At 36.2% G+C, this 144,179-nt stretch overlaps 6 protein-coding genes and 1 long non-coding RNA gene across 12 annotated transcripts; 1 reads left to right on the top strand and 6 right to left on the bottom strand.

The window, feature by feature from the left end:
- Window positions 1–45,181: 45,181 nt before the first annotated feature.
- LOC117237781 (ejaculatory bulb-specific protein 3-like) lies at window positions 45,182–50,045 on the bottom strand. 3 transcript variants are annotated; one of them, XM_033502109.1, is made up of 4 exons: window positions 49,446–50,043; window positions 48,700–48,883; window positions 48,352–48,589; window positions 45,183–45,649 (listed from the first exon to the last, which is right to left on the bottom strand). In XM_033502109.1, the coding sequence occupies exons 3-4, from the start codon at window positions 48,545–48,547 to the stop codon at window positions 45,453–45,455; spliced, it is 393 nt and encodes a 130-aa protein (XP_033358000.1). In that variant the 5' UTR covers window positions 48,548–48,589; window positions 48,700–48,883; window positions 49,446–50,043; the 3' UTR covers window positions 45,183–45,452. The 3 variants fall into 3 exon arrangements, with proteins under 3 accessions (XP_033358002.1, XP_033358000.1, XP_033358001.1); XM_033502111.1 differs by lacking the exons at window positions 48,700–48,883; window positions 49,446–50,043 and having other exon boundaries at window positions 45,182–45,649; window positions 48,352–48,584; XM_033502110.1 differs by lacking the exons at window positions 45,183–45,649; window positions 48,352–48,589 and having other exon boundaries at window positions 48,701–48,883; window positions 49,644–50,045.
- Window positions 50,046–50,457: 412 nt separating this feature from the next.
- LOC117237782 (protein sneaky-like) lies at window positions 50,458–56,200 on the bottom strand. Its single transcript, XM_033502112.1, has 6 exons — window positions 55,887–56,200; window positions 54,517–54,732; window positions 53,792–54,093; window positions 53,302–53,489; window positions 52,295–52,821; window positions 50,458–51,181 (listed from the first exon to the last, which is right to left on the bottom strand). Exons 1-6 carry the CDS (start codon window positions 56,175–56,177, stop codon window positions 50,534–50,536), a joined length of 2,172 nt encoding a protein of 723 aa, XP_033358003.1. The 5' UTR covers window positions 56,178–56,200; the 3' UTR covers window positions 50,458–50,533.
- Window positions 56,201–68,078: 11,878 nt separating this feature from the next.
- Window positions 68,079–70,077, bottom strand: LOC117237787 (ejaculatory bulb-specific protein 3-like). Its single transcript, XM_033502121.1, has 3 exons — window positions 69,914–70,077; window positions 69,346–69,585; window positions 68,079–68,448 (listed from the first exon to the last, which is right to left on the bottom strand). The coding sequence occupies exons 1-3, from the start codon at window positions 69,918–69,920 to the stop codon at window positions 68,249–68,251; spliced, it is 447 nt and encodes a 148-aa protein (XP_033358012.1). The 5' UTR covers window positions 69,921–70,077; the 3' UTR covers window positions 68,079–68,248.
- A 5,539-nt stretch (window positions 70,078–75,616) lies between these two features.
- Window positions 75,617–82,606, bottom strand: LOC117237786 (transcriptional adapter 2B). Of its 2 annotated transcripts, none has more exons than XR_004494061.1 (10): window positions 82,119–82,606; window positions 81,931–82,028; window positions 81,519–81,578; window positions 81,293–81,434; window positions 80,913–81,130; window positions 80,597–80,826; window positions 80,289–80,520; window positions 79,637–79,726; window positions 79,139–79,502; window positions 75,617–78,759 (listed from the first exon to the last, which is right to left on the bottom strand). XR_004494061.1 is itself a non-coding variant. In XM_033502120.1 (10 exons), exons 1-10 carry the CDS (start codon window positions 82,123–82,125, stop codon window positions 78,655–78,657), a joined length of 1,506 nt encoding a protein of 501 aa, XP_033358011.1. In that variant the 5' UTR covers window positions 82,126–82,603; the 3' UTR covers window positions 75,617–78,654. The 2 variants fall into 2 exon arrangements, 1 of the variants encoding a protein (XP_033358011.1); XM_033502120.1 differs by having other exon boundaries at window positions 79,637–79,686; window positions 82,119–82,603.
- On the top strand, window positions 82,489–91,979 carry LOC117237788. The gene is made up of 2 exons (XR_004494062.1): window positions 82,489–82,623; window positions 91,703–91,979. It is a non-coding gene; the product is annotated as an uncharacterized LOC117237788 (long non-coding RNA).
- LOC117237785 (dol-P-Man:Man(7)GlcNAc(2)-PP-Dol alpha-1,6-mannosyltransferase) lies at window positions 82,989–88,720 on the bottom strand. 3 transcript variants are annotated; one of them, XM_033502118.1, is made up of 9 exons: window positions 88,448–88,692; window positions 87,861–87,993; window positions 87,565–87,738; window positions 87,329–87,482; window positions 86,855–86,999; window positions 86,539–86,765; window positions 86,195–86,443; window positions 84,529–86,051; window positions 82,989–83,928 (listed from the first exon to the last, which is right to left on the bottom strand). In XM_033502118.1, exons 1-9 carry the CDS (start codon window positions 88,571–88,573, stop codon window positions 83,864–83,866), a joined length of 2,796 nt encoding a protein of 931 aa, XP_033358009.1. In that variant the 5' UTR covers window positions 88,574–88,692; the 3' UTR covers window positions 82,989–83,863. The 3 variants fall into 3 exon arrangements, with proteins under 3 accessions (XP_033358009.1, XP_033358010.1, XP_033358008.1); XM_033502119.1 differs by lacking the exon at window positions 82,989–83,928 and adding an exon at window positions 83,983–84,453 and having other exon boundaries at window positions 88,448–88,720; XM_033502117.1 differs by lacking the exon at window positions 82,989–83,928 and having other exon boundaries at window positions 83,983–86,051; window positions 88,448–88,719.
- On the bottom strand, window positions 88,930–118,889 carry LOC117237784 (serine-rich adhesin for platelets-like). The gene is made up of 10 exons (XM_033502116.1): window positions 118,630–118,889; window positions 107,361–107,564; window positions 104,357–104,695; window positions 103,412–103,734; window positions 99,110–100,408; window positions 95,174–98,984; window positions 93,999–94,313; window positions 91,731–91,918; window positions 91,093–91,288; window positions 88,930–90,298 (listed from the first exon to the last, which is right to left on the bottom strand). Exons 1-10 carry the CDS (start codon window positions 118,762–118,764, stop codon window positions 90,020–90,022), a joined length of 7,089 nt encoding a protein of 2,362 aa, XP_033358007.1. The 5' UTR covers window positions 118,765–118,889; the 3' UTR covers window positions 88,930–90,019.
- Window positions 118,890–144,179: the final 25,290 nt, after the last annotated feature.

Genomic DNA, 144,179 nt, shown 5'->3' with positions numbered 1-144,179 from the left:
TACGATCGACGTGGCGGGTTCGGTCGGTACCGTGATCGGTCAACGATTGGTAATTATCGGCTGATTACACGGAGCCAGAGTCACGCGTTAATTAAATGGTTACGCTGGCGGTGAGAATTGGAGCTGAACGTATCTCACAGGTTCATGCAGCAGTTAACCGTGTTTTTTCTCTACGGCCTTGTTCGTGCGAGCTTCTCGGTGGCTTCCAATGTCGAATTTTATCGACGGAGATGCGTCAGCTAATTTACAAGGAAAGTATTCGAACGATTATTCTGTAAAATTTGTAACACATACGTATGTAATGTTATATGGAACTCGTTGAAACTTCGTTGGTATTTTTATTAACATTAATATTTTATTGTCATATAATCTATCAGCAGTATAGCGGTAAAACTATGGGGTTTTGTAAATTTTTTGTATAACACACATGACACAGTTGCCAACCCAATAACTAGAAAATAATAACTAGAGCTAATGAATCGTAGTTTATCTTCGGTCGAAACATTTATTAATTTTCTTTAATGTTAATATAATGGTCGCATTAACAACTGAAGAGATGTTAGCAGGTTTAGTTCTATAACCTTCATCCGTTACACTTTGAAAACTAATTTAATGGTTGAGTAACTTTCCTCCATGGTATATTATTATTGTGTATTATATAAATTAAACAAGATAAGACAGTATAGTAATTAGAATACCTTTTTACGTCTTTATAGCGTACACAGTGTCAGTGGTAAATCATTTTACAAGTACATAGTAAGATTAAATATCCTGCACTTTCGCAATATATATTTAACCACTTTGAAATAATTAAAATGTAAGAGAAAGTAATAAATAGCAATAGTAATTTATGTTTCTATATATAATACGTACGTTGTACCAAGAAAAACGAAGTATTTAATTATCTTCCGCGTCGTGAAAGGCTTTTACGGAAGAATTATTTACAAAAAAAAAAAGTTAGATAGTTCCGTAATGACGATGACACGCAGAATATAAAACGAAGTGATGTAGCGTGTTCTTTGTTTCTTTTTACGACTGAAAATTATTCTATGAAAATTGGACATTATTACTATACACAATTTCCGCTTCCGCAATCGCTATCACACCGCAGTTTTACGCACACGATATAACATTTACTTCCTTAATACGCCACTGCACTAATTTCACTGCCCTCGTGTAAACAAACATAATCTTATACCACGTACAGTAATTTCGAAACGGAACGTCACAACTTTTTCGAAGCCGAAAGCATCATATTTATTTTGGAAAAAGGCATAAATAACTATGAGTCGAAAATGAAGCAAATAATAATTTGCACATTATCGTCCACACACTACTATAATGAAATACAAAGGATGAAACGCTGCGCGTATTAACCTTGAACATGTTCAGCAAATTATTTACAAGACGTGTACAACATACAAAACTGAAACAAAAACACCGATGAACTGATTGAAATTTTCCGAATCAAAGATACTTATTTCACGTAAGTTAGTATTGCAGTATCGTGGACGAAAGGCCTAAGAGATATCAGGCGAACTATAAACAATGTCGTGAGAAAGCCGAAGTGCCGACAGGACCAACAATGTATCGTCGGTCCTTCAATCGAACAGTTTCGCGGAAAAGGCCTGCGTGACCCTGGCCATGAGCGGTTGCGGAACACGTGCGCGGTGGGGCTAAGATAAAAGACAAAGCATGCTAAGGGACAAAGACAAATTAACAGTCAGTGTTAGTTGAGAAGTCAGAGAGTGTTAGTTGAGAAGTCAGAGAGTGTAAATCGAGAAGTCAAGGAGTGCGAATTGCGTTGTCCAGAGTGTGTTGCTAGCGTTGTCGAGAGTGTGTGGTCCGCGTGAGAGAGGGCGTTGGATCCGTGGTGACGAGAGTTGCAAATTAACTATCTGGTTGTCTTAATTATAATACGTTATTGTGATTAGTTCACGTTAAGCAACCATCGTTAACCTAACCTCAACATCCGTTTAATCCATTTATTGTAAATAAACTAATTGTAGTAAAGATCGTACAGTATGAACCGAGAGAAAACCAATGTGCGAACCGATTTGCGCGCTATTAACGACGCCTAGACACTGCTGTAGTGGAGTGCAAAGGGTTAAACGCTGCGGATATTAACCTTGCACTTCGTCAGCCAGTTATTCGACAGACGCGTAATCGACGTCGACGAACTGATTGATATTTTTGAAATCGCCAGTACTTATTTAATAGAAATGTCTACGAATCGAAAGAAAAGCAATTTGCGCTCTATTAATCTCGCCAAGACGTTGCTCTAGTCGAGTACAACGGGTTAAACGTTGCGGATATTAACCTTGAACTTTATCAGCGAATTACTCGTCGAGCAGATACGGCATACTGCGGACTGAACTGCGGGATTGATGAATTGATCGAGTTTTTAAAAAGTAGAAGCATTTGCTTCGTGTGAATGTCTATGAATTGAAACCAATTTGAACGTTATCAATATCGCTGAGACGCTGTCTGCAATGGAGCGCAAAGGTCTAAACGCTGCGGATATTAACCTTACACTTCGTCAGCAAATTATCAGACACTGTACGGTATACGAGATCGAATCGAAATGCCGATCAATCGATTGAGTTTCTTTTTTTTTAATGACAGTACTTATTTTACGTGAACGTCCACGAATTGAAACCAGTTTGCAGGTTATCAATATCGCCATGGCGCTGCTATAGCGGAGCTTAAAGGTTTACACGCTACGGATATTAACCTTCAACTTCACCAAACATATACGGCACATCGAACCTTGAACTTCATCAGCAAATTACTCAACGACGGAACACGGCATACTGAACCTTGAACTTCATCAGCAGAATACTCAGGAAACAGATACGGCGTACTGGTGGCTAAAATGGCGAGTTGATGAATTGATCGAGGTTTTTTCACTCGAAGCTATTTATTTTTTAAACAGAAATTATTATGTTCGAAAAAAAAATTATGTTTATAAATTGGAACAAAATTGAACAATAATTTGCACACTATCAGTGTCTGCACACTAAGACACTGATAGGTGGAGAGTAAAGGGTTGAATGCTAGGGATATTAACCTTGAATTTCAGCGGCAAATTGCTCTACAAACACACATAGCATACTGAACCTTGAACTTCGTGAGAAAATGAGTGGTCAAGCAGGTATGGTGTAGTGGAGACTGAAACGGGAGATTGATGAATTGATTCAGTTTTTTAAAATCAAAGGTATTTATTTCGGGACTTCGTTATTTGTACTTTACAATTTGTCCAGCTGGACATTTGGTAAATTTTTCTAACCTAATTGCTAAACAACATTGTGGATGGCTACCCCCAGCTGAATACTATCTTCCAGTTTGTCTATTTTAAGCACTCAAAGTTTTCTCTTTTATTATTATTATTATTATTTAATTTGTACTTTACAATTTGTCCAGCTGAACATTTGGTAAATTTTTCTAACCTAATTGCTAAACAACATTGTGGATGGCTACCCCCAGCTGGATACTATCTTCCAGTTTGTCTATTTTAAGCACTCAAAGTTTTCTCTTTTATTATTATTATTATTATTATTTAATTTGTACTTTACAATTTATCCAGCTGGACATTTGGTAAATTTTTCTAACCTAATTGCTAAATAACATTGTGGATGGCTACCCCCAGCTGGATACTATCTTCGAGTTTGTCTATTTTAAGCAGTCAAAGTTTTCTCTTTTATTATTATTATTATTTAATTTGTACTTTACAATTTATCCACCTGGACATTTGGTAAATTTTTCTAACCTAATTGCTAAATAACATTGTGGATGGCTACTCCCAGCGGGATATTATCTTCGAGTTTGTCTATTTTAAGCAGTCAAAGTTTTCTCTTTTATTATTATTATTATTTAATTTGTACTTTACAATTTATCCACCTGGACATTTGGTAAATTTTTCTAACCTAATTGCTAAATAACATTGTGGATGGCTACTCCCAGCGGGATATTATCTTCGAGTTTGTCTATTTTAAGCAGTCAAAGTTTTCTCTTTTATTATTATTATTATTTAATTTGTACTTTACAATTTATCCACCTGGACATTTGGTAAATTTTTCTAACCTAATTGCTAAATAACATTGTGGATGGCTACTCCCAGCGGGATATTATCTTCGAGTTTGTCTATTTTAAGCAGTCAAAGTTTTCTCTTTTATTATTATTATTATTTAATTTGTACTTTACAATTTATCCACCTGGACATTTGGTAAATTTTTCTAACCTAATTGCTAAATAACATTGTGGATGGCTACTCCCAGCGGGATATTATCTTCGAGTTTGTCTATTTTAAGCAGTCAAAGTTTTCTCTTTTATTATTATTATTATTTAATTTGTACTTTACAATTTATCCACCTGGACATTTGGTAAATTTTTCTAACCTAATTGCTAAATAACATTGCGGATGGCTACTCCCAGCGGAATACTATCTCCGAGTAGTCAAAGTGAACGCTTGAACTTGGTCAGAGAGTTACTCGACAAACGGGAACAACGTGTTGAGCCTCCAACTTCATCGGCAAATTACTCTCGGCAAACGTGTACGGTATACGAGACTGAAACGGATGGCTGACGAATTGATTAAGTTTTTCTACAATCGAAGGTATTTATTCTGCGACTTCATCGGCAAATTACTCGACAAACAGATACGGTGTACGGGACTGAAACGAGCGACCGATGCCACGAATAAGGAGAAAGAAAGAGGCACAGGTAGAAAAAGAGGACGTGGACAACTAGAACACGACTGAGAGAAGGGCACAATGTTAAGGTGAATAGGAGCGAGAGAACAAGGGGGAAGGATATCCGACTTACTAATTGCGACGACGTCGGTGGTCCGTAGACGCACCGCGGGCCATGACGAAAAGCGATATGGCCAGAGCAGAGACCGACCAAGGCCACGCCGTGATACATCTCCGTGGTTAACCCGAATCGAAATCATAAATCCAGCCAGGACCGGACGATTCGCAGCGTTTCCCTCAAGGTAGTCTGCGTACGAAGTCGCGCTTGTTTGCCGTGGCCCAAGTTAACACTTCAACTGCCACGTTGGTCATATATGACCCGCCAGGGTTTCTCCTATGACGCCACGGTTGTCATTGGTAACCGGAGCGTTTGAACTTCTTCCAATTGTAAAAATTGCATGAAAATTGACAGTTAGGGAATTTTGAATATAACCGGTAAATAGAAGATACTTTGAAATAAAAAGTGCCCCATTGAACAATTAGACATTTCTATTAGAACATCAATAAGAAGAAAATGAGAACAAATCTTGCATCTAACGGTGCACTGTGTTAAAACACTTTAAACATAAATGTGGCTCATCAATACAATCTGGACAATAGGTGATCACCTGATATTAGTTGTCGTTCTTATCACTTGTTAACGTTTATCCTATAACTTAACATAACTTAACTTGTATCCTATAATGTGTTATTGTGTTACTTATCAGGCTTGTATCCATTACCATCTAATGACAAAATTCGTAATCAGTTAGTTGCCAACCCAATAGATATAGAAAAAGAAAGAGGAAAATTAGGTGGTTAATTCTGTTATTAATTGTTAAGGTTGACTGATAGAAGAACAAGTGGATGAATTTCCAATAGAAAAATATATTGAAATAAATAAAGGTATAAGTATAAGTAGAATGTATCAGTTTATGCTGATGCAAATCCTTACTCTCTTAGTGTTACAATACAATAGAAAAATAGGGAGCACGTTCATATATTTATAGTAAAAGAACATTATCAAAAAAGTTAACCTTATAGCTCTAACTAAATGTTACAAGGAACATAGATAGAAATCTACTTATTACTTCTTTTATTCCTAATCCTTGTAACCCAAAACATAATTTATATTCAAGGGCACAATAATATGCACCTTTCCTTATTTAGAATATTTTTTTTCTCTAAATTCTATTTTCTGGGTGATAGCTGTCTTTTAAGGTCACGAATATATATAAATAAAGATTTATAGTTTTTCTTGAAGTAATTACTTCAACATTAGTAATTCTGAGTTCTGTCAGAATTCTGAACATCAACAAAGTTGCAATTAGGTTAAGAAAATGGCGTCAGCTGTTGCAAAGGATCAGTGAAAAATGAGAAATAAAGTAGAAGCATTGGAGAATCGATTAAAATTCACAGAATACAAACCGCACCGAATTGCGATTTTTTAAAACACAAACAAATAAATAGATAATACTTGGAATAATAATTAATTACATTTATAGCTACTTATAACCTATAATAATAATATCCAACATATTTATCTATTTTTATTCATATTTGTTCCTATATTTACCAACTTTCAAGCTTGTACATTTACATTTAAGTAGCTCCATTACAAGGTTTCAGAATTTTCTAGCTCGTAGATTTACGTCCAACTAGTTCCATTACGAGGTTTCAGCACTTTCCTCGCCTCAGTGAGATGTAGTAGTTCACTGTAGTAGTCCACTGCTGCTGTACAGGTGTAGAGCTTGTATTTTAACGAGATACTTGCCGCAGCATGGAAATTCTTATCAGGATGAATCTCCAAGTCTACACGAGGCACTCCAACGAGGGTGTAGCAGATAATCCAGGCTTCACGCTATTTTGTTCCACCGTGTACACACCATCTTTCCACGTTCAATTTTCCTTTCACTTTTCGCACATCCGATGAAGCTTCTCTCGTACAAGGTGCTCGTAGACCTTGCCTAAATGGGAAATAGAAGAACGAACAAGAGCAATTTGGAAGATGAACGACCCGACCTGCTTTTTGGAAAATTTTATCTGGTTAGGGGCTTTCTGATCAATAACTTCGAGTTAACAGAGAGATGAAATAAAATTATTTACCTGAATGTTAGAAGCTTGCAAATTGGTCGTTGCAATCTAAATAAAATATTGAAATAGATAATAATTTACTATTTGAAATTTGTAATTTGTAATTTTCAAAGTTTCTATGATATGTTACAAGATATACAAAAACATACAAAATATGTACAAGCAAATGTCTATGTGGAGATACCTTTTTTTTAGTTTGTAAAAAATATGAAATTGCATAAAGGTTAAATTCATATTTTTGTGAACTAAAAAATGGCATCTCTATATACAAAGATTTGTGTATCATCTTCTAAATATTCAGATATTCTGCTTTCATATTTTTTTGTATATTTTGCATATTAAATATATGTATACTGTATTTTCATCGATTTTCCATCAACGTTAAAGATTGTACAATTCTGATTTGGAAATATCTTCGAGTGAGATCCTGAGAGAAGACAAGAAGAAGAAGAATGTAAACGCTGTATCCTTATTCTTCCCAAATTCCTCGTTCTCAGCTACAAAATGGCACTCTCCCCTTCTCAACACACTTTATGCCCATAATCCGCGTCACAGACACGATGATTGCAGCCATTGTCGGGTATAACAAGACCCGACGCAAATTCAGTAGCTTTCTCCGAAGCTATCCGGAACCATTTAACAGCTCGTGCCAACGAAAAAGCAAAGTGCAATTCACCGACAAAAGAGACCTTTTGTCTGCCGTGAAAAATGGTAAACATGGGCGCAGCGGGACGACTATTCTTCGGCGATTTCCAAAATGTCTGGAAAGAAGACGTTCCGCAGCTAATAATATCTTAACTGCAGCTAATATATCATGGCAACCCATTTTCTCATAATTACAGATGTAGCATGTTCCAGTTAAAATTCATACACAGCATACATATTTCGCTTATCTTAGTCCCAGTGCGGATTTCGGGTCATTTTTGTCCTTACTTCAGAGTTGCGTTTGCCCCAGCAGAAATATCGAGCAAATTTCTACCAATATGCTTGTTTACCTTCTCCTGACATTGTATCAAAAACCAACTGTCGCTGTTTGAATTGTAGGTTAGGAATACAAGTATACAGTTACGTACAAAATTCTCAGCTCATTTTTGTCCGTTGTTTGGTTAGTGATGAAAACTGATGATCAGAATGAGATATCGGTTGCGATTTGTGAATTCCTAAAAAAAACATAAATAATTAAAATACGTACGTGATTGCACTTAAGAAATGTTAATGGTCTTGAAAAATGGCTGAAAAAGTACCTCAAAGAGAATTTTCACTATTCCGATTAAATTTTGACGATTGTCCTAATGCAATTTCTCTCTCGCCGAAAGTAAGCGAAATATTAAATGAAACGTCCTGTACACAACGAGGTTATATTGAAGATTGGATATTGAAAATTATTAGTTTGTTCCAAGAGTTTCTTCCGTTTCATAAGGAAACAATAGATGCACAACGTATTGTAGCAATAGAACAAAATATATCGTACATGACTCGATAAAATAATACAGAACAAAAATGTGCAACTATTATCTTCTCATATTGTAGAACGAAAGAAACTTTCCGGACAACCCTAACCTAACAGTATTCGACTTCTACGTCATAACAAGAAACTATAATCAATTGGAATAACTTGGAAACTATATGCAAACGCGTACAAGTGTTTCTTTATTCGTTTGCAAAGGTGTCTTTCTCTTACGAACATGTCTTTTACAACACCTTTATAGAAACGTGAAACCTAAACTGTCAAACGTTTATGTCTATTAATTATGTCTATTAATACAAGAAAATGCATCACACGTAATTTCCTTGTAGAACGAAAGGAACTTTTCGGACAACCTAATACTCTTCTTCACGTTGCTTCCAAGAAGTCAATTACGAGCAGGTATCACGATAACCAGCTGGTTTTGATTTCGCCTGAAATGAATCCAGATAAATCTGATTGCGTTCGTGTGGCGCGTAGGCTGTGCTTAATTTCATCTAGGAGAATTATCGCCACCTGGAAACGCGGTCTCGATGGTCCTTGTCCATTCAAGCAGAGGTCCTCGACAATGGCACATTGTGAGGCTGGCGAGTCGCCACCGTACTCGTATGTAAATGAGAAAAGAATTAAATATATATCTACCGAACGATAACTTTGTTTGAATTAGCATTGCTTACCTCTATAAGTGTCGCGCCGCATCCAAGATACGCCAGCAGCTGCACGAGTATGTATATGGGTTCGCATGCTCGTTGCGGGTGAGTTTGACGGTGGTCTCGACACGCGATACCCGCGAGAAGTTTTGCCAATCGTTTCTTCGTCCTTGTCCTTCCATTCCACGATATTTTTCTCCTGCCAGTTATTTTGTAACAACGATCGAACGTGCGTAACGTTAGGCGCGTGGCTGCACAGTGATTCGATGCAGAATTTTGGGACGGCGTTGACGAATCAACTGAAAAATGTTGTTAGTGTTGAGGTTAACTGATAGAGCAACGAGTGGATGAATTTGCAAGAGCAAAATATATTGAAATAAGTATAGGTATAGTGTATGCTGGTCCACATCCTCATTCTTACAGTGTTACAATACAGTAGAAGGTAATAGGTAATATATTTATAGCAAAGGACTTTCCTGTTGAGGTTAACTGATAGAGCAACGAGTGGATGAATTTGTAATAGAAAAATACATTGAAATAAGTATAGGTACAAGTACAGGTATAGTTTATGCTGATCCAGATCCTCACTTTTTTAGTGTTACAATACAGTAGAAGGTAATAGGTCATGTATTTATAGCAAAGGAGCTTCCTGTTGAGGTTAACTGATAGAGCAACGAGTGGATGAATTTGTAAGAGCAAAATATATTGAAATAAGTATAGGTATAATCTATGCTGGTCCACATCCTCATTCTTATAGTGTTACAGTACAGTAGAAGGTAATATGTCATATATTTATAGCAAAGGACTTTCCTGTTGAGGTTAACTGATAGAGCAACGAGTGGATGAATTTGTAACAGAAAAATACATTGAAATAAGTATACGTACAAGTACAGGTATAGTTTATGCTGATCCAGATCCTCATTTTTTTAGTGTTACAATACAGTAGAAGGTAATAGGTCATGTATTTATAGCAAAGGACTTTCTTGTTGAGGTTAACTGATAAAGCAACGAGTGGATGAATTTGTAAGAGCAGAATATATTGAAATAAGTATAGGTATAGTGTATGCTGATCCAAATCCTCACTCTTACAGCTACAGTACAATAGAAGGTAATAGGTCATGTATTTATAGCAAAGGACTTTTCCGTTGAGGTTAACTGATAGAGCAACGAGTGGATGAATTTGTAAACAGAAAATACATTGAAATAAGTATAAGTATAAGTACAGGATAGTTTATGCTGATCCAGATCCTCACTTTTTAGTGCTACAACACAGTAGAAGGTATAGGGTCATGTATTTATAGTAAAGGAGCTCCTGTTGAGGTTAACTGATAGAGCAAACGAGTGGATGAATTTGTAAGAGAAAAAAATATATTGAAATAAGTATAGGCATATGCTGGTCCAGATCCTTATTCTTACAGTGTTACAATACAGTAGAAGGTAATATGTCATATATTTATAGCAAAAGGACTCTTCCTGTTGAGGTTAACTGATAGAGCAACGAGTGGGATGAATTTGTAACAGAAAAATACATTGGAAATAAGTATAAAAGTACAGGTATAGTTTATGCTGATCCAGATCCTCACTTTTTAGTGTTACAATACAGTAGAAGGTAATAGGTCATGTATTTATAGCAAAGAGCTTCCTGTTGAGGTTAACTGATAGAGCAACGAGTGGATGAATTTGCAAGAGCAAAATATATTGAAATAAGTATAGGTATAGTGTATGCTGGTCCACATCCTCATTCTTACAGTGTTACAATACAGTAGAAGGTAATAGGTAATATATTTATAGCAAAGGACTTTCCTGTTGAGGTTAACTGATAGAGCAACGAGTGGATGAATTTGTAATAGAAAAATACATTGAAATAAGTATAGGTACAAGTACAGGTATAGTTTATGCTGATCCAGATCCTCACTTTTTTAGTGTTACAATACAGTAGAAGGTAATAGGTCATGTATTTATAGCAAAGGAGCTTCCTGTTGAGGTTAACTGATAGAGCAACGAGTGGATGAATTTGTAAGAGCAAAATATATTGAAATAAGTATAGGTATAATCTATGCTGGTCCACATCCTCATTCTTATAGTGTTACAGTACAGTAGAAGGTAATATGTCATATATTTATAGCAAAGGACTTTCCTGTTGAGGTTAACTGATAGAGCAACGAGTGGATGAATTTGTAACAGAAAAATACATTGAAATAAGTATACGTACAAGTACAGGTATAGTTTATGCTGATCCAGATCCTCATTTTTTTAGTGTTACAATACAGTAGAAGGTAATAGGTCATGTATTTATAGCAAAGGACTTTCTTGTTGAGGTTAACTGATAAAGCAACGAGTGGATGAATTTGTAAGAGCAGAATATATTGAAATAAGTATAGGTATAGTGTATGCTGATCCAAATCCTCACTCTTACAGTGTTACAGTACAATAGGAAGTTGATAAGGAGCATGATCATATATTTGTAGCAAAGGACATTAGCAAAAAGCTAACCTTGATGTGTAGCTCTAGCTGAAGGCTACAAGAAACAGCAACAGAAATCTACTTATAGCTTTTTCGTTCCTAGAGCTTGTAACCCAAGAACAAAATTTATATTCAAGGACACAGTTATATGGACCCCTCACTATTTTGAATTTCTTCTTTCTTTTTTTATTTCTTTCGACCAGGTCAGGGATACACGAAAGAAAAGGTGTAGAGTTTTTCCTCAAGTAATTACTTCATTAGCATACTGCGACAAGTATTGGGTCCTTCGGGGTTTTTGAAGAGGCAAAATCTTTCGACTTGTCGAGATTTCCGAGTAAAAGAGGGTCGACAGAGGAAAATTCCACGTACAGAAGCTTCGTACAAGGACGTTTAGCTTTTCAGGCAGATAGTTTTTTAAGCTTCTTTTTGCAGCTCGTTTTGCTCAACGTACGTAAACGCCAAAGTTAAAGAGGCGGCGGACCATGGCAATTATGCGTTCGACCAACGAAAAACGATTAGCTCGCACGGATGTGCAGGTGGTCGGAGGACGAAGTAGCAGCAATTGTCCGAAGTGAAATAAAAATATTCCAGCGTTTCAATTTAAAGGTGCAAAAATACAAAGAATACGGACAAGTTGAAAAAATCATATTTATCAAAATGTAGATGATTTTTACCATCTTCTTCCATTGTAGCTAGACAACAGATGTTGCAACAGACACGCGATACATCCATAAAGCGCAGCTCCAAGTGGCATAAAAATAACATAGCGCGGGGATTCGCGGTTTCAGCCGCGTCGAATTTCTCAAGCAGAAGCGCCATTACCAGCGGCCCCCATAAAATAAGCTGCGGGATCGCGGCTCCGTACGACCAAACCTCGTGGCAGCTCTAACCGAACAACCAGTTTAACCCAAGAGAAGGCAGACTCGCATTGTCTCCGTGCTCTCGTTCCGGCCGTTTTCCATCGTCCACGCACGGCTTTTGTCGACAGATCTGCGTAGGGGTGGAACGCGTAAAAATACGACGAACAGGGGGAGGGGGCAGGCATTGTTCCAAAAGTTAGCCTCGCCGCGTGCAGCATGCACGAAATCCGCAAAGTCAGTAAATTTTCGTGAGCACTACCTGTTCAACCAGCGTGTATCCCCTTGTATACTCTGTTTGCGTAGGATGCAGACCACCCAGGTCGTCTGACGCCTCTGCCGTATCCTCAACGGAATTGACTTAGCGGAATCCGGGGCGAGGGACGTAAGGACGAAAATGGAAAGAGAGAGAGAGGAGAAGGAGAGGGATAGGAAAGAGAGAGGGTCGGCTCGTATGTAAGCAACGAAGCCTTTAACCCGACCTGGTCCAGCACTTTATTTTTCATCTCATTGTCCGTCGACAGGATCACGACTCCCCACGTTGGCCATTGCAAAGCGAATGTGGGGCGCCTGCTCGCTTTGCCATTCGCTACGTTTTGCTGGCTTCTTGAAAAACTACCTCGGCATCTATTTACCGTCGGATGATAACCGGCACGGTCCTTGGGAATAAAGGAATTCAAGTGAGAGATAAGCAGCGGACAAGCACGAGACTCGATGTCTTAGTTTTGAGAACTCGAGAAGCGACGAGTGTACGTTGCAACAGGTTAAACCTAACCTTGCTGATATTATCAATTTGTCGATTTTTGTTCGTATAGGAATTTGTATAAAGTTAGATTTTAGAAGGAAAGAAGCGACGATGAGTGTGCAATTTTGAATGAAATTTGCTAACTGGTCGTTTGCTTGCTACCTGATCTGATAGGTTAGTTCGATGGTTGTTAACAATGTTGAGATGTTCTGGGTTTTAGAATTTTTTTGTGATTTTAGTTGGATATTTTAAATGACTGTCGTAGTCGCGAGAATTTGACGAAAGGTAATTTAAAATATTTTTTTTTTTATTTATTTGTTGAAATTACAATCAATTCTCGCGTTGAGAAAATTTAAAATAATGAAAATTTCTGCGTTTTGAGTTTAGGTTCCTTGCGGAGGACAAGATCCGTAGGTAGAAAAATTAAAAATTCATGGCAATCTCCACTTGTAAATAACTGCTAATAGCGTTAAATTGTGCGAATAGTGTTCACCGGGTAAAACAATGTAAGTGGCATCAAGCGTTGCACATGTTGCAACACATGGACATTAAACATCGTCAATTTCAGAGTAACTCTTACTCGCAACATGAGAAAATATACTTTCGTAACAAAAGTAAAAAGAACACTTTGAACAAACATATTTCTTGTTTTTCAGACAGGTTCACACGGTATATGTGCTTCAACACACGCACACTAAATATCAGCAATTTCATAACAACTGTTACTGACGACATGAGAAAATATGCGTCTGTAGGAAAAGTAAACAGAACATTTTCAACGAATATATTTTTTCTTTTTTATACAGATATTTACTTAAATTGCTTCCAAATTTAAATCAATTTTTTTCATTCAACTTTCCCTACGACTAAGAGGTGGCACACACAATTCTATAAATTCCACATTCTGCAAATACAACTCTTTCTGCGAAATATACAATTTTCTCGTACACACAAGATCTTACAATAATGGAAAGAAATTAAATTTCCAAAATGATTTCAAACCAGAGAAGGTTCTTCTCAATCCTAAGAAATTTAACGTTTGACACAGCGTGTTGGCAACAAGTCTTCGATTCTGGTTGCTGAGGTTAACTGATAGAGCAACAAGTGGATGAATTTGTAATAAAAAAATATATTGAAATAAGTATAAGTATAGGTATAGCATATGCTGATCCAGATCCTCATTTTTTTAGTGTTACAATACAGTAGAAGGTAATAGGTCATATATTTATAGTAAAGGAGTTTCCTGTTGAGGTTAACTGATAGAGCAACGAGTGGATGAATTTGTAATAGAAAAATATATTGAAATAAATATAGGTATAGTGTATGCTGGTCCACATCCTCATTCTTACAGTGTTATAATACAATAGAAGGTAATAGGTCATATTTTTATAGCAAAGGACTTTCCTGTTGAGGTTAACTGATAGAGCAACGAGTGGATGAATTTGTAATAGAAAAATATATTGAAATAAATATAGGTATAGTGTATGCTGGTCCACATCCTCATTCTTACAGTGTTATAATACAATAGAAGGTAATAGGTCATATTTTTATAGCAAAGGACTTTCCTGTTGAGGTTAACTGATAGAGCAACGAGTGGATGAATTTGTAATAGAAAAATATATTGAAATAAATATAGGTATAGTGTATGCTGGTCCACATCCTCATTCTTACAGTGTTATAATACAATAGAAGGTAATAGGTCATATTTTTATAGCAAAGGACTTTCCTGTTGAGGTTAACTGATAGAGCAACGAGTGGATGAATTTGTAATAGAAAAATACATTGAAATAAGTATAGGTATAAGTACAGGTATAGTTTATGCTGATCCAGATCCCTCACTCTTTTAGTGTTACAATACAATAGAAGGTAATAGGTCATATTTTTATAGCAAAGGACTTTCCTGTTGAGGTTAACTGATAGAGCAACGAGTGGATGAATTTGTAAGAGCAAAATATATTGAAATAAGTATAGGTATAATTTATGTTGATCGAGATCCTCACTCTTACAGTGTTACAATACAATAGGAAGCTGATAGGGAGCACGTTCATATATTTATAGCAAAGGACATTACCAAAAAGCTAACCTTGGTGTGTAGCTCTAGCTGAAGGCTACAAGAAACAGCAACAGAAATCTACTTATATCTCTTTTGTTTCTAGAGCTTGTAACCCAAAAACAAAATTTATATTCAAGGGCACAGTAATATGGACCTCTCGTTATTTTGAATTTTCTTCGCTAAATTCTATTCTCTTCGCAACAGCGGTCTCCAGGTCACGGATATACAAAAGTTATTCTTGAAGTAATTACTTCAACATTTCCTATGGATTAGAATATAGTTTTAGTAATTAGAATATATTTTTTACTTATCATGGTGCGTCTTCATACGTTCAACTATCAACTCGAATATTCTTTTCTTCTGTCTTCCTAACTCGAATAAAGAATTTAACAAATCAAAATGTTCTTCCCTTCTCATACATTAAAACATTGCTCAGGCTCACGATTCGTGCTCGTTAAGCTTCAGCATCCTCAACTTCGCACACTTGTCTTCTTTTTCTTCAATATAATAACAATTTCGTATAATATGTTTACACATCACCTTACATTCTGCATATATTTTCATCCATCTCATAAATTTCAGTTTACTTATTTTTAATTATTTGGTTGGCAACTAAGTGATTGCGGATTTTGTCAATACCACCTAACGACAAAATCCGCAATAACTTAGTTGCCAACGCAATCAGCTGTGGTTAACCGAAGCCGCCATTTTCCAAGCGAAAAGGCACTCGAACCTCGAAACCCTTCTGCCCAGACGAAAGCCAACCAACCACCCTCGGCTTTATCGCTGCCGAGTCAAGTTTCTCCTTTTTCCATTTATATTTACACGTATTCAATGTGGTCTGTGTTGCAGCGATTTACATGGTCGTTAAAAAACGCTTACATCGTCGTGAGGCTGTTGGACGAGGCACGAGTCGAACACAAAGATCGAAAGGCAGTGAAAAAGAGAGAAAGAAGAATCCTAAGGAAAGAGAGCTAATACGCCGTAAGAAAAAGAGACAGGAAAAGTGGGGAAAGAGAGGAATCACGGCGCGAAATTTCTACTTTGCGGCTGGTGTACGTGTTATACAGCAGAAGAAGATGAAAATGACCAAGGAGAAAGCATCTTATCTGTCTCGTGCATAAATACAGCAACATTGTCGTTGTAAAGTGGACACGGAACATACTTGTTACGTTGCTGGTCCGCGGGCCACCGGCTGCACTCTCACCGCTTCGGTGCTAAGTAAAATGATATATTGCGGTTAAACGCGGCCCCGCGGATTCGTGTGCGTGCCTGTATCACCGGCCATATATACGTACACACGTTACACGTGGCCGTGTTTAATATCGAAACGGTGTTGGTGAGTGGGCCACCCACGGTGGCCTTGCTGGACCACCCAACGAGCCGCGCTATTATAAGGGGCCGTCTCTACTTCGCACTTTACCTCGATCCGATACTTCGTTGCTCCCCTTTAACCCCTTCAACGGCTCTGACACATTACTCGAGAGCCGGGCGAATCGAACCGGGACAACGATTTCTTTTTCCCTCTCTTTCTCTTTTTTCTCTATCGTCTTCTTCGTTTTTTCCACGGTGCCGCTTGTTATCCATTAATCAGCCGGCTCTTTCGTGAGATTAGGGGGATACGTTGTATCGCTTGTTCGCTCTCTTCGAGTCCTTCAGCGGGCTACGACGCGCTGAATAGCGTACGATCTCGTAGACGAACCAATGTAATACGATCTTAGCTGACGTTTCGTCGGACGAAGAGAGGAACGATAGGCAGGTGTGAGAAACGTTGACGATCGATCGGCTACACCAACGTAATTATCCGACGGTGATTAATAAACGTTGCGTTACTATCGCCTATTCGCTACGACCATCCACACTTTCTTTCGTTCGGCGCTGGCACGTGCAACACACGGCCTTGGCGGCTCCATGTCTATACGGGGTGTTCGAAAGATTCAATTTGCAGAGTTTAGAGAAAGTGAGGGGGGGGGGGGGGGTTCACTTTGGTAAAGGGAAAATTGTTTGCTGATGGAATACGACAGCCTGAGTTATCTTTCGTTCTTTTCTCTTTTTCTTACAGTCGACGTTACGCGATTTTCGTATTGTACGATGAATTTTGTAATTTGCGAAACAAAGCGAACTTTACGTTGAGTTTATAATTTTTGTACACGTTAAAGATTACAAGTTGACGTTCAGTTCTTACGAGAAATACTGCTGAGTCTTAAGAGTCTTAAGAGAATTTTTCATTGTGGCTGTATGTTAGTATGAAAGTGAAGAAATAAAAAGAGTACACTAGCAGAGGAATGGATATATTCGAGTAGGATTTTTTATTTCTGTTTATCTTCCGCCTTTTGCGATCACTTCCATCTATTAAAGTTAGAGAAATTTACCAAATGTCCAGCTGGACAAATTGTGAAACAGAAATTAAAAATAAAAAGAAGAAACTTCCATCTAAGTTACAAGATAGGACAATAGAAAACTTAGACAGAAAAAAAAGTAAAAAGAGAAGAAAACTGAATCAGAGAAGGATAGACGTAAACTTACTCATAAACAAAAACACAATAAATAAATCATAGCAATGATCATAAATTAGCCCAAACTCTGTTAGATAAACATACAACTAAAACTGAACCAGAGGACAATAGATGTAAACTTACTCATAAACTAAAACACAATAAATAAATTACAGCAATGATCATAAATTAGCCCAAACTCTGTTAGATAAACATACAACTGAAACTGAACCAGAGGACAATAGATGTAAACTTACTCATAAACAAAACCACATACACAATAAACAAATCATAGCAATGATCATAAATTAGCCCAAACTCTGTTACATACATATACAACTAAAACTGAACCAGAGAACAATAGATGTAAACTTACAATAAATAAATTACAGCAATGATCATAAATTAGCCCAAACTCTGTTAGATAAACATACAACTAAAACTGAACCAGAGAACAATAGATGTAAACTTACAATAAATAAATTACAGCAATGATCATAAATTAGCCCAAACTCTGTTAGATAAACATACAACTAAAACTGAACCAGAGAACAATAGATGTAAACTTACAATAAATAAATTACAGCAATGATCATAAATTAGCCCAAACTCTGTTAGATAAACATACAACTAAAACTGAACCAGAGAACAATAGATGTAAACTTACAATAAATAAATTACAGCAATGATCATAAATTAGCCCAAACTCTGTTAGATAAACATACAACTAAAACTGAACCAGAGAACAATAGATGTAAACTTACAATAAATAAATTACAGCAATGATCATAAATTAGCCCAAACTCTGTTAGATAAACATACAACTAAAACTGAACCAGAGAACAATAGATGTAAACTTACAATAAATAAATTACAGCAATGATCATAAATTAGCCCAAACTCTGTTAGATAAACATACAACTAAAACTGAACCAGAGAACAATAGATGTAAACTTACAATAAATAAATTACAGCAATGATCATAAATTAGCCCAAACTCTGTTAGATAAACATACAACTAAAACTGAACCAGAGAACAATAGATGTAAACTTACAATAAATAAATTACAGCAATGATCATAAATTAGCCCAAACTCTGTTAGATAAACATACAACTAAAACTGAACCAGAGAACAATAGATGTAAACTTACTCATAAAGAAAAACACAATAAATAAATTATAGCAATGATCATAAATTAGCCCAAACTCTGTTAGATAAACATACAACTAAAACTGAACCAGAGAACAATAGATGTAAACTTACTCATAAACAAAACCACATACACAATAAACAAATCATAGCAATGATCATAAATTAGCCCAAACTCTGTTAGATAAACATACAACTAAAATTGAACCAGAGAACAATAGATGTAAACTTACAATAAATAAATTACAGCAATGATCAGAAATTAGCCCAAACTCTGTTACATAAACATACAACTACCTATAACAAAAACTGAACCAGAGAACAATAGATGTAAACTTACTCATAAACAAAAACACAATAAATAAATTACAGCAATGATCATAAATTAGCCCAAACTCTGTTACATACATATACAACTACCTATAACAAAAAGTGAACCAGAGAACAGTAGACATAAACTTACTCACAAACAAAAACACATATACAATAAACAAATCATAGCAATGATCACAAATTAACTCCAACTCTGTTACATACACAAACTACCTACATCTGTCCTTATAATACAAGTTAGTATTTACCTATGTTTACTTAATATTATACATGTTATTCGACCGCATCCGGTACCATATATACACATGATATAGCAATTTTATAAAATATATAATTTTGCAGTAGTACAAGATGTCCCTTAACTAGCAGCTGCTCTCAAAGATTCTGCACATGAAAACAACAAAAACAGTTCATATGAACGTATTCGGCCTTGTTTACGTGTTACATTGAGCTTTACGTTCGTATAAGTCTACCAAACAATAGAAACAATATAAAAATCAACTCAGAATTCACCGAATGTCCAGCTGGACAAATTGTAAAGTACAAATTAAATAAAAAAAAAAACTCGGTCTATCCATTTACTCTAAAAGAAATCGCAACAGCTAACTGTAACTTAAAGGCCACTGTCTACCGGCTATTGATAATTCTCAAATCTCCCACCTTTGCAAACTATTTTCAACCTCGCCAAAGTTAGTAACCGCTTCTCGCAAGGAGCAGCGTCGATTTATATAAGAGTACACCGTGTATATGAACGGCGACAGGCTAGCGAGTTCCGCGGCTACGTGTGCGTGTGCAAATCGTGCGTGCCAACTTCCGCGGTGTACCACCTGGGTGGTCCACGATCGAGGAATACGAGAATTAGATAGCTCGATAAGACGTACACGCATTTGTACGCACACCCCGTCGCTGTTACGTAGCTCGGCGACGTATCCGCTTGAAATCGTTAGCTGCCAGCCGATGGAAATACAGTATTAACGATGAATTGTGAGCTGTACGGCGGCGAAGCAGCGGCCCGAAGACCACAGCCCGAAATTATATAATTGAAATTTTATCTCGCAGCCGGATCCGAGCGTTCGAAACACTGTGTAAACGCCGCGACGCTTCTGTCGTATTTCTTCGTGGCGTAATTCCTTCGAGCGCGCGATTAATCATTCTGGAAATTTTATAGCGAGTATTTTCGGCCGAGAGGAGACACGTCGACTGGCGCGCTCGAGATTTAAATTAAGACGACGGCGCGTCGCTGCGATTCGCTCCATTTTTATTATTCTCAAACCTCGATCGCTGGTTACATGACGCGATCACGAAGGTTCAGTGGAGGAAACGTTGACAGGTTTCCAGCGGTTGGCTGCTTCTGACGAGTATACTCGTCACGAAGAAATGGCAATATTCCCCGTTACCATGAGAAAGCAGAATAGTCATTTCGTTGTAGCTTGATTCTGTATTATAACATGTAGTCTGTGTTTGACGAGTATACTCGTCACGAAGAAATGGCAATATTCCCCGTTACCCTGAGAAAGCAGAACAGTCATTTCGTTGTAACTTGATTCTGTATTATAACATGTACTCTGTGTTTGACGAGTATACTCGTCACGAAGAAATGGCAATATTCCCCGTTACCACGAGAAAGCAAAACAGTCATTTCGTTGTAACTTGATTCTGTATTATAACATGTACTCTGTGTTTGACGAGTATACTCGTCACGAAGAAATTGCAATATTCCCCGTTACCACGAGAAAGCAAAACAGTCATTTCGTTGTAACTTGATTCTGTATTATAACATGTACTCTGTGTTTGACGAGTATACTCGTCACGAAGAAATGGCAATATTCCGCGTTACCATGAAAAAGCAAAATAGTCATTTTGTTATAACTTGATTCTGTATTATAACATGTAGTCTGTGTTTGACGAATATACTCGTCACGAAGAAATTGCAATATTCCGCGTTACCACGAGAAAGCAAAACAGTCATTTCGTTGTAACTTGATTCTGTATTATAACATGTACTCTGTGTTTGACGAGTATACTCGTCATGAAGAAATTGCAATATTCCGCGTTACCACGAGAAAGCAAAACAGTCATTTCGTTGTAACTTGATTCTGTATTATAACATGTACTCTGTGTTTGACGAGTATACTCGTCGTCGCCTACTTTTTCCCACACATTTTACGCACACACTTTTTAAAGAAGTCATAACAACTAACTATTGGGTTGGCAATTAAGTGATTGCGGATTTTGTCAATACAACCTAATGACAAAATCTTAGTTGCCAACCCTTTTTGTAGTGTAAATTTAAGTGCACCGATATGAAGATTTCTTATAGAAAACGTAAAGTAAGTGTGAAAATTAGAAAATGTTTTCTTTTTATCGTCCTATTGTACATGGCAATGGAAATGCTGTAGTACAGAATTTCAGAGCAATTTTCATTTGTAAATAACTATTAACTGAATTAGACTGCGTAAATAATGTTTATTACACACATGCTGCAACACATGCACACTGAACATCATCAATTTTATAACAATTGCAAATGTTTACGCAAATTATCTATGGACAAAAGGAGGATTAGTGCTCACAGTGTCTGCAAATTTAAAGGAATAGCACATAATGTTTTTGATGATACTTACATCAAAAACCCGCTGGGGATAGCCATCCACGTGTTATTTAGCAATTAAGTTAGACAAATTGACCAAATGTCCAGCTGGGCACATTGTAAAGTACAAATTAAATAATAAAAAAAAACAGTGTTTTCTACAAGAAGTCTTCAGATTTGTTTTAAATATACTGGTGTAGTTTTATTGTTTCACTCTCTCTTGCTAGAAATAATCTTTCTTTGTCCAAAGATACCAGATATGGCATTTACTATTTATTTATTTAATTCATGAAACTTAATCCCTGTGTTGCGGTATGAACTGGCTTTTGGTTTACATGTTTCTCTCAGTACTCTTACGGTATATCGCGTAGCATAATCCAACGTAACAAAGCCAACATGGCACCTACCATCGTTATATACCGGAAATGCGAAGAAATGAAGAAGTTTGAGTTTGCAACGACAGAAGAAACTAGTACTTCAAATAGCAGTTCCGAAAGCAACCAATGTTTCCCCCAAATATTTTAACACGCTGTTTCGCAAAGGATTACAAAAACCCATGGTTTAGTGTAAAAAGAATACATAATTTCTGGGAAGAAAATGAGAGACGCGCCTGGCAGCTACAAAACACCACCACTTCCACGTCAAACATACGTATCACGCGAAACACCACCGTAAACCATCTAATTTTCACTAATAAAATTCCCTTTTTCTCCCTGCTGTCCCTTTCAAATCGCTAACCTGACCCAATTTCGTGGAACGCTCTGTATAACAAGGTAAATAACAAACTCGTAATTCTACCGCTATTTAACCCTGCAGCGCACCTATGCGTACGACGTTGCAATTATGTCGCCGCAAATGAGCAGGTATCTACCGTCGCTCATACATTTTCAGCCAACGCGTGGCGCTCACCTCGTAAATCAATTTCATCGCGCGGCAAGTTAACGCGACGCGCGACATCTGCACATGCTTCGCTTAGATACGAGCCTATTAGGCAAATTTCGTGGCGAGCACGCTCGCCGACTGCAAATATCGCTCGGTCAGCGCCGAGCAGGATACCACTTCCGTCGTGGCGCGGCCGGGTGGTCGGCGCTTAACGCGGCCGACATGTTCCGCGCCTCCTTCTTCTCGCAAATTTTCGAAACGCGTTACAAGTCGCAGGAAACGTAGCCTGGCCGTCACCAGACCCTTGATAACAGAGAGCGGACACGGGCCGAATCGCCAATGGGACAGCCCGGGCCAGTTGCGTAAGTGGAAACCGGCCGATTCTCATTTTTATTTATCTACCTTTGCTTCACTCAACAAGGGAATATCCTACCCGCGTAGAAACGATCGAATTAGGCAAATGCGTCAGACCGACAACGGCCTCCTACAAAACATTCTTTTCGCGGATGCAATTAATCTTGTCGATCCGCGTGAGTCGTATCGCGTTGGGCAAATAAAAGCACGTTAGCCTTCTTTCCGTTTCATTGTCCGGTTCTTTCCTTTTTCTTGCTATGCTAATGCGACACGTATGTTCCTTGCTTGGTTATTATGTACGTTATTACGCACGGGTAAGGTTAGGCAGGTAATCGTAGTGATTCTGCGTGAAAAAATGAGTCGAAGATTATTTTTTGTATTATTTATAGAAATTAATAAATAAAATATGCAAATTAAATAATTAAAAAAAATAGCCGTGTCGTAAATCTAGTGTCACTTCCGATCTTCGTGAACGTGTTGTGAGAATCGTTCGGGAACCGGGCTAACGTCCACTTTATTCTTTCATGATGCGGCTTATATTTTTAATGGATTTTTTGAAGCGTAAAAACTGTTACTAGTGAACAGCAAAATTTTTGGAAAAGCCGAAGAACGTAAATAAAATCATTAAATTTTCGATCGAATAAAAATTCGAGAAAATTTAGTTTGGTGAGAAAATTTCTCATAGGTATAATATTAATCATTTATATCAACGGTATTGTATACTACAATATTGCATATCATTATAGTATTATTGTTATATATTATCGACATATAGTATTATATATTGGACGTGCTTAGTATGATATGCTCATCACACGTTCTAACAGCAGAATATGACTTTAGATGGTACGCGATTGTTTTGCACGTGGGTAGAGCACGTGTGGCCCTTTTTGTATTTCCGACTAGTCGCGAGCGACTACAAAACCCATCGTCGTATATGGCACAATTTCCATTCCTGTTGCCGCGACTCATCGCGACAGAAGAGGCGCGTGCGACTGCAAAGTAAATGTACGACATACACACGTGCCATTCCCACACCCAGAACAATCGCGCGAGACTGAACGTCATTTTGTTGCTAAAAGCGTCAGGAATCTCGACGAAGGACGCTTTAATATACAATGCTATTAACTTACGATACTAAACTAATATATAATGTTATAGTTTATAATACATTCTTACTACAAATAATTAAAATTATAAAGATCTTAATATTTCACAGATACCCAAAATTACATTGTTTTATTTATGTTTCTTGGCTTCTGCAATATTTTTTTCTTCGATACTAACAGTTTTTCGGCATAAATAGATCAGTAACTTTTTATAAGAAATGCCATGACGGATTCATTAGCGTGTTAACACTAAGCTTGTTAGTTAACTAAAGCTTAACTAGGCCTAGTCAAGTGACGACTTGAAAATTTAATTTAACTTAATTTAATATCAAATTTCATTGAAAATCCCACATTCGTCGTTGCTTCCTTTTAAAAGGTGATTTGTCTAGTTACATCTAGTCGCAAATGGGAAACAGCTAGAAAAATGTACCGAATATCCAGCTGGACAAATTGTAAACTACAAATTAAATAAAAAATTAAAGTTACAAATTAAATAAAATAAGCCTCATCTCACGACAAATTGTTCATTCCGTCCAACCCATCACTATCGATTTCACCGATTCTTATCAGCATCCCATGTCACTGCCGAGTCTCGTGCGATCGTTACACGCACCGATGAAACAATGTTGCACCAATATCTTTTGCAGCTTGACGCAAAACGTTACTGTCGTTCGAACCAACCTATATAGGTGCTTGTACATACGCAGCCACCTTCTCTTCCGAGTAAAACTGAAGCGATGTAAACGATAGTCTCGTCACGGTCTCGTGACACTATCGAGCATCACGCAATCGTTGCATGCACGAGCGAGACAATGTTGAACCAATATCTTACAGCCTGACAGGGGACGTTATTGCCGGTTGAATCAACTGACGTATATACGTATGTAACTACTTAAGTGCTTTTTCCATCGAGCAAAGATGAGGAACGTAAACGATAGCCGTGAGCGGACTATGGATAGCGGATACGTAAGTCCATATTTACGACGAAGAGTACGCGCAACGGACTATATGCAGGAGAAAAATCTGCATAACATGAATTAAGGAAAGAACACGTAACTCAGCTTCGTACGCTGCATCCCCATTGACGTTACAATACTAATATTATCGCGGATACAAGTTAGCAAGTAGAAATTAATTTTCATGATAGACTAGCGATAGATCGATCGGAGTGGCATCGACACGCTAACCTGAACCGATATAACAAGCTGTTCGATGTCCGACAGAACAGATTGCAGGCAATCTATGGGATAACGAGAGAAAAAAAGTGATGGATTGATAGACTTGTGATACGCTGTTGCACGAATCTTAATGCATAGAAACTACATGGAAAGAAACGAGTTCTGCTGGTATCTTGCAGCCTCGTTAACGTCACAATGCCATTATCGTAGATAAAAATCTGTCACTAGAAAGTACAAATTAATTTCAATCACAGACTAGCAGCGCCTCTTGCATACCTTGTTGTAAACCGAAAGAAATGAGATCCGCCATAAGCGTTTCTTCCTATATCAACTTCTTTCTCTCTCTCTCTCTTTCCCTCTGTACCTGCTGATTCTTTTTTCTTTTCCTCTTCTTTCCCGTTCCCGATCGCATCTCATCGCTGCGCGATCCGCTTCAGCATTATAATTTCAAATGTACATCACACTGCGAGACGTATGCACGTTGCAAATACACGTTTGCAGGAGGGCCGAGGCGTGCCACGACGACCAGTCCGTCTGCGTTAAATGCTCCAATTATTAATTTACCTCGCTCACAATGTCCGGCGTGTACGCAAAGACGAATGCAACGTGTTATTCCGTGCAGTGCACGTAATGACGTTCTCCGGCCGGCAGAACCCGCGCTCATCTTTCTCTTCCACTTGTTGCTTGTCTCTGGCTGCCATCTTCGCGTTTTCGACGGTATTAACCGAGACCACGTGGTTGCCTTCGGCTACGCCGCAACAGGACCACGTTTTTTCGCCCTAAACATCGGTTGCCAAACGTCGCGTCGCACGGAAAATCTGCGCCAGCTCCAAGGACGTTTTCGTTCGACAGATATCGTCGCCAGACAGTAAACGATTTTGTATCTTTCTTTTCTATTATTATTTAATTTGTATCTTATAATTTGTCCAGCTGGACATTTGGTAAATTTTTCTAGCTTAAGTTTGTATCTTGACGACCTAAGAAATTGAATATCGTTTCGACGATAATAATAAATAATAATAAAAATAGCTTTTAGTATTTGGCATTTCTCGTCACAACTTCAATATTAAATATCAAACAGCAGGTTTCATTATTTAATTTGTACCTTACAATTTGTGCAGCTGGACATTTGGTAAATTTTTCTAGCTTAAGTTTGTATCTTGACGGCCTAAGAAATTGAATCTCGTTTCGACGATAATAATAAATAATAATAAACAGTTTCTAATGTTTGGTATTTCTCTCCACAACTTCAATATTAAATATCAGACAGCAGGTTTCATTATTTAATTTGTACTTTACAATTTGTCCAGCTGGACATTCGGTAAATGGCAGCACAAATATTATTTGGTATCGTTTGGTATTTTTACTGTTTATAATATCATCAACGCGAAACAAGAAGAAGGTTATGTTACCGTAATGTTCCCTGTGGGAATAAAAGCAGAGTTAGCGGAAATTAGTTTTTGCTATTTACATTACTGTACTCTCATAGAAAGAAGACTAAAAAGAAAACATCCCACTAACCTCACTAAAGAAATAAAATAGTCAAACTCGAAGATGGTATTCTGCTGGAGATAGCCATCCACATGTTATTTAGCAATTAAGTTAGAAAAATTTACCAAAGGTTCAGCTGGACAAATTGTAAAGTACAAATTAAATAAAAAGGAAAAAAAACATTACTTTCAAGGAAAGACAAGGTAAGACATGAGATTCCCGGTAACTTTTTGCTGTGCAAATAAAAGCAGAATTAAACGTTCGAAAGTATCCCGCATCGAATAATAAATTGACTGAAATTAGCGAAATTGAAACTTGGATAGTTTAATCTGCACGAATAGCATGCAAGTACAAAGTTTCTCTTTGTCCACAGGCAACCCATTTTACCCGTATTATTTTATTCAACAAAGAATGCAAAATATCTCTTTTTCAACAATTACACTGATAATAACCTATAATTTATCTTTCCAACTAATTATAGATCTGCTCTGCCATATACCAACGTTTCATTATGTTTCTCTTTCCCTTCGAATTATCAGAGACACGTGGTTTCACGGACACGTACATCCCTTTCCGACCCGATCGTCAACCTTATAATCAAACGCACGTCCTTCCTCGTCTACCGATCATGCTTTACTTTCCATCATTTAAAATGCACTTACACGCGAGACCAAACGAACAGAGAATTTATTGCGACTCGAATGATTCTCGTTCCGTGTTGAGCGGTACACTGGCCCTCCCATCTTGCGGAGCCTCATTAAAGCTTATTAAATGATTTTCCGGGCCAATTTCATTCAATTACATCGCCGTGTACGGCACGGTAATTAACTTATCCGATTTTTAGACGCCGTGTATCTCGACTTTTCGCAAATTGTCGTAAATCACGGACTTCCTTTCCATCCTCTTCTCCAACTCGAAAACGCACACGTTCGTTTCATGAGACTCGAAAATGGTGTCCCGCTGGGGTTAACCATCTACATGTTATTCAGCAATTAGGTTAGAAAAATTTACCAAATGTTCAGCTGGACAAATTGTAAAGTACAAATTAAATAATAATAATAATAAAAAAAGAAATAACTTTCACTGTTTAAAATAGACAAACTCAAAGGTGGTATCCCGCTGGGGTTAGCCATCCACGTGTTATTCAGCAATTAGGTTAGAAAAATTTACCAAATGTCCAGCTGGACAAATTGTAAAGTACAAATTAAATAATAATAATAAAAAAAAAGAAATAACTTTCACTGTTTAAAATAGACAAACTCAAAGGTGGTATCCCGCTGGGGTTAGCCATCCACATGTTATTCAGCAATTTTTTTTTTTTTATTTAGTTGTTTACATTCACAATTTGTCCGATTTGGACATTTGGTAGAATTTTTTGGCTGAAAATTCAGCAATTAGGTTAGAAAAATTGAGCAAAATTCCAGCTGGACAAATCGTAAAGTGGAAATTAAATAATTAAAAAAAAGATTTCATGAAAAATGAGGCAGAGTAACAGAAATAGTTCTCTCTCTCCCTTTCCCTCTCTCTTTTGTGCAGTCGTAAGATTCTTTTTTGTGGCACGTAAACATCCCTGAACCGCCTCGTGGGATCGATCGGTAAATAAAATAAAATCCCCGGGGAATTTCATGGAAACGTTCTCGTTAGACTGTGGCTGCGTTCCTGGCACGTTTACAAAACACCACCGATCACTGTCATTCAAATCCTATCGGACTTCCTGTCGCGACCACTCGTTCTTTCTCGTCGGTTTGCTTCTGTCGTTGGACTGCGGATGTTTGTGCGTTTATGTGACATCTAAAGATGCTTATGATACAATACGTATACAGGGTGGTCCATGCAACTGTTTCATGTTATAACTTGGTGTAGCTACAGGAAAATGATGAACGATCGGAAGAGCGCTACATCCGTAGGATCGTGTCTTTTTTAGAAATGCAATGGCGCATGTGAAATTAGAAACGCCGCTAGTTGGACGACAACAAATGCAAAGGAATTGCTCGTTTCCAGAGTCTTCTGTAACACCTTGTTTTCTCGCGAGTAGGCGAAATTCTACATGTTTTTTATTTTCGTAGAAAAATTTGTATGGGAATTTTATATTTCTATGTGTCTATTTCACATATTTCTGTTTATTTCTATTTTTCTAATTGCGTTCACAAAAATATGGATTTTTATAAACAGTCGCGAGTTACTTTTCGCTTGTGCAATTTTTGGGAAAATTTTAATTTCATTTTGTTGCGATTATTCCGAGCGAAGCTTGTGATAGGATAACGTGGCCCTGCTACACTGATTTTATTTGACATTTTGTTGCTGATGATTCACGGTTACGAGCTGGATGGATGGAGGGAGTCACGCAATTAGCAATTAGGACGAGTCCTGTCTCCTGCTTCGCGCGGATAAAAAACACTGGCCGAGGAAAGAGATAAATGGTATAACAGGATTTATCTTCCTCTGACAACACTTCCCTTTTGCAAATATAACGATGCACCTGCAACTGCTAATGCACAACAGCAATAACAATAGAAACACCAACGTGTGAGTTGTTTCACAACGTTGGTATAAGAATTATTTTTGCAAGTACAACGATGCACCTGCAACTGCTAATGAACAACAGCAATAACAATAGAAACACCAACGTGTGAGTTGTTTCACTACGTTGATATGAGAATTATGTTTGCAAGTACAACGATGCACCTGCAACTGCTAATGAACAACAGCAATAACAATAGAAACACCAACGTGTGAGTTGTTTCACAACGTTGGTATAAGAATTATTTTTGCAAGTACAACGATGCGCCTGCAACTGCTAATGAACAACAATAATAACAATAGAAACACCAACGTGTGAGTTGTTTCACTACGTTGGTATAAGAATTATTTTTGCAAGTACAACGATGCACCTGCAACTGCTAATGAACAACAGTAATAACAATAGAAACAGCAACGTGTGAGTTGTTTCACAACGTTGGTATAAGAATTATTTTTGCAAGTACAACGATGCACCTGCAACTGCTAATGAACAACAGCAATAACAATAGAAACACTAACGTGTGAGTTGTTTCACTACGTTGATATGAGAATTATGTTTGCAAGTACAACGATGCACCTGCAACTGCTAATGAACAACAGTAATAACAATAGAAATAGCAACGTGTGAGTTGTTTCACTACGTTGATATAGAACATATATATACAACATAGACAATCGTTCATTTATTCACAGATTATCGACACTCAATTTAAACCGAGTTACTTAATTTCACGACGTTTAATATTATTTTGTATTCTTGTATTTTATATACAACGATTAAAATATTGAAATTCAGGACCGACGTTCCGAAAGTTTAGAAAACATGTTGCACGTGCTTTCGAGTAAAATCAAAATAATAAATTACGATATTTACTAACGATAAGTGTACAAATGATGTACTTACATTCCATTTCCTTAAAATCACGTTCATGAAAATATGAGTTTGTATAAATTTGCATACCAGTCTATCGGGTTGGCAACTAAGTGATTGCGGATTTTGTCATTAGGTGGTATTGATAACATCCGCAATCACTTAGTTGCCAATAGTTACTATGAAGTTATTAAAGAAACGTGTCGCGTTGAGAATTTTCAGTAATTCTTTATACTGAAATAAGAATTGAAACGATTAGTCTACGCGAATCTAATTTTCCTAACAGCATAATTTCGCGAACACCGAAGAACGAATGCATACGAGGAAAATTTAAAGGAGGAAATTTAATTCATCGGTAGTCAACGTGATCGTCAATGATTGTTATCTCTGGAATGGGGCGTGAAATGTTGATAGTTTATTTAGTAACTAACGGTATTATCGTTTCTTATGTCATCGTACGTCGCATTACGAGTAATTTGCAAATTATTATGCGGAATCTACTGTACACGGTGGCCATAAAAATGCTCTTATAAACAGGTCATTTTCAACCAGCCGCACTGCAATTTTCTGCTAATCGCCTTATTATCAAATTACATATAACGTACTGGCAACTCGTGCATTAAAATTTCAATGTGCAAGTGTATAATCAGAGTTTATATTGTCGTGACTGGCCTTACGACGATAAAATCGCCAATATGTTTGGCTTAAATAACAAAAACCCTACTGTGTTGATGCTGTCACAATTGCTGCACTCGAAACAAAGGAACCACGAAACTTCATTGATATCTGCACATGATATTTCCACACTATCTGTTGATTTATCTTTCTCCCTGTACAATTCTGTATATACCTCGTTCATATTCATGTTGTCGTACTAATTGCCAAACAAGCGTCGTACTAATTGCGTGAGTGAAGATTTATGTCCACTACTCTGCACAAGCACTTCGATACTCGTGCAATCCAAACGAAACACTGATATTTTTAATACATTTTCAACACTACGATAGAAGAATGTTTCTCTATGTTTACCTCTTGCCATAGATTTTTTTTTTAATTATTTAATTTATACTTTACGATTTGTCCAGCTGGACATTTGGTAAATTGTTCTAACTTAATTGGTAAGTAACACGTGGATGGCTGCCCCCAGTGAGATACCATCTTCGAATTTGATTGTTTTATTTCTTTAGTGAGGTGAGTGTTTGTTTGTTAGGTTATGTCCTTTGTGAGATCTGTTGGGTGTCATGCCATAGGATCAAATTTTCTGTTAAATTAAAACTGAAACGAGTAATAATCATCTGTGATGAATAGCTGACGTTAACAACATCGAACAGACTTAACTCAAATTCATTTAACTTAGATATCTGTAGAAACAATTTCCATTAACCTTCAATCATCGCTTGTTTATTTATTCCAACTACCTGCCATATACTATAACGTACTCGTTACATGATACTCGAATTTCTGTTTTACCCTCTGTTGGAACACTCGTTAGGAATTGAATGTCCAAAAACGCTCGAACACGTGTTTGTTTATCTTCAATGAGTAGTTCGCTTGTCGAATTTCACGTGACTAATCCCGGCAACTCGAGAGATATGATTGTCCTTTAAAAAAAAAAAATGTCGCCCCTTTTTTATCCTTCCCAGGGTTCGTATTCGCAAAAATGTTATGTTACCCCACGCCTTCGTCATAAAACATGTATACCGTTCAAATTTCACGTTTCTAGGTACAGCGGTTTGGACTGTGCGTTGGCAAGTAAATCGGTGGGTTGTGCACTGTACACTCTGTTGCTCAGTTACACTTGTTAACTAACGTTGTACACTGGATTCGTTTTACGCCAATGAAAATCGCGTAAATAAAGCCTGTTAGTGTAAAAGAAAAAATATGTACACATACGATGACTAGCACAACGTGATGTACCTTTATCCTCATCCTGTACAACACTGACGCGTTTGAACATGGCCGAGCAAATTACTGTACACACTTGTTGCTCTCAAAACTTCTAGCCTACTGTATATATACACTGGTATATACAACATATATACAGGTGTACAAAATGCTGCGTAAGCGCAGCCGCCAATTCTTCGCAGTGTGTCGTAACTGACATTGTTCCTCTGGAAATCACAGCGAAATGGGCATCGCGTTTAAGTTCAAGAGTTTTATTCGAAGCATTAGCTTGTCCAAAATGTATCTTCTTTTTACAAACATGTCTTCTACAACAACGCATCTTTACACAAACACGAAAGCTAATCTGTCAGATGTTAAATATTTTAATAAAAGAAAATGTACCATACGTGATTCAATAGAATAATACAAAACAAAAATGTCATGCGTCTATTATTTCCTTATATAAGAAAAGAAACTTTTCGGACGACCCAATACATTTTACATACTTGCAACAATTTCATACAATTCGGAAACGTGCAAACACGAACGCACGATAGTGTACGTAGAAACCTGTATCTTCCAAACGCATCGTTCGGCCAAGCAAAGATCCTGTTTTTCAGGTCTACTATCTTGTCCAACGATACCCGACAAATTTCGTGGCTGTCATTCGGGATAACATCGAAAGGAATCAGGGCACTGTGACTGGATCGGTCGTCCCTGGAGTATCGCGTCTACCGTGCTAGTGGCTCACGCACCGTAGCACAGAGAGGCAACACAGCCGTCTTGGTTGCACCCTGAAATAAGGTAGCCCCGACGACGAACCAAGGAGCCGACGTGGGTGGCCCCAGAGAGATTTGCCTTCCGCTAAATATCGCCTTTGCGCCCTCGACGTGGGTGGCCCTCTCTCTTTCTCTCGCTGCTCGCTGGCCGAGGGGAATCCTCATCCTCCGTGGCGTGGCTGCTTTTGCCCTCCTTCGTCCTCCGTCCAGGAGCAACCGTTGTTGTCTCCTGTCCTCCTCCTCCTCCTCCTCCTCCTCCTCCTCCTCTTCCTCTTCTATCTTCTCTTCCTTCGTCGTCATCTTCTTCTTCCTTCTCCTCCTCTTTCTCTTCCTCTTCTCCTTCACTCTGCCTACCATTTCTCTATGTATGCGTGATATTGGAGGATCGCGACGAGGATTCCTCTGGAAAGAAACGGTTCCAGGGAAAGGAGAGCGGCTCTCAAAGATGAATAGGTGTTATTATAGGTAAAGGTAATGAAAGATATTGTTACGCTGTAATAAATAGTATGCGGAATCCGAAGGCGAGCCCATGGTGAGTTGAGATCGGTGCAAGCTGAACTGAGACGGTAATGATCGGTGTTCGAAGCCGTTTCCCTTCTTGCTTTATTGAGGCTAGCCAGGCAACCCGTTTGAGGGTAGATTTAGTGTTTCACGGGGAAATTAAGGTCGATTAGAACCCGGCGAATGAGGAGTGGCGAGAGCTGCTCTTAGCGTTTGCACGGTGATCATACGCCAGGAGCGAGACGCACAGGCTAATTGTCCATTGCCATTGTGCCCTTCTTTTTACCCATTTAAGCGGTGATTAACGTTAATTGTTGCGTTCTCCGGAATAATTTCTTGATGGCTCGTCGATGGTCCTGCGTGTAATTATATGGAAACAATAAATGATTAATAATTATGAGATTAACGAATTAAATGAGATAGTAAGATCGTTGTTCGAACAAGTAACAACAATCACTGTAGAGGCAACTTACTTGCCATATCGTATCGTAGAATTTACGCTCGTTTATTAGCTTGAGGATAATCCAGGCTTTAGAACATAGACTTTCTTATTAATTGAATTATCATGGAAGTGTAATTAATTTCTAATAGGAAATAACTGGGTGCTAATAAAATTGTAATCGACTCTAATTTCTTAATAAGTACAATTTTTTCATAAGTATCACTTGTCGTTCTAAGAAACAACCTCCTTCCTTTCAAAAAAAGATTTTTTTTTTATTTATTTGTTGAAATCACAATCAATTCTCGCGTTGAGAATTTTCAGTAATTTTTCTGGCGTGGCGCAGTGACATTGCTGTTTATTTATAATAAGTTAATGCTTATTATAGATAAGTATAATTTATAAGTATTATAAGTGCATATGCTCAAAAAAAGATGACCCTAAAAGATCTGTTGAAACACTAACCTCAGCAGACTCGGTCAAACGACGGGTTTCGAAATTTAATTTAAAATTCCACGTTCATCTAACTTTCCGTAAACTCTTACACTGTCTTGTTAATTGTTAATATAACAATTTACCTAAAGTCAGATGAGCAAAAGAAACAACGACGAATGCACAATTTGAAATTGAATTTTGAAACCTGCTAAGGTTAATGTTCAATTTTTAATAACAATACTTCTCCACCGACGAATTGTTAATTTTTTATCTAACAGAAATATAATTCTTCCTCGTTTTGCTTTATCTTCTTCGTAAAATTCATAACAGGAGAGTCTGCCCTCCCTTCGACGTATATACTCGTTGTCGTTTGATTTGAACTACGCGCTCCCTAGGCGATTCTTAAAACGAAATTCCCCACGTACCTTGAAAATAACACTTATTTATCTATTTTATCGAACGTGCGCTACGATCCGGAGCCAAAGGGTCCCCAACTTCTCGAGCGAATGGCTTGCGTAATCAATTAGCACCCTCGGCGAGCGGCACGCGGAGGAATGTCGAACGTGTGCAACTCGCGGCGTAACGTTGCACAGCTAAGAATGAGAATTCCGGCGCAGAAGAAGACAGACGGAAAGAACAGGCAGAAAAAGTTGGCCAATTGTACAGTATAAATAACGTCCGGCGCGCGCAAGAACGACGCGAGCGAGGGCGTTTTTACGCGCGGTTCTGCCAAGACGCAAAGGAAAAGAAAAGAAAGCGAAACAAAACGGAAGAGTAGGCGAGCTAAGTCGAAACGCGTATACAGTGGCGTGCAAAAGTTTTCGGTTGCGTAGACTTTTCCCTCTCTTTTCTCTTTAATTTCAGTATCATTTGTTATATGTTATATTGTATATATATATACAGGGTGTCCCAGAACCGATAGCACAACCGAGGAGCGCTAGGATCTACGTGAAAAGATATGTGTGAAATGTAGAATATGTTTTTTACGTTTGAGACTTCGTTGTTGAGAAAACCGAGCTTGGAAATTTGATTGCTATACGTAAATTTGGATAGTTGGCGATTTGATAGATTGTGAGATCAGCTGCGAAGATATTTTTCCATTTGAGGCTTCGTTTTCGAGAAAACATAGTTTCATCGTGTTTACTCAACAATTTTATTTCCTTCCAGTTAAAAAATATCCACGTTTGAATTTTATTTGGAGATCTGTCGGATGCAGTTGATGACCGAGTTTGGATACAAGTTTTTGAGAGGTGAGTTGAATGGCGACTTCTCAGCGAAGAAACCTTAAAAAATACCACTTTTGTACAACTTGTCATTAAACGCATTTGTTTCTTCCCAGCGTCCAAGGGAAATTTATTATATTTTTATTTCAGTTTATTTTTTTTCTCTAATATTATTATTATTTTTCTGTCAAAATACCTACGTGCCGAATATGGAGGAGCACGTTGAGTGTACGCAACATGCAACATGATGATGATGGTAGAGGATTATATTCATTCCATAGCGAGGATTATAATAGACGGAATAATAGTGAAAAATAGGTGAGATGTATTCGCTGTTTTCGTTGGGATCATGAAGAATGTACTGCAGGTTCGTGGTGTAGGAAACCTGTAGGAAACAAAGAAAATGAATGTGATATAATACAAGCTAAAAATTGCAACATATCTGTTCCTTCTTTATTTATATAAATATCCATTTTTCATAGAAGAAGCAAAGTTTCCTGAGATTTCTTTACAAATTTCCTAGGTGTTGCATAGCAGGTGTTACATAACCTAAGTGTAGCGTTTCTTAAATTCGCAGCATTTCACATTTTCTGTTACTCTAGGACCCTTCAACTTTTCCATAGTTAACAATCAACGTACGAGCGTCTATTAATTTTGTCGCGTGTTAACGTCGCGTTATTCTCGCCGCAAGGAAAGCATGTTGCTCTATTTACGATGTTTCTCAGATCAGCTGTTCCATGTTAGGTTAGGTTACCCTACAGCGACTCACCAAAGTGTTCCAGCACCCTTTAAAATAGAATAACCGCTCGAAAATTCGACCAAACGACTCGATTCTTCTTACAACTTCCAAAGTCTACTTCACCAGACGACGTGTAAACGAAATTCGGGAAAAATCGCAATCAGAGTGCGAATAAAGTAACAGAGGCCGCTCCTCGCAACTCTTCTTCCCGAGTCTCGAACGAAACTGCAAAGAAAAAAAGATTTTGTAAATTCAGGTCGCTTGCACGTAATATGCAGCGTTTTATTCGTCCTTCCTCTATTTCAGCCTGCGCTTTTTTCACCTTCCACCTTTCGAGCAAGACGCGCGCGTGCACGATCGTTGAACCAGAAGAAAAAGGACTCACGATGGATGATGGTAGCGAGCGAAAGGCAGGAAAGAGAGCAACGATAGGAGAGAGGAGAATCGAAGTGAGAGTGGAGCGGTGAATCAGAGGGGAGCTAGAGAAAGGAGAGCTAGAGAAAGGAGAGAAAGAAGAGAACGGAGCGAGCCAAGAGCAGAGGCAGCGAAGGAGAGACGGAGAGAAGGTCAGAGAGGCGACACAACGCGTGTGGTCCACCCTCTGTTGGACGACGAGCAGGTCGAGACCAGGACGACGACAGCATCTTATCCGAGACCTCCGGATCGATCGATCAATGGCGAGATCGATGCCTTCTCGGGCCAGACCGATCGAGTACTTACTTACGTGGCACGCTCGGCCGCACAAGTATTTTTCACCCTGCAGGCGGCGACGACCACGAACGACCACGTGCATCGTTCAGTCTCGACAAACCATATCGTACGCGATATTGGAATTGGTCTGCTGGAAAAATGCCTTTTTTCTCTCACTTTTTCTTCATTCGGGTTTTTGCCCACGAGAATTTCGGATGACTGTGCACCGTGTAGGCTGCACATCGTTTAAGCTACGAGAGTGAGAGAGGCAATGGTGCGGTAAAAGTGAAACTAAGGTCGTTGCTGCACGACCAAGTTTCTCGGTACCGTTGGAAATTATATGCCGTCGTGTTATTTGCAAAGAAGCATGTCAATACCATCCAATGACAAAATCCGCAATCACTTAGTTGCCAAGCCAATACGTAGTTTGTAAACTGAAGATTCCTTGTAAACGACACTGTAAATGGAAAAATTGAAAAATCTTATTTTTTTTTATAGGGACACACCGTGGTACAGAATTTAAGAGAAATTTTGCATTTGTAAATAATTACTAATTTTACTGTATAACAGAATGTTTTTTTATTATTATTTAATTTGTACTTTACAATTTGTCCAGCTGGACATTTGGTAAATGTAAGAGAATGCAAGTGCCATATGCGATACACATGTTGCAACACACGCACGCTGAATATCACCAATTTAATAACAATTCTTACTCGCCACGTTATAAACTATATTTTTGTAATAAAGATAAAAAGAACATATGGGAAAAAGTGTATCTTTTGTTTTTGTACATGTCGCGTGGGGACAAACAGGATTGTTGCTTGCAGTGTCTGCAAATTTGAACCAATGGCACATTCGGTTTTCTGTATTTTCTACTTCTTGTTCGTTCATAATTGCAATATATCAATGCAAAAAGTAGAACATTTTCTGACGCATCAACAAATAAAATTTCGAAAATCTATCAGAAAACTTGACGTTTTTGGTGATACTTACAGCGTTGTCTATATGATACACTGTAATTAAATTATCATTTAATTTTTACCTGATCATTGTTGAATGGATTTATCATTTAACGTCGTTAAATGTGAAAGTAGAAACATCATTGAACAAGCTTTCTTAAACTTTTCCCTTTTTGATGAAAGCAACATACATTTGCATATTCTAAACCATTTCACTTTTCTTCCAAACATTTTCCTGTATCCTGTGAGCAGCCCGTAGAACGAGTGGAAAATCGTGGAATCTGCAAGAATCGAAGAGTTAACCACCTGTTGCGACCTGTTTGAAAAAACACTCCACTAACCTCCAAATCGGACAAATTGTGAATGTAAACAACTAAATAAAAAAAAAACTAACCTTACTAAAGAAATAAAACTCGAAGATGGTATCCTGCTGGGAGTAGCCATCCACATGTTAATTATCAATTAAGAAAAATGTACCAAATGTTCAGCTGGGCAAACTGTAAAATACAAATAAAAAATAAAAAAAACCTGTTTGAAAATCGTGTACCTAAAATGTATCGCATTGTTCACGTTACATACAATTTCTCTTATTTGTCCCTTTCATTTCGTCTTGGCCTTCAAATATTCCTGACGTCTTAAAACTTACGAATGTATTTTACTTTTCACTTAAATTGTTATTTAAATAGCAAACTGTAACATGACGAGTTGGTAAGTACTGGCGTTTTTTCGTGACGAGTATACTCATCGAAAAAGCAGCCTACTGGCTAACGAACAGATTCATAGCGAAAAGGAACGAGGGCCAATATCGCGGTTGAAAAATCACGCAAGAACCGAGGCCGGTGAACGCGGTGCTGGTTATAATACCAAGACGCAGCCGGTCACCTAATGCTAATGCAACTACCATTAGCAAGTAGTGAATCGAATGTAAAGTCGGACGTAAGGTGGGACCACACAGGTCGACGGTAGAGGGTTATACGGGGCCAGCAGATGCAGTGCCCCATAAACAGCGGGGCGGGACCACCCAACGCGCCTCTTCCTTCGTTTCGTTCCTTCGTCTGTTTCCTTAATAACCACGATAGCCGGCCGGTTGCAGCGCGAGAAACGCGTATATAGCTTAGCCACGTGACAGTCCGCGAAAGTGAACGCGTAACGCGCGCGAACCCTCGCCAGGATCACCGTATCTACGCCAATTATCGTAATTTAATGGAACAACGATAACAATTACCGGGAGAAGGGATCGTTTGGTGAACGAGAACGCGTAAATTAAGCCTTCGTGTAGCGTAGATTGTGCAGTCTAATGATCTCGAGTCAGTTTTTTCCGAGCGGAGAGCTGATCGAGAAAAGACTGAAATCTTATCTACAAAATTCCACTTTGTAGCGATGTCTTTTCTTTTCTTTTTTTGGGACGATTAAATGGACGAAGTTTTGTGTGGCGAGCAGTTTGCTTCTTTGAAAGCGTATCTCTGCGTGTAGTTTTATTGCTGAAAATTACTGAAGTTGGCAAAAACTATAACATTAATTCCCTATAACACTTCGTACAAAGCTGACGAATTGCACCGGTGTCGCATTGAGCTCGATTTTCTTATTGGGTTGGCACTACTTAGTTTCTAACCTAATAATGTCGATCGCGGTGTCGCTTGTTGCCCATGTTCACGCGCGAAACAGGGAAAGAAAGTGAGATTGCAAGGGTCGTAAAGTCATGCCTCATACTGCTTTATGGGGTTCGCGTGTTACCGACCCGTTTTGTTGAATTCCACCGGTCCTCGTCGGATTTCCTCGCTTCGCCTGCTTTCACGACGTTTGTCACGTTGCTGATCGTTGTTGGGATACGTACATAATGCATAATATACGAACGACCCGTGGCGAGGTTTATTCGATACCTTTGAATTCGCATAATCGCGAGTACCTTCGTTTCAATAATAAACAACTCTCGTTAAATATACTGAAACGTTTAAACAAGTTGTTGCCAGTTAGACTGGAAAATCACCGATAAGATTTAAGATGCTGTTACAATAATTATATTCTTCTTATAAATTTGAAGATACAAAGAGATCGCAGCAGAGAAATATAAAAATTACATTTTGTTCTTACTCTGGTGGAACATCTAGACATTAAAATGTACTGGCTAATCAGCCACACATTTAACCTAGTTAGACAAATTTACCAAATGCCCTGCTGGACAAACTGTAAAGCAGAAATTAAAATAAAAAAAAACATTTAACCTTCCTCTTGTACGGACAATAAATTAAAAATATATAAAAGCAGTAGATATAAAACAGCACTAGAAAGCTACATACGGAAGATGGAATAACTGCAAGCTTAGGACTCTTCATGGTGTATTAGGAACGAAGAAATTCGAAATTAAATGAAAATTCGACACTAAAGTTCCAGTAGTTTTTTTTTATTATTTAATTTGTACTTTACAATTTGTCCAGCTGGACATTCTGTAAAATTCCAGCAGTGTGGCATAAAAAAAACTTGATTGTCACTACGCATGTGTACGAATATATATATGCGCATTGTCAGTCCGCAATGGCATCTGAATGGAGATGATTATTCACAAATCCCCAGAATAATAATATGCCAAATGTCTTCGTAGACAGTAGAGAAGAAAGATTTTTGTTGATCGTTGGTCCACAATAGCCAATCTTTTCTTCGAATTGTTTACAAGTAGAGTTAACTTTTATGCGAAATCTATTGGTGTCTGTAATAATATGTTAAGTCACATTTTCATCTTTTTTCTTTTTTTTTTTTGCCAGAAGTAATCAATTGCAGTAGATTCAATTGTCCTATACTTGTAAAATATATTTACAAAATTTAGATATTCTATTTAGATATCCTAGATATCCTAACCTATTCGAGGAAATCAGCTTCTCGATACAACCACCGAATGCTACTACGAATTAAATCAATGAACGATTACCTCGCTGATAAATTGGGATAAGCGTGCCGTTTGAAAATTCCACTCTTCTATCTTATCTGATAAGCAACGTCGAATAAACTCGTATCTGTTCGATGGAAACGTTAGAAAATCCATATCGCTCCACGGTTAAATTAACAGAGTGGAGCTGTTGCGCGACACAGCTACACAGACTACACGGACACAAGGGGACATAAATGGCTGTCGAAGAAACGTACTTTACGATTCCTCGGTTCTTCAGATAAAACGAACGATTTTGTGTATTCAGTTGTACCGTGTCACGCATTAATTATGGACGTGACTAAAACCACGTGTGGGAACATTCGAAGTTGGCTACCTGTCTTCAACCCAACACGTGTGCGCTTTCTCAAAGGCCAGCTTCCTATATTGCTGCGTCAGATTGACTCTCGAGGAGAGATAATGATAGCCAGAAGCTACTTTAACGGAGTAACGATGCTTGTTCGTCGGCCGTCTACCTATCGAATGCGGTGACAGCGTCGAGTACGATTTACATCGGAACGCATGGCCGCCGTTCGATGCTCTTTAATATCGTAAAATGGAATTGGAAATATGGAACATGCCGACGCAAAACGAGATGAGCAATAAGTTGGTAACATAGCGGTGAAGCTAGAAAAATTTACCGAATGTCCATATGTACAAATCCGAATGTAAAGTACAAATTAAATAATAAAAAAAAGAACAGCGGTGACCCTTAACCTATTTCACCTCACGGCATGAACAAATTAATTACTAAAATTACTAAAATTCGAAAAATAGATTGTATGTTTATATTTATCATACACGAATCTGTCTATAGTTTCCATTATTAGTTAGAGGACCAGGATCGCCAAATTTCACAATTTCGTATTCGTTTTAAATATTTAACGTTGGAACTTATTGTATGTCCATATATGGACTGTTATGTCTTTATTGTATTTTTAATACAATATACCAGCTAATGTATCTTGGAAGATGATAAACATACAGTAATTTTCCATTCATTATGCTCCCTAACTTTTGTCACTAAGTGCATATAGCTGTGCTGTTTTCCACTGTAATATTAACTCCAATTCGATATTCCGCAATATGAAATATCTTTCTCGTAATAATAAAGAATGTAAGAAATGGTCAAGTAATAAAAGATCAAAGATGTACTCTTCCATCATTGAAAATTATTATTTCCACGAAACGTATCGATGAAACGTTCGCCTAGATTCTACTGTGTTTCAAATTTTTGTTAAAATATTACAGCAGCAACGTAATTATTGTTTTAGTTCCACCTTTGATATATGACCGTTTTCTTGGAATTCTAGTGCGAAAAATTTTTTTGCGACCTTTCAGACCGAAACTGCTTGTCCTTTTTCAGACTCCTCTTTTCAACCAGCTAGGTTCTATTAATGACCAACGCGGTCTTCTCGTACGACTTGTTTTTCGACTCTCCTCGTTACGAAAATTAAATTTCATCCTATTAATATTCGTTATACGACAGCGAAATTTTAATACCAATTCCATGATTATTTTACTAGAAGGAATGCTTAATTCGAATAGGTGAAATTACGCAAGTCAAGTCATCCGCTATTGTCGTATCTTACAGGCCAAAAATATTTTTCGTTTGAAAATTTAATGAAAAATTCCACGTTCATCGTTATTTCTTTCGTTCATCTAACTTCATGAAAATTAATCTGATCAATCAATTTCTCAATTTCTGTTAATGCGAGAGTCTACATAAAGTTAGATGAACGAAAGAAATAACGACGAATGTACATTTTTACGTGCATTGTTTGACCGCGTCTTTTAAGGTTAGTTGTCGTATCCTAACCTGTCGATCTTTATCCCAAACAACGCCACTCTCATCCTTTAAAAAGCTACGAGCGAAACGTTTGATTCATCATCGGGTTCGATCGCTAACGGAATCGACGTATCTTCTTCGGGGCAGTTGCTCGACGAGACTTTATCTTTTTAGGCTTATGGATTAGACGCGTTCACGAAACATGATTTATGCCGGCTTAATAGTTTCACGGCGGTTCCCGGCATTCGGCCAGCCCATAATCCTTTTTATTACCTCAAAGACGTTTCACGGTGACGGGTCTATCTATGTGGAATTCAGGTATCGTGCATCTAAAAAAGCCAAAGCCGGCAATAAAGTGTCCCGAAGAGTTCATAAAAGTCGGCGCTTTCACTGAAAACGCGTTCTCCTGTCCATTGGACAGCCACCGCGGGGCCATTAACTTTAACCTACACGCGATCCACCATTGACTGTATCGTGAACGCAATTTCCAGTGTGTACACGACACCCTTTTTCTTCTTCTTCTTCTCTTCTACTTCTTCTTCTTCTTTCCTTTTTCTCTTTAAGTTCTTTGTTTCTAGTCACGCGCCTGTTATACACTCGTTCCTTTTTGTCTTCTCCCCCTCCTTCCCCCGCCCCGCTCCACTAATTTTTTTTTCTCTTCCCTTCAGCTTCCCAACTTTTTCTTTTTTCTTTGCTCCCTTTGGAAATCTCGAATTTCTAGGAAAGCAGCAAAGGATTGTGAGTCCTAGGGAGATCCGACCACCCACGTGGAGACGGGGTCTTACACTTTACAGCCTGCTGGAGTGTCCGGATACGGGATATTTTTGGTAACTTTAAACCACAAAATGTAGCACAAGATTATGCAGCGTTCTCATTTTTCCTTTTCTCTCACTTGCGGGACAGAGAGAGAGAGAGAGAAAGAGAGAGAGACACAGGGTAAACAGTAGCGCAAGGAAGTTGCTTCGACTTACGTGTCTTGATATTGGAGGTCTACGGAGGAAAGAACGTTTTCGATAAGATAATTTTATTTGTAATTTGGCATGTGCTTTGGATTGTACGGAATATAGAAATATGCAAATACGCAGTGGGGAAAATAAAAATAATCTCTTTTCTTATATCCTTATTTGAATTATAGAAGTATGTAAATGTGTAATGGGGAAAATAGAGACTTTTTTGTATAATATGTGACTGTTGTAATGGAGAGTGTAATGGAGAATGTAGAGATCGTTCTTCCAATAATTTATGAATATTGTGTTGGCCTATGTAGAATATACAAATACGTAAATATTTAACGAGGGGAGGAGATCATTATTTTCCCCATAACTTATGAATATTATTTTGTATTATGTGAAATACATAGAAGTATACAAAATTAGAAGAGAAGTGTGCAAAATTACACAGTAAAGGAATTTCTTCGATATAAAATATGCTTGCTTTTAATATTCCTCTTATTTTTTATTCTCGCCTTGATCTCGTTTTACCCGAACGTGTTAACATTTTCCTGTTGCACAGAAATCGAACAGAACTCGAGGATGAAGGACGAAAGCAAGCCCGAAAAATTTGTAATTCGTAATACATTTTTCACGATTTTTCTTCAAATAAAAATCCTTGTATAACAATTAAGCTTTTAAAGACTAAGAAATAAATCTTCCCAAAGAAACTGCACGATTCCTAAAGCGATACCATCACCAAGAAAATAATTTTCTTGCATTCGTGTTGCAATGGCTGATAAAGCCATGATACAAGAGATACAAGAGATGCAATTCAATTAACTGTTTTTGTTATCATGACAGGCGTGCAATTGGTCGCAAATTGCAGTTCGGTCACGTCGTTTCTATCTGATTATAATCGACGGCTTAAATGTCCAAACCAACCAACGTCTATATCACAGCAAATAATTCGTCGAACGATATAACGCAACTGCAATTTCTTGCATGACGTTTAACGCCATAGGTCGCGACTGACTCTTAATGGTCGATTGTTTCATGCAAAAAGACGTTCCGTGTCAAGGATCACGATGAGTAATCGACTTCGAAGGATAATCGAGGATTCTTCCTCGGCGCTCCAGTTATTAAATCTGATTCCACTTTTAGCTGAAAGCGAATTCAGGCCTGTCTCTATTCGAAGTTGATAGATTAGTCGCAGGCTCATTAATCACCGTTTAATTAGTCTCGAATTAATTATTGTGTTCGAGCGAGACGCAAGAGATCATTTTCGCTAATAGCATGCAGATTAGATGAATCCTAAATGTTGACTCGTGCACAAATAGTTTTTTGGTAATTTTGTGGTTGAAATTATTTGTAATACAGTTTTTGTGACAGAGAATTAGACACGAATTTAATTTCTTTTGATATTGAAGGAATTTCAGTCGAACAATCTTCTGTTCTGGAAATTAAACATTTAGGACGTCAGGTATCTTAATTTTCTTATGATGATCAACAAATTTCAGTCGAATATGTTTCAAGGTCTGAAGCAGATTTTTTTACAGATTCTGAAACTATCTTCTCACTTGAAGCATTTAAGGTGGACAATTTTCAAGTATTAAACTTATACTTTAAAAAGTATTTTTCAAACTGAGATGAATAACTTTCAAACTTTAAATATGTAGTTCTCTACAGTAAATCTAGGCGAAGGTATGTTTCCATTGAAAGATTGGAAATATTTTCAAGTTTTAAACGGAGCCTGTAACAAATAATTTAAAGGCTAAAATATTTTTCAAACAAGAAAATCGAAAGGAAACAATTTTCAAGTTTCGTATACGTCTTTCTATTAGACTAGAAAATCAACACTTTGATGTATTTTTCAGATAACTTTAATTGGTTGTAATTACAATTATAGAAAGGCCCTTGATGATTTCTCTTCGAAGGAATGTGCAGATTTGTAAAATACGTAATTCATTGTTTTAAGATGTTTTTATCATATAATCCATACCGATCAGTGGATGTTCTGTAAGCATTTCTAGCAAATCATTGCAGTGCATCATTACGTGTATACCAAGTAGATTTAACATGAACAAGAATGAAGCGAAGATAATCGATGCCATTGAATTACGAGGCTAATTTAGTCCACAGCTTTTTCTTTGAATTGGTTCTGAAGGTAACGTTGTCTGTAAGCTCCTGACGGGTCGTACTTAGCCTCCAGAAGACTCCATTCTTCCTCTCTATTGTCGATCAGATATTGGGAAAGCTTGTCCGCTATTTCTTTCTGCTTCTCGCTGCATGCTGAGCATCCGTGGGCCAATGCGTCGGGCAAGTTTTCTGCAATTTCAATTATAAATCATTGAATTTATTTTTACACGCTAATTCAACTCAACGCCAATTTAAGGGCCAACGTTTTGCGTTAACGTGATATTTCATTAGCGATTTCGGTAAAGACCATAGAAAAGGAGCTTTAATACAGCGATTCAGCTGATCTTTTTGGGCGTGTTTTTAAAAGAGAAGACCTTGAAAGAGGTTCGAACGTTACAACAAAAAGAAAGTTGTACTTCTTACACTGCATCGAGACGAGTATAGGTGTTTAACCAGTTAGCTGTTTTCACAAGTATACTCGCCATGAAGATATGAAAATGGCAATATTTTTTGTTATCAGCAGTATACTCGTCATGCGTAAAACGAGATGAAACAGTCATAGCTTAATTCTACATTATAACAGCCACACATACTCTGTGTCTGATGAGTATGTATACAATAGTACAGTATACAATATAAGTACATAATATAATACAAATTAGAGCGATAGTGTGATTGAATGTTCAAATCCCAAATTATTTGATATAGTTCCATTATGGACTTCATCGTTAATATTATATAACTAACGCATACTTGATTGGACGATGCTTATATAATCAATCAATTGCTCTCTAGTTATTCGTTACATCACTAAGATTATCTTCTAATGGGTTAGACATGGTGTACCTTGAACGTATTTCTGTTACGACGACAAAATTTCATAGTAATATGAAGATCATTCCTGTCGTATTGTTCTTGCCAATAGAAAGATGACAAAAGACAAAATGAGTTTTGAGTTTAGAAATACTTGCAATTTCTTTCTCTTCCAAACGAAAATCCTGATTTCAAGAAAATTCACTCTAACGAGATCGGATCTTGTCGTAAAAGTGTTCCTGGCACAAAAGGCTAACATACAGCTTCCTAAAAAGAAGACAAAAAGTAGAGATAACAAACTTCCTTACAATCAAGAATTTCAGCTGTAATGATGCGAGCAGAAATAAATTCTATACACGAGTAATTGTAACACGCATGGGTCCTTTTTCCTAGATGGCAAAGGACGCGTAACCGATTTAATGCGCGGCCTTGTACCTCAGGAATAGTAACGACGCTCATAAAATTGCGGTCGACCGTGAAACGACAACGTTCTGAACATCACTGGAATATGCATACGAGCGCACGGACATATCGTAATTGACTCGTCCGACATTTCTCTGAGCGAAGGTGCCTTGTAACGACCTTTGCGATGATGCTCTAAACGACACCGCCATAGTTTTTCTTCTTCCTCCTGGCGCTCAGCCGTAACCTCTTGTACGCGTTGTTTGTGTTTCTTTGTTTTCACTCGTTGGATGTTCGGTGGTTACGCCAGGCTATGACACATGATAAGTAGTCTTTAATTGGAGTCATTGGATGATTGTGTTAAACATGTGGAGGGTAAGGGGAAGAAACATGGAATGGCACTAAGTAACGACTTTATTATATTTAGATAATCGCGTTTTAATATGTTAGTGCACTACCGAGGGACCAAGGTCCATTGAGTTTAACTGTATTGTTCATAGCATGGACTCTAATATTGCATGGGAAGGCCAGTCAGATCATTTTGATTCATTACTGAATTAACAAAAATTATTGCTTTCATTTGATGTGTATTTTTTCTTATAAGTGTCCTTTTGTAATTTAAAGTAATGGTGAATTAATGGCATATTCTATGGCACTGAAACTCTAATTGGGATGAGAGAGAAGATTATTAGAGAAAGATGTGATTGTTTTATATTTTCCTAATTTCTTCCTCCAGACTGAATATTAATACTGGAACGAAATACATAATGTCTGCTTGTATTGTTATCTAAATAAATAATATCCAATCATCTTATCAGTATCTAGAAAAACGTTCAAGTAGCCATGAAGCTAAGCGTAATCAGCACAGACATACAACAAGGAAAAAAGTTAAATGAAAATTTGATGATTTGGAAAGTTGAATGAAAAAGTTGAAAATTGACATAGTGTAACCAGAAAGCTATGAAAAGGAAGATAAGTTAAATTCTAAAAACTTCATAATAGCGAAGTTAGTTCAGGAAGAATCACTGAGCAATAACACAAATGTAATTAAATAGTAAGTAGGAAAATACATTGTACTGTAGCATATTGGTACCATAGTTAAATTATGCACATATAAATTATATTAAAACTAAGATAGAGGGATTAAACTACATGTACATCTAATAATAATAGGCTGTAAAGATAGAACAACTATTCCTAGGATTAGGATGCGTGTACATGTAACAAGTAAATCACTACGCTAAGCCAAACAACCTCCTTGTGATAGACGTACAGTCTGACTAAATAAAGTATTCTTACATTATTATAATAATGTTTACAAGCGGTGAAAATAGAAAGAATGGAGACATTTCTTGTCCTATTCCATGAAGAAGATTAGTCATTGCCTGTTTCTACTCCAAAGTTTTTACGCTCACTACACATTTTATTTATAATTCTTCACTATTCAACAGTTTTATAGCATCGAAATGCCACAAACAAAATGTAGTAGAACATGAAATAAAAATAATACAATAAAATGTATTTCATTGTTTAAATAAATACGAACCACCCCTATACATACATAAATAATAAATTATCTAAATAGAACAACACACTATAATCGACTTATCACGCAAAACAACAATCATTCTCGATATATATATAAAACGGAAATTTTTACATAGGAAAAATCTCACTTTTAAGTTCAGCCGCGTCCGGGGTGCAAGTACCACGATCGAGTAAACAGTTCACGTATCCTTTCAGAAGTCTCTCGTTGTTCAGTACGAGGTTGATGTCGACGTCGTCGTACTTCGTCGTATATTTGTCTTCGGAATGTACTTCACCGAGCAGGAAGCAGATAGCAGCCACGACAGCAATCAGGACAGTCTTCATCTTCGTTGAGCGGAGATTCACCGTTGCTGGCTTTTTCGATTACTGAACGTCCAGCTCGTTAGCGTGGAGATCTTATATGTCTCGTGCATGGCTCGTTAGTAGCACGAAATCGCGGCCAATTACTTATCATACCTAAAGGAAATTGTACCTACCGCGTAATTCCTTAGGAAAAATGCGCACGGAAGGATCATTTTCTTGCGCGCCGCGATGTTCGACGAACCGAGCAATTCTTATTAACGTGGATGAAATTCGATTTTAGTTTGCAACAGGTGACCGGTACCTCTATTGTTCCTCTTGTACGGCGTCCATATGAAAATGTTGAAATACCAGAGTTCCCTACAAATTTTGAAAATAGTACAGTAAAACGAAGAAATGGCAGAATAGTAGAATCATAGAGTGGTAACATAGAGAAACAATAAAATTATAAAACAGTAGAGTTATAAGATGAGAAAATAGTAAAATAGGAAAATTGTAAAATTCCATAATCAATTCCATGTTATTAAAATTGCCCTCTTATTTGCTTGCAAAATTAAATACGTATTTTTACACCCTATTGAACATTAAAAAATTGTGTCACCTGCACTCAGGAAACTTATATTTCTGAATCTAACAAGCTATTGCTTTTCCAGGAACTTTAACCCTAGTTTGTCGCGTTTCCCTCGAGCGCTCTTCAAATAATAAAGTAATAAAATGGCAGAGTAACGAAATAACAAACTGATGAAGCAGTAAAACAGTAAAACGATGGAATAATAAAATTATCCTTCTTGCATAAGTTAAAATGCTACAAAGAAGATGAGTAGAACTCGAGTTTTCTTCAATTACGAAATCACGGATACAACATTTTAACTAATAAGAACAGTATACGTATTATGTACTTTGTTTTTTGTACAATACTAACAATTATAGCAATCATCGTTAAATTCTCTTTATAACAACATACAGCATCTTGCCTCTTCGTGTATGTGAACGGAATTTAACCAATTTGCGAGACCTCATGTCGTATTCAAGTAGATTCGTCGCAATCTTTCCTTGAATTATGTGAAACAGACGTAAATCGCTGCGCGTCTGCAACTCATTATACTTATGTTAACGTTACCTTGATACATCGTTGGCTTCGTGGAAATTTAATGGAGATGCGAGATTCCTCGGATAATACCATTGTATTATAAAACTAGGAATGATCCTACTTTGTGCTCTTGAATGTTTTGTATTCCGTTCGAGCATCACAGTCCTCATAAATCCAACATAGTAAATGCACGTTTTAAGTTCTCGTTTCTTCCTCATGAAATCTGAGACTTCTTGTCGAGTTTGGTACGTGAGATTTATACGTAGAGATGGCTTTACCATCTCTGATGATATCATAGTTTCCCGAAAAATGTTTCTAGCCACTACTACTTACAATCTTGACTAGTATCGTTGGTACCTCGAGGCGTAATATTGATCCTATCATATGCATTTTCCTCAAAAGAATACGTAATCTCTGAACGTATGTTAAACATTGGAATAAAATCAATCGATTTGGCATAAATCTAAGTTTCCTTGTTTTAAATTCTACTGGTTTAATCACAAATCACAAATACAAGTTGTAACAGCTGATGCTCTTTTAAGTGGCTACCAAAAAACATAAATAAGGGATTAATGCATTCATATTCAATAATTAGTATCCTAGTACACAAATAAAGAATGGTTATAATTACAGTACCACCATCCATATAATATAATTCAATAATTAAGCTCATTAATTAATGTCTTTAGTTGTAAAGCTTCAACAAGTCTTTAATTCTTTAAAGATTAACGTTGCATTAACTCAGCATTTCATTTGCAATTTTTGTTGCTTATCATTGTATTTCAACATTGTGATTATAAAAGCGAGTCTCAAGGATTTTTTCAAACATGTCGAGCGAGTTACCGTGTTTATCAATAATGTTGCGCTTAGGCAATTTGTACGAATTATTCCATTGCTTGGTCGACAGCGGGTTAACAGAACTAAAAGTCACTGCGTTGGGTGTCGTACTCTTCCGTTTCTGTATCGGAAAATTCAGTGCAAGCGTAGCAAATCTTTCCTACGTCTCTCCAGCATTCAGCGCAATGCAAGAAGGGGCAGCCTGGAGTGATGCATGCTCGGTACTTTGGCCCTTTTCTAGGCTCCGGATCGCCGCAGATTAAACATCTTTCCCTGGCACAGGCGAAGTACTTGAGCCATCCAAAACGATCCGGCCATTTAAGTCTCACGGCCAACCAGAAATTCACCTCGTTCTCCAAATGACGCGTTCTCACCATATTCTTCACCTTAGCCTTCATGAACTTGGTGTACGAGAGCCTGCGTCGTAAACTCTCGTTGTACAGGTACAATACTCGTCTCTTTTCTCTTCTTCGATAAAAGAACGAGCAAATGCCACGACGTAATCTCTCAGTGTAGATGGACGCGAAGATCAGGAGGAAAACTGCAATGAAGGTACCGTAGATCCTGACGATTACGTAAGCAGGTAGTTTCGTGGGTCGAGGAAGGCACGCGCTGTTCGAAACCACGGTTTTAATTCGTTTCTTCACGTTGAAACCGCGAATCGCGTTTCTGATCAATGATGCGATCACCCCCGTTCCGCGAATTTCCAAACTTAGGTCGTGGTGACCTGCCTGAAAAAACACATTATTTTAGAACCATGCGAACTGTAGATTCTTTTGCAAAATATATATGTATCATTACATTATTATATACTATTATTATAACTATATATAAATAACTCGCAAATTATTCGTTGTAAGAAGAGATGTTTGAAGCAAAAGTTGCATGATATCTAGGGGTACATAGTGCTGTAATTTATTTTTTATTACCTTACTTTTTTAACGATATACTAGGATCACGTTCAGTTTTTTAAAGGGAATATCTAATATTTTAGATAGCCTAGATACCATGCCACTTTTGTTTGAAACATTTTTCCGTACAAAGAATAACTTACGAGTTATTTCAAGTCGTCATGTTAGGAGACTCGTCCTGTATATAAAATATGTAAGTAATTGCACAAATGACTTTCACTGACACTAGTACATTGCATTGTGTTGCGACGTTTCGTCAACATTCTGGTTCATTTCTCGAGCGTAGGTCTGGAAATGCCATTTTCACGTACTATTCATTGTGCAACTGTGACACGAAGCTGTTCAGGTCTGCCCCGAAGAAGCATGAAAAACTTGGGAGTTTCAGGAAACGTTGGACCAAAGCGCAACGTACTATTGAAAACACGATCGAAACGCAAAGAACCATAAACACGTCAATGTCATTCGTGCATAATTTTCTAAAATAGTCTTAACAAATTGCTCACTCGCAGTAAATCGAGCGGATACGTACGACAGACCATCAGTTCAAGATCCCAGATATTATCGATTTCGGAGTCGACATATTCTCATCGGCATCATCGCTGTCCACATTGAAAAAGTAGATAACGCGCTATTATTATTAACAGTATACGTGCGAATCTGTCTAATAATCTTTCTACTTCTACCGCTTCTAATAGATTTGGGAAAAACCGGTGGCCTACCGGTTGATAACCGAAATAACAAAACGCCGATTTATAGGCAACCAGTCGATAAATGCCGATGCTGTGAAGCCTATTAGAAGGCTGCCGATAAGCAACGTGTTAAGACTTTCGAGTGGCGCATGTATCATCTATCATTTCAACTCCTTAATCGTGAACCACTGATACTTAAAATGATCTACCCTATTTATATCCTACTTGTAGAAATGAATTCTACCTGAGCGTACTCCATATAAGCGTGCCTCCTGATTAAATCCAACACTTCATAAAATAACCAATCCAAAATAACGAAAACACTGGCCGTGATGAGCTCAAGAAGCAATTTGACTATCTGTCCAGTCAAATGAGACCTTTCGGTTTTGCTCGGTTTCACACTGTAAGGATCAACAAACTTTCTCCTCTCGATTTTCTTGAACGGTAACAGAGTCATACTACCACGTGCTCTTCTTCTTGCGTCTATCTTGCGGAAATAGGGCGACACATATATATTGTCGAACTCAATGTCATTCAAATATTCGTCGTGGTATCTCTGAGCGTCGAGAATGATTTTTAGAAACACGAAGGACAAGCATCTTTTTACGATGGTCATCACGGACTGGAACAATCTTCTCCGCACTGTGAATTCGTGTATTACCGCTCTGGCAGCATACGCCGAATCTTGAAGATCCAAAATCACCGGCGGCTTCCTCACTTTGTACTGCAGCTTCGCGTCCTTTAAGCTTCGGCTGAATTCGTCCCGAGCACCTTCGAAGAAAGATCGTACGGGTGAACTTTAACACAGGAAATCGCGATTCACAAACGGTGCCTGATGTGCGAGCCTCTCAGAAGCCAAACTGGTCAACTCCACTTTTGGTTAATTGGTTATTTTAATTACATAAATTGACATTTATTAATATTTTCTTCTCGGGAAGCAAATGATTTACATTTATGAGTTCATTCGTCGCGAGAAGATGACATAAATAATAATAAATTCTAAGGTAATTTTAAAAGACATGGATCAAGTTCTATGTCTTCCAAGTGGCTCGCGCGTGACTAATAAGAGAAAAAGACGAATCTTTTCTAACAAAATAGATCGCATCAGGCTTGGACATATTTGTAAAACGATTATTTTAAAATAATATTAAACTTCCGTTCGATATTTAATAGTAGGAAAATTGGTAAAGAATTATCTTCCGTTCTTTTTCATTTAATTTTCTGGAAGAATCAATAATTTTATAATAATACTTTTCAAAGCGATGTATCCTTCGCCGATGCCACTATCAACCTTTCCTTCAGGATCACAGATACTAGAACCACCCAGTGCTTGAACCAGATTACAGACGAAAGTCAATTTCATCGGCCAACACAACAGCCAAGCAACAAATACGCTCACTGCTTCGTAACACTTGTCGTAAGCATTGCCGAACATGTCCCTTTAAGATTATTTGTACATATTTGACAATATTAATTTAAATTTCTAACTCACGAGAAACCTATAAAAAAAAATGTATTGTAATTTCCATTAAATAATTGAAAAGCGTTACTTCAAATAAAATTAAATAAAATATAAACATAATTTGATAGTATAAATAATAAATGATAGAAATAAAATAAATATTTGGTCAATTTTATAATTAGCGAAAGTTGCCAAATATTTTGATTGGAATACTCGGGCAATATTAAAATTGAAAGGTATTATAAATTGCAAGATATGTAACAGGTTTTTCAAACATACCTACATCTTCCTGCACCACGACTAAGTTGCTCCTCGCATCGAGCTTCGATTTTTTTCTTATATTTAGCTTCAAATATTTCTGCATCTGATTTGGCTTCTTCAATTTTTTTCTCGTGCTTCTCTTCGATTTCCTTGCTTCTTTTTGTATCACCTTGCAACTCGTCCAAATAATCGTTTTCCTCCTTTAATCGTAACATTTCTTCCTCCCCCTCCACTTCTTCGACAATCGGACTCATTAAATCCCTCACCGAAGAAAGCGTGTCTTTTATCTCATTTGCATCCGCTTTCATAGCAAGGATCGCCTTTTAATAAATATAACGATCAAAAATAAGAGGAATTTTCGTAACTGGCGCCGACGTAGCAAAAAAATCACGCAGACATACGTATCCCTACCTGGATCATACTGTATCTTCCTGTGCTTTCGGAAAATTTTATTCTAAATTGTGTAACCCGACAAACATTGAAATCGTAATAAGCATCGAAATTATTTTGGCTTTAATATGACCTCGCTCAAAATATGAATTTTAATTAAAATATAACGAGCAGTGTTACCTGAGCTGCCCAATTTGCAGAAAACACAGGAACCATGAAGCTGCATATTTTATTCTATTTAGTTGATACTGTATATTTTTTTATCCTTTCTAATAAAAATCGACGTTTCGCGTAGACATTGTAAGAATTAATTTACACTTATTTACTCGTTGTTAACAGAATAGTAGATATACCTGTTGAAACGGTTTGAACATTAAATCAAATCTTGTCTTGGTAAGGTTGTACGTCAACTGTGTAGTGCAGCCGAATGTTCTTACCACCTCTTTAGCGTTATACACTAAATTAAACAATGGTCCGGCAATGATGTATCCAAAAATCAGTGCTCTCAACATACTTCGACCTGCTCGGCCAAAAAACGCTGGTATCGTTAAGATGGAAATACACCTCACCTATTGTGTTAGAAATAAGTAACAAATATTAAATGAATAATAAATAAGTTCTTATATACATATCCAATTTCATATTTCAATATTTCCAATAAGATATTCAGCGTTTTTATTAAAATATGAAATATATCGTGCAAAAATTTGAAGAAAAACAACAGCAATTTACGCTACTGACAAAACATAGTAACACCACTTTGTTATTCGCAAAGCATCTCGCCTGCGATGTGTTAACAATGGTAAATATCGAATATGTTCGTTCTTAAATATTGGTTACTTATTATTGTAAATATTATAAATATTCAGAAACTGAATAACAGGTATCCGAGATCTTATGCAGGTGATCTAACCCTTAATGCACTGACTTTTAATTGTGAATATTGACCGGCAACTTCAACTTATTTTCATCATACTTCGACTTGGAAGTTTTTAAGTGTCAGATTTTAAAGAGTAGAGCGCCGCACATCGGTGGTGCTTGAGAAGCACACTTGGACCACTAAGGGCTAATAATAATATCTGATCCGAAGCAGATGAGAGAATTGTAAATAAATCATGAAAAATGTGCGTGGAATTATAAATAATGGACTGCTTGATTTAAAATTTAAAACGTACGGCACGAGAAATATTTATGTATACGAAGAATGTGACAAAAAACAAATGTGGAATCCATTAAATACGTTAAAGAATGATTTCAGTGTTATATCATGACGAGCTGCTCGTTCATGCGAATCAGACTTAATTACAACAGTCGCAATCAGTTAACGGATTGTGATCAATTGCAGCTATACGCAGCGGATATAATCGCAATTACTTGACAAATAGCATTACTTTGCTAATGAAGTTTCCAATGACTAAACGAGCTTCGACACGTGCCGAGAAAAACTAGTTACGAAGCAATCTTCGAGAGACGTATCATGAAATATATCGCAGTGACTGTTAATTTTTCTTTTCTAATCTCGAGTACACGGGAAATTGTATTGTGGAAAGTTACTAATTAAACAATAAATCATGTGTTTATTTTCGGTGGAACTGCACTTAAATTTTACCTGCGTTACACTTGCTTTACGAAAGTATCGACAAAAGTGGTGTGTCTCTACTACGAATAATAGGTAGGAAAATTGTTTTTAAAGATAAAATATTCCGGAAGAGTTGATTATCACCTGAATCGACAAGGCACATCCAATTGACAGCATCGTAATCAAAATACCACCAAGGTACACGCTGGTATACGCGTCGAACTGCAGGTCGACGATAATGCATTCGTATAGAAGAACAGCCATAAAAAATCCGAGCAAGAAACCGATAAAGGCACGCGACTTCTTATGAGTGCCTATCGGATCAAAACAAATACGGAACAAGATTGGAAACTTGGCCTGGTAATGCTTGAGGAAATCTTTCTTGAATTTCTCCACTCGAAGACCGAGATTGGTTACATTCTCCATTCCGGGCATTTCTAGTATCTTGTACGCAAGAGTTTATCTGGTAATTGTGTGTAATCAATTTATGCAACTCGTTCGAGTCAAAGTATCGTCGTTTCGTTGGTTAAAGAAGAAATCCTTGACACGTATTTCTGAATCCTTATACTAGAATCTCCTTCTTGGAAGCACCTCGTAATTGTATTAGTTAGATCTGTCGATCGTGAAGTCATAGGGACTTTCGTCAAGGAGCACCTTGACAGATATCGAAAATTTATGTATTGCAACAGTCGTTATGTAAGAGAATTTCTGTTTGGTGATGCGATAACTCGATGCCCCTCAAGCTACCGCTTTCTAAGTAACAAACGAATCAATACTAGCGACCTTTACTTTTTCATGGCTCGTATTTATTGCCTACATTTTACCAACATTCTAACAATTTTTAACAGTAGATCGGCAAATTAATGGATCGTATCGTCGACATAAAGGATATACGCGACACTTGACGAAATGAGAATTTACGTCTCACGGGTTCTGAAATACCGACATCGAAAAAGACCAGACTTGTTTCTTACGCCATCTGCGATTTGCTAAGGGGAACATAGAAATTATCTACATGTCATATCAGTTTTCAACCTCTATTTAATCCCAACCGAATCGAAAACGATAAAAGCCAGTAGCCATGAAATCTCCGTTCGTTACACGCATAAACGCAGACGATCTAATGAATTGTTGAATGATTCACAAAAGAAAGTTACAACAGTTGATTATGCTTGAAATTAAGATTAAACTTTATTGTGTAGATTATTAAGAGATTGTGAACAATACAACTACAATGCGAATACTTGTGCAAAAGTTGCTTATTTTAACACAGAATTAAACGTAGAATTTAATATATCGTAGAATAAACTTGGAAAGACATGATATTAACTTTTGAAATGTTTCAGTATGAAACAACTACGAGGTAGAAATTCATGATTATGCAGAAATCGATGAAGCTATCTAACAAATGCTCCAACTACATGATACAATCGCGATCACAGCCAATCAGCTCATAATATTATTTATAATACAATTCATAATTCTATCACATATAATGATACAGTTAGCAATTGTATATGAAATAATACTAAGTGTCCAGGTCTCACCACGTGGAGGTTGCTGCGAGTGGAGACCCACCCTATCCACGATCCCATCCACCCTCCTTTTACGCAAAAATGTACTACTTTTGCGTAGAAAAAATTACAGCAGATTCTACTTTTCGTGTGCGTTTGCGAAACGTCCGATCCTTCGGTCGCTGCGCAAACGACAAACCAAAAGGAACTTTAAGGAAACTGACGCGAGAAACTAAACCGATTTCGACATCTAAAAGTAAAAAACAAATTAAATCTTAAACTAAATTATATTTCTTTAAGAGACAGTATATTCTTTTTACATCTTTATTGTCAAAGAAATGAAGAATACTTGACGCTTAAAAGTGTTTAACAAAAGGTAAAATGCGTATCATGAAGAATTATACTAATTTTCTTCATCATTCACATGCCACCCATAATCACGCATGCACTTAATACAAATCTAACTACAGGCATTGAAAGCATTGAAAGCATTGGAAGCATTGAAACCATTGCAAGCATCAAAAGCAGCTTAAAATTGTTTTACCTACGAATTTCAAAACCCCCTCTGTGTTCTACCTAATACAGAACTCTCATGAGTTCTAACTACCATATATTTAAACATAATAAAGGGACAGGGAGAATGGGTATTTTATGAAATTTTATTTTATGATATCTTCAGTGTTGTGCATTGTGAAATTCTTCTTTCTACATGTATCTGTAAATACTTTGTATCTTCCTAGTAGTCTTGTAGAAATTTCTGAAACGAACTTGAATTTAAATTAATTTAAACAAAATAAAACATTCTTTTATAGGTCCTATGTATCAGAGACGTGAACAGGATCTTTATAGATCCTAACTATCACTAGTCTTGGTACCTTTTTAAATCCTACTTGTGAGAAATTTGAAGGCTTCTCTATTAACCATATCGGTCAGGATTCAGAATGTTCTTTTACAAGTCCTGACCAGAAAATTTGAAAGGTCTATCTATGGGGGTCTGATATAAAGAAGATCTATTTATCACAAAGGGATGGAATGGGAAATTGTATTTCCCATTGTATAGGGCAAGCGAGGGACGTAAATGTCATTCCGTCGATTTCACAATATCCTGAAACAAACTTAAACCATACAAAAATTAGTACAATTCTATAAATATATATAGATAGATACCAATAGAAGGGACTCAAATATGACTTCTTCATACGTGTTACTTCTCCTTAAATCATTTTTTTTAAATCTATACTATTCCAGTCGTTCGTTCATAGGCATTTGAGAGGTCGTTAAAATTCCATATGCATAATTTATACTTCCTACAAGTTAATCAATCTGGAACATACTCATTTATTGGATTAGTACATTTAAAGAAAAACACCTGGAAGGAAGACATATTAGACACAAGAAAATATCAAACTATCAAGACACTAGTTTCAGTCTAAGGATTTGAATTGAAAAATTTGAATCTAAATTTAACTTGGGTTTTAAATTGAAGTGAAGTACTAAGATGAAGAAAGAACAGATAAAAATCACCTGGTTTATTTCTTAACAATCCAATGACACTTAATTTAATAACGAGCTTCTAACAACTTCATTTACCAAACTGATTCATAACCAATTCATATTTGTTATTTAAGATAAATATTATAATAACGAATATTCAGGTTATTAATCCTAAAAACATAGACATATGTATTTTTCAAATAAATTAATAGTGTGATAATGTATAAAAATATCTTTTTTCCTTTTTGACTATATTTTTTTACTTTTCCTTGGATGCGATATGAAATTATTTAATGGAACTCCATCCCACCCAAAAAATATTCATTATTTAACAAACAACAACATATCATAGCAGTATTTTCAATCATAGACAGAGAAAGAAAATGACTCTGCAAGCCAGAAGAGCCATGAACCATTCGGTGTAACCGAACAGCCGTAAGTGGAATATCCATTTTATTTCGCAACTTTGATTTATTATACGTAGCTATAAAACAGAAATTTCTCAATGCAAATCGCGACGAGTGCTTTATTATTTTTGCAACGTTAATTAATTTACTACTGACAAAAAGAAACAGAAAATTCCCGCGTGAATTATTTACGTAACATTAATAATTATTACTCTATGCGCTCAAATTTACATGTTCGCAACACTAATAGCGAGTCCAGTGTAGCCATATGGTAGGCTACTGATGAATCTGCATCTGATGATCCAGAAGCAGGAACGTGGTTCCATAGTCCAGTGATTGAAGAAGATTGGGCATGATATAGTCGCAACACTACTTTCAAAAACGCGGTCATTCATCAACGCAACTCTAACTGGAAAGTTAATTAAAATAATCACGATAAAATACCGAAAGACTAATTCTTAAAACAAAATTAATATTCATATAAGAAGAAAAACCTATCTCAAATATCGTACTAAAACAAACTACGATATTATAAAATTAATAAAACGTTAACACTTGTAAATCTAACATTAAACGAAGGAAAAATCTTTAAAGCATACAAGAAAAACTCTAATATGTATCAGTATCACGTAATCAGTAATTTCTTGCAATACTAATAAAAAATCCGCGATTTGCCCAATGTGGTAAAGGGCCGGCATGCAGATCGGCCAAGACAAAAAAAAAATACTAACAACGAGCATAGTGACATAGTAGTAACAAGAAACATTATATTATATATAATTATAATACATTAGTAGTTGCCCTCTTCCATGACAATTTGTCGGGCCTCTTCGGCTCGTGGCCTCTTCTTTCTTCGGGCGCAATGCCCTCTGGAACTTAAATCTACTACTAGAGAGACGTCCCGGGACGCCACCGGCACTAAAGTTTGCCGCGCAACATTATCAACTAGTCATCATGCTCATTGCCTTTCTCCCATTCAAGTAGCATTTGGGCACTTAAATGGGGTCCTGGCAATGAACATGGAAAGGCTTAAATCTAAAAATCCTATGCTAAAAGTATGATTAACAATTATATTTTGCATCTAAGCGGATAATGGTCTAGTTTGATCTCTGACTTGATGATTATTGATACATTAACTGAATATTAAGTAGAAATATCCTGAGGCGATTCCTTTATCAAAACATACATTGGAAATACAAAGAAACATTGAAAACGTGCTTTGATTCTGAAATCTATCTCTCGCGAAGTGTCTTCTTGCACATGAAATTTGATACATTTTTATCGGCAAGGCAAAATTAAACTTTACTCATACTTTCATATTTCATATTTCACATATAAAAGAAATAATACTGAATACAAATAATGCATTTGTTCTGTTCTATCGTAAAATAGAATATAAAGATTAAATCTAATCATCATAAGCCTTAAAATAATGTTGATAATAATGTTGAACGAAATTCTCCGCTATAAAGTAGTTAAAGAAAATCATTTCGTTATTTATTTGAATATAATTATATAAATAATCATAACGAATATGTATCAACATTATGTTCTTCGTACAAATTCCTTATACATTAATGCATTATTTTCAATATTTAAAACCGCGACATGCAAGAAAACCTATCCTGAGCTAATACATAAAACACAGTCGATAAATGTTACTACTCACGAGTATTACACCCGCGGTCATTATGCTCGTCAAAAGTTCTACGTAATACAACCAGTCACCCGTGTCGATTCGGACCTATCATCCTACGACATGATTGAGTGACCAGAGGAACAAAAATGCATGCGACTCACCATCAGATGCGAGGAACAGGATCATCGATGCTTTGGTAGGAAGGTCATCGTGAAGGCCGTTATCAAGGTGGAGCCATGCAATTCCATAGAAGAAATAAAGAGTGGAAGAAAACTGTAACAAAACATGGAATATTATAATTTGTTCTTAAAAACATACGTCTGATTATTAAAAAACTTAAATCCAAATGTTTTCTAAATTCAAATTTCACGCAAACTTGAAATTTTTATATAAAAATGAATTGAAATTCCTATGAAGTTTAATTACTATAAAAGTTAGACATTTTTATTGTATATTTCAATATTGAAATTTTAAACTTTTATTCCAATATTGAAATTAATAGTAGTTCGAGTTAAATACGAGTAATAAAATAAATTAAAGTGCAATAAACAAGAATACTTACATTCTTGAGCTTCAAGAGTGGCTTTATCCTCTTGCGAGACCTGCGACTCTACTACCGAAAGCGAATGTTTAATAAAAAAGATATAAAAAAAAAAAAGAAAAATAAAAGACCAGTAACGCGTCCGTTCAAGTAATAATCGGCGAACACACTGACTCTAATTTCGCAAATGATCATTGTAATTAAATTTAATGAGAGCTATGATACTTTGAAGAATATCAAAAATAATACAACGAGCAAACACTGAGTCTACCAATCGCATTGCGCGCGATCACAAAAATTCTCTGTAAAAAAGCTTTATGAGAGGGAATGGGGGAAGAGAAAGAAGTAAAACACTCTGTGTCATTTTTTGCATCATTAGTTTTCTTCTTCCTATCGAGTGTTTATTTATGAAAATACTGCTATTTCAAAACTATGAACTAGTATTCATTTAGCACACACAACAAAATATCATATTATTAAGAATATAAAATATGCCGTTATATTATATAACATAGTCAATATATATAATATATAATATATACAGGGTGGTTGGTAACTGGTGGTACAAGCGGAAAGGGGATGATTCTACGCGAAAAAAGAAGTCGAAAATATAGAATAAAAAAATTTTTTTTTTTTTAATTTTTCCATCGAGACAACGATCTACAGTGAGATCCGTACGCGTGAGGTACCGCACGCGAACCGAGCGAAAATTCAAAGTCGATTTTCTCGAAAACAAAGCCTCGAACGAAAAATTGTTATTCTATATTTTCGACTTCTTTTTTCGCGTAGAATCACCCCCTTTCCGCTTGTACCACCAGTTACCAACTACCCAGTATATAATAATATATATATATATACAATATATAATATATAATATATAATACATAATACATAATACATAATACATAATACATAATACATAATATATAATATATAATATATAATATATAATATATAATATATAATATATAATATATAATATATAATATAATTATACATTAGAAACTATTTTTAATACGTACTAAATGTCTATGAGTATTTTGCAATGCACCCAATTTGTAAAAATTGTAACTCTGAATGTCCGTTATTAGAGTTTCAAATGTATTTCGTATTAATCAAATATGGGGTGCTTTTGTTGTTAGCTCAAGATACCTGTGCATCAGGCAGAAAACGCGAGGCGTAGAACGTATTCGTTTCAGAAATAGCATAAATTGAAGAAGATCGAAATGACACTATTAGTATGGAAAATTCGCGAAACTGCAGCAAAATGTAAAAGTTATTTTAATTTCTCACTTAAATAGATTTTTAAAGAATTTAATGTTAATGTCAAGCAATAAAGAAATTCATTTAACTTATTTGAAATACAGAACTTATTTAATATGTCCGAAATAAACAAAGTGATTAATCTCGTCTATCTTTATCTTTGTACTCTTAATGGATCATAAAACTATTTACAATTCTATTACATCACGTACTAATAGCGTTGATATTACGAATTATTTGTAAGAACGTATACCGATTAAATATACAAGGTGGTTGGTAACTGGCGGTACAAGCGGAAAGGGGATGATTCTACGTGAAGAAAGAAGTTGAAAATATTGAATAAAATTTTTTTTTTAATTTTTCCATCGAGACAACGATTTACACTGAGATCCGTTATAACGTACCGCACGCGTACCGAGCGAAAATTCAAAATCGATTTTCTCGAAAACAAAGCCTGAAACGAAAAATTTTTGTTCTATATTTTTGACTTCTTTTTTCGCGTAGAATCACCCCCTTTCCGCTTGTACCACCAGTTACCAACCAACCTGTATATTATATTAAACAAATAAGTATTATCAACTGTCCATTAAAAAGAGAACGTTATGAAAATGTATAAATACGTCTGCTTTCATTAGAATAAATTAAATATTACCATATTTGTATAAGAATCTATCAGATTGATCATTAAGCAACATCATGACGTCCTTACGAATTTCGTGGCATCTCTTTAACGCCTCCATGCTGTCCTTGCAATCAAACCATAATCTGAGAACAGAAGAAGACGAAAACATTAAAATAAATGTATAAAAAGGACAAATTACACAAACAAACAGTAACAAACAGAAGAAGACGAAAACATTAAAATAAGTGTATAAAAAGGACAAATTACACAAACAAACAGTAACAAACAGAAGAAGACGAAAACATTAAAATAAGTGTATAAAAAGGACAAATTACACAAACAAACAGTAACAAACAGAAGAAGAGGAAAACACTAAAATAAATGTATAAAAAGAACAAATTACACAAACAAACAATTATATAAAGTGAAGCAGTGGTCAATGTTAAGTTGTTTCTGGAAACTCGTTGTACGAACTACTGACAAATGGGATAAACAAAAAGTTAATCAAAGGAAAAAAGATAACCTAATAGTATATTGTAACAAATCAATGAATTAAAACATTAGTTAATTAGATGAAGTCAATAGTAGAATGAGTTCGGGCGTTAGAAAAATAAGTATTGCGTAAAATAGAAAAGGGCTCACCCTGACACATACGTCTAATCGCTTAGATTTCCAGTCGGTAGAATGACCTCCGTAACGCGATTTACACATCGAAGTTCGGTTGGTAGGGAGTGGGAAGGTCGCTGGAAGGTCAAACGTGCACGAAGGGTTATGTTTTCAACAACTCGATATTACATTCGAAGTAAAAAAGGTAATAACATGTTAGACTTAAACGCGGGGAGACGCGTAGGAAGTAAACACGAGTGAGCTAATATAGTTTAAAGGAATAAAATGAAAATAAAATATCGTAAAATTATTATTTGAACTATATTTCATTAATGAGCATAGTTCGATGTATGAAAGAAAGGGCAAGGAAAAAAAAGAAAAGAGAAAAAAAGCAAAAAAAAGATACGGAAGAGATTATCAAGAAAAAGAAAGTCAAGGGGAGTGAAAAGGAAAAAGTATTTCATTCCAATAATACGTGATTTGTGTTTCTCGATGTACGTGACTTTCATTGAAAACTAATAAGCATACATTTACATCGAAAAACTAAAAATCACTATAAATTATTCTAGATTATAAATAATTCAAATTAAAATTCTTACTATTTTGAAGCCATCCCACCATGTTGTATATTAAATCTTTCACATTTACGACCAGCTCTCATCAGTTGCTTCCTCTTTCCAATGTGACACAGCGTGAAATGATATTTCAAATATTTATTTCAAGATTTATCAGCAGATATGTTCAGGAACGTGTCATCTTCTGGCAGTACCCGGCCACCATCCCGATTTTCGTTAAATTTATTTCGATATCCGTCTATTTACATAGAAATACGATAAATCGTTATAAATTTTGTTAACATATTGCGGAGTACTCACTTTATTACTATATATCTATTATTATTTATATCATAGGACATAGTTAGATTGTTTCTATCTAAATGAGCATACGAGAATTAACCTAAAGCATTAGAATAAGGCAAAGGATATTAATGACCATGATCTATCTGCAATATGTCAATAACTCTGAGTACAAAACAATTCAAGTTAACATTCTCACCATTTTAAAGTGATGAAATGTCGATGTGTATTAAATTCTTCACATTTATGGCAACGAATTGTTTACAGCTGCTTCCACTTTTTAACATTATTCCCCGCGAAATGGGGTAATTTCAAATCTTAATTTCTAGTTTTGTCACCAGGGCGCAGATGCGTTAGACGCGTATTTATTACGTTATTGTGTTAATGGTATTCTATTCTATTAGTACCATGGTATTGTATTTTCTCGATATTTATTTTCATACAAAATTCATGAAACAAATGAATTTCTTACGTAAGTTATTCTATTCTTTTTATGTAATATAGATTATGTACTGTATTATAATAAGACATATAAGATTTTGTATGACATAATTTGACAATATTTATGACATAATTGACTTATGCGATTACTGACTAAAACGATACAAGTATTAATATTTTTGAATACTACTATTTGAAAAATGATAGTAACCTAAAAACTATGCAACTTGTAAGTTATAACCTATTGCTATATTACTATATATTGCTATATACTACTATATATTACTATATATATATATGTAATATAATATGTAGTATATATATCTTTACAAAATTCTCTTTCCTTTCATCATAGAACATTGTGGGATATTTCAAGATACTGCAGAACGTCACATATCACCCAAAACAAAACAAAAGACATCATACAAGATTTCTAAAAGTTGACATATTTCTTTAAAGCAAATTTTGGTGGATCTTTTTGATCCTTTTGTTGGTCCTTTTGTTTCTTTTTTGCTGGTTTTCTTGCTCATTTTGTTGCGATTTTGGTCTCTTTACTGCTGTGTTGGAGTTATCTATAAACTATGTTGCAATTTTCTCAGGTGGAAATATTTGTAAGTATAAAATCTATTCAATATTCTATTTATAACTTCATAGAAGACTTTATTTTCAATTCATATAACTACTATATTGAATCAATACCATCATTTATGGCACCAAAATGGCAAGGTAGTCACATGACCTGCAAAATGTAGAACACAAAAAAGCGTTACATGTAATATCCACTCTGTACTTTATCTGCATTATATGATACAATATTTGAAGGTAATATTAGAATAATATTGAGAACAGTAAATCCATCAGTGAATAGAGAAATATTATATTTTGTTTTGGTAATAGAAGAAAGTTTAAAGAAAATTAAGAGAAGAATCGATTAATTAACTTACTAATAATTCAGCTATAAAAAATATTAAATTTGTCATCGAATATCTCAATGTTGTACTTTGCTTTGGCAATAAAAAGGAGTTTCAGAAAGTTAAGAAAAAATCAATTAGAGTCGACTACAGAATGAAGTAGATTTATATAGATTTCATAAATTTGTATAAATTACATAAGAAGGAACAGGACAAGAAAGAACACAGAGAACGAGTGAGAGGATCAGGATAGCGGTAAATGAACAAGTGATTGACCCAACAGCATATAACACGTCAGGGTCGTTAACACTAAGGTGAAGCATTAATCATATCTATATTCGTCTTCTATTAAACGATGTTATCACAAAAAATTATGGCTTCTCGCTTTCACAAACCTCTTGTTCTAGGATCTTTCATTTTGCCGGCGAGTGGAAATAAAGAAAAGAGGATGATGAGTAGCTTATTTCTAAGAAACATATATGCGGACAGGGCGTATTGGACGAGAGGTATTGACGCGCGCAGTTGAGAATATATACACGTTGAACGATTGCGTTATTCATTGTTGAAGCTTGTATTATTTTCTTCAATATTTAGTTCATCATCACTGTCACTATCACTAGAAGTATTGAAACATCTGAACAGTACCTTTGTTGAACGGAGATTGTTTCTACTGTCTGAAGCACTGTCATCGTCTTCTATCTTGTCAGGTTCAAAATAATATTTGTCATCACTACTATCACTATTGAACATGTCCTTTCTAGATCTTTTAAGCATCGTGCATAAGGTATTATAAAAAGTATATAAAATATATAAAAAGCTTGCTGACTCGTCTGGCAATGCCATTGAAAGGTTGAAACTCGTTCTGACTCGACCATCATCCTGCATTGCGAGTTTACGTTAAACGGAAGAGATGAGATTTCTAAAGATCTATAATTTTCTTTCATCAGAAACATAATACTGTTTAGTTTACTATACCCATGCGTACATACACATAAGATTATCACTTAGAAAAATAGACGTATGCCAACTACTTCAAAATAACTCTCCGGAACTGTGAACAAATTCGGGTGGCTATATGCCGACACTCAGCCGCAACGGTAAAAAGACTTGAGTAGCTATTTGCAGACACTCGTCAGCAAAGCATTGAACTTACTCTTAATTATACTCTATTTGTTCTATACTTATTTACTTATAACGTTAAAATGATCAAGGAAGTGATTATGATTTTTAATTACCAGCAAACTACCAGTGGCTGAAAAATATTCTCCTACAAGAAGGTAATTAGCCACATAATTAGATATAATTAGAATTAAGGTACCTGGTCCTCAAGGTCTCAAGAATGTATACATGAAAGAAAGCACATACGAAGGCAAGATTCTCTGCTACATCCTGCGGTAAAATTCGAAGAGAATACTGGTTTCTAGGAACTTGCAAACATAGTGGATTGCTATATGATTAATTTTGTTAATATCATAGTAAAATATATCTCTTTTAATTCTACGCTGAAAGTCAATTACGTCCATAAGCTGGTACTACGAGAATCTAGAAACTATGAAGGATATTTCGATAAAAAATATTCTCTCATTTAACTTATTTATGAATTTACGCGTTCGTCTAATATTCAGGTACACTTCAATTGCAACACACATAACGATGACATCTTTCCCTTAATAATTATTAGACACGAGGAAAACTACAGCGTAATATCGACATCGTGTTTATTAAAATTATCAAGATCACTTTCGTAATTATGTAATGGGCAGTTTTGAAGTCGCTTGATGTTCCAAACTGGTTGAAAGCTGAAAATGATACAACGATCCGAGTAAAAGTCACTCGATGAATACGAAATCACTCGAAACCAAGTTGTTTTCGTGAGCGAAATCGAAAACAGGAAGGTACGAACGACGAATGCCGGGTAACGCGACCAATTTTTCCTGGGAATGTTTATTTTTTGAAAATAAATACAAACTCGTTTGTTCAAATCAATTTTTATTTCTCTCGCATTATAAAATTACATGTTCGTCGTCTCGAGATTACTTTCTTTTTTTTTTTTTTTGTTTTCGCTTGCATTGCATATAGAAATAAATATTGTCTATTGTCATTCGATCGTTACGTTGTTTACGTGTTTATTAGGGGCGTGAATAATTTCTGGAATAGCATTTGTTCCTAAACAATTATAAGATCGAATCTCCTATGTTCGAATAATTATGTTTAATTAGCTGCTACACCCAGCTTCTTCACTTGCTCCTCGTATTTACTTCTGTATTTCTTTTCAGGGTCGTACTTGTCCATGAGTTGGTCCCACAACTCTGGCTTTTTCGCGATCAAGAAGAAGACCACCTTCTTAATATTTTCTGCCTGCTTTTCAGTACATTTCTGGCAATCGGTGGCCAGAGCTTCGGGTAAGATCTCTGAAAGGTGAAAACAGAAACATCAATTGACTAAATTTCAAAACAAGTGAAGGTATTGCAGAATAATGGATAACATTTCGGCGATGGTTTGTTTACTGATCAATGGCATAAATATATATCTCTGTTAACGAAAGAGAAATAATATAAAATGTCAAAGAGTATTGCATCGCGCTTGAAAAGATATAGCAAATTGATCTTGTCCTTAAACGATAGATTAGAAATTTGAAGAAAGAAATGGATAGTTGATGTGTAAGTACAATTATTTGCTTCTCGTTTCATTTATGATACTAGATATATATTATATAGAAATGATTGAATTAACACGTTAATAGAATGAAGCTGATAATATGAAGGTATTGAGAGTAGAAATAAAACTAGTGACAATGTGATTCTAATGACAAATTGCAATAACAATAAGAAATTATTTGAAAGTCGTATAATGTCACATAATCAAAGCAGAATCAAAGTAGATATTCTACTAATAGAGTACACAATTATTATTAATTGTATTAATTTTTTGTGTAGAATATGTGTGTATAAAAGTTTTATTTCTTATAACATTATATGAGCTAGAAGTTAATAGTGTACAATACATATGTTCCTGTTTCAAACCTTATTTTATTTCTTTACCATTGTATTGTATCATTTATTACTACGTTGTGATGCTTTGTTTATAACATATATAAAGACGATTAATATATATGGTATATGTAATAGCATAAAAAACGTATATAGATTACGAAACTAATCAAATTACAATTATTCTTTCTCAGATCGTAAAATGTTAAATAGGATAATTAATTAACATTTTTTAAAAATATCATGTATACGATTAATAGCGAATACGTTTCGATATTTTCCACAATAAGACGAATTATATAGTGTATTATCACTTACTTCTGATTTCATTTCCTTCAGCAGTGCATCTTCCATCGCCTATCAAACACTTGTGATAATTAGCCAACAAGCGATCACTGCCCAGAATATCATCTACATTAATATTGTCAAGTTTGGCTGGGTATTTGTCTGTAGAGGCAAGATCTTTGGAAAGCACGTTCGGGGCCGAGTCGTCGGGTCGAGCAAGCGAGTAGACGATTGTCATGACAAGGAACAGACAGATCAGTGTTTGATGCATAGCTACCAAAGAGAAAATGAAAATTATAATTAGAACACACGTTGTAAATTTTACGGCCTTTCGACAAATTTTGCAGAATGGCAAACTCTCTGAAGAACTACTTATAGAAGAATCGGATACAGCAGAACCACATTTATGTATTGAATGTAAAACTTCTGATCTGAATGTAAACTGTAGATCGTTCTTTACTTCCTTTACAACGACGATGAACTTGGGCCGAGCTTCTCAAGTAATAAAATTATAGTTACGAGAAAATGTTGTACTTGGACGTTTTTGGAAATTTGAAAATCAGAAAATTGCAGCCAATGTAAACCGCAGCTGACCACTAACCTTTCATTATAAAACGATGAACGTTGACTTTTATATTTACTTATGTTTATCGTTACTCGAGGATACTCAGTAACTCACGAAACAGCAGACACTGTAAATACGCCAGATATTCACCTGGACGTGTGAGCCACGATTAAACTACGATTGTAGAAATCCTCTTGCTCATGATACTTATATATGATCCAGTCTCTGGTGGTAGGATTATTCGTGTAGGTTGAAGGTGGCCAAAGGTGGGAAGAACGACGACTCACACAAGCCGATCGCTACTTGAAAACCCACTCTATACCTTTGTCTTCGTGTCAACTTTCAGCAAAATGTTTGTGTCTCGCTTATTGATGATAACGAGCATTTTAATGTGTTTTCTTTTTTCTAGCGCTTGACTAATGAACGCGCGTCTGTATCAATAAAACGCACGACAAATTTCTTCCGTAGCTTTACAGTTTAATTACATAAAATATATGCAAATGGATAAAGAAAGAAAAAGCGTGGAGAATAATATTAACGTTAAATCGAATCATTTGTCCTTTCATTTTGCATCTTCTGCCAGGACTTTGTTCGTCGTTTATCCAAGATAAATATGAGCGGAGATAAGATTTTATTGTTTTATTTTGTACCGTTTTTAAAGAAGTTGTTTGAAATAATTTTAACTCGAGTTTTTCTATTATTTTTTTGAACGTTAAATGTACATTATTCGTGAAGACAGGAAGATGGAAAACATGTAGAAACAGTTTCCTCCTGTGTTTTCTAACCAGGTTATTGAAACACAATGATAATCATTATAAAGGAATCTTATAATACGTATACAGTTTCATAATGTATCTCATTTCCTTGCATTTTTATTTGAATTCTATAACAGATCATAGGAATCAAAAGAGCATGAAATGTGCGATATAATTGAAGAACTTAATTGTATCGTTGCCTCGATATTTTTCAACGATATCGAATAACTTGCAAAATTTTGCATTCGTGTTTTTTAAGACTTTCGCCTCGTAGTTAAAACGAGAAGACGATATTATACACTATTTTTCTCTGATTGTATTACAATATTATGGAATTAGTAAACGGTGACGTATTATCGTTATCTGTTACAGGAAGATCGATCGTCCAGCCGCGCTTAATTAGATATACTAAACGAATGTGTTGTAACTTGATCAATAATTTTATTCATTCTCCGCCTCGAGCAGCAACCTATAACAAGCCAAGAATTAACGTAAAAAATATGTGCAAAAAAACTGTTTCTTAGATTATGTGTTATTCATTAGATTGTATTTGACGATAGAACGATATTTTTCGAATCACTGTTTCACATACCTAATAATTAAATGCACGATAAATATGTTGCCCTTTGGCTTTTCTGTCTTTAACGTTGAATTTGGAATCGTTGAAATACATTGAATTGAATTATTAATCAATTAAGTCATCATAACTGTAGAAAAAAAGAGAAAAGGAAAAAGAGGAGAAAGGTTATGGAAATATTGATCAATATTCTCGAATATTTCCGTTAAGACCTTTCTAAAAATTAATTTCATGATTAACTGTACAACTGTACAGTTGCGAATAGTAAATGACGAGTTCGTAAGAATGAAAAAAGCGTCAGAAAATCTGAAAATATGAAAAATATAATTATTTATTGCAAGATCGCGAGATTGATTTCTTGCCTTCTCGACAGATGGCGAGCAAAGTATATTCCAAAAAGAATCATCAGTCTCACTGCTACTTAATTCAATGTTATTCGCGAAACGAGTTTATATAATATGAAATGGAAAATATAAACGTTCAGAGAAGAAAGAGCAGTTTGTTTATGATATCATTTCCATTAAATGTTCTCTTACTCCTTTGACACGTGAAATATCGTATGCTTGAAATCGAAGTGCATATTTCGACGGCTGAACAACATTTTAAATTATTAATAAATTATTAATAAAAACTAGATAAATCTTTTATTTATGCTTGTTATTCTAAAATTCATAAAATTAATTCATAATTTTTTTAACAAAGACGTTTCGATTTAACGTTCGATTTAAGAAACGAAAGCACATAATGCTCGAACTTTGTCTTCAGACTTTGTAACTCTGTTGCAATAGTCTTTAACGTAAATTGCACTATAATCTAAATCCGATTTTATCAAATTTAGAAATTAGAAATTTTATCTAATCTCCGCTGTTATACAATATCCATAAGGATGCGTACTTGACACAAGAAATGACGTGAGGAACAGAAGATATTCTGTTCCTCTCTCCGCTTTTCTACGACGATCCAAACATTTTTCCGATGATGTTGAGAAAGCAAGAACCGCGTAACGATATTACCGGCAAAGGAATATCACAATTGAGAAACGAAAGACGATCGTAACATCTATACCTTCGGGGAAAGAAGGAACAATGTTGCCATAAATTATGTTTGACGTGTATGAATTACACGACGCAGTAGAAGAGCAGGTTTTATTAAAGAAAAAGAGAGGTTATTAAACCGTGTAAGCAATTCACTTTTTATTCCTACATGGTTTTTTTCTTTATCACCTGTTTCCGAACAAAATGGCCGTTGCAAACTACATAGAAACAATCCTAGTGATCTTGTCTGTTCCGATTCGACGATTTTATCGCGTGTTATCCTGACTGAATCGCATTCAAGTATTATTTATGCGTCTAAGTCAGTGGAACGTTCATCGAACCATTTGCTATCTGTCTCAATCAACTTGTGTTATCGAATTCTATTTTCGAACAACGTGGCTACGAAAGAGAATGCCAAAGATTCAACATTTTATTCACCTTGTTTCTTCCAACTAGACTTTACTATTTTATGACATATATGTCTTTACGATTTTATCAGATACAACGAAATTGATATTTATAATGTATAAAATATGACACGTGAAACTATAAAAATTGATAAATATAATAAATATATAAATATCCAGTAAATATATAGATATATAAATACACACATACTTTGTATATTATAAATATCAATTTCAAAAATATATTACGTGTAACATATATTATAATTAATGGATGAAACATTAACGGTTGGTGCTTGATGAGTTAAGCAGTTTCAGAAACGAGATGTCGAAACCGATAATAGCAGAATATCGCCTTATATTAAAAAATCGAACGAGGGAACGAATAATTTATTCCCAAGCTTCACGGAATCGGTGAAGAACGTTTTACTCGATTGCAAATCACTCGTTACTAGACGAGAATGACAAAATCGTGGAAGAACACAAGGGGAAAAATTCCGGAATGAACAAATACGAACGAAGCGTATACTCGTGTTGAATTTATAAAGAATTCAGGACGAGGAAGGATACGTATTCGCGCCAAAAATCGATCCAATCGTGTCCTTCTATCGCCACGAGATTTCTCAAATTTCAGAGCAAGACGAGAGAGAGGTTATCGACACGTGTCATCTCTGCTTTTAATGTCGCGTTAAACGTTTCTATACGTAGGTTAAAAACCTTCTTGCTCTTTGAGACGGAGACAAGACGAGACGTAAAAATTCGAGAGTTAAGCGAAGATTTATATACGTGCCTACATCCTTTAACGTTACATTTTTATACCAACAACTGGTTTAAATCAAGTATGCGGAACAATTAAATTTTCTATTTATTTTACGTAATTCGAACGACCTTCCGGTTTCTCGGCGTGAATGCATTCTTTTCTTCCAAAATATTTTTCGCGATTATCAATTGCACCAAACATCCTGAAAAACATCTGTCTGATTTTACACGTAATAACAGCACGCAGAACCGTTCGAGAATTATTCGTCGAAGATGAACAGATCCTGTTACACGAAATCCGCGAATATCCTTAAACGCCACCGAAAAAGAAGTACCATAGACTTGTCCGAACAAAGAGAGTAATATAATCGCAGCGTTTGTGTTTATGGAACAATAACGCCAATAAGAAGACTGAAAAAATCATAATTGGAAAACTACACGACATTGGAGCAGGCGGCGAACGACGTGCGGAAATCAGAAAAAAGAAGTGGCCAAGACATCAGAGCCTCTCGATGTAAGAAATGTCGTAGACTTCTCTAACGTGACGCATTATTAGCGATTCTTTATTCTAGGCACATGCGTTTCAGGGACGATTATAATCGTCGACGTATATAACGTGTCGAGGATCTTAGCTTAGACTTGATAAAGTTGCGCGATAGAATTGCTCTATCAAAGTACGGTAATTAATAAATGAAGCTATAAATGGGTATATCTGGTTCTCAAGGTCTCGGAAAGTTTTTAAAGTTGGTTAAGACTTTAGAAATTAACAAAATTAGAACTCGTGTTGCATCGCATTATTATAATTTAATGATTGCAAGGAGCAAGGTAGGAATAAGTTACAGCATAATATTGCTATTTATATAATTTATTTATATAATTTATATATATAATTATAATTTATATATAATTATATAATTTATATATACAATATATTACACAATATAAAAAATTAAATAGTAATCTATGGTAATAGATGCCTGCTAAAGCAGCCGATATTTAAGTACAGTTATGGTTACGTCAAAACTTGTTTGATCTGTCACTTAACCAATTAACTGCGTTCGACGTCGTACACGCGTCAATCCAGAACTTCATTTTGGTGCGGTTGACGAGTATACTCGTCGTGTGAAATAAAAAATTACCGTTTGCTATAAAAGCTGGAAACTTTAGCAAAATGTAAGTTATGCTCCGTATAATATATTGTTTTTTATAAATCGAGTCAATTATTTTCCCCAGTGCATCCCATTTGTGTACTTTACTGCATATATCCTAATTGTTTTGCGTACTTCATTATTTTTTGACAATTTTTAAGCTTTTAATAACAGTACCGTTTTTCAACGATGAATCGTTGACTTCTTAACGAACAAGAATGTAATACTTCCTCATTTGGCTATATTTTATTTTAAGGGATTGTTTAAACTAAATTCCTGGAAATTTGAAACTAAAGGTAACAAGTTAAGTGAAACGTGCGCCTTACCTCGGATACTTTATAAATCTTTTCATATCATGCGCATTCTACTAATTTATATGGTTTAAGACTTTTCACAGATGCACTAAAGTTCGTAATTTATCTACTAACGAGGAAAGTCACTAAATTTAATCGGTGATTTCAATGACTGGTAATACGATATCATTTGGTAGGCGTACTGGAGGAAAAGTCTTAAAATATTAAATATCTTCCGGTTGTAGAAGACGAATTTTGGAACATGCGAAATAAATCTGCTGTTTAGAAGAGTAGAAGGACGTAAGAAGCTATGTTAAGATTGAAAAAACGTGCGAGAATTAATTCCCCGAGCAAATATTTGTCTCAACGAAGAAAAAAATACTTTTCTGCTTACTTATTAAAGACGTGTTTCTCGCAATATTTAGCAAAAATCAGAAGAGCACGATTACCTCGTGGAAAAATGTGTTGTAAAAAATTAAAATATTTCAAAAGCAAGAAAATTTGCTGCTTTGACACGGTGAATTAAGTTTTTCATGAACAAATCTAGATAAGAGTGATAATTTAAAAATGTCAAATGTAATTCTAAATATATATATGCTATTTAAATTAGTAAAATAACCTTCAATGCAGCTGAGGATGAAGAAGATAAATAGCGTTGTTTATTAGAGGCGTAAAAGTCTGCTTTAAAGATTGTGATACGCGAGCTGAAAAAATAGGAAGGAATTCAAGGGACAATCGGGCAATGGTATAGTAAATAGAAACATAATTTTAAGGGAAAATACCTATTGTACAGTTTATTTTATACATTCAACGACTCGTTTGATTCAAGTACAAGAATGAAAGCCTGTTTTCGCTTTGAAATATTAATTCTTCCATTATTTCTAGAACAATGAGGAGCAACAAACTCATTGTTTGTTATACAAATACTTATGAGAATAAAACTGGTATTCAATTTTGAAACACTTCCAATCCAACGACAATACATTCACTCTTCGGTAGACGATCATTCTCATCTCTTCGAACAAAACAAATCACTATACGTTATCGTCTTTCGATACAAAACAAAAAAAAAAAAATATATATATTCAATTCGTTCGCTAAATTTTATAAAAGTTAGAACGACGCAGTACGTTTGTGTATTTGTTACAAAGATCGCCGCGACATTTTCACATTATCGGATTATTCTTTTCAACTTCGTAAATTACTATATGTTTTAAGTAACTACAGGAAGGCGTAGCGGTCTCTTCGTTCGAGATAACTTTATGTTCATTCGTTTGAACAGTCTCTATTTTTACAGTGGACCATTTCTCATAGAAATATTAGAGTGAAACGACGGACATGTCGATCCGTGCAAGTTACCATCAACAATTAAAAAACAACGAAGATAAACTAAGGTAAACCAAGGAAAAAAGAAGAAAAACAAAAAAGTAAAAGTATAAAGCTTCCAAAATATTTGATTTACAAAAAGGTGCATTAAAAGCGTCTTAAAAGAATGTGAAAGTTCCGCGAAGCAATAAATAAAAATAAAATCTACTACGAACATAGAAACAATGTTAAGCAAAATAAAAAAAAAAAAAGAAGAATAGATCTAGCGCTATCGTAAAAATTACGCGATAATAAACGGAACTCGCACATCAATCGACTTCCGTGCAGGTTTGAAATAAGCAATAAAAAAAAGAAAAAAGAAAAATAAACGTCATAAGGGTGAGCGTAAAAAAATTATCGCGCCCATTTGCGGAAGCTTGGGCGAAAAATACAGTTACATCGAATAAAAGGGATAATAGTCTTCTACTCTCCGTAAAAAATATGAGCAGCTATTTCCCTACTTTGTTATCTAGCTATTTAGTTCTTAAGCAATATGCCACAATAAGTATTATTTCGAAATGAAAGGTATTTTTTTAGATTTCTTTTTTCTCTTCAAATATATGACTTTTTTTAATAATTACTTACGATCGTAAGCAATTTTCTTTTTCGTATATGTACATATGTATATATATATATATATCTTTTTCACATATTTTTTTACATTTGCATATATAATAATACAAGATAAACTTTTCTCATTTTAATCTTTCTCTCGATTTTAAGCCGTTCGAGACTTAGGTAAACGAAGATATTCTTGGAAGTACTGAATTACGTTAAAGCAAACGACTAATCTTGTTATAGATCTTTTCCAGTTTCCTAAGCATACAGGAATACAAATGGTATGAACTTTGCCATCGAGCAAATAGCGTGGTTCCTCGATGCTTCCACCTTGTACGTTTAAGTTCAACAAAAGCTGTTGTTAACACGGTATATCGTCCATCCAGGGTATATCTTCTTCTCATTCTCAAATTTAATATCTTACTCCTCCTTTCTTCATTTAATAATTTAAAATTATAAATAGCTACTATTAGAAGCAATGGAAAATGATCAGCTTTTTTTTTAAACGTTAAAGTGTCTTTTTTTGTAATACGAGTTTGGCTCCGAACACCATCATTATCACACTATGCGCTTAACTCTTCGTTAGTTTATACCGCGATTACGTTTTGTGCTTTAAAGGTAGTATCACTAAGAAGGTACTATTTCTCGTTCATATATACAAATATTATACAGGCAACAGATAAATTATCTAATACCATAGTATCTTCATTGTAATAACAAATATCCTCTTATAACCTGCTCTTTGTACCATCCTTTATCAATAAGGAATATCCTTTGAATCGTTTCAAGAATCTATGGAATAAAATGCATTAGTTTGCGCTTGAATCATGCATGCGAAAGACGATTAGAGTATTTTTTTTAATGAACAAATTTGTAAGAATATGAAGAAATATCTGTATGTGTATGTTTATCTATGTGTGCATAATTTGTCAAGGACATTACACTTATTATTAAGCTAATAATATTCAATACTTTCATGAATCTCAGCTATATAAATATTTTAAAGTGCTTTTTATTTAAATATTTTAATACATATCCAGCCGACAACTTTTAAATACTTGTACATAAAGTATCGATCGATGATAAATTCCCGGATGGATATGTTCCAATCATTCAAGTGTTGTATTAAACAACGATCTAGAAATCTCAACTACGACGTGACTTCTTCCTTACATTTCCTTATTGTCAAGTATGGTAACAAATCACATTTAAAACAGATAGAAAGGAGCATGTGCAATTAATAGTCTGTACAAGAAAACATGACAGTGGAAGAATTAATTGAGCAATATGTTCATGGCTCTATAAAGGCAGTGTAAGAGATTTTCTAGACAAGAAGTGTTAAATAATTCATAATGTAATGTTAAAAGGTAAACGACAATCTAAGGTAACAATGTTCATTAGAATAAAGTACACACGTTAGCGGAAGTATACCATGCGGAACGGCGTTGATTTAATATTTGAGTCTTTAAAAAGCCATCAAGAATATCAACAATAAAATTGACAGTTAAATCGTTATATACGATAACTGTTAATTTAACAAAAACTATAAAACTCTTAATAAAAGAATTTTATACTTTTTAATGGAGTCATTTTAAAGACAGTCTAAATTAATGTCTCGCTAACGAATAAGACAAGTTAATTAATCTTGTTTTCTATCGTTCCTAACAATTCATCCGCCAATACATTTCTCTAAACGTCCACCATTTGAACAAGAGTAAAGAATATCTTTACATATTAAATTATGTACACACACATTCTCTCTCTACCTGTCCTATATATGTTAATTAAATCAGACTCAAATTTCAATTATACCTAGGACTTAGTTTGCAAAATAAAAGGTGACTTAGAGTTGAAATGGTCGTTAATTTTTTACATATTTAATCAATTGGCCGCGATCCAGCCATTTGCTACCAGATAATGTAATATCTTACTCTCTGGTTCCGACTGAGGTACAACACCTGATCTTCTATTACCATTTAGATATTCCTGCAATCATATAATTTATGTGTATAAATAACGTGTATATTTGAAGAGTTAACGAAAAGTACTTTCGCCTAAAATCCATCTACGACTACGACAATATCTCTGATATCAAACGAAATTGTGTTATTACTAAAGAAAGCTTTTGAAAATAAAAGTTATGAGGTAATGGTCAAATATGTGAATGAAAAGATAGTATGAAATGTATGAATAGTATGAATAATAGAATGAAATGTAACTAAATTATTTTATTATGTCAATCATGTCTGAATAAATGTATCAGTTTCCTATAAAAATACTACGATAAATTAAGTAGCGCGATATGCCTAATTTTACAACAAGTTTAATTTTTGATAAAAAATAATTTATCTAAATAAAAACTTACTTGCAACAACAACGTCTTTTGTGTTAAATACTGCGTTGGCTTCAAATCAAGTTGAAGACACAGAGACTTTTCTTGTTTTGTTAATAAATGAGCAGCTGCTTCCATTTCTATATCCCGTTCCTCTGAGTCTCGTGTTGTCGCACAAGATTTTCCGGAAGCAGCCGCAATATAATTTTTTTCTGTGGCAGAACTGGAGCTGGTAGAATGCTGGCTGGAACAATTTGGATTGTTATCCGGCTCCACCCACTGATTGGCTGGAGTCGTCATCCGATTGGGATTGGTTTGATTGATTGAGAAGCTGCTGCTGGGTAAGTCTTTTGCAATGTACTTTCGGTCGGTGGAAGAGTAATTTTTTTCTTCTTCTCTGCAAGGTATAATAGGGGACAAATTTACCTTTGATTAAAATCACCTGTTTTAGTGAATTTAATCGATATTGTAGTGTTGTCATCTTCATGAATTAAGGTTGTTGAAATAATCTGTTTTAAAATAGTCCTGTACCTTTTTTTTGAGGTGTGGCGGTGTATTGGTGTGGACGGCCCACTGCTGCCCTAAGTGAAATGCAAACTGATACAATCTGTTCACAAATGCCTGGCAACACGCACCACAAACAATGGAATTAGTGAAAGAAGAAGCAAAAGCTAGTGTATACGGTATAATTAAAACTCCGCATTTCGTATTCACACACATACTTTTATTGAAATTTCTTATAATTAGTAATATATTCTCGTATCTGTCGCAATATTCGATCGATACATTTGTATTAAACGCGTGTGAATTTTTTCATAATATATTTGACGTAATCATAGAATGAACAATATACATATTAAACAACAAAACATGGAGAAACATAGAGAAGAAACCTAAGAATCCTTTAATATTGAAATAATGATCGTCAATGTTTATTTTTATAAAATATGTTTAAAACGTATTAGAAGCATAAATATAAATGATGAAAATAGATGTTTTTAATAATTCAAGAATTCTACTAGCTTTTACGAGTGTATATTTATAAAATGTACTTTGAGATTCGAGTAGATATACCTAATATTACACAATAGAGTATAAAACAAAAGGTATACCATCCGAAAAATATTTCAATCACCATTGCAATGTGGAAAAAGTTAATAGATATGTGGATACACATACTTACAGATTTCTTTTCATGCCAGTGATCCACTGCGTCATTTTGTCCCTGAGTTTGTGCCATCACTTGCTCGAAATGAGCGCATTCTTCGTGTCTTGTAATACCATGCTCTCGGTAACGATACAATTCTGAAAGACGTAATCGTAGTTCTCTTTCTCTTTCAAGATTTGTTAGAAACTGTTCGTATTCCTGTGCTGTGTAAAACTGTGCAAATACTCGCATCCTATCCCTAAACTCCCTGTAAATTACAAATTTCCCATTAAAGTATCGCGCAAAATAAAACGTTACTGTTGTTAAATAATGATTAAACATACTTTTCCTCCTTCGATTGTTTTCTTTTCACTGCCTTATCTTTCCTAGACGAAGCAAAAAATGCAGAAACAAGCTGGTAATCCCGTACGACTCTTTTTCGTCGCGCTCTCTCTCTTAAATTATTGGTATACATATCAACTTGTGCAAGTTTAAGTGCTATGTCCAAATCATCATCTTCTGCAGGGTTCAAGAATAATGAAGAAACAAGTGACTCTGCTTCATGGTTGTAGTCCTGTAAAGGAAATTTTAATATTTTAATACAGGTATAATGTAATACGAAAGGTAATACAAAGGTGTGTCGCATAATTTAAAACATACCCTTTCAAAATCATCTCGTTGTGGCATATATCCCAGTTGTGCAGCTTCTTCTGGAGTGATATCCAAAGGTGGTAACCGAGATGTGAGATCAGGCGATAGAGGTCCATGATCTGACTTAGTTTGATCTGTAAGATTTGGTTTATAGCTTTCTGTAGGAGGCCATGTGTGTTTTCCAATATTGCCATCAAGGTATCTAGCAATATATTCTTCTTTTGCTTCTGTAAGGCAAAAATAAATTAAGTACTGATATTACTAGTAAAAGATTGGTATTTAATTAATTTATTAATTAGCTTAAAATACAAGCACACCTCTTTTTTTTAAATTGTCATAAAATTACCATATAATAGAAAATAAGAAATTTCAATATAAAATCACTTTACCTTCTGGTGAACGTGTTTCAATATGTTTGCTAATGTCTTCCCAATTTCCAAAACCAAATTGCTCAATGGCATCCAAGAGTCTAAGTTGTTCCCTAGCAGTCCAATTTCCTCTACCATTAAATATACTAATGGTGCCAGAATCCTATAGTGATAAAAAATTATTAAATTTTTAAATGTTATTATAAAAAAAAATTATATTTCACGTTTTAAAATGATTAGTATTTACCATAAACTGATAAGAGTGATCATTTTTATGTGGGCCAATTTCAGCTCCAGCGGAAAAACACTGTAGAATTTAAAAATATTATTTTCTTTCGAACAATTCTGAAGTTTGTTGTGGAATGTTGATGTTTTCGTATCGCGTTAACGGAACTGACATATATAGTATGTACGCATGTACTTGCCTCCACGTGATCACCGGTTTCATTCAATTCGCGAAGTAGAAAGGTAGTTACTGTATAACTTGTTCCACAAAAAAAGGGTGGGGACGAAAAAAAGGAATCTCAACACGCAAAATCCAGTAAAGCCAGAAGGATAGACGAAGATGTGACAGAGAGAAAAGGGCGAGGGGAAGGAAAGGGGCGGGGAAGAAAGGAGACGTGAACACGTGATCGAGAAACAAGCGTTCACTCGCTCACCTGCAAACAGAGGTCGAAATCTGGGCATTCTACACATCTGACACGTAGGCCCGAGATATCCTCTTGACAATAGGTGCAGTTGTATTTAGCATACAAATCTGAAACCGAACAATCGTAATACATTAGATCGCCAATGACAGTTCGTTCGGGTACCAATCAATATTTCGTCCATCGACATAAATACATACCCGCCATTATTGTCCTGCAGGGTTCTTCCAGAACGATCCGGATGACGTCACCGCATGCCAAAAAGCAATAAGTTTACGTATCACGTACACTGAACGTGCAAGCTTGACCCCATTTTTTCCGCGAAATCGTACGAAAACGCGGAAAAATCCTGGTGCGCCCGCCTGGACGCTCTAATTATCGTGCAAGCGTAAACTCGTTAGAAATCTGAATGGAAAAAATGTTGTTTACGACTGTTGCGTCGCGAAACGAGTACGCATGCGTTCCTTCTCCTACCATCTAGGTAAACTACGTTTCAGTTTCGCCAACTGCATAATAAGAAAATCGCCCTCTTCCGCAACCCAAATATAATTTATCCGCGCGCATTCAAATAAAGCAACACTGTTTTAGCATCTCTCAATTTTTTTTCGTTTATATAAAGTCGGACATCGTGCGTGAACATATAAAATATATATCGAATAGAACAACAGATTAATACAACCCTGTAAATACGATAAAATGTCGGCTGTAAGTAAATATTCTTGAAAATATCTTTTACTACTTTTCCGACAACATATCAACTTCTTTTTGTATTGTATATTACATAAACATTACATTATAAATTTATCATAATGAAAATATTTATGCAATATGGTTCTTTAATGTTATCAAATAATTTGAAACATATAAAATTACATTCGTAGATTGTTCAGCTAAAAGCTTTTCGTAAGAACATTATCTTATCACATCGATCAATTTGCATGGGGCGTCCACGATTAATTTCTGATAAAAACTTACAGAAACTGAAATTAAAGCAAGCAAGAATGCAGGTCTAACTAATTTTGATATAAATATAAAATGACGTGATGTATGATAATTAAATAAACTCCGTGTAATTTATATATAATTATTTTCCATTTATTTAAACAGTGTGAAGATAATCTTCCTGTGTATTTAAAGTGTGGTACACGAGATAAAGTGATATATTGGATCATTGTAGCATTTACTGTGTATTGCACAATACAATCATTTAAAGGAATAAAGATATTACTCGAGAAATATTCATAGAATTATAAGAAACTTATTGCAATAAAAAAAATTTAACATTGATTAATTGTATAATTTTCTTTAATAAAATCTTTAATTGCAATTTGGCCATATTTGATTATCAATGATTGAAATAGTAATATCAGGTATTAATTTACAGTTTTGATATTAAATCACTTTTACTTATTGCAAAATATTAATACATAGTATGTTATACATGTATACATATAATTTTTTAATATTTTACAACATATAGAATTTGGAAGAGACTGTAAGGCACTTGAATGCTCTGCAAATACCAATATGGAAATGAATGTACTTTCTCTTTTTGATAAACTCTATCTGATGAGAATATGATTAAAGAAATAAACAAGTAATATAAGATACAGTAATGTCTTAGCTACAACAGGAAAAGCACAGGATATGAGAAAGCAAAATTTAAATGCTAGGATAGAAAAAAGAAAATAATGATACCATTCTCATAAGGCAGTTTAGCAAAATTGTAAACAGTTAAGGGTGAATAATAGAATTATGCTCTTTTTTTAAAACATGCATTGGTAAATATTAGTTTTATATCAAATAATGTAATATATAGATAAATATGTCAACATCTAAACATATAAAAAATTAATAAGATATTTTTACAATACACAAAACAATTACTATATACATACATGTTAATATTAAATATGTAAACTTCTACTGTTAAATATCTAAATTTTTAATTTGAATTTTTGTTTTTAACAAGTATACATACAAGATAACAGTTGTGGCATCTTCGTGATACTATATATTAAACAAATGCTTTATCATTTTTCAGTGTTTTTTGATATTTTAGATAATAACACAGGAAAAATAAATTTCGTTCTTTTCCGTGTTGGTAATGCATGAGCATTAATTAAGATATACATTTTTGTTATCACAGAACAACGTATTTACAGTTTACTATAATTATATAGCTGTACTATTAAAAAGCACAAAATAATGAGTTATTTCAACATTCAACTTGAGCTATTTCTCATTTTTTTTTGCATCATTTCATCTTTTTCGTTGGAAGCATAGTCATTTACTATAGTGTTTGAAACATTGTTACTAGATTTTTGAGCATTTATGGGGACGTTTTTGTTATTGGTATACGTGATAAAATACCTTTCTTGTAAAACTTTATTTGTACCTTGGCTTGAGCCATCATTTCCATTAATATTTCGAATGATTTTTCTGCTTTTTCTGTATTATATATCTTTCCTTCATTATTATAATTCTACATTTTTTAATTTTTTGGAGATTCTGTTGGAAACTGATGATCCCCTACCGCCAGTTTTGGTAAAATTTGTGGTTTAGGTTTATCATTTTTATTTTCAAAAGTGTTTATAGTAAATGTCTTACTTTTTTTTCTTCGTTGTACTAAATTTTTTAAAGCTTCACTAAACTGCATTAACGTTTCTGCAATTGGTCGTTCCATATATGTAGCTTCAATCTTTTCAAATAGATCGTCTTCTTCTGAAGTTAATTCGCTTTTTATTTGTTTAAACTGATTTATTATGTCCCGTAGACTTTCTTTGGCATCTTTGATTGTTTTTACACCTCTACTTTCTGTCATAATATCTATTCTTAGTAAATCTTCTGCTTTTTTTGTACTTGTTTCTGTAGGTTGCTCATTATATTTAACAGCTAATTCTTTTTTATCTATTTCTGAATCTTCATGTACAAAATCTTTTTCGAATTCTTTAAATTGATTGATTATATTTCTGATGCTTTCTTTCATATTAAGTGGTTTATGTTGATCTGTTGTTTCTTGGATTACTGCAGACTTTTCTTTTAGTTCTTGCTTTATCATAGGTTTTTCTTTTGTCTCTTGAATTATCATAGGTCTTTCTTTTATTTCTTTAATTATTACAGGTTTTTCTTTCATCTCTTGAGCTATTGCAGGTTTTTCTTTTAATTCTTGAATCACCGAATATTTTTCTTTTAAGTCTTGCTTCGTTATAATTTTTATCTTTTGTGATGACTCTATTTTTATTGGAATTATTCTTTTCATTTTAGCATTAATTTTCTGTGGAATTTCTGGTAATACTTTCTCGTCTATTACATCTTTTCTTAATTTAACTGCCTCCAATTTTTCTTGAATAAGTTTTTTAACAACTTCCTTTAAAATACTACTATCTTGTTGAACATTATCAAGTTTTAACTTTTCTTTAGCTACTTCTATCTTTTTATTTTCTTCTTCCTTTATATCCAATTTTTGTTCACTAATATTAGAATTATTCTCAACATCAGGTTGCAATTCAGTATTGCTTTCAGTCATGATATCATTTTGTAACTTTGGTATGGTCTGTAGGTTTTCTTCATTGATTGATGTGTGTAACTGTGATAATTTATTCTCAGATATGTTATTAGGAAACTTTTCTGTACTTAATGATTCAATGAGTTCGGTAGGTTCGTTTGTTTCGTTATTTAATTCATCTTCTGATACTTCTAAATCTAATATATTTACATCATTAATATTTAATGGTTTTTCAAATTGCTCTAACGATTCCATTATTTCATCCAATATTGGTTCCATATCTTGTACAGTGTCATTTATGACGTCCTTGCTGCCCATGCTTTTCTTTGTAGCATTTTCCTTTGACTGTTTCAAAACTGTCTGCGGTGTTGCTTTCTTGGGATCATATCGTATATTAGGCTTCCTTTTCATGATAAATATAATTGGTCTAGTTTTTATCTTTATTGGTGGTAACATATTATAATTTAATGCTATATGAGAAAAACCATCTACAGAATCTAAGATATCGTGTGTTTTAAGATATGGTTTTATATTGGGTGAGTATTTACTTTTGGCTTCCATTAAAAGATGTGTAAATTGAAGCATTTCAGGACTGTCAATAGTCAAATTTTCTTGTTTTGAATAACTGGAAGTTAATTAATCATAAATTAGATTATGCTATTATTTGGGTCTAAAGAAATTTATCTTTAGCATATTATCATTTTAGAGAGATTGGTCATTTTATGACTACTTCAAATAGTCATTTATAACTATAACATTATAACTTACATCCAAGAACTATTTGTTTGCGTAAATCTTGAAACTCCTGTTTGTGCAGTTAGAATATCAATGTGTATATGCACTGGGTTGATAGAATCTTTTTCGAGTCTATGTAATTTAGCAATAGCTAAACCACCAGGATAGTTAGAACCAGCGACACATAAAAGAAACATAGAAAATAGAGCATTTAAAACTAGATGGCCTAAAATTATTAGTGCTAAAATTCCATTCCATGGACTTTTCTCTCTGTTTTCCCATCTAATTTAAGAAAACAAAGAACTGTATAATTACAATTTCAGACATTTAAAAATTAAAAGTAGCTCAAAAAGCAAAATTAAATGTAAGTTACTTACATTCTATGACAAACGGCTGCAGCACTAACATTTAGCAGTGGAAAGACATATATGATAAACCTCAATTCTTTATGTGGTAAAAATGAGAACAATGCAACAAATGCTATACCAGGAACTGTTAATGCTCGAACTCGTGCATCCCATAACATACCCAAAGGTATTAAAAAGTAAGATAAACCTAACCCACGAGGCAGAGCTGAGTAAAAATACCACAAGAATGGCGATGTCTGTTTTTATGTTAAGTAATATATAAAATACTTTAAAATTATCATTTTGAATAAATGCATTTAAAAATAGTGACTCTGGTAAAGGATACACCCCATTCGCTGCTTTTATTAAGGATAGTGTTAAAGTAAAATACTTCTCCTTCAGGCCATAATAATCGTCTCCAAAATATAGAGTCTACTGTGATCGTTAGCGTTAGAAAAAATATACCGGCCGGAATCGCAATTTTAAACAGTCTAAAAAATTATTAATTTTATGAAGCTTTTGTTCTAATGATTTATATAGCTTTAATAGATGAATGTTTTCTATGTTACGAAATTATTTTTAATCACTTTTCTTTTCTACTTTTAACAATAGCATAAGTCTTATTGCAGTTTATCAAATTTATGTTTAATTTAGTTATTTTTGACAGAAGGGTTTTGTTATGTTAATAAGTTTTATAAGCAAACAAAGCTTACAAATCAGTGCAGTTTTGCAGAAGGTTCCTTGATGATTCTAATCACTTCTGTATGCAATGTTACAGCCATACTAGGAATCAATGGTCCACAATATAATATGTAAATACCTTAGTATGGTTAGTTTCTTGTTGGCTATATCGTACAAAAGGAATAATCCCAGTAGCATGGCAAGTTCTGCTCTGAATATTATTATTGCTGCTGCAGATGACCAAATAAATATCATGTGATTTTGTTTCAACCATCCATATAAAGCAAGTAGCACTACAATATACATATGATATACAAGTAATAATTATCATGTAAACCACTAAATAAAATACAGATAATATTGAATTTAAATTACCTAGTGGCATAGCCATTATATTTGGCAATGGACGACTTAGATAGTACATAAAGTGATATTGTGTCACAGTAATTGCAACAAGCCATTTTGTAAATTGCAAACCAAATATGCTTTGTAAAGCATCTTTATATAGCTTCAATGTGCCTATTACTAACAAGCCCAATGTTGCTCTTACTGGAAAAACATGATATTAATTACCTCTTTTTAATACGATATGTTTTATAAATTAAAGATTTAATATCAATAATAAGACAAAAGCTGTTAATAATGCTAATGAATGATATTAATCAACTTACCAACGTATTGAGCAAAAAATTTATTAAGTTGCAAATAATTAATGATTGCTATTAATGGTGATGCCAAGCCTGATATTATAATTGGTCCCATGAACGATCGTGGCACAACTCCAGGAAATTCATGATGATCATACTATCATAGAACAAGAATATGTTACAAACGATTAGTTACTTGTCTTTCTTTTTTTTTAATGAATCTATGAATATGTTTTTATACAAATGCTGTAAACTATTTGATTTTCTTTTTGGCTATGTTTTTGGCTACAAATTATCATAGTATGTTATTAATGAACATATATAATTTCAAAAATTTTGTTAATATACTTTCACTTTAATGAAAGCAGAAATTAATATATTAGCGAACTCTTCAAGCGTGCAGAAACTATATCAGCTGATCGTAAGTTTATAAATACATGCATCTGCTTCTAAATATAATGTCTAAGTTTTTGCGTAATATCTCTTTGATTGTATGTCAGCAACCTGTCAAGGCAGCAAGACAAATATTCTCTCTCTTATTACTACTTATTTAATTCTTAAACACTTGTTTTCTAATATCATATAATTCCAATAAATACCATAATAATTACCTCCGACAGGTTAAAACCATGGTATAAAATGTCGTGCATAGCCTGTAGATTGAAACTTTCTTCCACTTTTGTAAATGGACAGTACAATAAATGTACTAAAGCCACCAAGATAATTAAATGATTCATTATTTTATTCTATACGTGGAACAGGTTCAAAAATATTGTAAGACTTCGCGTTTTAATCATGACAATCTGACGAACACAGACAACTTTTTAAATACATATTTCTTGTATCAACCGGGAATCGTCTGCTCTCATGGACTCCGTCCAAATTACGTATGTACTTTCATTGCCAACATTCCAGGTTTAATATTTCCTTAAATTTCCTAGAATTTCGTGTTAATTCACTATAATTTTTTCTCGTCAAATCCAACAGTTTTTCAACATTTTCCAGATAAGAAAATCCAACAAGTCTCGTAGTACTTTAAATACGATATAATATTTAATACAATTGAAAAGGTAGACATGTTGCGTCATTATTATTCTTTTATTAAAAAGTTAGTTTATTAGCTCCCAGTAATTCATTATAACAATAATGTTACAATATTTCCGTTTATTAAGAAGACTAAGCGCTATAAAAATGTTTCCTCGTTCGGTGTGGCAATCTATTTCAATGAAAACTTACAAAATAAATCACAATATTTTTAACATTAATCAAAACGGCTTTTGCTAATAATTAATTCATCAGTTCTAAACAACGTTCACTAATTACATACGGTTATTATATGAGGACACAATACGTTCTTCGTTTTGGGAGGATCGATTACAATGCGACAAATAGCCATACAATATTTCGCTACTATTATTGTATAAAAAGATACAAATACGTAAAAAGTAAGCGTTCCAAAATATATGTTATAAATTTTCACAACGGGATGCCGTAAATTTTAATTTCTCTTAAACAGATAGTTATTAGTTCATGATCTTTTAATTCACAAAATAAACAGAGGAGATATATGTATATATTATCATTTCTGCATATCTTTTGTCTGCATATTTTTGAAAAAATAACGATCAAACATATTCGTTCGTTTCGCTACGTACAGATGTATATACAGGGTGTAGAGAAAATTCGTACTTTATTTTAGTATAATTGGAAAATACATTTGTCCCAAATACACGGAGGAAACCCATAGATTTCAAGCAGTAGATACAAATCGCTTTTACATTCGTCTTGTGCACATGTCCGATAGATGACGGTCTTCTGCGAGATTTTTTCTCCATTTATGTAAGATCCCATACAACATTTTCTAAGTATTCCATAATCAACGCGACGCTTGTATAAAACTGTATCGATCGCACGAACAAGATAGAGACAAGGTGCTTCATGAAAGCTGCGTTCTATTAAAAATATCGTAATTATTGTGTCTATATTTTTTCACATTTTACTATAAATATGACATCACACTTCAAGCTACGATTTAACTTAATCTTTCGTTCTGGTTTCCTTTTCTTCTTTCCAAAATTTATTTCAAGTTGATTTTTGTTAAAATAAAGACACTTTTATCTATCTTGTTCCTGCTCGATGTACGTATATAGAAAGATCGTTTAGCAGAAATGACTCCGGCAGAATTAACGCCTTGGTTTCGGCGCTCGCGAGTGTATCGGCTTATTATGCAACATGTGTTCGCATTTGGGAATGTGACGCTCGGCGGCAGCCTTATTGAATTTTCTTCCGCAGTGGGGACACTGAATGTAATCGTAGTTATCGCTAACCGGCGGCGGTGGCAAATCGCTGAGCTTGCCTCCTGCGGCCAGGTGTGCTTGTACTTGTTTGGCCGAGCGTATGGCGTTAATGAAATCCTCGTGTTTGCGCCGCCAGTTCGACTTTATCTCCGGCTTCTTCGATTTCTGAAACATGCAAAACGACAATCCGTCTCATTCCTCCAAATCGATATCTCTCGTCCTTCTCTCTAAAAGAGAAGAAAAAAAAATTAAACGATTGATTCTTTCGTGGTATAAATGAATCTCTTATAGTGGATTTCTTTTCGTGATACGAACCAGCCTTGCCATTAAAAAAGATTTCTATCTACTAAAATATATATAAGATAGTGGTATTCTTCCATCACTGAAAAGATTTTAGGTTAGAAACTAAGTGATTGCGGATTTTGTCATTACCACCTAATGACAAAATCCGCAATCACTTAGTTGCCAACCTAATATATTCTAGTATCGTCATTGTCATTATATCGCATGTTGAATTGTGAATATTATTATTATTATTATTATATATATATATTATATATAATATTATAATATTATTTGAAATATAAATATAATATTATTTGAAAATTATTGAGAAAATTGAGATAATTATATATCGTGGATGGTTGATATCATTTGACCAATAACTAATTGACTAACAATTACAATTACAATTAGTTATTTTCACTGATTTCGTAGTTTTAGTATTAAATCACAAAATCTTATTTACTCGATACTTAACGTTTTCTCCAAATACACTGCATACAATTCTTACTCTTACGTTAGTCTTGTCCTTCGCGTTATATTCTTTTATAACGAGTCGAATTAATTTTTACCTCTGTAAACATGGATTTAAAATTTACTTTGTTTAAAGCTTCGTACAGTGAGGATGAACTGAGATGGGAATTTTGAAGGATCGGAAGAGGACAAGAAGTACTGACCTCCACTTGTTTTTTCACAAGTCCTTTTTTCACGAACGGTTCGAGATCGGTGCCTTTTACGCGATACATCATCGTATCGAATTGTTTCCTCTTTTTTTGGGTCGTTTTCGCGCAAATCTGCTCGTGAAGGGTTACTCGATCTTGAGCGAAACGGCGGCCACACATTTTGCAAGGAACCAGAGCGTCACTGTAACATCTTTAGAAAAGAATTTGATGAGATTTGGAAAAAAACGTTGGTATCTTCTTCTGTAAAGAAAATTGATCGAAAAGTTCCTTCAATTCCTAAGATTATGTTCGACACAAGCGATTCTAAGATAGCCTGTTGATATTTCGTTGGTTTATTTAGAAATTATTTCTAATTTGTTTATAGTAAAAATATTACTTTTTTCACAATTATTTTCATCGTTACAGACGTCACATTTTAACAACTTCTTTTAGCTACATTCTTTCTACTCACAGTGTATAAATTTATCGAGCAAAATAATAATATCAGCCCTAGGATATTAAACATTTTAAAATAAGGATAATTTTAGGTGCTACGAGTTTGACGATAAAATATTTCCCTGAAATATTTGTCTGAGATATTACAAGCTCCTTAATCTCATAACAGGAAAACCAATTACTCTAAAAATTCTTACGTCGCTGCTGCGGCTCCTCCGGTTCTGCTGGAAGCTGATCCTTTGTATCCCGTTGAACCGGAAATTGGCGTCTTTGCTCTCGAAGCCATTTTGCTTCTAGAACCGGAAGTCTGACCTTGCATGGGGCTACCACCAGATGTGGACGAAACCGATGGTGGCCGTGTTGATTGCATGGAAGTAATCTGTTTCTAATTAATAGAAACGTTAAACGATAATTATTTTTACTTCAATAGAATATTTTCGATAGAATATTTGAAAAAAATGTTGCAATAGAAGGAGGCCAATTTTTCAACAGAAAGTTTCAGCCAGAGGATTATTAATGTATATTAAAATATTAATATTAAAATTGTTAACTATAAACTGTTTATAAATAGAACAATCTTTTTTATTTACAATTTGGCTAATAGTCTTTTGCTTTACAGGGACTCTAATAAAATATTGTTCATATATGTTGCTCATTGTTAAATGATGGATTAACAATTTTCTATATCGCATGAGGACACTGCTCTTGCGAAATAGCTTATTTTTATTAGTTGTTTATGATACTTTTGTCTTAATAAATAGCTGGTAAACTGGTGATTTTTCATATGTGTCACACTTCTAGCAATTGGGTAACTATTCGATTCCTAATATTAACAAAATTATTCAATGATATGAAATGTAGGAAATACCTGTTGATACTACAGTTTAATTTTGTTGTTAGAATTTAGCAAGGCGACTAGGAAATTTCGCTGTTGCGAATATTTCGATTAATCAGAAATTGGAGGAAGAGGAATCCATGTGTAGCGAAATCGCTGGATTTCCCGGGTTAAATAACGTCAAAGAGCACCAGACATTTTACTCTCTAAAGCTTTCTACTTACTTCTCACATACCAAACTTCAAGCTGTGGCAGAAAAATTGCATACGATATTCGATTGAAATTATCTTTGCAACCAAGAGCACATCATTCGCGGACGAATTATGTTTGCAAATTAATAGAATAAATGCGTGAAGTTCCTTTCTTGTATTATATGTCTAGCTATGCGAGAATTACAATTAGGATACTTTTATTAAATTCGATTACATTTTATCATATGCTTTTATAATATAAATTTTGTCTGCATTTAATAACAAAGATGAGAACATTTTTTCCTATAGTGAAACTATCAATGCAAGTATAATTACTTCTGTGTCCTTGAGATTTCTTACATTTCTGGAACATCAGATATAAAGAGTATGTACTTTCTCAACTTTTTATAGAAAATTAATATTACAAAAAAAAACAAAAACAAAGAAAAGGTACACAGTTATGAAATATTTGGTTTTAACATCAAACGTATACAAATTTTCCTACCTTTGCTTACATTGCACCTTTCATGAACAAAGTATTGCAAAATTTGGAAAGAAGATACAGTGCCATGAATAATTATGAACTGCACTTCATTTTTAGGATATTTCATAATATTCGAAGAAAAATTGACAATATCCTTTAATATAACGTAAACCAAAGCTGAAGATTAAACAAACAAAAATTTGTCTCCTTCGAAATCTGGAGGAAAACCAAATCTTTTTCTAATTAAACTTGTATTGTAAACTTGTATTCGTAAGTTAATTTTGTTACATTTTCATTCAATATTTTTAACAGATGTTTCTTTATCTTTGATTACTCCTATTAATCTGTTACTCTACACTGTCTACCAACTTATTCAAAGCAAATCTTATTCTTCTTTTTTAAATTCAACGATATTTTCTACAGGTGGTTCCTCCCGGTGATAAACTTTCCTCGCTGGAATTCCCCATAGGCTGTCGATTGGGATTTCGGACGAGGACTCGATGCTGGCCATGGTAATAATTCCATTTCGAAATCTTGAAATCATTTTTCTGTACCGGCGGCTGTACGAATAGGAGCACTGTCTCGCTGAAAAATTGTCTTTTCGTCTCCTCTTTCAATTACGTAAGCATAGCGTTCAATTTATGTTTTACAAAAACATTTTCATTTATCATATCCAGGCAGGAGCTGAGGTTTCTTGAAATTATCGAAGAAAGAACGAGTCTATGATTACTCGCAGCACAGTATCCCAAGGAACATGAACGTGAAAAAGGAGCGAGGAGAACAGCAGCTTTAAAATTCGAAACTTACGCCACTACAACTAACTAGGACAACTTGCTCCAATCGCTACATTGTTACATCAAAACTTTCGTTTCACTACAAAATTATTAACTCAACCCTCTGTATGGAGTCTGCGTTATTTTTATTTAACATAATCGATTAACAGGTATGTGCTCACCTCGGTGGACTGTTTTCGTAAGAGCGGTTTCCGCGGAAGTGGCTCGTTTTCCTTCGGCGGTTGCTCGTCCAAGTCGACGACCAGAGCGTCGCTTTTCTTCGTGGGCGAGTCGTTATCGTATTTCGTTTCGGCAGTTTGGTCTCGTAAATGCAGACCATTCTCGAGAATAGCGCTATCGACCACGTCCGCTGATTTTTTCGTAGTTGTGCTCGTCGCCGTTAACGCCTTCCTGTTTCCAATTGGCTCTGTGCCTTTCATAGTCGTTGGCCGTTTCGTCGATCTTGTGTCTTGAGCTTTCAACTCGCTCGACGCACGCTGTAACAGATACGCGTTCGTTTGAAACTGTCACGCCAAACAATTGACGCGTTTCTCGTTATCTTCTAACGAAAGCCATGTTTTAACAAAAGCGATTAATACCATTTTAACCAGTCAGCTGTCTCTGACGAGTATACTCGTCACGGAGAAACGCCAGTACTTTGCGTTACGAGTCCTGTGAGTAATAAAATTAAAAAATGAAACGGTCCTTTCGTTACAATTTGATTCCATATAATAACACACACTCTGTGCTTGACGAGTATACTCGTCACGAAGAAACGCCAGTACTTTGCGTTACGAGTCCTATGAGTAATAAAATTAAAAAATGAAACGGTCCTTTCGTTACAATTTGATTCCAAATTATAATATACACTCTGTGCTTGACGAGTATACTCGTCACGAAGAAACGCCAGTACTTTGCGTTACGAGTCCTGTGAGTAATAAAATTAAAAAATGAAACGGTCCTTTCGTTACAATTTGATTCCAAATACACTCTGTGCTTGACGAGTATACTCGTCACGGAGAAACGCCAGTACTTTGCGTTACGAGTCCTGTGAGTAATAAAATTAAAAAATGAAGCGGTCCTTTCGTTACAATTTGATTCCAAATTATAATATACACTTTGTGCTTGACGAGTATACTCGTCATTTACTTATTTTCCGTCACGCGTTTCAGATACACGCTTTTCAAAGTTCTCAAACAGGTGGCAACAGCTAACTGGTTAATGACATACTAAAAATGAGTTTACCATTTGCCTTAACAATTTGCAAGCAGAAACACGTTACCATAATCGTGTGCTTCCATCGAAACGTCAAAATCATTGAAGAGAAAGGAAAACCTTTTATGCAATTCTTGCTTACCCTAGCGACCGTGTCCGGACTTTTGGACGGCGACGTTGGGATGTTTCTTCTCGCACGGATGCTCGTTTCCTTGGTCGTCTCCGGGCTCGGACTTTTCGCGACCCTGGAGAAACGCATCGTACACTTTACAGACGAACGCTCCGTATCCCCTAAAGCGTCGTTGCTCGCGGTAAGGTTCACCGACCGCCCCGGTGAACATATCTCTTTTCTATTTCCAGCGCGATCATTGACATTTATTCGACGAGGTTCCGATCGACCCGCTGCTTTCGCCACGCTGCCTACGATCGCCGACATCACCGACGGTTGTCCCGTTTCGCGATCCCAACTTTCGTCCTCGATCGACCTACGAATATTCTCGATCGATCTCAGTTGCTTCGTCGATGAGCAACCCACACCTGTTGTCATTTTATCCGTTTCTGCTTTGTCTATCGTCTGCGTCGACGTCTCGTCGTTGCCAGAGAATTCGAAGCGTTTCGACGTGGTATTCACCGAGTCGCGCGTTTTCTTCTTATTGGAAGTCGTCGAGAGACGTTCCACGGTTCTTAAGGAATCGATGCTGCACCTCGATGCAACGCTTCCAGTCTCGCTGGAATCAGTGTGCTGGAAAAGCTTCCGCTTGCACGACAGCGATCTCGATCTTATGGCAATTCGGCTGATCTCTATCGAGTCTCTGGCTTTCTCCAATTTTTTCTGCCTCCGCGTTTCTTGCATTTCAGCCTGTCTCCCTTTAGCGGCGGCCATTGCGCTTCTGGATACGGTCGTAGCTTTGCTGGCGCACGTTCTCTTAGCGAAAAGATTTACATTCGGTGGATCAAGTGCTTTTGGCGAAATCGTCTTTGAGTCAGCCTTGCGGCCAATGCTTCCGCCAGATTTCCTTCGTATTTCCTTCGGTATCGATTCCACGCTTCGTTCCAACGTGCCCCGGATCGATTCAGCCTCAGTTCCGATCGAATCGAAACGTCTGAGAGCCGACTCCACCGAGTCTGTTCTCTCGTAATTCTTGGAAAGTTCCTTTATAGAAGTTAAGCCGGCCTCCGACCTTCTAATATCGATCGTCGAGGGGCAGCAACTTTTCCTCATTTCAGTCTGTTCGTCTCTGGCTGTACCGTCATTAACTGATTCGCCAACCATTTTTCGTGATTCCTGCGCAAAGTCTGATCCTCTTGTAGCACTGCGAACGAGCTGCATGGACTTCAAAATTTCAGCCTGTTTAGACATCTTGCCTTTCTTCCTCTCATCCGCGATACTCTGCTTCCTGGCAGTTCGTGCTCCAGCTCTTGGGATTTTGGTTTCGCCGCTTCGATCTGCCACATCAGTTGCTCCTTCCGAGCCACGAGCGATGGATTCCTTGGACGTTCGCATTATACGCTTCGAAGCATCGTATCTGTCCATGTTCCTCTTATCAGCAACCGTCTCTGAGCTCGTCTTTCCGCTGCTTGCTGAGATCGGACTCGCTGTTTGGCTGCGAGCCTTCAAAATGTCGCTCTTGTTCTTCCCATTCGCCGTGTTTCCCTTAGTTCGAGTCTGCAAGCTACGAGCACAAGCTGCAGGCTCCTTCTTCGGAGATGCAATTCGCGTTGTACGTTTCGAGCTAACGGGCCTCTCGTCCGCCGAATCTCGACCTCTCAGCGATTGCTGGAAAATGTTCGACTCCAGCAACGACCCTCTCTGTTTAACCGGCTTGCGCACGGAATACGTCAGCAACTTTCCAACACTCGACTTCTCGCAGGCTGTTCCCTTGCTCGATCTCGAGTAAGTGCCTCGAAGCTGCTCCTGTTTTACGTATCGTTCAGGCGTCCTGACTTCTCCGATCTGCGTGTCCACTTCCACGGACCTGCAACTTTTCGATCCCAGTTGGCGACCAGTCGGCGTCCCAGCTCTTTCCTCAACTTTCCTGTCCGCCCTCGTTTCTGCCTGTATCCTGTCGGCCCTCGGTCGCTCTTCCCATTCGCTGGATATTCCAGGCGAAGCATCCACCTGATCTTGGCCACTCTGACGCTGCAGTACGTCGCGAATCAGTTTCGTCGAACGTAAAACACCGGCGGACCCTCTACGGCTAAGTGCATTCGCGTTTTCGGCTGTCAAGTTGTCGTCCTTGACGCTTAAAGGACTCTTCGAGAATCTGTCCTTGACGTTGGTCGATAGATTCCTTGGCCTTGCCGTAATCTCACGCGTAACTGTTTGTTTAAGCGAGTGCGCACCTTTGGGCGGTTGCTCAACGTCTGTGCAAATCTTAGGCTGAAGGCTCGTAGCGATGGCGCACTCTTCTGTCTCGTAACGCAAGAATTCTGGCGTTTCTTCTTTACTTTCCACGATTTCTCGAGACCCGGGCGATGAGTCGCGACTGCCGTCTGCGACGAAACTCGTTCTCTCGTCCCTCTCAGCTTGTCCATCATCGAACTGCGACTTCGTCTGACTCGGTGTTCTGGCGTCTGTCAGCTGAAGCTTTCTCGGCTCCACGTTTCTCGCTGCTCTTTCACATTGCTCCGAGAAAAATCGCGATACCGAGCTTCTGATGAAGCGTTTCGCTGTCTCGTCGTAGCTCTCTGTCGACGATCCTTTTATCGCTTCTCTCGGTACGTTCGTGACGAGCTTCTCGCCTTTGGAAACGTACAACGTAGGACTTTGTTCTCTTTTCTTGCACCACGCTAGATCTGTTTTTGCTTTCACTATCGTCTCCGGCGTGACCATTAGGATGCTGGCGGATCTGTCAGAATCCGAACCGAAGTACTGCGGACTTACGCTGCAGCTTCTGGACGATGCTTTCGCGAAGTCTGGTGATTTCGATTCGTCAGCACGAATTATCGAAGCATCGCGCTTTCCAGAACCGACTCTTCGACTCTCGCTGCCTTTCTTTTTCATTTCCTCGACCGCGTTTGCAGATACAGAGATGGACTCGGTGTCCCTGTTGCGGGTGCTCATCGTCGTGGCTGATCTTCTGCCTTCGCGACAGAAAGACCGAGGACTCGAGCTACGTTCTCTTGTTAGACGCTCGAAAACGTCAGGTAACTTGGTTTCGGTAAATTTACGCAGAGTTTGGTACTCGGGTTTCGCGCAAGATATCACGTCATATTTTGGACTTTCCGAAGAAGAAGATTTGCTGACTGCATCGCGTTTGGGAAATGTAGCGTGTCTCTTCATGGTGTCGTTCGTTGATTCTCTTATCGTGTTACTAGTCATATCCTTTTTGTTCTTTGATTCGATTTTTAATACGGAGCTCTTACTGTCTTTCATATAATTAGGGGACGTTGGAAGAATTGTCGAGTCTATCGCATAAGCCGTGTCTGATTTCTCCGATTCTTTGCAGAAGAATTTCGGACTATCGCTACGTGGTGTTCTGGTCTTCGAGGAATTAGCAGCCTTTCGATCAATTGCGTAAGTTTTAGCTGATCTTTCAGATCCTTCGCAAAAGAATCTCGGGCTCTCACTTCGTCGTTTAACGTCTTTTATGTCTTCAGCAGGTTCACGGATCGATCTTTCCGCACGTTTTGAGTCAATCGCGTGAGTTGTGGATTTTGGACTATCGCTTCGTTGCTTGACGTCTTTTAAATCTTCGAAAGAGAATCTTTTATTTGTTTTTGCGTCGATCGCGTAAGTGGTAGCTGATCTTTCAGACTCTTTGCAGAAGAATCTTGGGCTTTCACTTCGTCGTTTAACGTCCTTTATATCTTCGGAAACTTCACGAATCAATCTTTCTGCGGACTTTGGCTCAATCGCGTAAGTTGTAGGTTTTGGACTGTCGCTTCGTTTCTTGACGCTTTTTAAACCTTCGAGAGAGAATTTTTTACTTGTTTCTCCGTCAATCGCGTAAGTCGTTGCTGATTTTTCAGACTCTTTGCAGAAGAATTTCGGACTTTCACTTCGTCGCTTAACATCCTTCGTATCTTCGGAAACTTCACGAATCGGTCTCTCTGCAGACTTCGGACAATCGCGTAAGTCGTTGCTGATTTTTCAGACTCTTTGCAGAAGAATTTCGGACTTTCACTTCGTCGCTTAACATCCTTCGTATCTTCGGAAACTTCACGAATCGGTCTCTCTGCAGACTTCGGACGAATCGCGTAAGTCGTTGCTGATTTTTCAGACTCTTTGGAGAGGAATTTCGGACTTTCATTTCGTCGTTTCAAGTCCCCCGTATCTTTCGTACTTCCGCGAGTATACTTTTCTGCAGTCTTTGAGTCGATCGCGTAAGTCGTTGCTGATTTTTCAGACTCTTTGCAGAAGAATTTCGGACTTTCACTTCGTCGCTTAATGTCCTTTGTAACTTCGGAAACTTCACGAATCGGTCTCTCTGCATACTTCGGACGAATCGCGTAAGTCGTTGCTGATTTTTCAGACTCTTTGCAGAAGAATTTCGGACTTTCACTTCGTCGCTTAATGTCCTTTGTAACTTCGGAAACTTCACGAATCGGTCTCTCTGCAGACTTCGGACGAATCGCGTAAGTTGTTGCTGATTTTTCAGACTCTTTGGAGAGGAATTTCGGACTTTCATTTCGTCGTTTCAAGTCCTCCGTATCTTTCGTACTTTCGCGAGTATACTTTTCTGCAGTCTTTGAGTCGATCGCGTAAGTCGTTGCTGATTTTTCAGACTCTTTGCAGAAGAATTTCGGACTTTCACTTCGTCGCTTAATGTCCTTTGTAACTTCGGAAACTTCACGAATCGGTCTCTCTGCAGACTTCGGACGAATCGCGTAAGTCGTTGCTAATTTTTCAGACTCCTCGCCGATAAATTTACCATGATCGCCTTGATCCTTGACATCTCTTAAAGCTTCAGAAGACAATTTCCTAGCAGTTGTTGCGCCAGTCGCAGAAGTTACGGTCGATTTTCCAGCATCTTTAGAGAATAATTCGCGACTTTGCCTTTTCCCTGTCTTATCTTTAAGCGACTCGGATGTCGATGTTCTTGCAGCTTTCGAGTCTATCGGGTATTTAATAGCAGATTTCTCTTTATTAAATATCGCAGACCTTTCGCTTCTTCGTATTCTATCTTCAGACAAATCAGGCGACAATTTCCTCGCGGTTTTCGAACCAACGGCGTGCACAGTGGCAGACTTCTCGGACTCTTCGCAGAAGAACCGTAGATTTTCGTCTCTTCGTCTCACATTTCTCCCGGAATCCAACGATACCGTTTCCCCCACATTTCCAGAGACCAGTGTCTTCCCTCTGGATTTGCTACTTGCAGGATTTTTCCCGTCGTTCGATCTTCTGTCTGAAGCTGTGTTGGTCATTCGGCTGGCGCTATGAAATCACAATCAGTATAACAATATTCCACTCTGTTTACAACTTACAAGCCTCAGAAATCCTCATTTGGCAGTGCTTAGCCTTGCTAACTCTATCTTCTTGTTCTACAATGCGGGTTTCGTTCGTTATCTGGTGTTAATCCTGCTTTGCGGTTGTGGTTAGCCGACATGAAGAAGATAGCAGAGGAAAATGAGTCAGGCGGACACGATATTTTCTAGGATTCTCCTTCGCGACAAAACAAAGCTAGGGCAGCTGGCTTCGATCTTCGGCTATTCGTCTCGACTGATCGGTTTTATTTTGTTAAGAAGATGTTGGTTACGCGGTAAAGCCGCGAGAAAAGCCACGTGGAGCTTCGCCGATGTTTCCCTCCGTTCGGAGCGTAAAACTTCGATACAGAAAATGTCGCAACAATATACATGGTGAGAGTTCAAGTACGGTCCATCGTTAGGATCCGGAAAACACGGTTCGGTCACCGAGGAAAAGAGAGTGCGTCGGTCAACCGCCGTGAAAGTTAGACTTAGCAGAATCATTTCGTTAATTTAACATCAAATACGATACTTTTTTTTTTATTCGTTGTTCAACTAGGAAGCAACTAAGGAAATCCAATGGAAATTATACAAATTTGGTAATCGTCGTCGACGATATTGCTAGTGGTGCGACTAATTGTTTCACGAGACGCTTTGTTCTCTTATTTCTTTCTTTTTTTTTTTTTCGTCCACGTTGTCTCCGATACTGCGACGGCTTCATGCTTGGCGAGTAGGCTGTTATGGTTGATGATGCAGCGTTTAATGTCCTTCGGCCGATTTATCCTTTCTCCGATAGCTTTAATGTTAGGCGGACATATAAATTAGAGCGGGCGCATCTTCCTTCTTGCGACAAACCGGAGACGCTGCGCCTTTAACTTTGCCGGAAACGCGCCATTTAGTTGTTCTTTCAAGGATGATCACTTCCAGGGACCACGTATTGTTAGGCTACTACGGTTGCGTGGGTTTAAACGAGTCGAGCCTAGTCAGCGATCGCAATTATGCAACGAGAAATTAATCGGCGGCGTAGAGGGGTTTGGCGGGGCGAAAGCAGCGACGGATTGTTAGCGCTGATTGCCAATTAGCGGCCGGAAAATTCGCATTTGTCAACGTTCGATTCGATCGTCGAAAGACGCGAGCTACTTACGCGTTAAGATGCTTTCTATTCTCTACGTTCTTTTTTCCCCTCCCTCGTATGTATCATTTTGTTTTCTTTTTTGAAATAGCAGAAATATTTCGTTCATTTGCGATGTGAAATATTCATCTGATTTATTTACTTGTTCGACAAACCTTCTGCTGTAGCGGATTAACGCGCGGGACGCAGGAGCAAAAAGGGACAAAATACAGTGGAGAAGTGAAAAGTAGCGGAAGATGCGCGGCGTATGTACGAAAGAAGAGTAAAAGGATTTTGTGAATAGACAGACAGAATGAGAATTTTAAGAAGCAATGACAATTTTAAGTGTAAAGACGAGTTACGACCTAACACTGTCGCAGAAAACGCTAGAAACAATGTCTTCAAGATACTTTAGATTGGCCGAAGATATCTTCGCTCGTGCGACACGAGTTCACGTACGCTTCACCGTACGATTTAGCGTGCAGTGTTGTTTCACGCGAAACAACGGAACACTTGCTAAGCTTCTCGATGGTACATTGAGCAACAGCAACTGCTGATGTCCGGCCAGTCGACGATATCTTTAGACATTTAATTATTAACACTTTACCGACCGATAGCCGATTAATCGGTTTTTTGTTATCGACACTTACCGACCGATAGGCTATTAATCGGCTTTCTGTCTCCGACGCTTACCGACCGATAGCCTATTAATCGGCTTTTTGTCAACGACAATCTTTCTCATTATTTCAGCAGTAGTTTGTTATTTAGTACCAAGGTTGCTTGTTCAGTTGCGTCAGTTTCGTAGGCTCTCGGTTTTATACGAATTTCAAAAACGTACCGTTCGCGATGCTGAAAAAGTACGGTATTGGAGAGTCTAAACCGAAACAGAGCCGGCGCCAGGGAGAGTCTGCGCCTGAGATGCCGGTCGGACGTGCGTGTGCTGTTGAATCGCTAGCGGTCGGTAAAGCGCTGACAAGGATTACATGAAATATGATTGTTTGTCCGAATTATCGTTAGTTGAAATTTGTCGTAACTAGACCGCGGATGTTTATGCAGAATTATAGTTCTGTGACTAAGACTGAAGAAACGTTGCAGCAAAAATTTCGTTGTTTCTTTTTTTACAGCAACTATACTATGGATATTTTATATATCTTCGTGTATTATGCGCGTGCACGTGTACATTTTGTCTTAATTAAATGCGCGTAAACGTCCGCAGTGCAACTGTAGTATCGTTAGAAATACAGCGAATTTTGTTTCCAGTAGTTTGATGGTCTCAGCGATGATCTCTGTCGGAAATTGGAAAACGACAACGAGAACGGCGTATCTTAATTGTCAATGTCGAATACGCGTTGAAACTTGCAACAGCCAATTTTATCCAGCTAACGATAGTTACCTCGCAGTTCAGCACTGCACGACCATCCTTGAGAAACGCTCTTAAATTTCAATCTACTTTACCGACCGGTATAAAGTAGAATTGCGCTTTTAACGCTCTCGGCGAGGTTTGGCTAGGTAAACAGGCGAGCAAAAATATTATTCTCAGATAAACAGAAGATTTCGTAGAATTACAAAAATATTGTCAACCGGCGGTACGTTGTTTCTCGTAGGTGTGTGTGTGCGTGTGTAAGCCCAGATGAAATTAAGGATTTCATAAATATTTACGGATACGTGTTCGTAAATATTGATTTATAAATATGGAAGACTCGCGGGCAAATGGATTTCACTGGCGGCAAATACGATACGAGTTATTTTTTCACCATTTTAATATAAAAATAACGTCGTTCTCGTTTCGGTTCCATCTACGTATTATTTTCACGGCTTGGAATTTTCTACTTTCTGTTTCTGGCTTTATGTCTACGTACGTACCTGCAAGTGGATTTTGCTGGAAATATTGGGTCAGATCGTTTCTTCGGGCCAATGGCTGGGTTCTTCGTAACGTTGTTACCACGCCTCGCGTTCGCGTTTTTAAAGCGTTCCAACCTGACCTCCGCTTGAGATAACTTCCTGGTAACACTTTGTTTTGGAAGCTTGTCAGGAACATCGACCATAAAGTCCTCGGGGAATTCCTCGCTCTCGAGGTCGTTTTTAACACGGTGCTTCAACGTCTCGTCGTACTCCATCAGATGAAGTTTCGCCATCATACGATTCCTTTCTATCATATCTTCGTCCAAAACTTCCTCCATACGTGTCTGCACGAATGCAATTGAAATATCCGGGTAAAAATTGCCCAAGGGAATATTTCCCTGCGCTATGTACACAACTAAAATTGCCAGATAGCGAAAGAACGTGCATTTAAATACGTCGAGTGGAAATGATAGCGTGGCTCTGAAATATTTCATCTCGATTACACATCACAATTAATAGATCTGATCCTAAGCTAAACAAATTGTATTTATCCTTGTGCTGTAAGTTTTAAGAATGCAACGTCTTTAAACGCTCGTCCTAGAAACTTTCCAGTTACGTCTTTGTGTTTACTGTTTATTACAAGAATCCAAGGATTCTTACTATTTAATTTAATTAATGTTGTAATAGTAATGTAATTACTATGTAATTTAATTACTATGAAAGTATTTTTCCAAATTTCATCCTTTAACTTGCACCTCGTGTCCGAGATTTTCCACCCTTTGCACGAGCTAAGTCGATACTTGCTGCTTCGCGTATGGTAAAAATACGTGGCAATTCGAATCCAACGCGTACCGTATGTATCACGTGTGTATATGTGTGTGTATGTGTGTACACATACGAGGCAAATATGTTAAGAAATGCTATTTCAATAGGGAAAATTGCCACGTTTGGAAAATGGCGCGTTACCTCGTCTCGATGGTTTCCATTCGCATATTGCGCGACGTGGTTCTCGTTTCCAAACTCGTCATCCTCTTGGTGCTGGCGCGCGCACGGACCGAACGATTCTCGACTGATTTCCTCGTGATACGAGACGATCGGTTTGCCACCGTTCAAATTGCTGTTCACGTCAGCTTTGGCTACTCGTTTCACAGTCACCGACTGTCGGTTCACCGTCAAATTTCCGTTCTTCTGCACGCCGTTTCCGTTCGTCTGTTTCCGCGATTTGTTCTCCAGCGGCTCCAGTGGGTAGCTTCTGTCGATGCCCTTCACCGTCGTTTGCCGTCTTTCGTCGAACATCTGCCTCACCTTCGCGAACAGATGTTATTCTTACGATTAATCTCGTCGCTGTTTGTTAACCAGTTAGCCGTTGCGACCACTTTGGTAACTTTGCAAAGCAATGTGAATGAACCGTGTGGCAAAAAGTAAGCGGCGACGAGTATACTCGTCAAGCACAGAGTGTGTGTTATAATGTGGAATTAAGCTGCAACGATACGGTTGTTTTATTTTTGAATTTGATCAGTGACAGGTTTGTGGTAATACAAAATGTTCCTTCATGACGAGTATACTCGCGAAAAACGGCCAACTGGTTGAAAGCAACAATGGATGAGATAGCGTTGTAAGTGTTTGTATATGTCAGAAGTATGCAATCATTTTGAAGTAACAGAATACATTGCAAAAAGTAAGTGGCGACGAGTATACTCGTCAAGCACAGAGTGTGTTTTATAATGTGGAATTAAGCTGCAACGAAACGGTTGTCTTATTTTTGAATTTGATTAGTGACAGGACTCGTCGTAACGCAAAGTACTAGCGTTTCTTCGTGACGAGTATACTCGTCAAGCACAGAGTGCGTGTTATAATTTGGAATTAAGCTGCAACGAAACGGTTGTTTTATTTTTGAATTTGATTAGTGACAGATTCGTGGTAATACAAAATGTTTCTTCATGACGAGTATACTCGCGAAAAACGGCTAACTGGTTGAAAGCAACGATGGATAAGAGAAAAGATAGAAGATGGATAAGTTAGAATAATTGTTTATTAAAACTTATCCATCTTCTAGAAGTGTGCAAACTATACTAATTTGCCAACTAATTAATTGCTAATTAACAGCACTAACGAAGTTAAATGTACCAAATGTAGCATGCAAATAGTATAATTTAAATAGTATAAAAATATTTAGTATGTTTATAGAATACACGTAATCGTAGTCAGCAACAGCTTATCAGAAAATGTGACGATGAACAATAAATTAAAAAAAAAAAGAAGAAAAGAAGAAAAGAATCACAAGGAGAGATCGTTTCTCCTATTTCTCGATCCTCGCAGTTGTAACAAATTTTCAGAACAAGTTCGTTCAATGTTACTCGAAGGTTTACCTTTACTTGTTGACATAATTTCACTTCCCGACAAACTGGTTCCACGCTCGACAACGCTCACTTACGAATTCTCAAGATTGCGGTCAAGGCTCGCCAAACCCTTAATCTTCTTACCTTTCTTCAATAATAAACGCAACCATCCACCTTGCTTCGAATTCTTCACAAATATTTTATGCAACACATCGTATGTTATATGCGAATATCAGCGTTATATACAGGGTGTGCTTAACTTCAATGTCAAAGCTTCGCGAGGGCGTAGAGGATGGATAAATTAAGCAGTGAACTGCGGAATTTAGTTTTAAAAGTGCCTGACGAGCCGCGTAATTAAAGTCAAGCAACGACGAGTATATACGTCGAACGCAGAGCGGGTGCTCCTACCATAAATTTTACATTTTTATTCGACGAAAAATGAACGATTCATCGTTGAGAAAGCTATTGTTATTAAAAACTTACAAATTGGTAAAAAGTAATAAGTTAAAGCATACGAACAATTGGAAAATAATAAACAACTTAATTCGTAAGAAACAATACATAATCGATACACCAAAGACATTAATCAAATAATCAAACTTATTTTATAAAATACACAATAGGTTTATTGGAAATATAAAGCAAACTCACTAAATGTTATTTGTATTACTTTTTACCAAAGTCTTCAATTTTTATAGCAAATGCTACTGTTTTATTTTACACGACGAGTATATACGTCGAACGAAGTTAACTGGTTAGGAAGAAAAGTCCAGCAGGGATTTTCTCTTGGAGAAAATCGTGGTGAGAGGAGCAAAACAGTTCTCGTTTCTACGCTTGTTTATTCGCGTTATCGTCTATTTAATGAAGATACTGCTCAAAATACTGGCCTCACGCAGCGATGCGAGCATTGCACTTAACAACGACCGCTCTAATTGCAGCCAGACATTGTTCCGCTGATATTTGACGCGGAAACGTGCCATAACGCAAATAAACAGATGAACAAATGAAAACGTTTTCGTTTCTTTCGTCGCGACTTTCTCCGAAATGCAACGAGAACGAGGAAATCTGTGAACGACCTTCACAAGTTCTTTTTTTTTATTATTTCACACTTTACCGACCGATAGCGATTCGACAGCACACGCACGTCCGACCGGCATCTCAGGCGCAGATTCTCCCTGGCGCCGGCTCTGTTTCGGTTTAGACTCTTCGATACCATTCTTTTCGTTCATCGCTAACTATACGTTTTTCAAATTGGTATAAAACTGTGACAGTTTACAAAGCAACGCAACCGACTCTACTCCTTCCTCCTTTTGCTTTATTTTCTTCGCAAAATTTACAATAGGAGCATCCGCCCCGCGTTCGACGTATATACTCGTCGTCGCTTGATTTTCGCTAGGCGCGGGAGTTTTGAAACTAAACTCCGCAGTTAACAGGTTAACGAACGAATGTGTGCTTCGTGGGAGGAAAAAAAAAAAGAAAAAAGAAAAGAGAAGGAACGGAACGGAAGGCTGAAAGGCGGTTCGTCGTGATTCTCAGCCACGAAACAGCGGCCATTAGCCCATTCAAGAAAGCGTAGCGTGAAACCGCGTTACGACAACGCGCGGCGCGTTTCCACGCGAGGATTCGCTCACCTTTCCACCTTGCGAGGTCGAGGTTGTATGGCTGCTGCTCGAGGTCTTTGTGACGGTGTGCTGGCTGATGGAGGTAGCATGATTCGAGCTGTTGGAGCCGGCGCTGCCTCGTTGCACCACTTGATAAGCTCGTTGCTGTTGTTGGTCGTAAAGCTGCAGCAACTTCTGCTCCTTCTCCTGCAGTTGCTTCTGCTGAAAGCGAGCCTGCGACAACCGCACGTAATTTTCCCTTAGCTTTATCATATCTCGCGGGGCAATGTTTCTCGATGGCGACAGACTTCTACGATTTTTAGCCTCGTCTTTAGCTTTAAAAGTCAATCGATGACAAATTTCCAAGTCTTATAAACTTAGGTTTGTTCCGAGATTTTAGTGAAGCTCATCAATTCCGTGACGTGAACGTGAGCACGAGCGTGACAAATTCTTTTAAATTTGTCGTTTGAAGGGATTTTTGAAGCAGAATGCTATCCGTTTGGGAAATTGTTGCTCCTTGCTTTTGTTTAATTTTCTTAGTTGTTACAGAGCACAGCCATTGGGCTTATGCGTAAGATCGTTTAGCTTCGGATCGCTTAGGTTAGGTTTAGGTTAGGTTCGCATCGCTTAGGTTAGGTTTAGGTTAGGTTCGCATCGCTTAGGTTAGGTTTAGGTTAGGTTAGGATCGCTAGGTATGCGGTCGAGTACAAGACACTCAAGGAACATGTGAAGTTTGCAATTTTTAAATGCAAACTTAAACTTTAAATTTTCAAAACATGTGAAGTTCGCCTTTTGAAATTGATAATAGGCTTGAAGACGGTTTTTTTTCTATACTTTTCACATACTTTGCTACGAGTCTGGATATTTCTTGTACTTTTTAAATACTTTTTTAACACTACGGTCTTTAACTCGAAACTTGTGAATGGATCCTGTAACGACCCAACGATTACATTTGTTTTTCAGAATCTACACGAACACTTTAACGAAGCAAACTACTCAGACGTGTTCTTTTTCAACGATAAAATGACCAGCCAACGCGGGATAGCCCAGCAAAGAAGCACAATCTGAAATATTGCCGAGGACTCAACCTTCCACAGCAACAACTCTTCAAACGTCACAAGTTTGCCGCGTAATGAACAGGCTGCAGTGATCGACAATTGTCACTTTGTCAATGTTCGCGTAATCGGGCGAAACGTTCGTCCAAAAACTTGTTTGCACTTGAATTTCTTCGAATTCAACTTCTCCCGCAATAGCCTCGATTCCACCTCGTAACTTATCGCGTCTTTAACCCAAAAGAGATTCTTAAACGCACGGCAATCTTTTTCCTTCCAAAATTCCTTTTTTTATATCGCGCGATCTCCTAAAATCGCGCAATCGACGAAGCAACGAAGCGATCAACGCGACTGGTTTCCACTAGCTCGATCGATCCGCGATCGTTTCGTAGCTGATCTCCCTCGTGGAAACAATTAAGCCGAAGCTGTGATTCGCGAGCGAAGTTAACGCCGGCCGGCTTGCGACTTCTGGTTAACCGCGGCTCCTACAGCGATAGCTGCACAGACTACAGTGCGAGCGATGCATACGCGGCGCTCGCACGCCGTGCAATCTCATCGATTCCTTTTAACCTACATGCCAAGGGGTTAGTAAACTCGTTACCTCGCTGAAGCCGACGGAATTCTTCCCTTAATTCCAAGCGAGAGCCTAAAGACCAGGCACTAAGCGTTAGACGATTCATTATTACTCGAGCGATCGACTAATGGACTTGAGATTAAGTAGTTGGCTGGTTTTGACGAGTATACTCGTCACGAAGAAGTAGAAATATTCTGTGTTATGACGAGAAATATGATGAAGAAAATAAAACAGTCCTTTCAGTACAATTTAACTCTATATTACAACAGCCACACATATTGTGGTACTTGACGAGTATACTCGTCATCGCTTACTTTTTGTCACACACTGTGCTGCTTGACGAGTATACTCGTCATCATTTACTTTTTGCCACACATACTATGCTGCTTGACGAGTATACTCGTCATCGCTTACTTTTTGCCACAGACTGTGGTGCTTGACGAGTATACTCGTCATCGCTTACTTTTTGTCACATATTCTGGTACTTGACGAGTATACTCGTCATCACTTACTTTTTACCACACACTGTGGTGCTTGACGAGTATACTCGTCACGTGTAAAAGGTCGTTGCAATTCGCTGTTTAGTAATTGCAGTAAATTGTAGTAATGAAATTAAAAAATAAAACAGTCATATTATGACAACTTCATTCTATATCATAACAGCCATACATATTCTGTGCTTGACGAGTATACTCGTCATCGTTTACTTTTTGCCACACATCCTAGGTACACGCTTTTCAAAATTTTCAAAGAGATCGCGGTATCTAACTGGTTAAGGAATAGCGTTTATAATCGAAATTCTATTTCCATATCGAAAGCACGTAATTGTAGCCTTTGTTTTCGTCCACGTGTAGTATACCGTTTCTATTTTTATATTCCAAAGTAGTCATCTCGTCCTATCGCTTATCGATCACATCTTGCAATTATATTAGAAACGCGTCATTCAGAAAGAAATCCGAAACAAAGTGATGGAGTAAAAACGAAGAAGACCAATACGTGGCTCGTTTCATATACAATCAATCGTCAGTCAATGTATTACAATCAATTTTCGAACGACGTGAGGACAGAAACGCGGGTAGACGCACCGCGTGCGTCAGATGGTGTTACGAGCAGTGCACGTGCATATGACGAATCAGAAAATTCGTATATGATTCTTCTTGTACAGCTTCATCATCTGCTCTACGTACGTACTTTTGTAATAAAAGATCCTTCAAGCACGTAAAACAACAACGACGTAAACATTTTCTCGCTAAAGCTAAGTCGACGAAAAGAGGAACACTTCTTCTCGACAATTACACATATTTTCTACCGCGATTGCACGAACTTTTATAAAACATTGATCACAAATCTTCAGTTACCAGGTTTTCAAATATTTTACATCGTCCCAAAAGTTTCTTTCATTTTATTGGGTTGGCAATTAAGTGATTACGAATTTTGCCACTAGGTGGTATTGACAAAATCCGTAATCACTTAATTGCCAACCCAATATAAGCAAACATTAAATGCGCAACATTTTTTTTTGTGTTATTTTATTTGTAGTAACAAAACAACGAATAAAACAAAAAATGTCTACCATTTCCTTATGAAACGAGAGAAACTTTTTACCAAATATAATGAAACAAATTTTGTCAGGTTAAAAAAATCGATTTAGTTTCGAACGAACGAAATTTCCCCACCTTACGCCGTACGTTTTGCAAAGGTGAAAGACCCGTCGACGCAACTCCCACCAGCCACTTAATTAAAGTCGTGGTGAATAATCGTATTCGCGAACGTTCAGCTGACGTTGGCGCCTGTCGCTTGTGCGAATCAACCGGCCAGGGATTCGTCTTCGTCGAAAGATCGAGTATTGTTTGATAATCAAGAGGAAACTGTTAATTGGATAGCCGTCGAATCGTTGAGCCGGCAATCAGGCGGCCTGCTAATTGATTTATTCCTAATGAGCCTGGTCGGCCGCGCCGCGTCCATCGTCTCTCGCTTTGTACACGTGCAAATTCCTGGCTCGGCCACCCGTGAACGCGTAATTCGTAATGATAACGAGACGTTGATTGGACGTCGATTAGCGTCGATGTTTCGATCGGTTGCCTGAAATATTTTTCTCTTTTTTACGCAACCGTGTCACATCGTTGCTGGCGTTTCGTCGATTAGACGTGATTTTTCCACCAACGTGATCGAACGACGATGGAAAAACAGCTTCCGCGCTTGTTTGCTTTCCGCTTAAATCGATTATTGTAATCGCGACGATGTTAAGGTTGCACTTGCTGCTCGCAAACGAACGATAAGCAGAAAAAGAGATTGCACCTACATATGTATTGGCTTGGCAACTAAGTGATTGCGGGTTTTGTCATTGCCACCCAATGACAAAACGCGCAATCACTTAGTTGCCAACAGAATATTATATAACCTAACCTAACCTATTGAATAACCTAACCCCAATCACTTAGTTGCCAATTGAATATTATATTATATTTATAATTGTATCGTTTGAATGTCGACTATAATTTGATTTTGTAATTTGATAATTTGATAATCTGATAAGCAGAAAAAGAAATTGCATTAGCTTGGCAACTAAGTGATTACGGATTTTGTCGATACCACCCAATGACAAAATCCGCAATCACTTAGTTGCCAACCGAATATTATATAACCTAACCTAACCTAACCTAACCTAACCTAACCTAACCTATGAAATAACCTAACCCCGATCACTTAGTTGCCAATAAAATATTATATTATATTTATAATTGTATCGTTTGAATGTCGACTATAATTTGATTTTGCAATTTGATAATTTGATAATCTGATAAGCAGAAAAAAAGATTGTATTAGCTTGGCAACTAAGTGATTGCGGATTTTGTAGTACCACCTAATGGCAAAATCCGCAACCACTTAGTTGCCAACCGAATATTATGTAACCTAACCTAACCTACTAAATAACCTAACCCCAATCACTTAGTTGCCAAACGAATATTATATTATATTTATTAATTGTATTGTTTGAATGTCGACTATAATTTGATTTTGCAATTTGATAATTTGATAAGCAGAAAAAAAGATCGTATTAGCTTGGCAACTAAGTGATTGCGGATTTTGTAGTACCACCTAATGGCAAAATCCGCAACCACTTAGTTGCTAACCTCAACGAGCATTTAGATTGACCCGCGTTATTTGATCTTTGGAAATTAATACGAATACGTCGTTTCGTTAGGTGTTCAGATTGTCAGAGGTTCCAGGAAGATTATTCGTTTTAATAATACATAGAATTGATGTGTTTTCTTAATTGCGCATTCTTCACATGTCACTTCCTTTCTAGGTTGCTGTGTCTCACGCTATAATTACCAACCATTTACAAGTCGTTAACAGTGTAGCCACGTAATGTTAACCAATCGATTGGAGTAGCGAGCACGCGAATATCCAGCCGCCTATATATATGAAAGAGAATTTTCACAGCGATTTACGAAGTACGCGTACAATAGCAAGGGATCAACGACGAAGACCAAAGCGTGTCATGTACGTTTCACGGAAGTATATTTCCGGATTAATTGAAAGTACAAATTAAAACTCAAACTTCTCCGGAGGGTGAGCTACGTTTTACACAATGAGTACAAAGAACGTTTAATAACGCTATAAATATCACTACGACAGCCACTCACCAAGTACACGTACAATAAGAGAGAAACAACGATAAAGAAAACTGAAAACTGTCAAACCACATGATCCAGACCGTGTCAAGTATTTTTTAATACTTCACCGATCTCTAGCGGTTCAACAGCATACGCACGTCCGATCGGCAACTCAGGCGCAGATTCTCCCTGGCTCCGGCTCTGTTTCGGTTTAGACTCTCCAATACCATTCTTTTCGCTAGTAAGTTTTTCAAATTGGTGTAAAACTGTAGGAGCTTACAGAGCAACGCAACTGACGCAACTGAACAAGGTACCTTAGTACTAAATAGCAAATTACTGCTCAAATAATGAGAAAGATTGTCGGTGGCAAGAAGCCGATTAATAGGCTATCGGTCGGTAAGCGTTAGCGACAGAAAGCCGATTAATAGGCTATCGGTCAGTAAGCGTTAGCGTCAGAAAGCCAATTAATAGGCTATCGGTCAGTAAGCATCGGCGACAAAAACCGATTAATCGGCTATCGGTCGGTAAATTGTTAATCACAGTTGGTGTGTCTAACAAAAGCATGTTTGTCAGACCAGCTTGCGATCCTTTCGAAATACAAAGGAAATTTTCGAACAAAGAAATTGTACAAACAACGTGGAACAACAACTGTAAAGCAATTTCATCGCTACGAGATACGTCGTAAACCGTGCGAACAAACGTTTGGTCAGATCGTTCTTAAACGTTTCCTCCAAAGCGTTGCTGTGTGAAATGCGTTTGCAACAGCAGCAATTAATCGATTACTTCTAAAAATATTTCAACTTTGCCAGTCAGTCTGTCGGTCGCGCGTTCTATTCCTGACTTTGCCACCTGCGGTGTATTCGAAGCAAAAACACCTTTTACCAAAGGCAAAACAAAACGGACGAAAATGGAAAGGAGCGTGAGGCAGCCTCTATTTTCCAAAATAACAACTCGATGCAACGGCTTCTGCGTAGGTGGCACTGAAAACCTGACCTCGCAACAGCAGTACGTTCACCTTGCCCTTAAATAAGACTCTGGATTGCCGTGTACCGGTCCATCGAAACGGTCGAGACGCAGAGAAAGAGAGAGAATAAAAAGAGGGAAAGAAAGGAGGAAAGGGACAGGTGGGCCAAGGGGAAGGATCGCAGGTACATTAAAGAAACAAGTAGCAGCGGAGGAAAGGAGGTCAGCGTGGAATGGCTGGCGAGAAACCGCGCAATCGTATCGTGGCTGAATCAGTGAGGCAAATGTAAAGAAAGTAAATGTAGAAGAGCTAGATAAGACTGTAACGTGCTGTATATTATAAGGAAATTTCTTTCCGACGATTTTCATTCAGCTTACTTTTTTTGCCTGTCCGTCCGGCTGGAATTTTTTTTCTAAAACGAGGATTCAGCTACTTGCCTAGGACAACCAGAGAGCTGAAAGTTGGAAAACACGCTCGTTTTACCATGATAACACCGTGTAATTTCAAGAAATCGATTCTTCCTTGCGGATAATTGTCTGGTTGGCCCAGGTGAACTCTCCAGATATCTTCTTATCGCACGGTACGGCTCAATGTACGTTGTCGGATGACAATTTGCAGGGGGAAAATAAACAATCAGGTGTGTAAATTGGAAAAGTTGAAAAAGATGGTTTCAATTAAAAATAAGTACTAAGAAGAAGAAAATGAGTTTGTTAAAATCAGAAACCTGTACATGTTGAACACGAAATAATCGTATAATCGCGGTATCGTATAATAGCGTATTAATATTGTTATTATTATTATTATTATTATTATAGGGTATTACTCAATTGTTGAACTTGTATTATTAAAAATAAAAACCTGACGAGCTCACATTACATTAGTTGGGAAGTTTTCAGAATTGTAAAGCTTTCGAGGACTCTCTGTCCGATTGGATAAATCTTGGATTTACGATTCGAGTCAAATATTGTTGCATTTGTACGTGGAAATCGTTAAAACATTGCTTTGCTTGCCTTCGTTGGAAATTTCTTCATCCGAAACGTTCATCGAAGAAAGCAGAGGACGCGTTGGTCGAATGGAGGTTGCGTCGCAAGGTTTTTAATTTTAATACTTTATTTTCCATAGATTATTCATCGATGGTACTTGACTGAAAAAATTATTTTCTTCTTCCTGGTTCATTTTGAAATAAGAACCGTGTTCCTTAATTTTATCAACTAGTTAACTGTTGCGACTTCTTTGAAAAGTGTGTTCCTAAATTGTGCCGCAAAAAGTAACCGATGACGAGTATACTCGTCAAACATACAGAGTATGTGTGGCTGCTATAATACAGAATAAATTTGTGATTTGACTGTTCTATTTTTCAATTTTATTATTACAGTTTACTCCAATTGCTAAATTGCAATTAAAACAGCAAATTGTAACTACATTTTCGCGTGACGAGTATACTCGTCAGAACACAAAGTATTGCCAGCTTTTCGTGATGAGTATATTCGTCAGAGTACAAAATATTGCCAGTTCTTCGTGACGATTATACTCGTCAGAACATAAAGTATTGCCATTTCTTCGTGACGAGTATACTCGTCAACACCGGCTAACCGGTTAATTTACATATTTCATTCTCGTCTGCTCGTCTAGGATCGCCCAAATGATTATTCGTGATGGACAATGGATGGCCATTGGGTTTTGATGGACAATATGGACATTGGCCAACAATTTACTAATCGATTAAAAGGCTGATTCTGCGCACAGAATATACAGTGTATAAATTTGTTCCTACGTGTATCATAGTATATTTATTTCCAGTTCCACGTTCGCTATATATATTCGACTAACCAACCACAGCGAACACCAAAATAGGGACGTTGGCGAGTGATGCAGCGATATTTGCAAGCCACAAGATCCTAAAATTGCATTCTCCTACCTTCAAGATCACCTGAATTTGCTCCAAAAGTAGCTTCTCAAATGGAGAGCTAAAATCAACGAGACTAAGTCAACCCGTGTAAGTTTCTTTTTCAGGAAAGAGCAATGCCATCCCAAACTTTATCAAACGCGTAAAAACCGCATAAAAATACCGCAGCTGTGAACAGTACGATATCTGTTGTATTGGCAACTAAGTGATTGCGGATTTTGTCAATGTCATCAATGTCATTAGACATTGCCAACCCAATAGATCTTCCCAATATGTTGCACGCAATAAAGTCAATTGAAAGGAACAATTAATGGTAAAAAGAGAGAAAATAGATGGAAGATGCGAAAATATCTACTGACAACTTGTCAGAAAGCGGGGATTATCAGCGAGGAATAAGACACTTATTTATAGAAAAGATAACAAGGCCGATATGGATTTATGGCATCGAGCTACAGGGTCGTGTCTGTAAATCCAATACTGTCATCGTACAAAGATCTCAAGCCAAAATACTCCGCAGGAAGACGGATGCACCGTGCTATGTATCAAACAAAACGCTGCACGATGACTCTGACACGCAATTCATCAGACGGACAATACGAGAAAGAAGCAACAGCCACTACATCAAACTGGATCTTCGCAGCAATCTTCTCGGTTCTACCGGTTCTGAAGAAACAGGGTTCTGGAAGACTAAGAAGACAGTGGCCAAAGTGACGTCAAATGAGTCGACGTTACGACATACAGGGTGAACCAATATATTGAGATTACTGTGTTTTTGATAGTTCGATCGAAAATAGCTTTATCAGGTACAGCGCGGTTTCGAGAGAGTTTCAACGTGATTATAGTAAATTTGTTGTCAACTCTCTGTTCCTCATGATTTTTCGACATCAGCTTGAATTTTTCGCAAATAAACCAATAGTTTTTTAATAAAACACCTATCTGCTAGAGGATTCCAAGGCGAATTTTCTCTACTTTTTTTTTCTGCTAGTGTGGACTCTTCAGTAAGGCTCTCACCTAACTGAACTGAGTGTTTCGACCAAGATCTTACTTTTTTTTTCATTATTTAATTTGAGCTTTACAATTTGTCCAACTGGGCATTCGGTAAATTGTTTCTCTCTACTGATCACGACTCCTGGCTCACCCTGTATAAGGAACCCGAGGCACCAAATTAGTCTAAAGAATCTTCTCTTTGATTCCGATCGCCGATGCGAAGATAGGAAAAAGAAAGTTCATTTTTTGTTGTTACAATAACAGTTTATATCAGTTTGGATTAAACGAGATGTTGTACGTATTAGAAAATAAAAAAATCCTTCAATTCGTCGATGCAATTATTTTCTCAGCAATGTTGCTCATAGACACGCAAACGTAAACTTTCTCGAGCTTTTAAGATATTACACCACGCAAGGAAAGTTTCAGGCCGTGCATCATCTTTAATAATCAGACTTACTTAACTTGTCCATGTAATCTGAGAAAATTAGATTAACCAGTACGCTGTAAAACTAGCAATCGAACTTGCCTGATAATACTAATCATCAATAATCACATTCGATGTTGCTCGAAATCCTCTCATTTTACATTCTGTAAAAATAATCACCTTCCCATTACTTACTTGTTACTATTCCGCCAAGAAGAACGATCGAACGAAAAGATTGGAAATTCCCAGCGAGCGCAACGAAAAAGGCAAACGGAGAATCGTGTCTCGTTGTTTCGAAAACATCGACCAGCAACGAGCATGTGCGGCGAATATCAGGCGATGGAAATGGAGAAACTGGCCGCGTCGTCGCATCAATGACACACCAACGACACTGCAACGCGACGTCCTGGCGAGCAAAAGGAACGTCAGAGAACGCGTGCCTTCTCCTCTATAAATGGTCATGTGTGTCAGAGGCGCGATACTGCGATCTTGCACGTCTGGTTCAAGCGTGAACAGTGAATGATCAGTGTGAACACTGATCCGATGATTCCTTTCGGATCCCAGTCTGTTCACACCTATATGGATCTTCCCTTTGAGGCTTAGAACGATTATCTTCTCTTTGAAGCTTAGAACAATTATCTTCCCTTTGAAGTTTAGAACAATTATCTTCCTTTTTCCTCGAATTGGAAAATTCATTCGAACCTGATTTTATTATTACATCGCGTGATATGGTTTTATTTTGCGATCGTATCATAGCCACCGTATGCTACTTTGTGCCATTGTGCGATTACGCTGTTACGAGTAATCACGAACGATGGGAATATTGGAGTGAGAATTTTTACACAGCTTTAGGTAGCTTCGAGGCGACGAAAGAAGAAACGAAACGCGTATGCTTTGGTCCGTTTGGACGGTTACTTTTCTTAAGCAAATTACTGCAAGTGAAACTGTCATAAATGTGTGCAAGGATTTCCGAATTTCACGACTCACTATGAGTACAGATAGCGAAACCGATTAGCTGTTGAAAAGGTGCGTTGAATCGCGTGAACATCGCTTTGAACATATTGGCAACTAAGTGATTGCGGGTTTTGTCATTAGGTGGCAATGAAAATAATTTTGTATCAAGGCTACTTATACCAATACCAGTGAAAATGATTGGCACTTGTCGGAGTGTACAGGAGTCCTGCACTCTATTTATCGACCCCCAATTAACCAGTTTCCTCGTTTTCTTGCCACACGTTTTCCAAATTTTTACCGCGTATCATTCGATATGACTTTATCAGTTATCAGAAAAATTCCGGATAGATCGCTAGATCGCTAGATGCTAACACTAGAAACACCACACCAGTCAAAACGGCTGGGTCTACAATTTTATAAATGTGCCAACCCTCGTTTAGGGATTATGGTCCCAGCTGGATTAATAATAGCAAAAATGTACCACCTAACATGGAATTGCTTCTGTAAGAAAGCAATAAATCAATAAATATAAAAATATTCTATTATTACGTATTTTTTAAAGCCCAATCATTTTCACTGATTGTGGTAGAAATAGCTTCGTCTTAACTATAGGTAGGTCTACTGTTAACAACGCACAAATTTATTACATTTATATGCCCCGTTCTGTATTTGAAATTTTTCATTAAAAATATATATTTATATAGAAAATAATTTCGCCACCAGGTATATGTACCACATCATTGGACATTGTCAGGAAGAAAAGGAGCACTCGTAATAAAAGAGTAACGTTTGTAGAACAATATCGCCAGAGACAGTACCATATTATTCAGATTGGACTTGATCTCTTGAGCTGCCCAGGACGATTCCATGTCCATGGAGACTCCGGGGGGTTGCAGTTGTTTCGATCGAATCGACGTATTTCTGCTCTGCTTCTTTCTTTCCTTGCGCTTCATCTTTCATGGCTATTCCTCGTCGCTTCCACGAGTGAACACTAACCTTCTTCTTCGCGTCTTTGTCACGTGCTCTTCACCAGAGATACACACGATATTTACACCTTACATGGTCCTCATTCACCTTCTATTTATCATTCACCTTCGAGAAGTTATATTCAAAGTGCCAGCTTTCTATTCTTTTATGGCCCATTGTTCGCACCTCTCCGACGCGAGAAGCGATTCAACTTGCGTCAATCCGATACGATACCACGTGGCTGTGGCTTCAGGGCCGACCTTGCGATCCTCAAGTTCACAGGATCCGCGAAGCGAAACTCGCAAGCCGCAGATTCGATGGAGTAGCCGCGAGTTCGCTGTTTAATTAGCCATTTGATAGCTCGTCATCGATGCTTCAAGCTTCCAGATTCAATTAAACTATTGCAGTTAGGAGTTTACGTCAGCGTTCCGCTGACGAGCAATCGATACGGCGTTACGTGGCTGGGTGGAAGGTCGCTCTTATGGATGTCAAGTTCATAGCTCTGGCGACGAAACTTCAGAACTGCCGGCTTCCACGAAAACAGGCTACAATTTCCTTATTTGATTAGCGGTTTATTACCTGGCCATTGATACGCGCCATCCTCCTGTTTCTATGTTAAACGAACGATTCAACGCGTGTCTCGTTATGCAGCAAGTCTCTAACAGTTTAAACTTTGTTCAAGCTTGTGAAGGTTTATTTTTAGAAAAGTTGGCGAAAGTGTATTTTCTTCGGAAGCTTCTACGCAGCATCCGCAATTTAACAGACGTTGCAGGTATATTTTTTCGTTCAACAATCCTCGCACGTTTTTCATATTTCCACGTTGTATTTCAGTTCCAATCGCTGCAAGATATTTGTAATCGTTACGATTATCATCGTCGTGGATTATGGCTGTCGTTCGTTATCGATCGTTAGATCGGGCGTTCATAGCCGCGGAGAATTCGTGGCTCTTGTATTTTGGCCTAGTTGCGGAATGTAGAGCAGAAATCATGGCGCCATAATGTCACGTTAAATATTTAGTAATACGTTCTTGTCAGCTTTCTGCTTCTACGTATTTATCGAGACAGCGTCGAAACGCGTTCTAATTTTCAACCTAAGCCTCCGGACGTAATAAAGAAATTTCGAGCGAAGAATTTGTCGAAGAAACTTCGTTAACACCTTTTAAACTGTTCGCTGTACGTACAGAAAGCCTTTACGTTGCTTGTCATCTTTCTTCCAGTGTCGTCCGAGACACTGTCAATAGCCACAGCTACTGTCAAACTTGCGGATATTCAGAAACTGTCTCTGTGTTTATTCAAACAAAATACTGTGAAATCTCAAGCGAAGCATTGATCGAGAAAAGAGACAGACGCGCCTACTCTTCGTCTTCTTGCGTTTATTGACTATGCTAATTTCCTAATTCCAATATCAAGTTTCCGATAAAAAGAGCGTTAATTACGGTATTTTCTTATTTCGAGTAGAATTTTCTTGGGTCTATCTGGTTCCAACGTTCGACAGAGAATTTGCCAATTGTCAGTTGTTGAATTTTCGGCAATTTATCGCGCAGACATCGTCCAGCGTAACGTCCAAATCTTCGCTGTGACTTATCTGCGATTTTCCTGCGTTTCCGCATTCAGCCACGATCTCTTGCCAAACTGCAGCCATCGAGCAGCAATCGACGATGAATTGTAACCTGATGATAGAGCTGACACTACGAGGGTTACCATCACAACTGCGTTGTTACCAAGCTCGGTTTGCCTACGCTCCATCGGCGCGCATGTGCAACTTTCCTACCCTTCGATTGTTGATGACAACGTGGTCATCGTGGTAATCGCCAGATTATCGCCACGTAATTCGCTATCATCGGATTTGCTATTACAAGGAAAATAACGGGAGAAACGAATTTAGGAATTTACCGCTCTTTCAGCTGTTTGACTTTGTTCGTTTCGTCTGCTCGATCGTTCGGCACCGTGAACAGGCAAAACGAAGTACATAAATTACTGAAACGCCGATAATCGATCGTGACGTCAATCGTCTAATCAGCGTTTCAGAAAGAGAATATTTTTCCAGGAATACCTTCGGTATTTTTGGAGTTTTATAGATTTCCGGCTAGCTGCTCGCAGAAAATAAGAATATAGTTAATACCGTTTGTTTTTTCTATTTTTCAGATTGCATTATACGGGGTGTCCCAGCACAATTATCGTACAATTGACAAGGGAGCGATTGTGCGCGAAAAAACAAGCGGAAAATGTGGAACAGAATTTATTTATTCGACGCTTCGTTTTTGGGGAAACCGAGCTTCTAAATTTGTCGACTATACTTCAGTATGAGTGATTCCGGGCTAGACAGGACCGAATGATCGACAGGAAGTTATTCTACGTATAAAAATAAGTAAAAAGTGTAGAATATAGTTTTCCCATAGGAAGCTTCGTTTCCGAGAAAATGAAATCTCAAAATTGGTGAGGTATGCGTGCATCAGGCTAGTTCTTAATCGAACACGTTCAAACTCTATTTTCTTGTGAACGAAGCTATATAGGAGAAAATTTTATTCCACATTTTTCACTTGTTTTCGTACGTAGTGTAATCTTCTGTTAATTATTTTTTCGTATCTAGCCGGTGGGTAATTAAAGCTCACGTGCGCCACACAGATTTTTAGATTCGATTCTATCGGAAACGAAGCGCCGTATGAAAAAATTCTATTCTACATTTTCGATTTATTTTTTCACGTAGAATCACTTCCTTGTCGATTCTACTATGGTTACCAAGATTGTATGTGGAAGAATTACTAATTTTTTCGTGGAAGTTGACATTTCTATCCTGTAAATTATGTGCCCAAGCGTAACATTCGCGGAGAAATTTCCCGGATTGTTCTTCGTATTGTCAAGTACGCTTGATATTCCATTTTCTGTGAAACAATTCCAGGCAGTAAAGTTCAAGGTTATTCGACCACGAAATGTATATGCCAAGGTACCAATCGTTAAATGGAAGTAACACAGGACTACTAAAACTTTTTATTATAATTTTTATACACCGCTTTCTTCGCGTCTGCATCGAATATAAAAATTCTATATACAGGGTGAGTCATGTGGAACAGAACGTAAAGATATCTTTGTTAATATCGAAGATAGGAAAAAGTGTCGGAGAGGAAAGTTATATCGTTCAAGGAGACTGTTGACGCTTTTTTCAAGGTCTTTTGGAAATTTCCGATGACCTTGCCAAGGATTTTGAAAAAAGCGTCGATCAATTTTTTAGTACCACCGTATTTGTCTCCTCGGGCAACTATAACTTTCCTGTCCGACACTCTTCCCTGTCTTCGACACTGACAGAGATATTTGGCTGCTTTGTTTCGCACAACGCACCCTGTATATACGTCCGATCAAAGCGAATAAAATTGCTTCCCAAACAAATGTCGAATTTTCGTTGGCGGTGAAACACGTTCGAGAAATCCGCCGAAGTCGCGTGTTTCGTCGCTTGTTAACCGGATTATTTAAAACTTCAGCTGCAGCTACGTTGAAATTCAAAGTTCAAGGTCGCTGAAGAGATGGATTTACACGATGCCCCCGCGCAGATAACACATACTCCTTGGAAATCCTACGAATTCCATGTTTAAATTTCATTTTTAAACACTTTCGTTCGAATAAAATTTCCTGTAATTGCATCTGGCTCGACGAGATATTTTATAAGAGAAGATTATTACTATTAAAATTATAAAAAAATAAAGTTACTATTCGTGAAGTTAAACGCGCGAAGAACGTTATAGGACATAACGTTACGTAAAACATTTTATCTTTGACCATATTTATCTTCGTTTTATTATTCGACGTTATGGGAAATATTTTCAATAAGTGGAAAATTCGAGGGATAAAAGAGTGTTTCACGGTCTTACGAAGATGTCTGGGATTTATTTGGCCACGTTAAAATTCCATCTTCCTTCTGTATTAATATTCGACAAAAAGTTTTCACATCCTTTAATCCTTGTATGGAATTTCTATGGGGTCGCGGAAAAATGTAAATTTCCGTGAAAACGACCTAGTGCCATAAGTTTTCCAAACACGAGCAGTAAAATTTATGTGGGAGTAAAATTTATGCAGAAGTAAAATACGGTACGTTTAATTATCGTGGCGTATCATTTTAATGATTTATTGCGCTTAGATGTGCATGCTGATTTGAATATCATTATTTATTCATCATTTATTTGCATATTTCATATATATAATACAAGCAGTTGCTTGCGTCGGTCGTCATTTAATGTTTGTTAATACGCCATAGTAAATGTTTGGATTATTTTGAACCAGTTAGCTGTTTTCGACGAGTATACTCGTCATGAAGAAGTGACAATATTTTGTATTCTGACGAGTATACTCGCTATGCGTAGCAAAAATAAAACACTCGTTTCATTAAAATTTAGTTCTATGTTGTAACAGCCACTCTCTGTGCTTGACGAGTATACTCGTCATGAAGAAATGGCAATATTTTGTGTTCTGACGAGTATACTCGCTATGCGTAGCAAAAATAAAACACTCGTTTCATTAAAATTTAGTTCTATGTTGTAACAGCCACTCTCTGTGTTTGACGAGTATACTCGTCATGAAGAAAAGGCAATATTTTGTGTTCTGACGAGTATACTCGCCATGCGTAGAAAAAATAAAACACTCGTTTCATTACAATTTAGTTCTATGTTGTAACAGCAACACATACTCTGTGTTTGACGAATATACTCGTCATCGCTTACTTTTTCCGATACTTAACATTTTAGTTACATTTAATCAATTATTAAAGTTCTATCAAAATTGTGGTTGAGCGTTATTATGATGCAAAACTGAAGGGAAAATGTATAGTAATTGACAAATATATATCTCGATTGGAGAAGAAGATTTGTATGGATTATGAGAGTTATAAATGTAGGGAAAAGCTTTTTTTCGACAAATACTGTTTTCGACTGTAACAAATAACGGTCTTTCTAAAGGGAAGCTTCCCTCGTATTATCATCATTTGTCTTGTAAATTCAAACAGCCAAACTTGATCAGAATTGCCAGTACATTGCGAGACTTTATAGGTCTTAAGATATATAGCGTCATTAGGTTAAAAGTAATGAGTATTTCCGAACAGAAAGTGTCCGATCTACGGCCATTTTTTGTTGAAATTTCAGACATTTTTCGTCCACAGAACAGAAGAGAGTTACGTTGATGACGACAAGAAATATCATATTTATCTCCGGATTTAAATGGCAATATCCGAACATTTCAATTTGAAGGTGGAAAAATACAAAGAATACGCACAGGATGTAACGATACACAAAATATCCAAAGTAGGCTCGATATAGAGTTCCATATAATATTTAAAAGATACAACAAATCTTCGATTTTTTAAATATTGTGTTTATAAAAATATGGATTAGCTGGAAGATCGAGGGAATTTCCGGAGTTATTAAACAGTAATTATTATGCATAAAATGCATATTAACTAAGAAAGAACTAGGGGATAATAGGCAAATAATACTAACGGTACTAACGATATAGCAGCAATAACAGTACTAATAGTAATAATAATAGTAGCAATAAGATGTAATAATTAAAAGATCGATATAATCAAATGAAGGGAATGAATTTGCAATCTTATGAAGGTTTTCGACTCATAGAGGTTCGACTGCATTGCAATTACAGATTTTCGGAATATTTGTTCATTTACATGTATACTTTTATGCTTATTTATTTACTCATATACTTATATACTTACTCATTTATTTATTCACTTACTTACTTATTCATTTACTTATATACTTATATCGTTATTCATTTACTTGTATACTTGCATACCTACTCATTTACTTTTATACTTACATATTTATTCATTTACTTACATACTTATATTGTTATTCATTTACTTACATACTGACAGACTTATTCATTCACTTATATACTTCCATACTTATTCATTTACTTACATTCTTATATTGTTATTCATTTACTTGTATACTCACATCCTTATTCATTTACTTTTGTACTTACATACTTACATATTTGCATACTTATTCATTTACTTATATACTTACATGCTTATTCATTTACTTACACATTTATATTGTTATTCATTTACTTGTGTACTTACATCCTTATTCATTTGCTTTTATACTTACATACTTATTCATTTACCTATATACTTATATTGTTATTCATTCACTTTTATACTCACATACTTATTCATTTACTTACACACTTATATTGTTATTCATTTACTTGTGTACTTACATCCTTATTCATTCACTTTTATACTCACATACTTATTCATTTGCTTACACACTTATATTGTTATTCATTTACTTGTGTACTTACATCCTTATTCAATTGCTTTTATACTTACATACTTATTCATTTACCTATATACTTATATTGTTATTCATTCACTTTTATACTCACATACTTATTCATTTACTTACACATTTATGTTGTTATTCATTTACTTGTGTACTTACATCCTTATTCATTTGCTTTTATATTTACATACTTATTCATTTACCTGTATTTATACTGTTATTCATTCACTTTTATACTCACATACTTATTCATTTACTTACATACTTATATTGTTATTCATCTACTTTTATACTCACATACTTATTCATTTACTTACATACTTATATTGTTATTCATTTACTTGTATACTTATATCCTCATTCATTTACTTTTGTACTTACATACGTATATTGTCATTCATTTACTTGTATACTTTTATACTTATTCATTTACCTATACATTTACTTATACTTGTTCATTTCTTATTCATGACATATTCTTATTCATTTGCAATTCAATATTTCAACTGAAAGAATCTCGCAAGGAAATGCTTACTCTCGCGAAATCAAAATTCTATTCTTCTCTAACAAAAGCACGTTGGCATCGAGGCTCTGGCACCGCGTGCACATTACATCGATCGCCAGCGTATCTTGTTCATTAAAGCTTTCGATTTGCGAGTAGTGGAATACTTCCGTGACCCAGTCCGGCTCAATTTCCACGGAGCACGCTTTTATTCCCAGCGATATGCAGTTTGCGAATGAACAGGGAATCCGTGGTATCCCCCGATCCCTGGCGCGTACAAATTCCAACTTGGTCGAGTGCAGAGTTCAAGGTTCCTCGAGAGCATCGTCGCTCGTGCGAGATGATTGGTTTTCGCTCTGTCGACCGTCCTAACGATTCCGTAGAGCCTCGCCTTCTCGCGGATCTCTGCGTCTCTCTGCACATGAATTTCTCCATTTCCTACATACGCAAACCTCCAACTATACAGGAAAGTTACCTTCCCAATTTTTCCTCAAACGACCTACCGAATGATCGATTCGACCAGCGGCTACCCGAATTGCTTGTGGGAATCGCCGCGGCTGCGCCGCAAACGACTCGAAACGATGGAAAATTTAGAAACAGCCACGAGGCTCTTGTAATTTGTCTGCTAAATAGCTCGTTTGGTCCTGAAGAAAATACCTCCATCCTTTCTCTATCGTACTACGTGACAGACTTTGTCGTTCATATCTTTTCTTTTTATTATTTAATTTCTACTTTACAATTTGTCCACATGGACAGTTCATACATTAGACAGGCGCCGAGAGTCAGACTTTTGCGAGAAAATTAGTTAAACCCGGTTGTATCGACTTTAGAGACGATCGTACAAACGATACGACAATATAGTGATAACAGCGCAATTGTGACAACGATACAACCAAATAATTGAATTTTGTCTAAAAACAACAACGATCCTAAATCCTATCTGGAAACGACTGTAATGCAAATGTGAACATTTTTCAAAGAAGTAAGCTTTCTGCGGAGGATACGAAACGCGAGGAAGGCAAATAGCAGGAGTTTCGATTCTGCCTTTCTGCGTCAGAGAAGAAATTCGAAACAGTAGAAACTTCCATGTGAGAAATTATTTGATCGTGAATTTTGTAATATTTGTTTAAGCAGCAATATCTCAACTTCACAAACATTGACATTGACTACTTCTTTCGCCCAGTCATAAATCTATATACATATATGTACACACAGATATACTGGTGAATAATTTGACGTGTATGCGTTACGTAAAATATCCTGAATTTCCATTAGCGCTGCAATTAACAAAATAAAGACGTATCCGCATATACAGGGTGGTTGGTAACTGGTGGTACAAGCGGAAAGGGGGTGATTCTACGCGAAAAAAGAAGTAGAAAATATAGAATGAAAATTTTTCGTTCGAGGCTTTGTTTTCGAGAAAATCGACTTTGAATTTTCGCTCGGTACGCGCGCACTTTATCACGTCTCACTGTAGATCGTTGTCTCGATGGATATTATCGATATATATTATGGATATTATCAACAATATTATTATTATTTATTAATTACATTATTAGTATTAGCCAGAGAATTATTACACGAATTTAATTAATAAATCTAATTATTAAATTTAATTAATAAATTTCATAATAGAACGAAAGAAGCTTTTTTATCAATCAAACGGGTGGATTCTTATCAGCGAAGAGAAATTGTTCAATGTTTTTACACGGTGACAATCAAATGTTCTCTTCAGCTTCAGTGTCAAAGTAATTTTCCACCAATTTAAACCTTGTCATCTTGACCGTTCAAATAAAAGAACAGCAACGTTTCGGTGCGTATCGCGTCTCATCCGACACATTGTTTCAATTAAAGTCCACTTTCGCCAAGTTCATAGCACAGAACTAATTCCAGCTTCTCGTCGGCTCTTTTAACCGCCTTACGCACGCAATGGATTCCCGGTATCCGCCTCGTCTCAGCAAATCGAATACTTCGCAATCAAAGCCAATTAATCTGCTCGTTAACATCGGCACCGATCGCACGCGTCACTCTCCTCAAAGCACCGCACGTAAGAAGTTGAAACGATCGTTTCGTCTACTCGACATTATTGGCTTGGCAACTAAGTGATTGCGGGTTTTGTCATTAGGCGGCAATGACAAAACCCGCAATCACTTAGTTGCCAACCGAATATTATATTTATAATTGTATCGTTTGAATGTCGACTATAATTTGATTTTGCAATTTGATATTTTGATAAGTAGAAAAAGAGATTGTATTAGCTTGGCAACTAAGTGATTGCGGATTTTGTAATACCACCTAATGACAAAATCCGCAATCACTTAGTTGCCAGCTGAATATTATATAACCTAACCTAACCTAACCTAACCTAACCTATGAAATAACCTAACCCCAATCACTTAGTTGCCAATCGAATATTATATTATATTTATAATTGTATCGTTTGAATGTCGACTATAATTTGATTTTGCAATTTGATAATTTGATAAGCAGAAAAAGAGATTGTATTAGCTTGGCAACTAAGTGATTGCGGATTTTGTAATACCACTTAATGACAAAATCCGTAATCACTTAGTTGCCAACCGAATATTATATAACCTAACCTAACCTATTAAATAACCTAACCCCAATCACTTAGTTGCCAATCGAATATTATACTATATTTATAATTGTATCGTTTGAATGTCGACTATAATTTGATTTTGCAATTTGATAATTTGATAATCTGATAAGCAGAAAAAGAGATTGTATGTGCTTGGCAACTAAGTGATTGCGGATTTTGTAATACCACCTAATGACAAAATCCGCAATCACTTAGTTGCCAAGCCAATATTATCGCTTTCCACTTGTGCCACGATTTCGTAACAAAAGTCTCGAGCTTTTCCTTTTCGTGTACGACGACTGTTCCAATATGAAAGGCATTCAAATAGAAAATTCCACGATACCCTGTACATTTGTTCATGCGTATGCGTGTGTGTACGTGTTAATGAATTGACGCGCGGATCGATTAAGATGAAAGATAACTACAGTTTAACCTGCAAACTGCTGCCATATAAATAGACCGCGACTAATACGCTTCTAACTCGCTCGTGATTTTCCTTTTTATCCAATTCCGCTGCTAACGTTGATAATCGAATCTTCTGCGTGAACAGATGTGCGATCATTAACGAGATGTGATCATCTGGAAACGGTGAGCGCAGCATCTTGCTGAAAATAATTTACTTTGTCGGACGTGCCACGTTCGTCCCAATCCGTGCGCGATCCATCAATTATGATCGGCGGTGGAAAACGGATTTCCATTGGAAACTTTGTCCATATGTAACATTTTTACATTAATCCTACTAGTCCACATTTATACAATAATTCTACTCTTACTGCAACTGTAAATTAAAAAGTCGAAAGTGGTGTAAAGGGAAGAACGAGAGATTATTAAAAAAAAAAAAAAAAGAAAAAGAAAAACGAAGAGGTTTAAAGCGGAGCAAGTAGAGAAATTACTATGCAAGAGAAGATAAACTGCAAAAAGGAAACTCTATTTTAACGTTGGCCGAACAAAGAATCGAATAAAATTGTCTGGGATTTTTCAGCCACGTTTATTGTTAGTAAATAATATTAAGGATGATTAATTGGCCAGAAATTATTACACCGATGTGTCCGAACCATGTTACATGAACACGCCGTCGCTACGACAAATTGTTTCCTTTATGACATTGTTTAATTACGTTGCCAACGACGCGGCGAGTCATGCACTTTCTGCCGCTGTGAAACGTTTCAGTGACACGCGACCGGCTCGCGTCCAGGAAAAAAATTTATTAACACTAGAACTACCGATAGTTAGCACGAAGCTATTTCTACCAAAACCAGTGAAAATCACTGGTCTTTAAAAAGTACGCAATAATAGAATATTTTTATATTTATTGATTTATTACTTTCTTACAGAAGCAATTCCATGTTATGTGGTACATTTTTGCTATTGTTAATCCAGCTGGGACCATCATCCCTAAACGAGGGTTGGCACATTTATAAAATTGTAGAACCAGTCGTTTTGATACGCGGTACTAATTTGAAAAACGTGTGGCAAGTTGTAGAAAACGAGGAAACTGGTTTATTGGGGCTCGATAAACAGAGTGCAGGACTACTGTACACTTTGACAAGTGCCAGTCATTTTGACTGGTGTTGGTATAAGTAGCATTGATACAAAATTATTTTCAGTTTGAATACATAAAAAGCAAAATAAAATTCATTATATTATTCCTTTAGTTATCGTTGTGAAGTCATTACATCATCGCGGAAAAAATATAACACGAAGTAGGAAGTTGAAAATAAAATTGTAAAACCAGTCAATTTGACTGGTAATCCGATTATTAAATCATTGATCAGATAATTTCAAAGGAATTTACGTTAAGTTAGACGAACCAAAAAGTACTATTTATATTTCAAGTTTTACCATTTTAATTTAATTTTAAATTTAATTTTGCAACTAGTCATTTGACCGGATCTGGTCATTTTTAATTATAGAAGTCGTCATTTACGCTTCATAGGCTCAGCTCGTTATTGTTAATAAATAAAATTATTAAATTGAAATTATTCAAATTATTAAATGTCGTTGTTATTGTAATTTTAATTACGATTAAATTATATTTTGTAATTATAATTACGACCGATGATATTGGATTGGCAACTAAGTGATTGCGGATTTTCTCATCAGATGGTATTGACAATATCCGCAATCACTTAGTTGCCGACCCAATAATTATTGCCTCTGTTAGAAGCAGCTCATATCGTTATATTTCTATGGTTTGGTGAAAGAAGTAGTCAACGTCAATGTTTATAAAGTTGAGATATTGCTACTTAAATATTACAAGATTCACGATCAAATAATTTCTGACATATAAATTTCTGCTGTTTCGAATTTCTTCTCTGACGCAGAAAGGCAGAATCGAAACTCATGCTGTTCGCTATCTCGCAGAAAGCTTATTTGTCGAAAAATTGTTACACATACGAATGCCATTATAGTCGTTTCTACATAGAATTTCTTGTCTTTTATACAGAATTCAATTGTTTCATACAATTCTATTGTTAATATCAAATTATTCTATTGTCTGCACAATTGCATTTTTCTTTCCTTTTGCAAATATTGTTCGCAGAATTATTCAAAGAATAACACGATCGACCAGTTAGCTGTTTTTGACGAGTATACTCGTCATGCGTAAAAACCACTCGTAAGTAGTTACAATTTCCTGTTTAAATTGCAATCTGGTAATTGCAGCAATAAAATTGAAAAATGTCATTTCTATACGACCTTCGCTCGAGATTGGTTGCCCACTTCGAATGACAAAAGTTTGCGTAAACGAGCCACTTTGCTCGATCGCGTTCGATAAAATTCCACCCTTACGCAGCTAAGTCTCGTGTGGCTGCAGCACGAAAAGCTCGTTCCTTCGACTGCGGATCCTCCTTTGCTCGGTAACGTGCAACGAAATTACACTTTACGTTGTCCTTCTTTCGTACGCGAGCCTTCACTTTGCTTCGTAACTTTGCTTAGCCTCGACTAGCGTGCGCGATAAAGACAATCGATAAAGTTGACCCGTGTCATCGTTGCAACGATACGATGCAGTTAACCCCTTGGCACACAAACACGTCTGACAGACGTCGTTCCCTGAGTATGTCACTTTGCACGTTGACGTCTGTCGGGCGCCAACAATTCTACATAATTTCATGTGCAGCTAAATTAAATGGTGTTTTTCGCTCGCATCGAGTCCCATTTCACTTGCACGTCCAGGGGTTAACGAACCGTCCAATGTCTGTTGATATTGGCTCAACGTAAGACTTCGTTTCTTCCAGCTTTTCCAAATTTTCTATTTTTTTAATGCAAACGCACTGGGATGCTGAAAGTACCTGGGCACGATATATTTTAGGCGATATACAGGGTGGTTGGTAACTGGTGGAACGAGCGGAAAGGGGGTGATTCTACGCGAAAAAAGAGGTGGAAAATATAGAATAAAAATTTTTCGTCTGAGGCTTTGTTTTCGAGAAAATCGACTTTGAATTTTCGCTCGGTACGCGCGCACTTTATCACGTCTCGTTATAACGGATCTCACTGTAGATCGTTGTCTCGATGGATATTATCGCAGTTTAAGTGTGTTTTTGCCATAACGGAAAATTAGGAATACATAATGAAATAATATGAAGTAATCATAAAGTTTATTATTACAAAAATTAAATTTGTAAGAATTTGAAAAGAAAGATTTGGAAAAGTTTTCCACGAGGTTACTGGAAATTTTCTTTAATTGCAAGGAAAATGGAATAACACGAATTGAATAAAAAATGCAACAGTATAAGTGGATTGAATATTTAATATTCAATTGAATAAATTTAATAAAGAAATGATTAAAGAAATAGCTTTTTAATGGGCGAACAGATAGTTCATGATTATCCTTCGATATCCTTTGCCTTGTTACAAACTACTCGTTATCAAAATTACCATAATGCCGAACACTGCAATTAGAAGAAGGAGTTATTAAATTACTAAACACTCTTATCACCATAATTCTCGACGCCTCGTACCATAAAGTTAAGAAAGCGATAAATCAAATCACTGAAGAGGAGAACTTAAGTTTCCATTACACTTATACCGTGTACTTAGGTACTGGATAACCTGTCATAAAACAGCAAAACATCACGAGACGTCGGCTTTTACGAGTTTCATAAGAAGCTTCAAACTTTTAGCCGCTAGCAATAGAAGCGTAGGTATAACTTTTACGTTGCTATTAAACCGAAATCGTTATTCTTCGTTTTACCAGCAACGTAACTGATTACGCGATCGCGTAAACCGCATCAGAATGATCGTCCTTTTAGTCTGAAACTTTGTTTACGCTGGTCAAGTTTCTTGAATTGAAAAGCGACTGGAATTCAGCAACGCGAAACCTTGTTTCTGTTCTATTTGATTTAAAATGTCGTTTAAGTTTTGAATGAAGTTTAGATGTTCACAATTTCTTCAAATTTTTACTTTCTCAAATGTATAATTTGTATACATAAACGTAAAAAGTGTGAAGCAATATGTGCTTCAAGTATCATCGCTGATATTTCAGTATGTTGCTACTTGAAGTCAAGTCTTCCAAGATCTTTTGTTCAATTAAAGCAATTTGGAGTAGAGTTGTTTAAATTGTATGCAAACTATGTACTCGTATAAATGTACTTGAATTCGAATAAGCTTCAAGTTTTCTTTGAGTGAGTCCTTTATTTGAATTGAAGCAATTCAGATCCTGGTAACTTGAAACCTCTTTGGTGTGTTATTCTATTTGACTTGAAATATCTTTTCAGTTTTAAATGAAGTTGAGATTCTCACAATTTCTTTTAATTTTTACTTTCTCTATGATACAATTTATATGCATAAACATAAGAAGTGTGAAGCAATATGTGCTTCAAGTATCATCGCTGATATTTCAGTATGTTGCTACTTGAAGTCAAGTCTTCTAAGATCTTTTGTTCAATTAAAGTAATTTGGAGTAGAGTTGCTTAAATTGTATGCAAACTATATACTCGTATAGATGTACTTGAATTCGAATAAGCTTCAAGTCTTCTTTGAGTGAGTCCTTTATTTGAATTGAAGCAATTCAGATCCTGGTAACTTGAAACCTCTTTGGTGTGTTATTCTATTTGACTTGAAATATCTTTTCAGTTTTAAATGAAGTTGAGATTCTCACAATTTCTTTTAATTTTTACTTTCTCTATGATACAATTTATATGCATAAACATAAGAAGTGTGAAGCAATATGTGCTTCAAGTATCATCGCTGATATTTCAGTATGTTGCTACTTGAAGTCAAGTCTTCTAAGATCTTTTGTTCAATTAAAGTAATTTGGAGTAGAGTTGCTTAAATTGTATGCAAACTATATACTCGTATAGATGTACTTGAATTCGAATAAGCTTCAAGTCTTCTTTGAGTGAGTCCTTTATTTGAATTGAAGCAATTCAGATCCTGGTAACTTGAAACCTCTTTGGTGTGTTATTCTATTTGACTTGAAATATCTTTTCAGTTTTAAATGAAGTTGAGATTCTCACAATTTCTTTTAATTTTTACTTTCTCTATGATACAATTTATGTACATAAACATAAAAAGTGTGAAGCAATATGTGCTTCAAGTATTATCGCTGATATTTCAAAATGTTGCTACTTGAAGTCAAGTATTCCAAGTTCTTTTATTCAATTAACTCGCATGTGAACTTTGTATTCGCATAGATGAGCTCAAGCAACTTGAATTCGAACAAACACGAAGTCTCGTTTGGATTAGTCAAGTTACCTGAATTGAAGCAATTTAAATTCAAGTAACTCGAAACCTCTTTATCAGCATGGAGTAGTCATTTGAAATATCTTCTCAAATTTCTCTTTTCATTTATATTAACCAAGTCACTAGACTTGGAGTGCCACTTTACTTTAATGTGAATTTTTTATATTTTACTTTAACTCTGCGAAGGCTGTGGTCGTAAAAATTCCTTCGGAGATTGCGGTGTATCCGAGAGATACAGCAACGTAAAATCTACGTCGTAGTGTTTATTTTTACGAAAGCTGTATATATACAATTACTGTAGTTTTACTGTATAAATATAAGAAAAGTGTTCGATTGTACTAAAATTAATATCAAATATACTACACATAATTACGAATATTACCAACATTAATAATTACTAATTTAAATATAAAGAACGTGCAATCACGAACCTAAAAATATTCAGAATTGCATTTTGCATGCATCTTCCAGTTCAGTTGCTACTTCAGGAAGATTAATTAGAACCATATTTCCATATTTCCACAAAATTCAACTTGAGACGTATCGAACTGTTGCTTGACTCCGGAGAAACAACAGTTGCAATGTCGTAACAGTTGTATCGCGATGAAAAGTAGTCGCGTGTAATGTTATTTTCAGCATTGTGCTTGCTCACGCCGATTTCTTCAATCAAATTGTCTCTCTCCTACCGCGATATCATTTCCCATTAAACATCCACTTGAAATCAGGTTACTCCGACTTATACGACTCGAATTCCAGTAACTTGACTAATCTGATCGAGATTTAACGTGAGTAGGTGATCCGATTCTAGGAAGTGAAACAGACGCATTCTCGCACAGAACGACGACGTAAACGCGCAAAATGACCTCACCATAAGTACGATACGTTTACGTGGCGATGCCCACGCTTAACCTTCCCAAGTTGGAAGTCGCGAACGAGGAAAAAATCCGCTTACAGAGCTCGTTACGTGATTATAGCACCGAGGATACCAGCAATTATGCACCGACGTAATACGCGTAACGTCGACGATCTAATTCCCTCGGTTATCAACGGGCCGATGTGAAATATCGTCGATTTCGTTGTAATTGGCCAGCTCCATGGTTCTTCGTGATTTTATAGTCTACCGCTGATTAATTGCTTATTCTGCAATGGCAACCGACGTGTCGTTTAAATTGCACACCTTCCCTCCAGGCAAATATTTCATAGAGATTGTTGAGATTGTAAATTATGTTTCTTTTTTATTGAATAGAAATTTAAGAGTGTTAGTGTTATTTATTTATCAGCAAAATCTCAGCAATCTCTAAAATTTCTAAATTAAATAAATTAATAATAATTATAATCTAGAGAAAATTAATAATTTAATTTAGAGATTTTAGAGATTGTTGAGATTATAAATTATTTGAAATTATAAATTATGTTTCTTTTTTATTAAATACAAATTTAAGAGTGGTAGTGCCACTTATTTGTTAGCAAAATCTCAACAATCTAAAATTTCTAAATTAAATAAATTAATAATAATTATAATTTAGAGAAAATTAATACTTTAGTTTACAGAATAATTTATGAATTATTGTTATTAATTTATTTAATATAGAGATTTTAGAGATTGCTGAGATTATAAATTATTTGAAATTACAAATTATATTTCTTTTTTATTAAATACAAATTTAGGAGTGTTAGTGTTACTTATTTATTAGCAAAATCTCAACAATCTAAAATTTCTAAATTAAATAAATTAATAATAATAATTATAATCTAGAGAAAATTAATAATTTAATTTAGAGATTTTAGAGATTGTTGAGATTACAAATTGTGTTTCTTTTTTATTAAATGCAAATTTAAGAATGTTAGTGTTACTTATTTATTAGCAAAATCTCAACAATCTCTAAAATCTCCAAAATAAATTATTATTATTAATTTATTTAATTCAGAGATTTTAGAGATTGTTGAAATTATTAATTTATTTATTTTAGAGATTTTAGACATTGTTGAGATTTTCCTAATAAAAAAATAACACTAACACTCTTAAATTTGTATTTAATAAAAAAGAAACACAGTTTATAATTTTACCAGTTAAAATTTCAATAAATCCTTTATCAAAATAAATTTCATAATAAATAAATCTATCCCCTTCCACCAACAAATTAATCACCTCGATTTACGCTAACTATTCGTCTGACGCTTTCTAAATCTGACGTTTAAGAGCATCACGAAACACTCGCTGACAGTCAAGCGCAATGCATTCGCCCAATTACCGGTAAGAATTTATTTAAACGATCGTTCCATTTATCAATCTTATGGTTTATGAGGCAACGTGTGTGTGTTCACGGTATAATGTTTTCCTAACACACAAGCAGTAAAATCGCAACGAACAATCTAACCCTGAAACATGTTATCTGAAGGCTGTAAAATCGGCGTAAAATGGACGCACGCTATCGGATAACGCGGAAGAACTTAATTGTCGGTTGCGATTCGCCGTTTCTTCTTACGGTTCCAGGCATTTAAAGTATGGACAGAGAGCTGCAACTGCGGACAGCAACTTCCAAGTGACACCAGTCCCCGTAGAAAAAGGTCAACGCGCGGAGAAAACTCGAGGGAACATCGCTATAGCAAAACATGTTCGCTTTTCCCTCGTTTTGCGCAACGTAAAAAACACGTAAGAATCGTTGCTTTCCTCGGATCGTTAGCACCGAGCCAACGATTAAGCGTTGCTTTATCCACCGAATTTTTACCAATTTTTTTAATATCGTTTATGGTTCTTTTCTCGTTTAATTGCTCCTCGTTCGTGGAAGCGTCGATTCGAGCTGCGGCGAGCTACAGTTTAAATTCAATTTCATCCTGCCGGTTTGACGAGGTATGATACGGTCGAGTTATATTTGTCTAAATTTCTGTCCCGCTCGCGAGAACGGAAGTTTCGTAGTTGACATGGTACATCGAAGTGATAAATTGCACTGATGTTACTTTGCTGAAATTTTACGTGGAATTGCGTATCAAAGGAATACAGCGAAGAATAAAAATTGCGCTTGAAATAGTTCGAATAATTGAGCATAGCTTAAACGTGTGTGAACTTTTATTGATTTAACGAAAGCTACGTTAATGTTCCATTTTCGTGTTCCAGTTTCGCTGTTAGTTTAGAATTTTTCACGTATCTTTACATTACGTTTTATCATTCGAGTGTTGTAAAAATATACAGGGTGGTTGGTAACTGGTGGTACAAGCGGAAAGGGGGTGATTCTACGCGAAAAAAGAAGTCGAAAATATGGAATAAAAATTTTTCGTCCGAGGCTTTGTTTTCGAGAAAATCGACTTTGAATTTTCGCTCGGTACGCGCGCACTTTATCACGTCTCACTGTAGATCGTTGTCTCGATGGATATTATCGCAATTTAATTTTTGTAATAATAAACTTTATGATTACTTTATATTATTTCATTATGTATTCCTAATTTTCCGTTACGGCAAAAACAAACTTAAATTGCACGCACACCGAGCGAAAATTCAAAGTCGATTTTCTCGAAAACAAAGCCTCAAACGAAAAATTTTTATTCTATATTTTCGACTTCTTTTTTCGCGTAGAATCACCCCCCTTTCGCTTGTACCACTAGTTACCAACCACCCTGTATATGCAAAATTCTACCTTAAGTAGAAAATCACAAACACTCGATAAATTCGATGTAACGAGTTGCGAGTCTCTTGAATAAAAAAGTATCCTCGTGTTCAAAGCGTTCAACTAGTTTGCAAGTTACTAATATTACCAAGATTAAACATCAGATTTAGAAAGCGTAATATAGTTAGCTTAAATCGAGGAGATTAATTTGTTGGAGGAAGGGGTTAAATTTATTTATTATGAAATTTATTTTGATAAAGGATTCATTGAAATTTTAACTGGTAAAATTATAAATTATGTTTCCTTTTTATTAAATATAAATTTGAGAGACTGTTGTCTCTAAAATCTCCAAAATATATCATTATTATCAATTTATTTAATTTAGAGGTTTTAGAGACTGTTGAGATTATAAATTATTAGAAATTACAAATTATGTTTCTTTTTTATTAAATACAAATTTAAGAGCGTTAGTGTTAATTATTTATTAGAAAATCTCAACAATCTCTGAAATCTCTAAATTAAATAAATTAATAATAATAATTTATTTTAGAGATTTTAGAGATTGTTGAGATTTTGCTAATAAATAAGTGACACTAACATTCTTAAATTTATATTTCATAAAAAAGAAATATAATTTGTAATTCCTAATAATTTATAATTTCCACAATTTCTAAAATCTCTAAATTAAATAAATTAATAATAATAATTGATTTTAGAGATTTTAGAGATCGTTGAGATTTTGCTTGTTACTCTCTGTAATCTGTGGTTGTTTGCTAGAGGGGAGAAAAATTACGACTCGTGTCGCGAGCAGTTTTTTATTTTCATATTAAAAGTCAGAAAGCAGTAACAGTGTGCACACGTACAACGATTGTTTCACATCGTGCATACGTTTAACAAGAGCTTTATCGTTAGTGGAAATAACAAAGGCTAGCGTGTAAATTAAAAGCTTTTAGTATGTACTTTTCTTTGATAGATGTAGTTCTACCTGTAGAACTACTTTGCTATTCCATAATCTCTTAATCTTCACACTTTTTAATTTATAAATTATAAGTTGTATTGTGTTAAAACAATTCCTTTGAGGTGATAGAAATTGTTCACGTTAATAAAGACTGTGATATTTATATAACAATTATATGAAATAATACACGTCGTAGATAGCAGAACATATTACTGCTACATCTGTTAATATGTGTTTTTGATTGATAAATTACAAATGTTTATCGCTGAATCGCCGTAATTTACCAGTAAAATTACTATTTGTTATACGAGAAGCTCTTGATCTTCACACTTTCTAATTTACAAATTATAAGTTGGTTTAAAAAAATTCTTTTAAACTAATATTAAATGTTTCACATTAATAGAAGCAGTGATATTTTCATAACAAATATATAAATACAATTAAATTACAAATTACATATAAATATATGCAGAAAATAGTAAAACATATTACTGCTATGTCTCTTAATATTTGTTTTTGATTGATAGATGATAAATATTTATTATTGGATCACTATAATCTGCCTGTAAAACTATTATTTGATATTCTACAACCTTTTGATCTTCACAGTTTCTAATATTTAAATTATAAATTGGATTAAAATTTCTTTTAAACAATATTAAGTGTTCCACATTAATAAAAATACTGATGTTTACATTACAAATATACAAAGTATTATATGTACAAAATAATGGAACATATTACTGCTATGTCTTTTCATATGTGTTTTTGATTGATAGATGATAAATATTTATTATTGGATCACTACAATCTGCCTGTAAAACTACTATTTGCTATTCTACAACCTTTTGATCTTCACAGTTTCTAATTTCCAAACTAATATTAAATGTTCCACATTAATGAAACTACTGATATTTACATAACAAATACACAAAGTATTATATGTACAAAATAATGGAACATATTACTGCTATGTCTTTTCATATGTGTTTTTGATTGATAGATGATAAATATTTATTATTGGATCACTACAATCTGCCTGTAAAACTACTATTTGCTATTCTACAACCTTTTGATCTTCACAGTTTCTAATTTCCAAATTATAAATTGGATTAAAATATATTTTAAACTAATATTAAATGTTCCACATTAATGAAACTACTGATATTTACATAACAAATACACAAAGTATTATATGTACAAAATAATGGAACATATTACTGCTATGTCTTTTCATATGTGTTTTTGATTGATAGATGATAAATATTTATTATTGGATCACTACAATCTACCTGTAAAACTAGTATTTGCTATTCTACAACCTCTTGATCTTCACAGTTTCTAATTTCCAAATTATAAATTGGATTAAAATTTCTTTTAAACTAATATTAAATGTTCCACATTAATAAAGATACTGATGTTTACATAACAAATATACAAAGTATTATATGTACAAAATAATGGAACATATTACTGCTATGTCTTTTCATATGTGTTTTTGATTGATAGATGATAAATATTTATTATTGGATCACTACAATCTACCTGTAAAACTAGTATTTGCTATTCTACAACCTCTTGATCTTCACACTTTCTAACTTCCAAATTATAAATTACATTAAAAAAATTCTTTCAAACAAAAATTAAGTGTCCGAAATTAACAGAATCAGTGACGTGGAAACGGCACCGTACGTCATAAATACCGAAACATATTACACCATTTTAACGCGTAATTTAAATCCATCGTTCGCTAGTTCCATAAAAAGCTAAAATACACTGCCTGTTCCAATCGTGAATTCATCATCAATTCCTACAAATACAGTTATTACGAATCGACCCAGATGTTCGACCCATTTTCACACCACTGTACGTGCGAAGCACAGTCCTTACAGAAATACAATTCTTGCTCTTACTTCTCTCTACTCGTCTGCCGTGGTTTACACGAATTTCACAGTTCCCCATGCGTGACACAATGCGAATTATTAAAAGAAAAAAAAAAGAAAAAAAAAGAAAAAGAGAAAGAAAGGAAAAAAAAGTGAAAAAAAAAAAACGAAAAGAAGGAGAGAAGGCGATTACGCGACTGGAAGTGTGTTATCCGTGCTGAAACGCGGATAAATCCGAAATGTAGGTTTGCAACGAGAGAGCACGCCCTATCTGTGTGCTTGTGTGTGTGTGTATGTGCGTGTGTGTGTTCCACAGCGTTCGTAACGGTGATCTCGTATAAATAATTGATGAGAAGCCTCGCGGCGATTTGTAATTGTAATTCCGCGGGATACTTGGCCAGTTAAGCAACGTAATTACCGAGCGGACTCGTTATCGTTGGCAGCTCGTCGCTCAAGCGACTTACGGGGACGCGAAGCTGTCTATCTTTGCAGATGGAATTCTCTTTTTACGGAGGGAACGCGGTGGCATCGAATCAGAGACAGGAGACACAACGATTCATCGCACCTGTCCACCCCGGGAAAATTACCTTCGCCGCAGCCTCGTCGCTCCGACAACCACACGATGTTTTATTACGATGAATCGCCAGTTTTATCATTTCTTTCCAGCCGCGTATTAGCGAAGATACTTTGTCCGATCGTATTACGGCTACGTAGCTTGCTTAGGTCGCTACTTCAGTCCAATTTCAACGTCTCGGATTTATTGGATTGCCAATGAAGAAGCGTATCATTTGTCTACGCGATGATTTACGCGAAATCAAATGTCATTTCGTGTTCCCATGTTTCGCGCATCTCTGGCTCCGGAGTGTCACCAGCTCTTTCACATTTTACTTTCGCGGTGCTACGATAAGCTCGCGTCAAGTTCACTGTTATTTTCTCTCGTCGCTTTGATTCAGTAAATTTTGTAGAACAATGATGTTGCATGTATCATATTGGGTCGGCAACGAAGTGATTGCGGATTTTGTCAATACCATTGATGAATACTATTGATGAATTGAACGACCTATTGAATGTATATTTGTATCTTCTCTGTAGAAAGAAATTATTTACTGTGTAGTAAAGATATTCTGAAGTATTTAGAAGAATTTATATAATTATTTATTCGTTATATATTTCTAATTCCCGAATTGTAAGTTGGTTTAAAAAATTCTTTTAAAATAACATCAAATTTTCCATATTAATAGAAGCAGTGATATTCACATAACAAATATACAAAGTATTATATGTAGAAAATAGTAAATTTATTTTTAGTAGGATTTATATATAAGATTTATAAGAATTGAAAAAATATATTAACCGGCCACGGTGGGTCATTTGTGACAGGAGCGCATGAACTTCTTACAATTGTAAAAATTGAATAAAAATTGACTGTTAGGGCATTTTGAAGATACTTCGAAATAAAAAGTGTCCCATTGAGCAATTAAACATTTTTATTAGAACGCCAATAAAAGAAAAAATGAAAACAAATGTTGCATCTAACGGTGCACTGTGTTATAACACTCTAAACATAAATGTGGCTCGTCGATACAATCTGGACAATAGGTGGTCACCTTTTTGGTTCGATTCTGAGCGATTTTTGATCCTAACTGTTTAACATTTTTTTATAACATTCTGCAAAATTTTCGTGCCAGGTACGCTTGCCCTTCTCTCTTCTGTATTTCGTGTGGCAATCTTTATCGAATAAGTACATTTGACGGTTCTGGTGAATGGCACCGTGTAAGGTGCATGGCGAGTGCCATTCTAAAATCTGGTACCTTGATTTTTGTTTTTGTTGCTTGTTTATAGAGTATCATGGCGTTTGAAATTGATGTATTTAACGATAACTCTAAAGCTAATTTTGTATACCACTCGAGGGTTCTTCTATGTGCTGTAGAATATGCTATCATTTGATCTGATAGATCTACAGCACATTTTCCTCTGTTGTAATCTACCACTACCATTGGTTTACCACGAACATAATTTTTTTCCGCGCCTCTATCATTTCAGCCGAATATTTCGCCGAAATCATAAAAATAATCCTAATACTGTTTACTAATATCCTCTACACGTTTCAACAATATATTTTGCACGTTTTGCTTACGACGAAACGACGAATGCGAATGGTTTGTTGAAATAAAGGAAACCTTGTTACAACATGTTGCTATCAACTGTTACCAAGGCGCCACGGTGGCCTCCCATGACCAACAATAAGATAAACGGTCCACTGGGGAAGAATGTTGTCTTACATCATCAATTTATTATTATTTTGCCATTATACGCTTTGAATAAACAAATACTCCCGTGTCGTCCTGAGTGAAACGTGTGATTTCGACGTGGCAGTCAAAGTGTCAATACATTTGGTGAGTAAATTGTGACATTAGTTTCCAATTTTTTAAGCAAAAGATATCCAACGATTGTGGAATTACAGATTAAGTTGCAGTAAATGTTAAAAAAATATTTATTACGATATTACTACTTTCATATGAATACCTTCTGGAACAAACACAATTCCCAATGTCATTTTATGACACATTAACAAAATCCCCAACTTAGTTGCCAACACGTTGCATTGCACGTTGCTTTCCAAAATGACGCTCCACTGATAGCAACTTCGTTTTTCATAACCAAAGATAGCGACCAACCTTGCAAAACTCGACGACATCTTACGGAAATGGTTTCATTAAAAAGATCGTATTATACGAGAAGGAATAAGTAAATTTATTCGAGCGCCAAGCGAAAGAAAATTCAACCAAGAAATTCAACGTTTCACGTGTTACCACGTAATAGAGTAGTTTCACATCGTGAATTCTATTTTCCACAAGCGCAAGTATTTTCACTGACGAGAGCGAACGAACTTTAACCTCTTCCAGAGTACTCAAACGTACGGTAGACAAACGTAGATGCATGATAAATTACTATCACGTTATCAAACGTTAACGTGTACACGTACAACATTCGCGTCATTAATTACGTCTGGCATAAATTGAACGTCTAAGTTAACGATGTATATATCGCGTATATATCATCTTATCGTGTTTTAAAATAATTAATAAATATACCGTATACGTACGTACGTAATCTCAATTGTTTCAATTCTAATGCCGCTACGTATTCGCACCAGCGATATTTTAAACTCGCACATCGTATTCCCTGATTTACATCGAATCAATTAAATTTGTATACTAACAAGATCACTATACGTCGCAATCCCACCGCTGCTATCCCATTTCGTTGTACTAAGCTACACGATGACAACTAAATGAATAATATAGCCGCGTTATCAACGTTACATTTATTCCAGTTATCGCGTTAAAAATGATATCCTCGCGACGTTTATGCGATCGAAGCGTGCAATTATGCGCAGCGTTCGTAACTATTGCACGATGGCCAGGTTGACGGACGACTATTTTTACAAGATGACGTCAACCGGCGACGATTTCGTGTCGGAAAATCTCAGCAAGAGGTCGACGACAAGGATTTTAAAGGATAAAAGGAACGTGCCACGAGATTTAGGCCAACGTGGGTAGCTGAAGAACCGTAAGAATCGACCTACGCCAGCTCTGTTATCGATATGCACACATTTTCTGCCTTATTTATGTATCGAAAGCGCAAAGAAAATCCTCTCCTCCTCGTCCGCCCACGAAAAATCAATCCGTCGCACTTCGCACATCTATCAAATTCTAAGCGAAACCTGGTTTCTGCGTATGGCGATGCACAGCAACAAACAATACGCGCGCTTATTTTTCGACCAGTTAACCGCGGAATTTAGTTTCAGCAAACACTCACGGGTTTAGGTCCCGTGGAGTGCGCAAATAAATACAAGCGACGACGAGTATACTCGTCAAACGCAA

This window comes from Bombus vosnesenskii, unplaced genomic scaffold (assembly GCF_011952255.1).
Source record: "Bombus vosnesenskii isolate JDL3184/JDL3185 unplaced genomic scaffold, Bvos_JDL3184-5_v1.1 scf7180000013402, whole genome shotgun sequence".
NCBI classification, from domain to species: domain Eukaryota; kingdom Metazoa; phylum Arthropoda; class Insecta; order Hymenoptera; family Apidae; genus Bombus; species Bombus vosnesenskii.
The sequence above is the reverse complement of the archived record's forward strand: the minus strand, read 5'-3'. Positions and strand labels throughout refer to the sequence as shown.

Excerpts from the sequence above, each read along its gene's own strand:
- LOC117237781 (XM_033502109.1), bottom strand. The coding sequence starts at position 48,547 with ATGAAGACTGTCCTGATTGCTGTCGTGGCTGCTATCTGCTTCCTGCTC. Across the intron at positions 45,650-48,351 it reads GGACGCGGCTGAACTTAAAA|AAAACTTGCCCGACGCATTG; the intron begins GTGAGATTTTTC and ends TTGAAATTGCAG.
- LOC117237786 (XM_033502120.1), bottom strand. Across the intron at positions 79,503-79,636 it reads CGCCACACCTCAAAAAAAAG|AGAAGAAGAAAAAAATTACT; the intron begins GTACAGGACTAT and ends TATACCTTGCAG. Across the intron at positions 78,760-79,138 it reads AAAAGACGTTGTTGTTGCAA|GAATATCTAAATGGTAATAG; the intron begins GTAAGTTTTTAT and ends ATATGATTGCAG.
- LOC117237784 (XM_033502116.1), bottom strand. The coding sequence starts at position 118,764 with ATGAAGCGCAAGGAAAGAAAGAAGCAGAGCAGAAATACGTCGATTCGA. Across the intron at positions 104,696-107,360 it reads CGACCTCGCAAGGTGGAAAG|GTGAGGCAGATGTTCGACGA; the intron begins GTGAGCGAATCC and ends CTGTTCGCGAAG. Across the intron at positions 103,735-104,356 it reads ATGGAAACCATCGAGACGAG|ACACGTATGGAGGAAGTTTT; the intron begins GTAACGCGCCAT and ends GCATTCGTGCAG.
- LOC117237785 (XM_033502117.1), bottom strand. The coding sequence starts at position 88,573 with ATGAATCATTTAATTATCTTGGTGGCTTTAGTACATTTATTGTACTGT. Across the intron at positions 87,000-87,328 it reads AAGAAACTAACCATACTAAG|ACTGTTTAAAATTGCGATTC; the intron begins GTATTTACATAT and ends ATAATTTTTTAG. Across the intron at positions 86,444-86,538 it reads GCAGCCGTTTGTCATAGAAT|ATGGGAAAACAGAGAGAAAA; the intron begins GTAAGTAACTTA and ends TTCTTAAATTAG.
- LOC117237782 (XM_033502112.1), bottom strand. The coding sequence starts at position 56,177 with ATGCCCGGAATGGAGAATGTAACCAATCTCGGTCTTCGAGTGGAGAAA. Across the intron at positions 54,094-54,516 it reads TGTTCAAACCGTTTCAACAG|GCGATCCTTGCTATGAAAGC; the intron begins GTATATCTACTA and ends ATTTATTAAAAG. Across the intron at positions 53,490-53,791 it reads CGTGGTGCAGGAAGATGTAG|GGACATGTTCGGCAATGCTT; the intron begins GTATGTTTGAAA and ends ATAATCTTAAAG.
- LOC117237787 (XM_033502121.1), bottom strand. Across the intron at positions 68,449-69,345 it reads TGAAGGAAATGAAATCAGAA|AGATCTTACCCGAAGCTCTG; the intron begins GTAAGTGATAAT and ends TTCACCTTTCAG.